At 31.3% G+C, this 129,782-nt stretch overlaps 6 protein-coding genes and 1 long non-coding RNA gene across 7 annotated transcripts; 1 reads left to right on the top strand and 6 right to left on the bottom strand.

The window, feature by feature from the left end:
* Nucleotides 1–19,749: 19,749 nt before the first annotated feature.
* Nucleotides 19,750–23,569, top strand: LOC132722243 (uncharacterized). The gene is made up of 4 exons (XM_060706700.1): nucleotides 19,750–19,884; nucleotides 21,359–21,496; nucleotides 22,168–22,265; nucleotides 22,937–23,569. Exons 1-4 carry the CDS (start codon nucleotides 19,812–19,814, stop codon nucleotides 23,009–23,011), a joined length of 384 nt encoding a protein of 127 aa, XP_060562683.1. The 5' UTR covers nucleotides 19,750–19,811; the 3' UTR covers nucleotides 23,012–23,569.
* A 9,396-nt stretch (nucleotides 23,570–32,965) lies between these two features.
* LOC132722242 (tyrosine-protein kinase SRK2-like) lies at nucleotides 32,966–50,455 on the bottom strand. The gene is made up of 12 exons (XM_060706699.1): nucleotides 50,393–50,455; nucleotides 47,912–47,974; nucleotides 42,464–42,526; nucleotides 42,062–42,176; nucleotides 41,633–41,737; nucleotides 38,241–38,332; nucleotides 37,780–37,938; nucleotides 37,164–37,301; nucleotides 36,465–36,715; nucleotides 35,964–36,117; nucleotides 34,063–34,197; nucleotides 32,966–33,494 (listed from the first exon to the last, which is right to left on the bottom strand). The coding sequence occupies exons 1-12, from the start codon at nucleotides 50,424–50,426 to the stop codon at nucleotides 33,190–33,192; spliced, it is 1,614 nt and encodes a 537-aa protein (XP_060562682.1). The 5' UTR covers nucleotides 50,427–50,455; the 3' UTR covers nucleotides 32,966–33,189.
* A 3,900-nt stretch (nucleotides 50,456–54,355) lies between these two features.
* On the bottom strand, nucleotides 54,356–71,704 carry LOC132722239 (variant-silencing SET domain-containing protein-like). The gene is made up of 17 exons (XM_060706695.1): nucleotides 71,671–71,704; nucleotides 70,008–70,130; nucleotides 69,470–69,595; nucleotides 68,683–68,805; nucleotides 67,724–67,846; nucleotides 66,944–67,066; nucleotides 66,455–66,577; nucleotides 65,929–66,051; nucleotides 63,481–63,603; nucleotides 62,828–62,944; nucleotides 62,540–62,662; nucleotides 61,728–61,844; nucleotides 58,742–58,807; nucleotides 57,875–57,940; nucleotides 56,118–56,183; nucleotides 55,043–55,108; nucleotides 54,356–54,426 (listed from the first exon to the last, which is right to left on the bottom strand). Exons 1-17 carry the CDS (start codon nucleotides 71,702–71,704, stop codon nucleotides 54,356–54,358), a joined length of 1,713 nt encoding a protein of 570 aa, XP_060562678.1.
* Nucleotides 71,705–78,384: 6,680 nt separating this feature from the next.
* LOC132722244 (uncharacterized) lies at nucleotides 78,385–79,541 on the bottom strand. Its single transcript, XR_009624592.1, has 3 exons — nucleotides 79,428–79,541; nucleotides 78,929–79,051; nucleotides 78,385–78,507 (listed from the first exon to the last, which is right to left on the bottom strand). It is a non-coding gene; the product is annotated as an uncharacterized LOC132722244 (long non-coding RNA).
* Nucleotides 79,542–116,426: 36,885 nt separating this feature from the next.
* LOC132722241 (uncharacterized) lies at nucleotides 116,427–119,113 on the bottom strand. The gene is made up of 4 exons (XM_060706697.1): nucleotides 118,986–119,113; nucleotides 118,485–118,637; nucleotides 118,142–118,239; nucleotides 116,427–117,014 (listed from the first exon to the last, which is right to left on the bottom strand). Exons 1-4 carry the CDS (start codon nucleotides 119,065–119,067, stop codon nucleotides 116,934–116,936), a joined length of 414 nt encoding a protein of 137 aa, XP_060562680.1. The 5' UTR covers nucleotides 119,068–119,113; the 3' UTR covers nucleotides 116,427–116,933.
* Nucleotides 119,114–123,098: 3,985 nt separating this feature from the next.
* On the bottom strand, nucleotides 123,099–125,212 carry LOC132722240 (carbohydrate sulfotransferase 8-like). The gene is made up of 2 exons (XM_060706696.1): nucleotides 125,046–125,212; nucleotides 123,099–124,224 (listed from the first exon to the last, which is right to left on the bottom strand). The coding sequence occupies exons 1-2, from the start codon at nucleotides 125,130–125,132 to the stop codon at nucleotides 123,163–123,165; spliced, it is 1,149 nt and encodes a 382-aa protein (XP_060562679.1). The 5' UTR covers nucleotides 125,133–125,212; the 3' UTR covers nucleotides 123,099–123,162.
* A 2,167-nt stretch (nucleotides 125,213–127,379) lies between these two features.
* On the bottom strand, nucleotides 127,380–129,482 carry LOC132722245 (uncharacterized; the record flags this gene model as incomplete). The annotated part of the gene is made up of 1 exon (XM_060706701.1): nucleotides 127,380–129,482. A coding segment is annotated over one exon (1,740 nt), but the record flags the coding sequence as incomplete, so codon positions are not given.
* Nucleotides 129,483–129,782: the final 300 nt, after the last annotated feature.

Raw genomic sequence — 129,782 nt, 5'->3', positions numbered from 1 at the left:
AGAAACAACCAAACTGGTCTTACATCTCTTCGTAGGGGGAAAAGATGTTCCATAAATAAATCCCCAAAACCTATTTGCCCCTTTTTATTTTTAAAATAATTTACCCAATAAATTAAATACTTTTTTCCAATGAAATGATTTTTTTCCCAACTTTTAGACCAAATTTGTTTTAAATTTTTTGCGTTAAACCAGTGACAAACTTTTGGGAAAAGAAAAAGTCCCTTTGGGTTTTCGGACTTTTTTAATTTTTAAGGGGGCAAAACGTATCACAAAAACTTTGAAATAAATTAACTGCCCTAAAAATGAAACAGTACTAGCTATTTGCCAGTGGTTAATTTGCATCAGTATCAATTTTTTCTTTTGGGTTTTCTAGAACATTTAAATTTTAAACCAACAATCTTGCCATAAACTGTTTGGGGTCTCCAAGCAGGGTTTAATCTTCATCGAAATTGCCTCCCTTTAGTTTAATAAATCAACGAATAATTTATCAAAAAAACATTTCATTTTGCCTAAACTTTTTACGAGCCGGGGCGAAGAGAAAAAAAACCCACCAAAAATTTTTAAAAATAAAAATTTATTACAGAAAAATTTTTAAAGAAAAAAAAACTTTAAAAATTTATTTTTACAAATACCTGGGGTCCAAAAAAAAATTTAAAATCCAAATGTCTATTGACCCCGGGAGTGTTTCCCTTTTTTGAACAGCAAGTTAAATCCAATTTAAATCCAAAACACTTTAAAAAAAAATTTCCCCACAGTAAAATGCAACAAAAATTATTTAATTATTATAAAACCCAAAGTCCAATAAATCTGGCACTAATAACTTAATATCCAATTGAAAAATAACCCCAAATGTTTGATATTTAAAAAGGAAAACTGATGACTTAAAAGGAAAGGGAAATAAAAATATCACCTACTATATACTAAGCTAAGAATCATTTTCCCCAAAATAAAACCCCCCCAAAATTAATTTTTTTCTACAGAAAATCATAATCTAGCCCCTTAACAATAAAAAAAATAATCGGGAAATTCTACAAAATAAATTTTGGGGCACGAAAATAATCTAAAATTTTTCTACAACATTTAAGAAACTCGTTTTTAAAATTTTTTTACACACATGTAGTTTGGTTTAAAAATAGAACAAAAAATTTTGGAAAATCCCAAACTTGTCAGAATAAATTTAATATCCCAGTAATATTTTTGGCAAATAACATTTCCCCTTTTTTAAAGAAAAAAAAAAAATTGAATGAAATGAATATTTCTTTTAAAATAAATTCAATTTTAATTTAAAAAAATTTTGGGAAAGAAATGTTAAACAATTTTTTAATAAAAACATTGATATTTTTAAATAAAAAATTTTAACAAAACAAAAAATTAAACAATCAGATGATTTTAGGGCTAAATGAAAAAAACTAAAAAATATCATTTTTAACACAAAGAAATGAAATCGGGGAAATAAAATTATTTTTCCCTTTAAGGGGTTTTTGGGTAACAACACCCTTTAAATTTTTGGGTTTTTACTTTTTAATGCAAAAAAGGGGGTGGGGTTTTGGTAAACCCCTAAAACAAAACGGGAAAATTTTAAAATTTAGATAAACTTCCCAAAATGCTGAATAGCAAATAAAAAGAAAAGGCACTCTTTTCAAAGGTAAAAATTTTTCTGATGTTCATTAAACTTTTCAAAAAGGTGACAAAAAAGAGGGGTCCCTTTTATTTTTTGCTTTTTTGGATTAATACACTCCCAGCCTATGTCACTACATCTACAGCAAAATTTTAAGATTTTTTTAAAATTTCGGGGTTCCAAGAAAACTGGTGAAACCTTTTTAAGTTGGTTTTTAAAAAACGGGGTCAAATGCTTTTGGGGCCCTTTCCAAAAAAATTTTTTCCCTTTTTTTAAAGGCAAATTTTGTCAAGGTTCTGCAAAAAAACCGAAAGTATTAAAAAATTTTACGAAAATCCCCCTGCCAAAAACAAGAAATCGAAATAAAATTTTACCCTTTTTACAATAGGCACAAATTAGAGTTTATTTTTAAAGGGGTTTAATTTTTCCCCGGGCCCCATACATGTCCTACAAATTTAAAATTCCCATGACAAAATTTCCCCTTTTTTTTGAAAAGGTTAACTTTTAAATTTTGGGCACCCACTAAGTGGGTCGAAAACCTTTTATTTTTTTGGAAGATTTTCCCTCCCATTCATCAAAAAGGGAAAATTTGCGTAAATAAAATGAGGTTCACCCCCGTGAAAGCCCAAAGTTTAAGCCTCCTGAAAAGTTGCGGGGTTAATTTTTTCATCCCAAAATGGCATGTTTTTATTTGAAAATAACCTTTCGGGGGGTTTAAAACCCCCTAAATTTTTCCTTTAGCTCTATAGTAAGGGGAAATTTCCCAAAATCCTTTTAGAAATCAAACTTTTGTTACAAAAAAAAACTTTTTTTTTCCCAATTTCCGCAATAATTTTATCAATTTTGGTAAAAAAAAGGAAAAAAAATTCAGTTTTTTTAAAAGGTTTCCAATTATTTTTTTAATTCTTTTTCAAAATAATTTTTACAAGTTCCGTTTTGATTTTTTGTAAAGGAAAAAACTTTTGGGAAGGGAGGATTTTAATGTTTTGCCCTTGGGTTTTTCAAAAAAGGGGTAAAATTATCCCAATTAATAATTATTTCTTGTTAAAGTAACTTTTTTTTTAAACGGGATTTGTTCTATTTTTTTGGGGTGTTGTTTTTTTGGGGGGTCATTTGTTTTCAAAAAATGACGTCATGATATATTTTTTTTCATTTTCCTTTGGGGGATATCCCAAAATTTAAGTTTTTCAATATTTATAAAAAAACCTTTTTAAGTAAAATTTTTTCTTTGGGAACCGGTTAAAGTAGAAAGGGTTTTTTCCCTTCAAAAAATTTTCAGAAAACCTTCAGAGCCCCTTTTCAAACTTTTTTGCAAACAGGTTTTCAGAACTTTTTTCCCAAAATTCCCCATTAAAAATTTAGGGATAAAACGAACTTTGGTTTTTTGTTAAAAAAACGGGGGGGGTTTTTCCCAACATAAAAAAAGGTTTTTTAAGTTGGGTTTGCAAAATTCCTCCTTTTTCAAAATTTATTCTTTAAAATATTTTATTGAAAAATTTTTTTTGGGGGTTTTTCCCCTTTCCCAAGGGGGAAAATTTAAATTAATTTTATTTTTAGTACTGACTTTTTTTCAATAGTTAATTTAAGGGAAACCAAAATATTGCCTATAAAAGTTTTTTAAAAAGGAAATTTTTGTAAAAGAGCGGGTACTTCAAAAATTAACCCAAAGGGGGTTGGTAAAAACTTTTTTCCCTTGAGCATTTTTTCACCAAAAACTTTGTTTTTTAATTTTAAAAAACTTTGTTTTTGATTTAAAATTTTAAAACCCAAGGGCAAACTCAATGCATTAGTAAAATTTTTTTTTTGAAAATTTTTAAATACTTTATTGAAGCAAATTTTAAAGGGATTTTCTTTTTCCAACGGGGTTTTTCCTTTAAGAATTTTTTTAAAGGGGCCCCTCGTACAGTGTACCAAATTTTACAAATTTTCCAAAAAGGGTCTAAACCAAAAAGAGTTTTCCCTGAACAGTTTAAAATTTTTAACACCCAAATAACAATATAAATGGAAAAAACTTCTTTTCCAAAAGTTTTTTCAGTGTAAAGAAAAAAACAAATTTTCATTTTTCCCCAGAGTCTAGGGGAAAACTTTCAAAAAGAAACCTTGATTTCGGGGTTGAAAAAAGCGAAGCCCCTAAAATTAGAAATTTCCTAACCTGCAAACCCCCGGAAAAATAAAAGCCCAAAAAATTTGCCCCCTTGGGTTCAAAATTTGGGTTTAACCTAAAAAAATGTAAAAAAATTAAAAAAGGGCCCTTGTTATGTTTTGGCTTTAATTTTTTAAAAAGGAATAGCTTCGGGGAAGGCGCGTACAACCCACACATAATTTAATAAGTACAAAAACCTGATTTATTTTTTGGGAAGGGGCCCCTTACACACCAAAAACCCAAAACTCCCATTTAACTTGGGGGAATACCCCGCAACCATTTTGCAAAATAAACGGGGCCTTTTAAGAGCAAAAGGGACAACCTCCTCCCAAAAATCTGGGGTTTTTACAAAAACCAGTGAAATTTGCTAAGTTATGAAATTCTCCCTGTTTTTAAAAAGGGTAAAAAATTTGGTCAAAAAAATATTTGCAAAAGGAAAATTTTTAGCAATTGAAAAAAAAAGTTTTTTTTGTCAAGGTTTGGGGAATTTCCCCCTTTTAAATTTCAGTGCCTCAAAATAAAAAGGGGTCCCCCTTATATTTCATAAAATAAAACCAACCATCCCAAAATTAAGCCCTTTGTGGGTAAAAGGAATTTTAATTAAGGGGTTGGACAAATTTTTTTAAAACCCCAAAGCCCCTATAAATTTTGACCTTGATCCAGTGCCCTCAAAAAAAAAGGGGGTAATCTACAAAATCGGGATCAAAAATCCATGCAAATATGAAAAAATTGGGGGTAAAAGGGGAATCTTAAGTTAATGGGTACAAATTTTTTTAAAAGAAAAAAGGTCCCAAATGACCTTAAACCCCTTTAAACCCAGTGCCCTTTCCAAAATAAAAAGGGGGTCACTACTAATCCATAAAAAAACACCCATGCCCAAAGGGAAACCCGGGGGTCAAAGGAACTAAATTTTTTTTGGGGCAGCCCCAAAATTTTTGGGAAGCAAATTTCCATTTTGGACCTTGCCCTTTTGACCGGGTGCCTAAAAAATCAATGGGGGTCCAATTTAAATCATGAAACCCCCACCCAAACATGAAGACTGGGGCCCAAAGGGGGTTTTTAAGTTATAGGGCGGCCCAATTTTTTTGAAGCAAAGGCCCCTTCCCCTAAACCCTTTGACCGGGTGCCCTCAAAGTAAATTGGGGGTCATCTACAATATGATCCCCCTAAAATGCCCAAATTAAGACTATGGGAAAAAAAGGGAAAATTTTAAAAGTTATTGGGCGGACCAAGCTTTTTAAGTAAGGGCCCCCTGTGCCCCAGGGGCCCTTTGACCGATCCCTAAAAATAAAAGGGGTAAAATCTAATAACAAAATTTAAATTTTCACGGGCAAATAGGGCCGGACTTTTAATTAAAAGGGGAATCTTACGTTTTTGGGGAAGGAAAGCAAATTTAATAAAGGGCCCCCCTGTCCCTTTTGCCCTTTTGCTTGAAAACCCCCAAAATAAAATGGGGGGGCCACCCCAAAACAAAAAAACAAAATTTCCATCCCAAAAATTTGAAACAAGGGGTCAAAAAAATTTTTTTAATTTAAATTGGGGGGACAAGTTTTTGAAGTCAACCCCCCCTGTGCCCCTTGGCCCTTTTAAAACCTGGTTTTTCAAAAATAGGGGCCTTTTACTAATCATACAAAACCCCCATGCCAAATAAAAATGGGTGGCAAAGGAATTTTAAATTTTATGGGGGGCAACCCTTTTTTTAAATCAAATGCCCCTGTGACTTAAACCTTTAAACCTAGGGGCCCAAAAATCAATGGGGGTCATCGCAAATATGATTTTAATCCATCCCCAAATATGAAGAAAAGGGTCAAAGGAATCTTAAGTTTTTGGGGCGGACAAAAAAAAAAACCGACGGAGGAAACGGACGGACAAGCTTTTCCCGAGTATACCCCTTACAATTTGGGTTGTGAGGGGGTATAAAAAATTTCTACAAAAATTGTTCTTTAAAATGGGGAAATTAGGCGAAATAAAAGTTTTTAGGTATTGTCTGGTTAGGTTTTTTTAAACCCAATTGACAAGTAAAAAGGGTTTTTCAGTCCTAGTTTTCATGTGTTTTAAGGCCACCCCAAAAAAAAATTTGAAAATTTTAATTTTAATTTTAAATTTTAACCCCAAAAATACCTCCCTGGGGGTTTTATAAAAGGGTTTTAATATTTCCGGGCGATATTTTTATGGCTCCCAATTTTGGGGGATTAAAAACCCCACCCCTTCAGCGGGACTCGGGGGGGCCCCCTTTTTTTTCCCCATTAAAACCCTTTCCCTTTTAAATAATAAAAAACCCAAGGACTTTTTAAAGCTTAAATTTTCACAAAGGGGCCTTTTGAAAAAAACTGAAATATAAAGGAAATCTTGTTGTTTGTTTTCCGGGATAACCCGGGGACCTTGAACCCGGTTAAATTGACCTTGATCTTTAGATTTTGGGGGGTTAAAAAATTTCCCAAGATTTTTAAAAAAAATTTTGGCCCCTGATTTTTTAAAAGGCAAAGTAGGAGTAAGAGAAAAATTTATTTCTTTTTTCCCAAAAAACTGCCCCAAATAAAGTATCAGTTTAAGCCCAATATCTGACCCAAAAAACTGCTTCTTAAAGGGCCCCTTCTTACCCCAAAAGTTTCGAGTAACTGCCCATGAAGGGAAAACGGGTTCAAAAATTTTCCTGCCCCCAAATAGGGTCGGGTTCTAAACTCCAAAAAGGGAGGTCAGTAAAAAGGGGATTTACCCCCAAACCTTATCTCCCCCAAATTTCTTTAAACCAAACAAAAAATAACATTTTAAAAAGGGAAAGAAAGGGATTTAAATCCCAAAAGCCACCGGCCCCCAGTTCCAAATCTGAGGAAAAAAATACAAAAGGGAAACTTTGGGGAAAACCCCCACATTTCTAAAAACCTAAAAGGAACAGATCCAAAAGAAAAAAAAAAAGGGGCAGGGGGTATTGCTAAAAAAAAAAGTTTGGGAAAAGTTTCCATGTGCCCTCTTTGTTTTTAAAAAGGAGTAGGTGGGAAAATTTTAATCACCGAAAATTGCCCAAGGGAAAACCTTCCGAAAGGAAAGGTTCATAATTTCCATAATAAAAATCGATTTGGGGGTTGAAATTACCAAAAAAATTTGGGCTTGGGTTTTAAAAACCCAAGCGGAACCTTGAAGACCTTAAAAGTGGAAAAGCCCTTTTTTGGGTTTGGCCTCTCCTTTTGCGGGTTGCCTTTTTTTAAGGAAAAGCAATCAGAAATAAGAATGCCCAGTTTTTTCCTTCAAAAATTTGCATTAGGACGAAAAAAAGGGACATGCCCTTTATTTTATAAAATAAATTTTGGTTTTTGGGAATTTTTTCTACTAAAACCAATTTACCAAACTAAATTTGGGGAATTTAAAATGTGGGGGGTTTTTTCCCTTTAAAATTAAAAAGGGAAAATTTTTTCTAGGTTAAAGAATAAATCAGTTAACGGGGCACTTCTTCTAAATTTCTTTTTTTTAAAACCTAAAAAAAAATTTAACATAAAGAGGATAAAAAACTTTTAAAAAATCTTAACCAACAAAAAAGTTTTGTTAAAGGCCCCCTTTTCCCTACTTTTTTAATTTTCTAAGATAGAACACCCAACCAATAAAATTTTGTTCTTTTTCTCTTGCAAATTCGACAGGGTTTTTTTCCCAAATTTTCCCTTTCTTAAATTTTCTGAATTTTTGCCGGTAACCCTCTGGTATTTAAAATTTCAAAACCTTTAGAAAAAATTTTATTTTATTTTAAATCAAAAATTGGGTTTTGGGTTTTAAAAAGAATTGGTTTTGTTTTCAAAAGTTTTAACCAAATTAAAGACTCGGGAAAAAGTAATGCCCCATGTTTTTTTGGCCTTTTTTAAATTTTACCCAACCCTTTTTCCAAAAAAAGAAAAAAACTTAAAAACTTTTTTTTTGGGAAAAAGGTGGAAAAGGCCAATTTTTTTAAAGGACATAAAATTTTTGAATTCATTTTTTTTTAAAAACATTGCCCCATCCCAATTTCAAAATTCTCTGTTTTTTTAACTGAAATTTCTCTCTTTTTCTTTTTTTTTCCTTATCGTTTTTTTCCCCTTTTTTTTTTGCAAACTCCCCTTTTTTCCCTTTTTTTTCCCCGAATCCCTTTTCCTTTTTAAAACCTCCCTTTTTCCTTTTTTTTTCAAACTTTTCTTTTTTTCCTCTTTTTTTTTTCCTAAGCTTTTTTCCTCTATTTTAAAATGAAAATTTTGAAGTTAAAACTCTTTTAAAAACCTTATTTAAAGAGGGTTTTCCCCAACAAAAAGGGAAGTCCCATCTTCCCCCAAAAAACTTTCTTAAATCAAAAAAATTTAATAAATCAGAAAATTTTTAAAATTTAAAATTTAACGCATAAAAAGTTTAAATTTCGAAAATTTTAATATTTTTTTGCAAATCGGTCAAATAAAGTTTTCTTACCCAAAAATCAAATACCCGGGGAAGGTTCAGCTAAAAAATTTTGCAAAATAAAAAAGACATCTGCTTGCTTCGGGTTTTTAAATTTAAAAGGGGGTGTGTTTAAAAATTTTTCAAAATTGAACCCCCACTTAATAGAACAATATGTTTTCCAACTCAGATGAGAAAAATAAGGCGATAAAAAAATGAAAAAAAAGGGGAAAAAATTTTCAAATTGTCAAAAGAAAAAATTAAAACCCCCGGACGAGCCCCAAATTTTTGTTACGAACCCGGGCCGTAACAAAGAGAAAACCCAGCAACCAAATTTTGGTTAAAAATAAAAAAATTTTTTAAACAAAAAATTTTTAAAAGAAAAAATAAATAAGCTTTTGTTTAAAAAAACCTTTGAATTTCCGAAAAAAAATGTAAATTCAAATGTAAAGCCCTTATCCGGGAAAATTGCCCCCTTTTTTTAAACACCCTTTTAAAACCCAAAGGTTAAAACCCAAGAACATTTTTAAAAAAAAATTCCCCACAATAAAACCCACAATCAAAATTTTAAAAATTTTATTATAAAAACCCCAAGCTCCAAAAATCTGGCACAAATTTAAACCCTTAAATTTTCCAAATTTAAAATAAAAACCCCAAATTTGAAATTATGACTTAAAAAAAAAACTAATGACTTAAAAGGTAAAGGTAATGAAAAATATCCCCTAATATATACAAAGCTAAGATCATTCCCGATCAATCTATTATGTTCTACAGTAATCATAATCTACCACCGACAACAATAAAGAATAATCTGGACACTTCTACATAATATAATGCACGCATCATTCTACAACACTTAAGAAACTCCTTGTTAAATCTTATTTACACACATGTAGTTTATGTTCTAAAAATAGAACAATAATAATATTGGAAATACCAACTTGTCAGAAATAAACTATATAAATGTAATATGTTGCATACATAACAATACACAGAACAGAAATGTCTTTATACCCAATGCCAAGGAGTCAACAATTATTGAAGTATGACCATATTTTACTAACATACTCAAATTTTCTATTTACACATTTTTATATTTCAGGACACTAGTAATATACTAGTAGACAGTTTCTGCATTTATGTTTAGGAATAAACAATGAATAGCACGATATAGATACAGCTTAAGTGAACGGATTATAATGAATGTATCAATGTAAAGCTAGCATGCATATCTAGGCGGTTACATTGATTTCCGCCTTATTGGAATATTGAACAAAATTTTGTTCTAGATGCATACATAATTGAACACGTTGTGTATCATGGGGTATTTTTCAATCCTTATGAGGTTTTTTTTAACGTATTTTGTAAAGTTCAAATTACATTGAAAGCCAGCTTTTGTTGATCTATTGAGGGAATTTCGGTACTTTATCTTATATAGTTTGAGGAATGTTAAGTAAGGAGGTTTGTTTATATACAAAAATTATGAAGTGGGAAAAGATGAAAGTTAAAAAGTCATGGATAAGCAGTATATATTTGCAAGAAAAAGCTCCAGTATATGGATCTATTGAAGTCATAAATAATGCTATCTTTTAATAATTGGTAAGAAATTTGTTTACGCAACAAATGCATACAAATCCCAACAATGCTGATACATTAGTACTGGCATTTCGTAACTACATCAAATGAATACAAATGTGTCCGACATCAAATCAACTCCTACTCCTCATTGAAACCTTTGTAGGCTCTTATTTTGCACTATATTCCTTCGATACTATACTATGTGCCTATTCACTTATCCTGTGCTGCTGGATATTGTTGCAGACTGTTTTGCTATTTTATCTCTAGCAATATCTTACTGGTAAACATATTACATCTTTTGCAATGATCTTAATTAGTCATACATGTAAATACACCGACGCATGACTTTCAATGTATGTAAAGGTTTTCAGGTTTCAATGAATGGTAGAGGCTAATACTCCCTTAAGTATTTTTTCAATAGAAGAGGTGTTTAATGGAATATTGACCGGCGAAATAATATACACGTAATGTTGTTTTAGGATATATGGTATCTTTGATCCAAAAATAAATAAGCTATTAACTTATTTTAACAGTTGGGTGAATATCAATGTAGGAACTTACGTTTATTTGATTGTGTTGGCGTGGCACAAACTGAAGAAGAAGGGTTTCTCATAGATGATTTATTGTTCTTGATCAAAGGGAATGTCAAAGAGGGATACGTGGCAAGTATAATTTATTTCTAACTGCGACAGAAAAATAGTCTATAATATAATTTCGTAATATCCAAATATCATTTCAGTCATATAATCACAAATGATGTGAAACTTCATTTACATGTACACATATAACTATACTGGGGTCCTACATATTTACCGGACAATCAGTTTACCGGACGAAATATATTCATGTCGAATAAGGCTTTATTTTTGTTCCAATTCAAGTCATCCGGTCTGAATTACACACACACACTTTCAATTTCAAAGTAAATAACAACAAGACCACTCTCATGTAAACATTGTTGATTCCGATTTTTATTTATTTACATGCCGTTTTGTTGACTATTTTACTTCATACCTGGGCATGCAAGTGAATTATGTGTTCTGCGTATGCCCGAATATTGCAGCCCTTAATGGGTTATTTTAGACAGGTTTCACTTATATATGTTCTCTGCATTATCTCAGCAGACAATCATAACATTATTAAATAATAAAAAGTATATCTAAATTCAATCCTGACAGTATTTCCTTGTAGTATTTTATAGGGAACTGCACAGTAAAACCACATTAGGAAACGGTCCACCCCCAATTGTTCAAATCAAGGGAGGAAACTCTACATGAAATTTAAATGAAATATATTGTCTGGTATTTCTGCCTTCATGATCACCAAAATGAAACTGTATGACAAAGAACAGAATTACAAATGAATATCAAAATTTTTGTTAACTGATTTATGATGAATCAATGCGATAATTGAGTTAATCATGTGAATTTTCATATCACCCTATATATAGGCATCTTCGTAACAAGCATGGCTTCCGTTAATGTTTTTAGTGACATCTTTGGTTTTTTCTATATCTTAACATTTGACATTCAACAGTCGTAGTTCCCTTGCTGATTATCTAATTCTTGCATATCAGACAGGATTATCTACCGTTTACACCGGTGCTAGAAAACTCTATCTTACACCCCCCATGTAAGACAAGTCGCGTGTTTTAAATGACGTCATTGACGCGAGCCTTTTATGAATGAATTGCGTTCTTATGATGACGTCACTTAACCGTTATGAATGAAATTGTCAGTTCATACGCTACTATAAGTAAAAAGTGCGTTATGAGAATATCCGTTTTTTTAATTTCTGCTTGAAAATAATTGATATGTTCTATGCAAGAAAAAGAATCAAACACCGGCTGCCGGTACAGACCGGAATATCTAGCTCTCGGGTGACTGTTTACAGCGGAAACTCGGCAGAGCCTCGTTACCGCCGTAAACAGTCACCCTCGAGCTAGATATTCCGGTCTGTACCGGCAGCCGGTGTAAGATTCTTATAATATTAATTTCAATTCACGACTTCAAGATATTATTATACACAATGTCCGGTAAATTGAGTTGTTTACGCGATTATTTTCTCCTATAATGCCCCACTTTGTAGACACATTTTTATGGAAAAAATGTAAAATTGTGTGCTTGATAAGGTAACGTTAACGTGTATTAAGAACCAAAAATCAATTGGGTTAAATTTCATTGCTTTTTATGGTTTAAAATAAAGTTATAGCAAACAACATCATATTTGTCCCGTAATATGAAGGATCCCAGTATATTAAAAAATGAGTATAATTTATAAATGCTCAATGTTGGAGTTCTATTAAAATGTACTGATTTTAATAAATACAATTTTGTGCCCGTATATTAATTGAAATATGTTCAACTATTTCCCTTATTCACTGCTTTTCTGGTCGCTAATAAACAGATACAATTCGAAGCTTTATATAGTTTTAAATCAAATTGTGTTCAATTACTATAACAAAGACACAGTTATTAATCTAATAAAATTATTTTAATCACTTAAATATTCCTTCATTTTATTTGATAGTCTTCATTTCAATTTCCATTGATGAATTGCCTAAAATTAATTAATTCAACTTTTTTTTAATTTACAGTTTGATCCAGTCAAGTCAATAAAACAAAACGCAGAGGAAGGCAAACGCTTTTTTAAAGACGAGCCGGGTTTGAATGATCAGATGCATTGCGTTATTTTTATTGTTGATTCAACATCAATCAATTCAACTATTTCAGACGAATTGGTAGAAAAAATTGATAACCTGCAAGTCAAACTTTGTGAACAGCGTAAGATTTCCTTTTACAATAACGATATCTTTTTTCATAAATATTGCATATGTTACAGTTTGTTATTACAATAGTTGTAATCACTATTTGGTAAACGTATACGTTTTCATTGATGTTAATCATTACAAATTCGAAACAGTTATGTTTTTATTAAGATACTTACTCTTAATTTCAATACAGTTGACCTATTTCTACAGTTACAATTAATCAAGAAAGGCTAAGTAATGATAAACCTCAATATGATTTCGTGCATTCACTCTTACCGTTTCATGGCATACAAAAATTTAAAAAACACATAACAAAAACTTAATTAAACTTTAATAGTCTTTGACTGTGAAAAGTGTACAATTCACCTGTCTAGGTTAGACCTGAAGTATTAAAATCAATGGAAAAAAAACAACTTAAGAACCCGCACGATGAAAGAACTTGTTCATATTAACATTTAAAAGTATTTTTCTTTCTAGCAATTATGCATTACCATTACATTTTATCTGAAACAGAATTGGTTTAAGGGAGACAACTCCTAAGCATACTAGAAAGAGTGTTTACTTACTCACTACTACAGGTACTTGAGGTAGACTGTCTTCGGTGTTCTATATGGGCAATATGCTATGATAAGACTGTAGTATATAGCACATATAGAGCATTGGAGATAGTTTCTTTCAAGTACCTGTGCTCACTACAATTAAAATTGCTTTATTATAATTAGCTGCAGTTTTGTCTGTGAACTTGTTATACATTTAGTATTGAATATATACACTAAATATGTGAATTATGTACAATCAAAATAATATAAAATACAAAACACGGTAGTTAGGTTTGGCTAGAAAACTAATTTTTTAGAAATTTTTGAAACAACAACTATGCTGCTGATATAAAAATAATAATACTTGATTAAAAAGAAAATATTGTCTTTTAAGCCTGCATTAATTGTGAAGATCAGGCGCGATGTTTTTTAAGCATGATATCTTTCTGATATATTGTTTAAGTACATAATTGTCAAAAACAGTACATTCGATATCAATAAAGTACAAAGTAGTAGACTACATAGGCCCGGGAATGATAGAACTTTATATGCCGCTGTATATACTTTTTAGAGAGTATCAGAACGTACTTTTCTAGTATCGGATTAATGAGACAAAATCTAGGTCTCCCAGTGTTCATTCGTTTACGGACAGATAGACGGACAGTTTATTTGTTTAATAAATAGTATGACTTATATGTTGTTTAGATATTCCCAGGATCTTGATTTTGACAAAGGTTGACAAACTATGTGGTGAAGTAGCTTACGACATAAAGAATATGTTTTGGAGCAAAACAGTTCGACAAACCGTGAAAAAAGCATCTGAGCTCTTTGGGATCGAAGAGGCATCCATTCATCCAATCAAAAACTATGTGGATGACTTTGACATACTAAATGAGATGAATATCCCGCTCTTGATTGCCCTGAGGCAGGCAAAAAACTATGCAGAAGATAGAATTGAATATGTCCTTCAGCACATGGATGGACAATGAGAATATTTCATGAAATATTTACATAAATTGCTAAAAAGTTACACATTGGTATTGTAATATGGTGTGGTTTTTTTTATTTATTTTTAGCATATTAGTTTACAAACTTTTGTAGATTGTGATATAAATGTTCTTGACAAATAGTTATTACTATAAGTACATGCGATAACACATCATTCTGTTAATCAAAGAGAGTATGAATGGTAACGATCAAGTCTGTATTATATTTTTTCATTATATTTTCGAATAGTTATTGACTATACTTACAAATGAATGTGATAAATATTTTTATCTTACATCATCGAAACATATATATCAATCAGTGTAAATCAATTGAATGAGAGTGCTTTTTATAGTAAATTGCACAAACGCGGACACGCTAACAAAGAATAAAGTTTTTTTTTCAGAAAGGATTGAATTAAGCATGTTTTCAAAGTTTAGAGTATGTTTCTGTCTTAAGTTCCATGATATTTTGTTCGAGTCTACAATGCTACATGCTCAATATGCAAAAGATAAAAGGACTTGGTATTGACGTTGTTCATAAAAACTTAAATTTGTTTTTCTTTGTAAGATTGACAGTTTCTCATTGTTTACTTATATCTACATGTAATTATGTATTTAGCTAGTCATTGGCTTAAGAAATATTTTAAAGTCCAATTACTTAAGCGAAATGTCAACATCAATTTTTGTAAACGTATTCAAGAATAGGTAACATTTTAATGAAACTATTAATCCGAAATACATCCCAGACGTGCCATTGATTCGTAAATAATAATGAGTACAGTTCTCACCATTGTTAACTAAACACAACAAGATTGTACTTTCGGAATAATGTAGAGTTTCCAGGGAGCTCAATAAACAAACACACAAACGCAGAGATGTAATACCGTCAAAAAGCATTACATACTTGATATAAATTTATTCTGTTAAATTAATTCAGCGCTTATATTTTGACAATTGTTAACTTCTGTAAGTTAGTATCGCAGTCGATCTTAAGATGTGACTAACATAGCCTGATAAATATGCGTCTCCTCTTTACTTTTATTCCGTTAAAAACTGACTTATGAACGCACCATGCATTACAGATAAACAGGCTGCTTGCAACACGTAAACAGCCAGTCTTTTAAATTCCATTAATAATTCTAATCAACTTTTTGTTTTAAGTAGTTTTAAGGCAAAAATCAGGCATTGAAAATGGTATGTACAGTATGTTTCATTTTAGGGCTGAATTGTTTCATAAGTAGAAGCTCATCGTGTACACTTCTAATTTACGAAGAGCTAATACGTCACCAATGATAAATTTGGCAGTCAAATCAATATTTTACTTACAAAGAACTACTAACATTCTCTCATATTCAGAAAATAATAGTCAAACAGAATGTTTCCGTGTCGCAGTATAAGAAAATAAAACGTTAATGAAACCTTTCAGTTTCAAGTTTTAAATATGCATGTTAATAGTTTGAATAAAATGAATTATGCATTGAACTCTTAATAAGTGAAATGTTTGGGATCCGACATGCCATTCTTCATCAACTCAAAAACAATGCTTATGATCATAACATGCTTCCCGAGATGAAAACTCTGTTTTTGATAACCCTTCTACAAGAAGATAAAATGAGATAATGTTATAAGTGTGTATGTTATCACTGTTTTAATTTGTTCTGTTTTCTGGTGTGTTGCGTTTTACTCTTTACTGATATATACTTTCTATTCATTGCTCTTAGATATATGTCATCTTTGTGATAATCTGTGATTAACAATAACTTTGAGCGAAAGTGGACCAATATTTATCATTGTGTAATATATAATTCGTTGACGGTTCTTACTTGTTTTTAAATAACATTGTATCCCATTTATAATACTACATATTATCAGTTCTTTTAATGCTTCACACTATTTTTTATTTTAATCATGTTCTGGTTTTCTGACTGAATAAAGCTGCATTACAGTAGTCAAAGCTAGGTTATGTTCTTGTTTATAACGACCTTATTGGTTGTTCATGACACTTATGCTGCTTAACTAATAAACACGCGAGTATTCAATCTCACCCGGAGTTCTTTTATATAAATCATGGTCTTTCTAAAAAATATACAGAGTAACCGGACTCGTCATTTTACACATAGAAAACAAAATGTCCTTTGTGCAGGGTACGTGAGCGTGTGCCTGTGTGCGTGTGTGTTTGTGCGTGCGTGTATGTGTGCGTGCGTGCGTGCGTGTGCTACGTTCCGATCTGTACTTGTATCAGGTAATATGCCCTAGTTGTGTTAAAACATGTGTTTCTTTTTCAAAATGGATATTTTAAGACTCTTAAAACCAGTAAGAAATGATTTACATGAGTCAAGAGCCATCATAACTAAGTAGTCAAGGTTGCTTGTCTGTCCTTTGGCGTTGGGCAGCTAATTCTTCTTTATTTTTATTTTTTCTTTGCAGTTCAGGAAGCTATCCAACTCGGTTTGACCTTGATCATTTTCATGTTTAAATATTAAATTCCGCTTAAGATTTCAAAATTTGGGGGAGATATTAAAAACTAGCACTTGTTTCCAATGTCTATTAACAGTATTAACAGGTTCAATCAAACTTAGCCTGCAGTATTTTTAAGATTCTTCAATATGTCAATGTTGCCTATTACACACACGCAACAAAAATGATCCAGCAGTAAAACAATTAAGATAAAAGCTTTCTTGGTAACTATTCTTTTGTCTTTGTCTTGTTATATAATATACAAGAATTAATCGAAATAAAGTAAACAAAATAACAGTAAACTCAGGAATATAAATCTGTATTCTTGGTAAAATGTAGAGCAATGGGTAAAAATTTAAGCATGGTTTATCGATAAAGAAACTGACCGAAAATCGGTTAATATTAACAATCATTTAAGCTAAAACGAAATGCTATTCCACCCTTATATAGTTCGTTGTTAGCCCCAAATCCATGCATTGTCATTTAATGAAGTTTTGTTGCCGTTTGTCCACGGGTTTCAATATAAAAAATATCAAGAAAAGAAATGGCTGAAAATAGGCTCAAACACAATCAAACAATAATGACCCGTAAAAATATAAAACATACACACAACCTCTTGTTCGGTAAGTTCTTTGGAAATCACCAAAGGTCAAATGCATACAGTCGTCCATATATGAATATTAGATCCGTTATAAAGCATTAGATTTTAATGAAATAGAAGGATTATAAGCAAGGGAGTTGTGAAAATTTATATTTGTACCAGTAATTTTGGAAACTAATGTCTTCAATGTTTAACCATCATCAGTGTATGAGACGGTTACTTCATATACTTCATAAAAATTGAATAATACCAGATTTCATACAGACAAATACAGGTAAAAAACAGGTTTTGCTGATGACGCATGCAGCTGCGAAATAGAGAGGAGAGGGGTAGTTTCCCATTCAGAAAGTGGGTACGGGCACCTCCCTCTAAATCAATGAACACTGATTGTGCAAAAGGAGCATTTTTGATATATTCTGGCACACAAAATATTTCTTATAACTTGCAGAAAATGTAATCCATTTAACCAAAAAATGATTATCAGAGCAGGCATTATCCATACACCTCTAATTGTTTCCATTTCAGTTTTATCAATATGGTCCCCTGTGTAATGCGAGATATTAAAATACGAAATATTATAAATATAGAACTGTTGTATGTCTGTTTATTCATTAAATCTTGAAATGCAAAAGTAAAAATTTATTTTTTTATCTATAGTAAGTTTTATGAAGCACACTATTGAATTTGGTGTATTTCAATTAAATGTAGGGCCTGTGTTTATACATGTAGAAACCGAGCTATATATTTCACGTTGTTTTTAGCCTTTTGCTGAAACCTTGAAGCATTTTTCAATCATACTTTTAACAGCTCCCTGGCACTTAAAAGTTTTATGAAGAAAAGTGGTCAGCGTCATCATTGAGTAAACGTGAAATACATGTAGTAAAAAATGATCGATTTATTGTAAAAATTGACTACATGTATTTGCTCTCTGGCTTAAGTTTGTCAATAATTTCCGTTTAGAAATGTTCTGTCATAGCAGCAACAATCAGGGCGGATGATATTTTGCAATGTTATTTTTTTATTTTGATCATTTCTTTGAACGTAATATATTTGGTGTACTTTATTTTGCAAAGAAAATAATCATTGTAAATGTTGCCCTAAATAGAGATGATAAGCTTGTACGGATAACGATTGACTGAGTCAAACAACTAAGAGAATATTTCGAGGTTGTCTCAAAATATTAATTAATTGATTGATTAATTAATTAATTAATTAAACAGTTAGTCCTATAACATTCTTAAAACAGGTTAGATTAGTACACATCGCCTGACGATTATTAATTACTCGCCATATGATGTAATATTAGAAATTATTTTTGCTAAAGTTCATTAGGACGTTTTCGGAAGTTTTCATATAGACATATAGGCAAAATTAAACCTGTTCAATAGAATTATTTTAAACTTGGCATGTTGTTAGAATACTATAACAAAAACATTCTAAGCGAAACAAAAATTGGGGTCACCGTTCTCGTTATTGAGTCATCTTCCCCTGAATCAGAATTTTCTACTTATTTGAGGTCATTTAAAGGGCAGATAACTTAGACATGCGTAAACGAATTCTTGTTTTTACTTCTGGATAATGTTTTTCTTTTTATTGTTGAGTACAATACATAATTACATGCAATTCCTTATATCGTTTCTGTTATTTTTAACTTTATAAAAATAGGCCAATTTTTAAGAAAAAATGCACACGTGTAGAAAAGTAGTGGGGAAAAAACTATCCACTCAAAATTGTTCTTGCAATTTTGCCTATTGACTGAGACGAATATAAGCTTCAAAAAATTAAAAGAAAAAAAATTCGCTTCATTGTAAATTATCTGCCCTTGAATTTAACGAAAACGCCCACTTCAATGGGCAGATAACTCGAAAATGAGTACGGTGATCCCAAATTTTTTTCCGCTTAAAATGTTTCTATTATCTAAATATCATATTCTTATAACTTGCCAAGTTAAAAGAAATTCTATTGAACAGTTTTAATTTTGCCTATGTGTCTATATGAAACCTCCGGAAACGTCTTTTATTTACTTTCTTTCCCATGTAAACAAGCCTGATTTAAATGGACAGAATACGCAAGTGTTGTTTTCCTATTAAAACTTGTAAATTTCCAGAAGAAAGAAAAGCTATTTTATCCTTGTGAAGCGCCGTCTAAATCTGCATTTTACACATAATGTTTCATCAATATCTTTGTCAGATATTACTTTCTATCGACTGCCAAACGACGGCAACTGGGGTAAATTAGTCGTCATATAGTAAAATACATTTATTACTGATATATCTTCCTTTTTATAAAGAATTTCAAAAAAAAACTTTAATTTTGTTGTAATGATTTCTTTCAGTATCAAATTGACAAGGAACTCTTAAATATCCGTTGAACAATTGAAATATAAATTCGCTCATTCGTGCATTTTCAAATGAGGCTAAAGATGAAAAAACATTGACGTATTTATTTATATCGATAGTTTAACTTTTTTTACAAAAAATAAATACAGCAATATCAAAACCATTTGAATACCTTCATTTACGTTTTACAACAGAACAAAACGTCCTGATATTGATTTATTACATTAATATAAAAGCCCATTATCAAAAAGTAAACACTTTTTGCCCATTGAGATGAAGAAGTAAAATTTAAACGAAGCGTATCAGTTTGTGACTTAAATGCGTGCCAAACATAGTCTGAATAATGAAACTGTAATTCGTATTTTTTAAGCTGTTTAATTAATCAAATATGAGTAAAAAAGAGTGTGTTACTTTAAAGTGTATTGTTCTTGGAATTTTAAAGTTTATTTGCCTTTACAAAGGTGAGTAAGAAAACTTTTTTTAAGTGATATTGTTAATATTTAAATGCTAAGCAAAAGTCGATATTTACTGCTTCTTAAAGACAAATTTATAGATAAATCCTGTCAAAAACGCGAAGGTCGAATTTTTCGAACATCATATAGGCGCTTAATAATTTACCATAAAAGTTACCTAGTTGTCTTTTAACAGACTGAAAAACAGCAGATCAATAAGAACTTCAGCTGTCGGTTTAAAAAAACTATTTAATTCATAATATTAAAGACAAAGAGTATCTTCATTTGTTAATGTGTCGTCAAATGTGAATTGTAAATCTCAAGTCTATATTATAATAATCTTACATGAGCTAGATATTCCTGTATGTAAACAACAGTCGGTGTTTGATCCATTTTCTTGCATTTAACAAATAAATGATATTAAGAAAGGAAATCACGTAACTAATATTTTGATTTAGCATTTGTATTCATAGTAAGATATAACTTTACAACTTCATTCATAACGGCAAATTGACGCCTTGCTGAGAACGCAATTTATTCATAAAAGGCGCTTGGTGGGAATGACGTCATTTAAAACACACGAGTTGTCTTACATGGGGAATGTTAGTAAGGTTTTTCTAGCACTTATGTTAACAGTAGATAATCCTCTCTGATATGCAAGAAATAAATATGATCTATGCGAAACGAAATCTGCACGAAAGATTTTCAATATAAACAAAAATATTAAAAAAAACAATTCCATGTAGAAAAATAAACAGTTAAGCAAGTGTCATTCATAAAGGACAGAAACAGTGTATTATTATTAATTCATTCATACATGTAGATATACTTTCATTAATTATCACTAATTTTGAAAATATATTTACACATATAGAGGCGTTTAGACGTAGGAAATAAGAAGGTATTATATAGTTTACTTAAACCGTATGTCTTTGTTTAGTTTGGTTTGTATTCAAAGTCAAACTGAATGGAATGTCTATTTATTACAAGTATCACAAACTACCACAAAAGAAAGTGGATAACGGAATGTCAACACGAGATTGGCCTGTCCTATCCTTAGGAGAGAAACGGGAATAAGGATTTCTACACCGTTTAGGAATCCCGGCGGTAAATTATTTTATAATTTACTTACCCGAACATATAGGATAACATAAGAAACTGTCCTTTAATGCATAATCATCTGCGGATATTTCAAAGTTCAAAAGGTCATGTTAAAAAGTTGAATTCCGCTTAAGTGGTGCTTGGGGGGGGGGGGCGTGGACGGCAGTTTACACTTAACAGTACCACCCATGGACAGGCGCAATCAAACAAAGCCTTCAACATTGTCAGTTTTGCCGTTTTTGACTTTCTTTATGAATTCCTATTTTGTCTATTTGATTTATTTGTTATCTAAAGATGTTGTCGTGAAAAAGGAGCGGAATTTACAGATAAATCTATTTGATAATTTTGAAAATTTGATCATTTGATAATAATTATTTTTCAGGTCTACATTTGTCAAAAGGACATTTAGCTTTTAAAGGGATAAGCTTTGTCGTAGAAATCATAAGTTTGTGTTTTCTGCCTGGATATAACAGAAGCAAAGAAATAAACGACACTGCAGGATTAAATGCATTTTACAGCTGTAAGAATACACCTGTTTCCTTTATATAAAGTTTATAAGAGTATATAATAAATAAAATACATAAAGATAATTGAATAAGTAAGGGAAATAAAATAAGAGAAATAAGAATATTAGTGTTCAACATCATTTGTCGACCAATGAAATCTCTCCAATTTTCAAACAAATGCCCTTAATCGTAGACAGGCACTTTTTGTCACTTATTTATCAAGACGAACACTTAGTTGTGAAGAGTTTTGAACGTTTGAACGGTGCGCATACGAAATCAGAAGGTAGTAGCCCTTCCTTATTAGGACGACCGGACATTGGAAAGATTCGGAACTCAAACAGTTACCGCTTTTTATGAAGGGATACTGTAGTTCATAATTAGATGAAGAAGATATAGACTTACCCAAAGATCTGGTCATTTTTAACACAAATATACGAAATTACAAATAGATGAATATTTGTCAATCGATGCACATGGGTACACTAAGTAAATTATTTTTATTTAGTGAACATTTCAACAATTACGAACCTAGGTCTCTGTCTGTTGGTCGCTTCCATTAGGGCCTTTAATCGTTTAAATTTCACTCGATAAACACTCGCATATGAATAATGTTTATTAATAATTAAAATACGCAAATTGAAACTCTTAATTATATGTCAGTTTTAATGCTCAACTTATATTTCAGTTGTTTTTAACGCTATAGCAACTGCAAATTCGCACTACAATGATTTGAAAGACATTAAGGATATGTGTTCCATCTGCTTTGTGGTAGAAGCTGTCTTGGTACGTTTTTTTTTCTTCCTGTTCGCATGTTTGCAGATTTATGATACAATTATGATATGATTTAATACATTTGACATGAAATCATATGATGATCATATGATATAATGATTTACAAATGATATGATACATTTATGATGATATGATACATTTATACCCTCTTTTTATGATGTCACTTTTTCAACCATCTAGCACTGGGAAACGTGAAGCGCGCTGTCCTCGGATATGTCTTGCTTTTTATCTTGTTGGTGGAACTATAAGCATAGCATGTCATTAATAATAAAATAATTAACTTTCATATTAAAACCTTGTTCGTACAAACTTGTTAAAATAATCAAAGTAAATGAGAGGCAGAACATCCAGTATTGTACAAAATAAATTGAGCCTTGTCATGACAAAACCAACATAATGGGTTTGCGACCAGCATGGATCCAGACCAGCCTGCGCATTCGCGCAGTCTGATCAGGATCCATGCTGTTCGCTATCGGTTTCTATACTGGTTATAGAGTTTGTAAGCGAACAGCATGGGTCCTGACCAGACTGCGCGGATGCACAGGCTGGTCTGGATCCATGCTGGTCGCAAACCCATTATGTTGGTTTTGTCGTGACACGGCTCAATTATTATTTAAATTGAAACTGTAAAAGATTTTGTAGATAAATATGTACCATTACAGATCTTCATGATGTTTTGCTGCTGCTCCGAAGAAGAAGAAAGACACAAATCAACCGCATTAAAAGAAACGGCATGAACTAATCGTGACAACCGAATTAAAGGCCCATTATGCATCAGAATTGTTGTCAATTTTATTTCTCAAAAACATTTTTAGTTTTGATATCTTGTTACATCTTTTAAAACAGAAAAACTGGTTTGAATAATATGTATTAACATTTTTGCCACTTTTTTCTGTTGGTAATTGGTATAATTATAGCAAAAAAGTATTTTGTATGGAAGTAAAACTACTACTTTGTTTACATTTTGCTACCTTTGCGACACAACACGGCATTCTTCAGTTGAAACAACTAAATATATTATAAAAGCATGATTAAATAAATGAAATTTCCAAAGAATTATAAATATAGATTTCTGAGGCATAAAGTGCCTTTAAATTGCTGTTTGGCATTTATTTACTGCCTTTCTTTTTTTACCTTCTCTTTTTGAAATTAAGATTAATATGCTTAATTGTCTAATACAATATGAAAGACTTATATTAAATTCTAGCATATATTTTTTAATAACTTGTATTCAATAAGGCTACAAATCACTTGCAAATATGAGAAACCAACCAGACCAGACTTACTAAATGAAAAAAACAAAAACAATTTAATGCTTTGCCGAATGTGAAAGCTAGTTGATTATAAAGTGTATAGAAACATAGAATGTGAAAATGTTTATTGCAATTTCTCTAATGTATATAAAGGGTGAAGAACTGTAGCTGTAGTTTTGTGGTGTTGTTGTTGTTGTTGATGATGATGATGTTGTATTTGTTGTTAATGTTGTTGTTGTTTTTAATTATTATTAGTAGGACCCCGTTCGAATCCACAGTCTCTGAACAAGACACCTTAACAAGTGTCCTTCATTTATGTGCACTAAGACACATTTATGTCAACAACAATAATAAAAAACACATCAACAGATGCAAAACTGTCACAGACATTAAATCTATTTTCGTTTGCTAAAATGAAAAATGCAAACCTCTCAGCAAATATTAAGTTTTACTTATGACAAAAAAAGAAAAACAGTTTAATCATACTAAGCTCAAGTTATTAAATACATACATGATAAACAATCTGATACAGTACAACGCGGCAAATACAATTCGCTATTCATTTTATTATCTGTTCCATCAATATTGACAAGTAGAGGTGTCGATAATTCTTATATAAAAGCATACTAGGTTTCGCCTTAATCTTTATCAACCTTAACAATTACACCTTTTTTATCGCTCCAGCGAAATAGAGTAGTAATTGAGTGTTGCTTTCGTGTGTGTATAGACCCTGGTTCAATTCCTGGAAATGGCACTTTTTCTTTTCTTATATGTTTTTCTTTTTTTCTACGAACTGGATTTTAGTTCCTCGTGAATTTATTTCACAAAATACTATTTGAGAACATCTAGCATTACACACATTCGCCTTTAACAGGTTAAGTTATAGGCAACACAGTCGTGATTAGAGTGATAAATGAGGAATGGAAGAAATTTAAATATATAAATATACAAATGAGCCGAAATTGTTAAAAAATATAGCAAATTTAAATCATATTAAATTGACAGTACTACATGTATTCAATTTGTTAAATCACTGTGAAATTCAAATGAGCCGCGTCACGACAAAACAAACATAGTGCGTTTGCGACCAGCATGAATCCAGACCAGTCTGCGCATCCGTGCAGTCTGATCAGGATCCATGCTGTTCGCTATTAGTTTCTCTACTTGTTATAGGGTTTGTAAGCGAACAGTATGGATCCTGATCAGACTGCGCGGATGCGCAGGCTGGTCTGGATTCATGCTGGTCGCAAACCCATTATGTTGGGTTTGTCGTGACGCGGCTCAAATACAATCAGTTTTTCTAAACCGTTTAAAGTGTAAAAAAATATATAATGACAGATTTTAAAAAGAAAAATATTAAACATGTTTTTATGACTGTAAAACAATTGAGACACTGACAAAATATTGCACAGTTGCGGATTTAAACTCGAAAAAAACTATTTTCTAACCTAAATTCTTCATAATCCCGAACATTCTAACCACTACGGCCACTTTTATTCCTCTATACTGCCAATTAAATGCAAAATTGTAATAACTGAATAACTTGCACGACCCATTATATCAAAAAGGTAACGATCGATTATGTAAACGTTATCGTGCTCGAAGTTGTAACATCTATCAATTGATTGAGAGAATAGGTAAAAATATTGGACTGTCAATATCAACGCTTTGTAAACAATGGTACTGCATAGCTAGGTCAGATAAAATGCTTTATTGCAAGAAAAGCGTGCGTAACTGTAATAACATTCGCACTTTGAGAATAGCATTAATAATTAAAAGCAGAAATGGTATATGAACTTTCAAACGTTTTATATGTATTCATTTTTATAAAGTGATGTGTAAATTTAAATTGTAAATTTTTCGACTTTAATAGAAACTGACTTGTTTTTGATTTCATATAATAACTCATGAAAAAATCATTCGTAAAAATTGTGGATTTTACTACAGCAACGACAATTTGCATGCAGTTAAGGTACATCAAACTTGTGAATTTGCTACTCCTCAACATTACATGGCAGTTGCTGAATTAAAAAATAGAAGAATAGTTTTTATAAAAAAAAGTTAATAGTTTAAATAAATATATAGGGATATATATCACCATTAGAGTGACTTATTGATTCCAAAATCAAAATATGACAGTGTTCGCACAATTTTTCGAAAACAGAAAAATTACCCACATACTGCTATTCAAAATTCTGTTTAAAGCCTATGAATTAAATTAAACATTTTCATAAACATTTAGTCATATATCAATCGCAGTGCACCGAGTTATAAAGTTTTGTTTAAATAACCTCCTTTTACGTATTTAGAACTTTTCACGTGCTCGGCATACATTTTGCCCGTCATTTTATTTCAAATCCTTCTGTCCTTTACGTCGGTTTTTTCCTCAAAGGATATCATGTTTATGCTTCGCTTTAGTGAAATAAATTAAAACGATTCATCATTTTCCCATGAACAAAAATATTAAGGAACAGACCCTTAAATAATTGAATTTTCCAATTCGATTGCTTTATACCCGACATAAGTAATATCTTCCCTTGTATTTTATTTACATTTTGTCGGCTTTCTGTTACCGCATTAAGGAAGGAAGTAAAAATATTAACACTGAAAGTGACCTCACCTGAAAGATCGGGCAATTTTTGCGTATCTTAATGAAATTACATTTTTTTTATCATTTATTTTTCGTCTTGTTAGAAAAATTATATATAAGCGACATATTTTTAAATACACGTAAATTTCATGGAAATATGAAACAATTCGCGTGAGTTCTTTTTATTTTGTAACAATTTTGGCGGATGGTACATTGTATAGTTACCCGACTGTCGTAAAGGTGATAATTTAATTTTAATTGTTTAGAAGGGTTTTCACCAAGTAAACTAACATGGTGGAAAGATTTAAGAAACGCCTGGGAAAAAATTTTCTTTTAAATGATTTTAACTTATTCCCGGGAAGACCAGATGTTAAGTTTATATAATTTATACACTTGGTATTCTGTTCAAGTATTTTAACAAATAAAACAAACCGGACCCCGGCCATTTTCATGACCATACCATTTTAAAAAAAATAATTTAACTTTAGTTTTAATCTCATCAAAAGTAACAAAAACAAGGGTTTCGCACATGGCTGTAAAAACGATTTTATTAATTTTCTATTTTATTTCTTTGAAAATATTTATTAAACTTTATGATTATCATATAGCTTTGAAGGGTAAGTTAGCCTGACCTTTATATTGGTATTTAGAAAATTTTCTCAAACTCATGGAAGCGGAAATGACATGAATGGAAAGATGAAATTATGCAAGTAACCGTAGGTGTTATGAGTGTGCCTCAAAAAAATTAATGAAATTTAATGTGGATATATTATTCATGGAATTTTTAATTGTTGTGTATTGTATTTTAATTTGGGGAAAATATACCCTATTTTGAATTTTATAATTTTTGAAATGAAGTTGTTATAATTAATTTTGTTCAGGTTTTTTCATGTGGTCTGTAAAAACGTTGAAAAAATTTGAAAAATGTGTTGCAAGTACATCAATCCTTTCCCTATCATTGATGGGTTTATAAATTTATATTATTGCCTTTATACACTATAAGAAACTTGTAAAGTTCTCATTTAACTTTTTGTTTACTATTTTAAAACATAAATTTTGCATAAAATCCAAAAATTTGGAGCCAAATTTAACTTGCAACTTAATTTTAAGTTTAAAAATTGCCAAAAAATTTTTAATATTTATTTCAGATTTTAGATTTGCCTTAAGATGGATTTGGCAAGGTTATTTTAATATATTTTATTACAACATTTGTGCAGATTCAACACGTTTTTAAGAAAATAAAAATTTAAACTTGGAGGAGAAATCAACCACCAGTGGGACAGAAATAGAACAGGGGTCTCTGAATTTTTGGTTACCAAAGGTGTTTTTTCCTGTTTTTTGGAAAAGACGGAAATCCTGAGCAGTATTATGAGGTGCTAATAGAAGGCGAAGACGCGTCATAATGAAGTAGATTTTTTTTAATCAAAGCTTAATGAAGGGGCACCTTAAACTTTTCATAGAATTGTAATGGTAATTTATTTCTCTTTCAATTTAAATATTATACCATGTAGTATGTTTTTATGTATTTAAAAAATTGTTATTTAAAAAATATTTAAATAACATTAGCATAATTCTTTTAAATATTAAATATCATATTAAAAAACCAGTTTGATGTAATTAATACTATTTAATTAAAATTTACAGTTTCCTGAATTTATGCTTTTTATGTTTAATTAATTTTGCAAGAAGGCCTGTTTCAATTCATTTTTAATGAATTATTACTAGAAGGAATATTATCCCTGCTTTATTTTATGGATTAAATTCGATAAATTTTTTATCTGTAAGCATGTCCATAATAAGTGAACATACTTAACCTTGCAGTACTTTTGTGTACATGCTATGTAAAACATTGGACTTAAGATAAGCTGTGTTTTCCTGGCCTTATTGGAATATAAATTTTCACCTGATAAATAATTCTTTCAAGGTAATGGAGAAATTCAGTGTCATTAAAATAGATGTTATTTTAAAAAAGTTTTCCAAAATTCATGCATATCACATATTTATCATTGGAAGGAACTTTATTTTACATACAAGTTACATGTGTGCAAACCCTGATTAGGTAGGTTTTGTTTTTATTTTAATTTTCTTTTTAGGCAATTGTAACAGCGCGTTTTTTTAGGTAAAGATTAAATGCCTCAACAAGTTTCTTTTCAAATGTTAACATCAGAATACTTCAGTTGAAAGTTTAAATTTTTGAAACCCTGGAAAAGTTTTCAACAAAAAAATTATGGCTGACATTTGATCACCTTCATGTAAGTTCCTACTTTTTTATTGTGTCGCCCCTTTGAAAAAGCGATATTAGGGGGACTTTTGTCGGCGGCGGGTTGTCGGGTCGTTGTCCGTTGTTCGGTGTCGGGTCCCCCTTAACCTTGTCCGGAACATAAGTCAGGGTTATTATAAGTGGGATTGAACTTTTAAAGGGTATTGCCATGCTTCTTACCAATGACCTGAATTGCAGTGCCAAGAAATCGGTTACTCTGTACTTTTTATTTTTTGAGTTATTGCCCTTTAATAATTTTCATACTTTATATTTGTCCGGGCCATTTCTCCTAAAGTATTAAAGCTATTGCCATGAAACTTCATAGGATGATAGATCTCATTAAGAAAAAGTGCAGTGCACAAGAACTGGAAACTCTTCATTTAATTTATTGTTTGAGTTATTGCCCTTGCTAATTTTCATACTTTATTTTTGTCAAGGCCATTTCTCCTTAAGTATAAAAGCTATTGACTTGAACCTTCATAGGATGATAGATTCATTAAGAAGAAGTAACAGTGCATAATAACTGGTACTCTGCATTTCTTAGTTTTTAGTTATTTGCCCTTTGTTAATTTTTATATTTATTTTTTTGTCCAGGCATTTTTCATAAATTATAAAGTTTAGACTTGAAACTTAAATAGGATGATAGATCTGGATTTCTTATTTTTTTATTTATTGCCCTTTGTTGATTTTCAAATTTCATGTTTGTCCTGGCCATTTTTACTAAACTATATTGTTCACAAGGCGACACATCCAACTAGCGGAGTTCTAGTTGTTTTAAACAACGCATATCATTGGATTCTTTACTCAATTTAAACGCCCGTTTGAAAAACGGGACGCATTATGGGAACGCCAATTTTGTCCGGAAGATATCTCCTATACGAAGTGAAAAGGGTTTTTAATGGTCTCTCAATAGAAAGGCTTTAGCGCAGCAGGTGTCAAGTGCCGTGTGGCAGCCGTAAAAAGTTGCCCCGTACTTCACTTCAGTGGTTGTTATTTTTATGGTCCTTCAGGATCATTGATGCCAACACTATAAAGTGTTGAGAATTGAAGTACCGCTCAAAGCCGGTGCTTAGGGGGCGTGAGTGATGTTGCACTTATTCATTATCACTCATGGCTACAGACTCAATCAAAACCCCCCGTCTGCAATTCTTTCTGTTATTTTGTTTGTGATTAATGCTTCCGAGGGATCACTTTGTTTCCAGAATTTAGCACTATAAAGCGGTTGGTCGCTCATATTAAAAAAGGTCAAAGAAAAACATCAAATGAAAAAATGCTTGTCCAGGGCAAAAATTTCTACATTGCCGATAAAAACTTGATTATTCATTGTTCAACAAATTGTTGAGCGGGATGTCGCATGGAAATTCAGCACCCGCGACCAAAGGTCAAGGTCAAACATAAACTTCAACGTTTTGAAAGAAAAACCAATATGAAGATTTGTTAAAAAAAAAAAAAAAAAAACATTAAGTTATCATTTATTGGTGGATTACAAATAAATTGATCATGGTTATGCCATATGTAAATTCTGTAGGGTCAATTATATGCAACGTCAAAGTTACCCTTAAGATGATTATTATGTTTGGAGTTTTTGTCCTAGGAGTATATCTCCAATATGCGTCGAAGATTTTGTAATACTTTATAGAATTGTGTATTCAAAATAGAAGATGTGTTGCTCTTTTTACACATGATCAAAGGTCTCTAGGTCAAAGGGACAAGGTCACACTTGAAATTAATTGAAGAAAAAACTGTCTAGAGCCAAACCCTTAATTCTAGGGGAATGTGCCTTATTAAATTTGCAAACTGTTTACAAATGTTAAGGCGGGAGTGTTGCGTACAAGCAATGTCCTTGTGACCAAGTGTCAAGGTCACAACATTGAGGTCAAAATTTCCAGTGGTCAGTTGAATTTATCTAGTAACCTCTTCATCGAAACGAAATTTAAGGATTCCATACCGCAATGTTGAAATGAATAATATCAGTTATGGCCCATTTTAGTAATCTTATAGAAAGTCGGTATGATTCTTGGACATTTAATTTTAAAAAACTGATCGTGCAAATCATGCGAGCTATGCTCTGATACCTAGGTTTGTGAGTTGATAAGTAAAAATATAACCCCGAGGAAAATAGTTTTACCCGAGCCGTTAGCTTTGATGATTGGAAACTATTTCCCTACCTTTTTTATTTGATTTTGTCCAACCTCCCTAAATTATAAACTGATCCAATACTTATGCCAGTCTTTGGGAAATCTTTTAAACCCTATTCTAAAATTTAAAGTTTTTGGGTGGCTTATAATAAATATGGTGTGGGTTTTGAGATCCCAAAAAAAATGATAAGTGGCTTTTTCTTTAGCATCGAATTTTTATTTATTTAACCTTCCCCTGATTTTTAAACCCTTGTACATTGTAATAAGAATACCCTTTCTATACCTCTCTTGGAGCATCTTTAATTTGTACTTCATTCTTTTAACTCTCAACCCCATTTATAGATATATTTTCATATCCGTAAGAAGATGATTCTTCTTTAAATGTGGATTAAGTTTTACTTTAATTTAGAGTTTTATAGTCTTATTGTGCTAACAGCTCGATATTCCTGGCTTTTTTGCCAAATTCAAATGCGACCCAACGAAGATATGTTTGCGATTCGCACGATATTTTTTATTCACATAGACGGACAAGCTGTATGTTCCTCTGATAATTCGGGCGATGTATTAAGTTTCCATAATACTGTAAATAACAAACTATACTGTCCTGTTTTGATCAATAAAATGAATTCGATTTTCATACTTTTTAAAAAATTTTTTTATTGGAAACCAATAAAGCAATGCTCAGTTTGGGTTTTAGTATGTAAAGGACAGTCTTTGATGACAAAATCGGCCGTTTTAATTATTTAGATTATTCTGCTGAGGTTAATGGAATACTTTATTACGAAAAAATGCTCATAAGTAAAAACTATTACTTTTTTTTCGAGAAAAACCCTTAATCTTTGCGCAAAAATGTTTGTAATTGCTATAAACGTCCACACTCTTATCATTGAATGTCAGTGAATTGATTAATTTTCATACAGTAGTTGATGATAAGCAGACATGAACAAAAATAAAGTAAGTTAATACGGCAGTGGTCTTGTAAGACACGTAGACTAGTGAATACAAATAAAGATGTAAAATTTGATCAAAATAAATGGTTGTGCTTGATAATTTTAAGAATTACAATAAGATATATATATTGTTTACTCTGTTTTTGGATGAAAGTTCGAACAAAACATTTCGAAAAAAAAAAATTATTATTTCTTTTTATTACCGAGGGAAGTCAATTACATGATACTTGGCAATGCACAATTAATATCTGTAATATTGTTAAAAGTATATGTCTGAGAAAATCATTCTCCTGCTAGGGAGATCTCTGAAACAATTCCATCGATTGCAATGTAAGTACACTTTCTGGGCAAAATATACAAAATAAGGTTTTTGTCGTGTTTTAAACATCAAATATGTCAACATGACCCGTTTTGTAAACCAATTAGTTGAGGAAATATGATATATGCATATAAGAATTACAAGCACTTCTTGTTGGTTCTTGTTTTCTTATTTTACATTTCATATATTTTGTATATCACTAAAATTGTCATGCACATGTATTGTTTTGAAACTGGCAAGTCACAAAAAACAGGTCTCCAATCATTTTTAAATAAATGCAAGCAATCTCTAAATATACTCAATTACAACAAAAAATGATAATTAATGTATTTAGCTATGTACATATATGTCAATGTACCCTGTGGCTTGCAAATATTGATCCCAGGTCATTTTTAAATTTTTTTAGAGGCGACAAGTTTCGGGATTTAAATTTCATACAAATTTGATTTTAAAAATTTATAAAAAAATTTAAAATATTTGAAACTTGAAACCCCCGGGGGAGGTAAATTTTTGACCCCCAAGGGGGATGATTAAAAATTTTTAAATTTTTAAAAGTTCGTTTAAAACTCTAGTAGCTTTTTGTTTCAATTGTCATTAGACTAAAGGGAGTTTTCCCAAGTAATTATCTTGACAGTTCTTTGGATTTAAAAAAAATTAAGGAAATTTAAAAATTTAAAAATTTGTTATCCCCTCTAAATTTTCTATTGTTTTAGTCCCAAAAAAATGAACATTTGTCAGAAAAAGTTTTTGATTTTTTTTTAGCATAGCTTGAAAATTGGGGTTTTCTGGGGCATTTTCCAATTCACAATACCCTGGGGAAATTAGGCAAAACATTTGTTTAGAAATTCTCGTCACGTTTCAGATGGATAACTAGAGTCAAACTAGGTCACATCGCAAAAATGGAAAAAAACGTGTTAATACTCCTAAAAGGCTACTGTTTTTGATTCAAATACCCTAGTAATTGGGGTTTGGAAAAGTTGTTTTGATTATTTAACAAACATAAGTGTGATTTTGATAACACAGCCTGGCATGCATTTTATTTAACAGCAGTCAAAGTCTGACAACCTAAAGCCTTTGACAAAATTTCACCATGAATATTGATTTCCTCCAGTTGTGAAGACCAAAATTAAAAGAAAAACAAAAACCTCGCCCTAGAAGATTTTCGTTTAAGAAGTGGGGGGTTAAAGCGAAAATTTAAGCAATAAATCATTTAAATTTCAGGGTTAGGGTGTTTGCATGAAACATTCAAGGAATTATAAAAGTTTGTATTGTCAGCTCACATAAATCGATACCATGATTTTTGCGTATTAACATTACGGTTGAATGTTTTTGATTCAGAAATGATTTCTGCTTATACGAGTAAAGCTGGTTAAAATGAAAGAAATTGTGTATATGTCTGTCTGTTTTACATGCACACGCATTTCTTTTTAGTATTTTTCTCCGTTGTGGTCTTTTTGTTTGTTCCGCCTTTGGCTTTTGTTTCTGTTTTAGAATGCTTATCTTTTACAGGATGCTGTTTTGTATCTGGACTAGCATTATTGTGAAGTAAAATAATAATTCTAAAAAATGTGGGTCTTTTTGTGGGAATTTTGTCCCAGCAAAACAACATGATGTCATATAATTCTCGTGGACAAAGAATAGGTCCATCATCTGGCATTTTCATCCTATACCCTTCTTGAACTTTATTCACTGTTTCTTGATTGTTCATTCCTGAAAAAGTAAAACCGCATACCTGTGTCAAAAAGAAATTATATCAAATCATAACATATACTTTACCCGGATAATGCTAAAAACAAGGCTTTACTATTATACCTTTTTGGCGATTTTCATAATCTAGTACTCTGAGGTTTAAAGAAAACATTGCTTATCCTGTCGAATTGTTTCAGCAAATATATTTTAGACAAATGACTTAAGTTGCAACGTGATCTTAACAGCAAAGTTTGGACTGATAAGCCAGACTACCAGGGAGTGAAGTCATGATGTTAAGTTTTCTTTTTCTCAACACAAAAAAATATGTTGCAATATTTACTAAGTTTATTCTTAAAGCAAATTCAATTTAAGCCATAAATCAACAAAACAAAGCAAAAAACGGACTAGTCAAGAGAGGGAAACAATACATATCATTATCTCTTGAAGTAATACTGACTGTAGCTTCTTGCATATACCCCTGTCCTTAATAAACATCTTGGAACAATTTAAATTTTCTTTAAAATACCTTTATTTGTTTCCTTTTCAATTATGCTTAAAAATATCGACTTATGAAAAAAAAATTGCAAACCTAGATAAGGTATACTTCCAAAAGTAATCATCTCATAAAGTAACACACCAAAGGCCCACACATCTGAATGAATTGTGAATTTATCTTCATTAAACACTTCCGGTGCAGTCCACTTAATTGCAATCTTGTCCATGGCTGTAATATACGATACAATTAATGTTATAAAGAATAGATATTACAAATTTGCTTCTTTAAAAAGAAACGTGCGAAAAGTCTTTTTGCAGCTGGAAGATTTTTCAATTCGATAATATTTGGAGATATTTGTGCATAAAAGGCACAATGAATTATTATAAATTACAATTATTTAACAACATAGTATAAATTATATACATGTATATTGAATAAAGTATCATAATGAAAGTTTGTTTTACATTTTGATTTTTTAAATGTTTTGAACGATAATATTCCGACGCATCATATTACTGAACATTTCACTGTTAAATGTAAAGAAATAGATTTTTTAATTAAAGGGTTTCATCATTAACCTTTTACTATAAAGTTGTTTCAAAGGTTTACCACCACATCTTTAAAGCATTAAAATTTTGATTAAGCTCATTTATCCAAATGTTTTCGTTATACAAATGTATTAAAAATTGATCCTTGTTGTTGAGAAGTTACAGTACTTTGAAATCAGTTTTGATGGAGAAAACAACCCAAAAAGTTATTTTATAGCAGTTTGACCTTTCAGCAGGAGGTTTCTCAATGAAAACAGTTATTTTCCATAATATGCTCATACAGAAAAGTAAAATTTCAAAAATAATATAATGCCAAAAAAACAACAATTATTAACCTGAACCATGTGTAAGGACACGTGTTAACATGAAAAGAAATAGATTTTTGGTAATTCCAAGGGTTTTCATCATTTTTGGTTAACCTTTTACCTCATATCAACGTTTTTTCACGGCTTTTCACCCCCACCCCCACCCCATCTGTTCAGGCATTAAATATTGTGTTATGCTCTATTTAGGCCCCAAACACTGTTTTTCGTATAGAAATTGTGTTAAAAATTGATCACTTTTTCGGCACCGTCCCCTATCAAAAGATACATCAAGGAGGTGCTAGACGCGGATGTGAAACAGGGCAGTAGCCCGCTTTGTCGCCAAGACAATTTTGGTCTTTTCTGCGGCTAATAATGACCTCAGACGATCTTAAGGTAATGTGTCAGCCTTTTACTCTATCTTCAATCTATTGATAAGTTGCAGTACTTTGAAATCAGTTTTGATGGGAAAACACAACGCAAAATAGTGATTTTTGGCAACCTTCAGTCGTCCATCCATTGGTATGGAAACAGGAAATTTAAAATTGAGCATGCTGTTACAAAAACTATGGATCAGTCAACATTTGTGCCGAGTTTGATCAGTATTGAAACATTTTTATAGTTACTTAGCGGTTTGAACTTATAACAGGTGGCTTTTCAATGAAAAAGGCCCTTTTTCACAATATGCTCATGCAGTACTCGTAAAAGGTTTAGTCCCCGTTTTGAATAAAAAAATGTATATATCATTTGATTGGAATAAACAGTATATACAGCTGCATACCTCAAACCCAAAATTGTTCAAGAAAATCTAACTTGTGAAAAATGTGTGCCATTTGCGCCAAAACATCTCCGTTGCGTAATTTAGTCATACCGGTTCAAAAGTTCAAGGAGCAGCACAATTTGGGTACACAGTTCATTTGGTCCTTTAATAGTGCATGGTGATAAATATTGTAGCTATAATGTTCACTGTTATTATTTTTCGGAACATGAAATAGTAAAACGCTATTCAAAAAACAATAATCGATTTATACAGATTTAAAACGGACTGAAACATTGCTCGCTGTGTTAAGTAACGTAAATTATATTTTCCGATTTTTACTTTGATCACCGTCTGACCTTACAAAAATGAAAATATTTAACATACGGTCTAGTGAAACATAACCATCATTCTGAACCCTTTTTGCCATTTCAAGTCCGGCAATTTTGAGTTGATTTCCATGCCCGACAAGTATTTTTTCTGTCCTAAGATCTCTATGGACAATTTGTTCTTTGCACAGATAATCCATACCTTTTGCAATCTAGGGAAATAAAAAGAAAATTATATTCCAAAAAGCGTTTTATTTGTAAATATAAATAAATAATTAAAAGTAACATTGAGGTAAATGCTAAAGACAATGCTGACACATAAATTGCACATGTTTGCTGAACCATCTAGGTTATTTGTATTCTGAGATTATTTCATTTCTATTGTTTGAGCAATTGTGGTAAATTGCTTTAAGCTTTTTATTAGGTAACTTCATTATAATTATTAATATGTTAAATTAAATACAATAATTACTAATATTATGACGATGGTCATAACAATTAACAAGTTTAATAACAATAATGAGAGATTTTCATATGTAAACAATACACGTTGATCTACCTGAATTGCCATATCGAGAAGTTGATCATGTGTTATGGTCTTTCCCATATCTTGTCTGAGATAACTATGGAGAGTACCTATTGTTATCATGTCAAAAACCATCAGGAACGGTTTCTCTTTTGTGAACACGGCCAGTAGATTTATAATATTATGGTGTTTCAATCGCTTCAATATATCTATCTCTGTTAAGAAGTTTTCATTCTCCAACTGGCTGTATTCTTTTATTGTAACATCTCGGTTTTTCCATTCACCTGAGAATAAAATGTTGTGTAATATTACCAGTTATTATGAATAAGATTAAGTCTCGTATTATTTTGTAGTGTCCGAGGTAGGAGACAGATTGTCATGTAAAACGTCTTAATAATTATATTATTTCTGTCTATGAATTTATTTGATGTACTTGTACTACTATAGCAAATATCTTTTACTTTGTACTAACAAGGCAAATATTTTTAAGGTATGTTTCCTTGCATTTATTGCAAACTGAATTTTGACATAACTTACAATAATTTATTACACAAGCGGAAACGTAAAAAATAAGAATGTGAATGTATCTGTTGTAATTTCAAGAAAGGACAAATTCTGTGTAAACATTTAAGCAACTATTAAAATTATAACATGGATGGGAAGAAGCATAATGAAACCATTAAAGTTTCAGATATATAAATATATATTTAAGGAAAGCTCTCAGAAACGTACCCGTGCTAATGCCTGGACACACAATTTGGCGGACTGTCACCAATTTGTTTGGCGATTCTAGATCTCTGAAAGGCACGTCAGGAATTGTTTTTGGAACCTGTTTCCCTAGTCTGCAACATAAACCATTATTCGAATGATCTGAAATAAGATTGCTAATTTTAATTTTCATGTCTATAAGGAGTAAATATTTTGTACTACATGCAAACTTTATAAGAAATACGTTATGGGTGATATTTTTAAGTCCATAATTATAAAGCATAATTATTTTCGCTGTAATGGTAAAAAGATTGACAAATATTAAATTAAACGTTATGGTCTTCGTGCAAGGTTTAATCCTGTATAATTAGACTTAAGTAAGATTTAACTTGAACAATACATTCTGCTTATCACCACGTCAAAAAGTTTTATCGAAACATTACTACTACAAAATCAACAAAATCTTAAAATGGATTGATGGAAGGCATTTGCCTCTTCTAACGAACATAAGTGTACGCGTAAAAATCAAAACGATTATTCATTTATATAATATCCACATCTTGACCAAATATATATAAGACGTATATTTACACCATATGATCGCCATTATTTAAAGTAACGACAAAGGCAAAGACCTTACTTTGACAGAATTTAATCAAATCAGTCATATCAGCAAACAGGCGATTTTTTGAAAGACGAAATTTCCCGTCGTTTGTACATTTAATTTTGTAATGCCGGGTTTTAACTGTATTTGCTCCCATCTCTGCTTTTCTAACGGATAAAACCAGTGACATGTTTTCTAAAATAAAATAAATATATCGAAATAAACTTGTGTTTTTGTAAAACTAAGGCCTGGAATGTCCATTACTAACTCACAAAACAATATTTTTTAATTAACTTATTTCTTGCTCAGGCTTAGAATCGTACATTTTCATCATGTCAATTTAATAAAAAAAATCATTTAGTAAATGATGAATAGGAATGCGACAGTTGTGCCTTTCTATGTCACTATTGCTCCCTTCCATAGAAATAAAAAGCTTTAAAGAATAATTTATATAACAACCTGAGCGTAATGTTATTATTCTTTAAATATCCATTTACCGGGTGCGGATCTTATGATAAACGCTCCTGGTCCGAAATGAGGTGCCGACAGCTGCTTTTTTGTATCTCTTCTGTTGAATTTATGCCACCATCTAGTAAATTAAAAAAAAATTATGTGTTTTATTCTTTAATTCAATGTCCGGCAGTTTATATTTAACTGTGGTGTTTTAGTTAGAGTGCACCAATAAAAGTCGTTGTAACTATCGCTTTTATTATGATTTTGCTGCTTATTCACGATTTCTTCTTGAAAATTAAACACAATCTATTTGATATTGAGTCTTTACTGGTTGTTATTTATATTTTTATAATAATTTGTTCGTGTGATCTTAAGGATTTATATTGGTTCTACGACGTTACGTCGTGTTTGCATAATTTTGACCCAAACAAAATTAAGGTTGATATCTCGAGACGCATTTTTTAAGCTTATCATTGAATAATAAAATTTAGGTTTTGAAAGGTTTGCGACCACGTTGTTATATGGATAGAAATTGTGCACCACCGATAGCAGGTTTTAATGGTACTGCTCTGAACTTAGATGTTAAATTTCCTTTTAATCAAATAGTTCCTACTATGTCTCTATAAAAATCAGTTAACAAATAGTCGGCTTGTATTCTAATTCCACAGTATTAACCAAAATCGTATGGTAGACATATTCCGGGGTTTTAGTACCAATTAATAAAGATATAGTTTTTGCAAGATTTAATGTAGTAGATAATCCTAAATTTACAAAAAGGATTTACTCGCATCTTTTGTCCTGTGGATAATTTGCAATGTGAACAATATGTCATTCCTGTAAAAACTCTTCAAAAGGATGACCGTTATCACAAATACAGTAAAATTCATAATGACGTTGTGAATCAGATTGGTTATTATAACCATTCGAAAATATACTACTCAAAATTTGCTAGGGATCACTTTTTCCACAGTGCGATACTTTTGTGTATTTGTAATAAATGTGCAAATCGATTAATAGGAATTAAATATAATTAGTTAGGAATTGATTTTTATGATAATTATGACAAAGGAAGTGATATTTGATGTGTGTCTGTTGCGGAAAGGGTGTGCTGGACGAAATCAACATTTGGAGATCATATAGTGGAATAAAAAATCTTACAAATAAGTAAATGGTTGGCTTAGGGTGTTTAATACCAAGTATGGTGTCCGCGGGTATTAATTTCGGTCTGACATCTTCGCCACATGCTGCTGACGAACCTGTAGACCTTGTGATGAGGAATCCAATACCTCTATGAATGCATGTCTTGGCTCCTGAACTGTTGTTGGTTCGACGTGGCGTGAAGAAATTGCTTTCTGTAGCATATCACAAGCATGCTCAATTGGATTTAAATCCGTGGACCTCGCTGGCCAATATATGAAAACTATAGTTGCCTTCTCAAGATATCTGTTTGTGATGTTGGCTCTGTGTGCAAGGGCGTTGTCATCCCTTAGAATGAAATCAGGACCGACTGCTCCAGCGTACGTTGGTACATGGACGCCTAAGATTTCTTTGACGTACCTACCTGCCCTCAGTATACCGTTTTCAATGATGTGTAAGTTCGTTTTCCTCTGAGCTCTATTCAGCCCACACCATTACTAAGCCCCCGCCAAAACGGTCGTGTTCTGCAACGCATACTGGAGCTAAGCGTTCATTTTGAATTCTCCAAGCCCGTCTGTCCGTGAAGTCCACATAAAACCTTGACTCATCAGTGAAGAGGACCGGGGTCCAATTATTAACTGTCCATGTGACATGAGTCTGCGCCCATTGAAAACGCTCTTGAATATGGCGTTGTGTCCAAAAAATGATAATTGCTGGCCTCCGTGACCTCAACCGAGCCTCATGTAACATGTTTCTAACAGTTTTTGTGCTAACACGCACACCAGTTTCATTCTAGAAGTCGTTACGTAAGGTCGTAGCGTTCGAGAACCGTTGGGGCCTGGCCTGAAGGACAATATTTCGGTCCTTGGCTTGAGTCGTTGAATGTTCCCGACCTCCAGCGTGGCCCTGCAAGACATTTCAAGTCATTTGGAATCGGTTCCACATCCTGGAGACAACGCTCTGGGATACCCCAAGGACAGGGGCAACGTGCGTTTGAGAACGGCCAGCCTCCAACATTCTAATACTCCTGTTTATCTCATCTTCACTAAGACGACGTCTAAACCTGTCGATTTGCCATAGTTTGTTAATTTCGAACACAGTTTAACAATAAAACGAGAGAAGTTTTGCTGCTTGTACACGATTAAGTTAAAGCACATAACCATAAAACATCAAATTTCTATGGGTATGCTTTTCCACGTGCTTATTGTGCAAGGCGTACATGACAAATCGATAACTTAAGTACACGATTATGAGATCCCCGTACAGGTGTATCGTTAGAGGAATTATGATTTTAAAATGATGATAATAGGACTGAAATTTGCCATGAGATTTCGGTGATCCCTAGCAAATTTGGTGTTGCATGTTTTATGATAAGGTTAAAAAAGGAGAGCACGATTTTGAGGCGTAGTTATTTTTCTACTATCTACCTCTTAACCTTTTACCCCATGAGCATATTGCGAAAAATGGCCGTTTTCATTGAAAAGCCTCCTGTAACAAGTTCAAACTGCTATGAAACTATGAAAATTGCTTCAATACTAATGAAACTTGGCACAAATGTTGACTACACCATAGCCTATGTAACAGCATGCTCAATGGTAAATTTCCTGTTACCATGACAACGGGGGACGTCTCAAAATTGCCAAAAATCACTATTCTATTTTCCATTGTTTTTTCCATCAAAACTGATTTTAAAGTGCTGCAACTTCTCAATGAATTGAGAAAAAGTAAAAGGCTTTTCAGCGTCGGTTACTAGTTACCCTAAGATCGACCTGAGGCCAATTTTAGCCTTTCACATGTCCAAAATGTTTTTGGTGATGAGGGGAACGCCGTCCCCTTTTAAACCCCCCAAAGGGCAACCCCTGATGTAATATTTGGATGGGGGACGGCGCCAAAAAAGTGGTCACTTTTTAAACAACATTTCTCAAACGAAAAACAGTGCTTTGGGCCTAAATAGGGCATTTTTTCACTGTTTGAGGCCTCAAAAAAGGGGGGGGGCGAAAAGCTGTCGAAACACGCTTATATAAGGGAAAAGGTTAAGGAAAACAAAAAGATTATACGAATAACTGAATTCAGATCATTTAAACACAGATTTGATTTCTCAACTTTTTTTCAAATGTTTTTAAGATCTTGCAAAGTTTAATAATTTTTTTGATGTTTGATCGCGAATACATTACCAAGTTAAAAAGGTCAGTTTAAGTCAATGTTACCCGATGTAAGGGACCTGATTGTATTTACAGTCGAAGAAGTCTGTAGTAATATTTATTAATGATTCCTATGTTTCAAATTCAATGTCACTTACTCTTTTAAGTAATATTTTTTGAAATCGGTAACAACATAATTTCTCGGTATGAACCCCATCTCTCCTGATCCCTGGTGTGTTGCTTTAATCCATATATTGTTGTCACTAAAATGAGAACAAGATAAGCAGATTAATATGGAACACGGTACGTATAAATGAGTAACATCTCTTGATATAATGTATTAATTACTTAGCTTTAATTAGTTTAAATTCATCTTTTATGTTTTATGATATATGCTACGCTCCCTTTGCACAAAATTAATTAGTTTAACATTCGACCGATGCACAGTACAGTAGATATATGAATGTTAAGAGAAAACTTTTGTTTGAAAAATATATTAAACGAGCACAAAATTGAATTATCAATAAAAATGAATGACAGTATATATATATATTTCTTTCAGTTTATAAAATTAAAAATACAAATACTTAAGATTCCGCCTAAAAGTAATGAAAACGTCTCCGGCTCTGAAAGATATTTCATCATCTAATATTGCATGAAAGTCATACAAGGTTGTCACAAGAATAGTCATGTTCATATCAGCTGAAATGATTAATATACAGTTCTGGTCAGACTTATAGTTTTTTAATCGGATCGAAGAGATATGAATAGATGATAATCGATATTGTCAACAATTAACGTCATTTTGTCAACAGAATGTGTTAGAAAGTAAGAATGTTTTATCGTTACCTTAAATGTCAAGTTTTTTATCAAGATACAGTTTTAGTAAATAATGTAGCAGAGGCAATTATTTAACTATGAAATAATTATCAATATTAAAAAAAAACTGTTACAGATAGAAGCATTCAATTTTTGCAACAGGAACTTACTTTCTCCTTCAGTAACAAACTCTTCGGAACCCATTTCAAGCTGTTTCTCAGTCCAAAATTCGTCTTGAATATAGGAACAAAGAAAAGCAAATGTTTTATCTTTTAAATATAGGGGTACATTATCAAAGGGACACATAGTAAAATAATGTTTACTTCTTATTTAAATACAGGAAGAAAAACTTAAGCAAGACCTTGATTTATTCTAGTATTATTGCATCACAAAAAGGGAAAAAAGAATCCATAAAGCACGTCTAAAACAACAAAAATTGAAAATTTTGCATGCGAAGTAACCTTTCTTAATAAAGGTATCGATTTCGTCGGTTTACCAAGTGTTTTTGGCGATAAACGTGTCATTGATTCAGTTCCTTTATACTTCAAAAACTCCGAGATACCAATTATTGGCTGTAAATATAAGAAACCAGTTAGAAATACCATATTTGATTACAACATCGTGGTCTCTGACTTAGATATTCAGTTTAATACTTTAACAACTTGAGACTGCAATACTTCTTAATTCTGTAACTCAGATGTTGGCCATATAATCACAGGTAATTTTGATATAATTGCAGACAAAAGAATTCGTAACTTATTCTTGAAAAGACCTAAATACAGAATTCCTTCTGAGATTGATTTTAATGCTTGTCGTAGTCAGATTGCTGAACCTATAGAGGATTTTTCGGTCACATGGTGTCGCCGTTAAAATACGGATAGTAATGCTCTAGTCACATGGAAACGTAGCATCTTTAAAATTATTGATTCACGTAATATTTTAATCGTGGAAATGAACATCTTCTGCCACCTAAACCAAGACTTACTGTAAGACATCTGAAAAAGGATATCCTAGCTTTTCCTTCAAAATTTGTTTTGGTGCCAGCAGACAAGGTGATTAATAATATTATAATTGTATGAAGAATCCATTACATTAACGTTTTGCATAAGGAACTAAATTTTACTAAGGCGTATTCTAAAACCCCTGCCTCCTAAAAACACTGTAAACAATCATATCACTAATATTTCCAATTTTAAAGTCCAAATTAATAAAAAAGAACACAAACTTCCTATTTTGTATTGGATTCCTAAATTACATAAAAAAACTTACAAAGCCAGATTCATTGCTAACTCTACATCTTGCACTACAAGTAAACTGTCTATTTTATTGACGTTTTGTTTGACTGTCATTAAAATAAATGTAATTAGATATTGTGACAAAGTCTATGAAAACACAGGCAAACATCTCTTTAAGTCTATTAAAAATTCTGGTGAAATCTTTGATAAAATCACAATTAAGAACTATCAAGCTTCAACTGTCAGTACATACAATTTTTTCTACTTTTTATACAACTTTGCCACATAAATTAATTAATGATAAACTGATTTCCCTACTTCAGAAAATGTTTGCAGGGAAAAAGGTTACCTTTCTACCATGTAATTGTAACAAAGCTTTTTTTTCACTTAAGTTATTGTTAAATATTATACTATGTGGACGAAGTTTGTAGAGCACTCTCTTTTCTTTTATACAACATTTATGTCAGGTTTGGTAATACCCTATTTAATCAGATCATAGGAATTTCTATGGGTGCTAATTGTGCACCCCTGGTCGCCGATTTGTTTTTGTACTGCTATGAAAGAGACTTTATGTGGAGTCTATCTGAAGATAAACACTAAGATGTTATAGTCGCAGTTAATAATATTTCCAGATATCTTGATGATATTTTTAATTTAGACAATCCTTATTTTGATCAAATGATGCCTGACATTTATCCCCATGAACTACAACTTTATAAAACGAACTCTTGAAATCTTAGTACATCTTTTTTGGATCTTCATATTACTATCAACAATAATTCTATTCACACGAAAATCTAAGATAAACAAGATGACTTTGACTTTTGTTTACTTAATTATCCACATTTAGATGTAGACGTACCCCATGCAACATCTTACGGGGTATATGTTTCTCAGTTAGATTCGATAGAGCTTGTAGTAATGTAAAGGATTTCAACGAGCGGAATATTTTCATAACCAGCAAGCTTCTAAAACAGGGCTACAGCTATCATAAAAACGGAAGTATTTTACAAAATTTTACAATCGTAATTTTGATTAATTTCAAAATTCAATAGTGATTTAAAAACTCTTCTGCGACAAGGGATTAGCCAGCCTGGTTTTTATGGCGATGTGATTTTCAAACTTCGTAAGATTTTGGGTCATGGTAATTTGTCTGTTTTTACTAAAATCATTAAACGTTTTGCTAAAATTGGTTAATGCCTTACTATTTTAAGACATACTGCATGTTAAGTGTTCAACCCTTTTACAGTTAGACACTACGCTTTCCTCTTTTGATTACATCTGACGGACAAGTGGGAAACTCTATGATGGACAGTTCATAAAGCCCTTTGGGACTGAATTGTCTTAATATTCGTCTTCTTTCTTGCTTCGTCGGGCCCTTGAAAGTGATTTTCTTGTTGCTCTGTCTTCCTTTAGGACATTTAGTACTTTTTATGTTTATTGGGTTTACTTTTATATGTTTCTACATGATCATTTTGATGTTTTACTTATTTAACCTCTTGTAACCATAACAGCTGTTTAAATTGCATTTGCGAGGATTCATTTCATTTACACTGTCTCGTTTAAAGGAACATGGTGGGGCCAAGAGTGAGATTTTGTGCACTATTAACCGGTTTTACCGCCCCAGCAGTACTTGTGCTGCTGACTGTTTAAAGGCGGCGCCCCTCTGCGTTCTTCAGATGTAATGTCTATATTGTTTCATACTGCTTTGGCGACACTTTTGCTTTTGTCCCTTGTTGTTTTCTCGTCTACGGTAAGTATCTTCCCCTTTGCCCCTAGTCTTATTTCTTAAATTTACCACCCCGTCTCTCTCGTCTCCGGGTCTACTGTCCCCTTCCCCTGTGCACTTTGTCTTTGTGGGCTTATTATTCAATCATTTGTTTTCTTTGAATTTTTATCAGTAACAAATTATTTTCTATTATTCAATCTTCAATTTTATTTCTTTGAATTCCTAATCGGTTGCAGGTTGTTTATCGTTTTGGTGATTGGCCTGTTCGTGCTCAGCCTTGTGCCCTGTCCTGATGTTGTTTGGGTCCGCCTGGGCTCCTTGTCGCTGGTTCTTGTTCCTGGGTTGTATTGGGATTGCGTTCATTGAACGCCGCCTTTCCTTGTTGATCTTGTTTATCATATTTTATTGGTTTTATTTAGCCTGTTCAAGTCCTTAGAAATTGGCTCTTAATACAACTTTTAAACGACGTTTATTTGTGACATAAAGGCATGTTTAAAGTTTTTTGTTGTCTGCTTCAAAAATTTGAATGTCCTTGTTACAAATCGACAAATCCTTCTTTGAAGACAAACCTTCTATCAGACATAAATTTACTATGAATAGTGAAAGGTGCTTTTCTGTCAAAAAGCACGATTTTGGAAAAAATAAATAGTATGCAGCAAATCTCTTTGTCTTCTCCGGTCCTAGATCAGAAATATAAAACATTTGTTTTAGAATTTTCCTTAAACAATACCGACATTCCTCACTTTTATAATCCCATTAATATTATTGTTATCTAATGACACAACAATACTGATTGTTGTTGTTACTGCTACTGCTGCTGCTGCTGCTGCTGCTGCTTTAATAGTCCCTTGTGGTAACAGAATTGCAACCGCATTTTATCCCTTCATGACAGGCGACTAAATAAGTTCGAAACTGGAGTCTTCGCATCTCTTAGCTTCGGTATGGGACTGCAATGTCGCTCAAATATATTTAACGAAAGTTAAAAATGTCTTGTGATAACGATTTCCAGTTTCATATAGACGCTCATATAGTATTAGGAGAACTCAATTCTAATGTTTTTCCGTATGGTAAGTTAACAGCTGATAATATGATCATAATGCCTAATAAATCCATAATTTTAATTCTTTTGAAATGTCAAATATAACCCTCCTAATGGATTTAGAGCATGTTACCCGTTAGAAAACTGAAGAAAGTAGAATTGAATGTACTGTAATGTGTCATGAAGGTAGATAAATTTATCCAAAGTAGTATTTTGATCGCCATACAAACACTTATTCACTATAGATAGACTGAATGGCAACATGGCCGAAAAGCAAAAGATAGTTCCTCTCTGTGACAAATTATTATTTTTCTTGAATAATGTAACAATTACAAGAATTAAATATAATTTAAGAAATAAAGAAAGTATCGTAGCCACATTATTTTAGAACATACCATTGTCATTTTTAACTGTTATGTTAATGTTATGTTTATAATTACCATGTTAAATAAACTATTCACTGGCTTAATTAAGTATAATTATATATGACATGATATCACAAAAGAGCCTTTCAAGCCGTTGAAAATATAAGTTTACTCCCTAACAATATCCAATTAACAAATATTCAATCTAATATTGTTAAAGGGTATAATGCATACATGTGGATAAACAACGATCAAAACAACCGAGAACAAGCGAGAATTATGCAATTAATGACATAAAGAGATTATCCCGTAAGGGCCCGATCAAGTTACAACATTTGGTTTACACTATATCAAAACTTAAAAGAAATTGATTAAATCAGATAAAAATGATTGAATCTAAAAGTGAATCGAGTAACGAATGGAGGACAAAAGATTGATTCTGGACAAATTATACAAATAAGCACAGTCATACAGAGCGGCTGCTTGTGTAAGTCTATGCTGCTTAAAAACCGGAGAAGTAGATATTTCAATGATTTGCAAATCATACATCCGGTACAAGAATTACACATTGTTCTTTATCTTTATCGTTTTCTCATGTTCTGTTTGGTATATTACATTCCCATGTGTAAGTGTAATGATTTCGATTGAAAATCTAAATGATTAAACTTGTGAAGTGACAGTCTGCCCTTTTGGGTTTCTTTCTTTGTTAATAAACTTTTAAGTATAAAAAGACCTGAAAATAATTCCTTTATATAAACTGCTGTTTCCCATCTAAATACTCTACTCGTGTTGTAGAGTTCCTAGGCCTAGGGGTTCTTAAGTTATTGATCGAAAACAGTTTTTACCTAAAAGGTCAATTTGATCTTGACCTTTGTCCTCTTGACCCTAAAATCAATATTGGTCATCTGCTGGTCATAAACAATCATCATACCAAGTTTGAAGTTCCTAAGCCTATGCTTTTAGTTATCACTCGGAAACAGTTTTTACCTCCAATGTCAATGTGACCTTGACCTTTGACCCCTTGACCGAAAATCAATTGGGGTCATCTACTGGTCATGAACAGTCATCATACCAAGTTTGAAGTTCCTAGGAAGTTATCACTCGGAAACCATTTGTTCTACGGACCGACGGACAAACAGACAGACAAATGCAAAGCAATATACCCCCACTTCCTTGAAGGAGGCATAATTATCAACAAAAAAAATAACTGTTACAGATAGTAGCATTTAATTTTTGCGACAGGAACTTACTTTCTCTTTCACTATCTACCTCTTCGGAACCATTTTCAAGCTGTTGTTCTGTGCCGGATGCGTCTTTAATATAGAAACAAAGAAATTGAAACATTTTAGGCTTTTAAATACCGTTGTACATTATAAAAGGGACACATAGTAAAATAATGTGTACTTCTAAGTAAAAGACAGAAAGAAATACTTAAGCAAAGTCTGGTTTATTCTAGTATTATTGCATCACAATAAGGGAAAAAAGAGTCCTAAAAACGTCCAAAACAAAAACAAAAATGAAAATTTTGCAGGATCGGTTTGATTGAGCCTGTTCAAGTCCTTTGAAAATGGCTCTTAATACAACGACGATTATTTGTAACAATTTTGGCATGCTTTAAGTTTTTCGTTGTCTGCTTCAAAATTTGAATGTTCTTGTTACTAATCGACAAAGCCTTCTTTGTAGACAAACCTTCTAATAGACATAAATTTACTATGAATAGTGAAAGGTGCTACTCTGTCATATAGCACGAGTTTGGACAAAATAAATAGTATGCAGCAAATCTCTTTGTCTTCTCCGGTCCTAGATCAGAAATATAAAACATTTGTTATAGAATTTTCCTTAAACAATACCGACATTCCTCACTTTTATAATCCCATAATATTATTGTTATCTAATGACACAACAATACTGATTGTTGTTGTTACTGCTGCTGCTGCTTTAACAGACCCTTGTGGTAACAGAATTGCAACCGCATTGTATCCCTTCATGACAGGCGACTAAATAAGTTCGAAAACTGGAGTCTTCGCATCTCTTAATTTCGATATTGGACTGCAATGGAGCTCAAATATATTTAACGAAAGTTAAAAATGTCTTGTGATAACGATTTCCAGTTTCATATAGACGCTCATATAGTATTAGGAGAGCTCAATTCTAATGTTTTTCCGTATGGTAAGTTAACAGCTGATAATATGATCATAATGCCTCATAAATCCATAATTTTAATTCTTTTGAAATGTCAAATATAACCTTTCTAATGGATATAGAGCATGTTACCCGTTTGACAACTGAAGAATGTAGAATTGAATGTACTGTAATGTGTCATGAAGGTAAAATAATTTATCCAAAGTAGTATTTTGACCGCCATACAAACACTTATTTACTATAGATAGACTAAATGCCAACATGGCAGAAAAGCAAAAGATAGTTCCTCTCTGTGACAAATTATTATTTTTCTTGAATAATGTAACAATTACAAGAATTAAATATAATTTAAGAAATAAAAGAAGTATCGTAGCCACATTATTTTAGAACATACCATTTTCATTTTTATCTATTATGTTAATGTTATGTTAATAATTACCATGTTAAATAAACTATTCACTAGCTTAATTAAGTATAATTATGTATGACATGATATCACTAAAGAGCCTTTCAAACCATTGAAAATATAAGTTTACTCCCTAACAATATCCAGTTAACAAATATTCAATCTAATATTGTTAAAGGGTATAATGCATACATGTGAATAAACAACGATCAGAACAAGCGAGAACAAGCGAGAATTATGCAATTAATGACATATAGAGATTATCCTGTAAGGGCCCAAGCAAGTTACAACATTTGGTTTACACTATATCAAAATTTAAAAGAAATTGATTAAATCAGATAAAAATGATTGAATCTAAAAGTGAATCGAGTAACGAATGGAGGACAAAAGATTGATTCTGGACAAATTATACAAATAAGCACAGTCATACAGAGCGGCTGCTTGTGTAAGTCTATGCTGCTTAAAAACCGGAGAAGTAGATATTTCAATGATTTGCAAATCATACATCCGTTACAAGAGATACACATCGTTCTTTATCTTTATCGTTTTCTCATGTTCTGTTTTGTGTATTACATTTCCATGTGTAAGTGTAATGATTCGATTAAAAATCTAAATGATTAAACTTGTGAAGTGACAGTCTGCCCTTTTGGGTTTCTTTCTTTGTTAATAAACTTTTAAGTATAAAAAGACCTGAAAATAATTCCTTTATTTAAACTGCTGTTCCCCATCTAAATACTCTACATGTGTTTAGAGTTCCTAGGCATAGGGGTTCTTAAGTTATTGATCGGAAACAGTTTTTACCTACAAGGTCAATTTGATCTTGACCTTTGTCCTCTTGACCCCAAAATCAATATTGGTCATCTGCTGGTCATGAACAATCATCATACCAAGTTTGAAGTTCCTAAGCCTATGCTTTTTAGTTATCACTCGGAAATAATTTTACCTCCAATGTCAATGTGACCTTGACCTTTGACCCCTTGACCGAAAATCAATTGGGGTCATCTACTGGTCATGAACAGTCATCATACCAAGTTTGAAGTTCCTAGGAAGTTATCACTCGGAAACAATTTGTTCTACGGACCGACGGACAAACAGACAGACAAATGCAAAGCAATATACCCCCACTTCCTTGAAGGAGGCATAATTATCAACAAAGAAATAACTGTTACAGATAGTAACTTACTTTCTCTTTCAATATCTACCTCTTCGGAACCCATTTCAAGCTGTTGTTCTGTGCCGGATGCGTCTTTAACATAGAAACAAAGAAATTGAAACATTTTAGGCTTTTAAATACCGGTGTACATTATAAAAGGGACACATAGTAAAAAAAGTGTACTTCTAAGTTAAAGACAGAAGGAAATACTTAAGCAAAGTTTGATTTATTCTAGTATTATTGCATCACAATAAGGGAAAAAAGAGTCCAAAAAACGTCCAAAACAAAAAAAATGAAAATTTTGTAGGCTCGGTTTGATTAAGCCTGTTCAAGTCCTTTGAAAATGGCTCTTAATACATCTTATTAACGACGTTCATTTGTAACAATTTTGGCATGCTTTGAGTTTTTCGTTGTCTGCTTCAAAAATTGTTACTAATCGACAAAGCCTTCTTTGTAGACAAACCTTCTAACAGACATAAATTTACTATGAATAGTGAAAGGTGCTACTCTGTCAGATAGCACGAGTTTGGACAAAATAAATAGTATGCAGCAAATCTCTTTGTCTTCTCAGGTCCTAGATCAGAAATATAAAACATTTGTTTCAGAATTTTCCTAAAACAATACTGACATTCCTCATTTTTATTATCCAATGAAAATTATTATTATCTAAGGACACAACAATACTGATTGTTCTTGCTGTGCTGCTTTAACAGCCCCTTGTGGTAAAAGAATCGCAACCCCATTTTATTTCTTAGTGGGATGCCACTAAATAAGTTCGAATAAGTGGATTCTTTTCATCTCTTTGCTTCGACAGGGACTTCAATGTCGCCTCAATATATTTAACTGAAGTCAAAAATAGAAAGCAAAATATAACCAAAATAGAATTTTGACCGCCATACTAAACAATTATTCACTTTAAAAAGGCAAAATGCCAACATGCCAGAAAAGCCAAAAAGAGTTCTTCTATGTGACAAATGAATATTTTTCTGGAATTATGTAACATTTACAAGAATTGAACATCTTTTGAGAAATAACAAGAAGTATCTTATTAAACATGATATTCGTACAAAGTAAAACTGCTTTTATTTGAACAGATTAGTTCGGAGTTTTTTATCATAGAATTTCGTACCACTGCAAGGTGAATTTGTGGGCAAGAAACAGTCTTGTTCTGTAAATGTACATTTTCACTTACGTGTTCATGTACACATTATTATATACTTTATGAATATGCAAAGAAATAAATGGAAATTTTGAACTTTATATGAATTGAACATATCAATAACCATATTAATACTAAAGAGCTTGAAAACTAAACATAATCTACTGCTGATAGTACGAGTAAAGTTCGGGTTTATTCTATTTGCATATGAGTTGATAAACGTTATTGGTAGCCTTATTATTTATGACACTATCTTTGTCATTTATAACTCTTTTGTTAATGTTATGTTAATACTTCTTAATGTTAAATAAACTATTCACTAAAACATTAATGACATTTTAAAAGCAGTATACAGCTATTTCGTGTGTGTTTGCTGCCTGACATATTGAAAATAATTCCTTTATATAAACTGCTGTTTCCAATCTAAATACTCTACACGTTGTGTTGTTTACATATGATAAAGCTACAGTGTTAATAGATATGTGTATTATTTATCAGACAGGAAATGTGCATTAAAGTCATACAAGACTGTCACAAGTTCATAACAGCTGGAATTATTTATATAAAGTTCTAGTCAGACCTTTTCAATCAGATCGAATAAATATGCATAGATGATAATTGATATCGTTAACAATTAATGTCATTGTGTCAGAAAGTAAATATGTTGTATGATATCACTAAAGTGTCAGTTTTGTGAATGCCAAGATTTTTATATAGATACAGTTTTTGTAAATGATGTAGCAAAGCGATTATACCTATTAAATAACAAGATATGTTTGTAAAACATGTATGCCCCCATTTAGTCATGTGATCAGGTTATTATGACTGACTTTTGACCTTAAATGATCAAAAAATCAATAAGGGTTAATTACTGGTCATGACTAGTCACTAGTTAATTGTGAGCACAAATGTTGTGTGCAGAATTTTTTTGACAAAGTTACTACAAATCTTACCAAATAATATATGCATTAATGTTATGAATCATGTAGGCCTCATTAATGTCATCCAAGTTGTTATATTGCATAAGACCTTGAAATGTATGTGTGTACCTAAAGGATTTTTAGTTTATTAAAAATATCAACCAAGGCAACTTGAGTTGTTGAGTTATTGGTCAGAAACAGTCTTTACATACAAGGTCAATATGCACCTGTAAAAGTGAAAGTAAAGGACCAATGAATTTGGATGTTGATCAGAAAGGGTTTTTACCTATTACGTCAATGTGATCTTGACCTCTGACCCCTTAACGCAAAAAAATCAATTGAGGTCATCTGACCAAGAGCAATGCATCTGTAAAGATTGAAGGTCAAGAATCCACTGGTTATCAAGTTATTGATAGGAAAGCATTTTATAATACACGGTCAATGCAACCTTTGACCCTCCCTGACCCCAAAATCAATAGGGGTCCTCTACTGGCCAAGACCAATGCACCTACAAAATAGGAGGGCCGACAGCACATAGCTTGTCAATTATTGATTGGAAACCGTTTTTATCTACAAGGTCAATGTGTCCTTGACCTTTGCCCATTGACCCCAAAATCAATAGGGGTCATTTGCTGGTCATGTACAATCATCATACAAAGTTTGAATTTTCTAAGCCTAAGTGTTTTTTTAGTTTTTGATTGGAAACAGTTTTTACCTATAAGGTCAATGTGACCTTGACCTTGGATCTCTTGACACCAAAATCAATATTGGTCATCTGCTGGTCATTAACAATCATCGTACCAAGTTTGAAGTTCCTAGGCCTAAGCGTTCTTTAGTTATTGATCGGAACCGTTTTTATCTACAAGGTCTTTGTGACCTTGACCTTTGACCCTATGGCCCAAAAATCAAAAGGGGTCATCTGCTGGTCATGAACAATCATCATACCAAGTTTGAAGTTCTTAGGCCTAAGCATTCTTTAATTATTGATCGGAAACCATTTTTACCTGCAAGGTCAGTGCGATCTTGACCTGTGACCCCTTTACCAAAAAATCAATAGGAGTCATCTGCCTGTCATGAGCAATCGTCAAACCAAGTTTGAAGTTTCTAGGCCTAGGGGTTCCTAAAATATTGATCGGAAACAGTTTTTACCTTCAAGGTCAATTTTATCTTGACCTGTGACCTCTTGACCCCAAGATCAATATTGGTCATCTGCTGATCATGAACAATCATCATACCAAGTTTGAAGTTCCTAAGCCTATGCTTTAGTTATCACTCGGAAACAGTTTTTACCTCCAATGTCAATGTGACCTTGACCTTTGACCCCTTGACCGAAAATCAATCGGGGTCATCTACTGGTCATGAACAATCATCATACCAAGTTTGAAGTTCCTAGGAAGTTATTACTCGGAAACAATTGTTCTACGGACCGACGGACAAACAGACAGACAAATGCAAAGCAATATACCCCCAATACCTTGAAGGGGGCATACTTATCAACAAAAAATAACTTTTACAGATAGTAGCATTTAATTTTTGCGACAGGAACTTACTTTCTCTTTCAATATCTACCTCTTCGGAACCCATTTCAAGCTGTTGTTCAGTGCCGGATGCGTCTTTAATATAGAAACAAAGAAATTAAAACATTTTAGGCTTTTAAATATCGTTGTACATTATAAAAGGGACACATAGTAAAATAATGTTTACTTCTAAGTTAAAGACAGAAAGAAATACTTCAAGTCCTTTGAAAACGGCTCCTAATACAACTTATAAACGACGTTCATTTGTGACAATTTTAGCATGCTTTGAGTTTCGTTGTCTGCCTCAAAATTTGAATGTTCTTGTTTCTTATCGACAAAGCCTTCTTCTAGACAAAACTTCTAACACACATAAATTTACTATGAATAGTGAAAGGTGCTACTCTGTCAGATAGCACGAGTTTGGACAAAATAAATAGTATGCAGCAAATCTCTTTGTCTTTTCCGGTCCTAGATCAGAAATATAAAACATTTGTTATAGAATTGTCCTAAAACAATACTGACATTCCTTTTTTTATTATCCCATGAATATTATTATTATCAAAGGACACAACAAAACTGATTGTTCTTGCTGTGCTGCTTTAACAGCCCACCTTATGGTAAAAGAATCGCAACCCCATTTTATTTCTAAGTGGGATGCCACTAAATAAATTCGAATAAATGGATTATTTTCATCTCTTTGCTTCGACAGGGGACTGCAATGTCGCCTCAATATATTTAACTGAAGTAAAAAATAGAAGATAGCAAACTATAACCAAAATAGTTTTTTGACCGCCGGGTTTCTTTCTTTATTAATGAGTTCTTAAGTATAATAAGACCCGAAAATTATCCCTTTATGTATAATGCTGTTTCCCATCACAATACTCTACACGTGGTAGTTTTTATATATAATATAGTTACAGAATTACCAGATATGTGTATTGTTTTTTCAGACAGGAAGTTTCACTGCTTTACAACATATCTGAAATTTTATATCTCAAATAAAATACTACTGTGAAGATTACCGAGATGAATATTGATTTAATATCCATTCACGTTTATCTTAACCCTTATGTCTCATTCTTACCTTCTTCATCAGATACATTCTTCTCCTGGCCCATTTCGAGTAAAAATTTAGAAAAATCAGACTGGTCTGTAATTTAAAGTAAATGTCATTTTTAAATATATTTCTACAATGTACTATTTTCTCAGATAAACGTTAAGATATACAAGAGCAAACAACTGACAATTGTAACACAGCCTTGTTAAATATCATAATAAATGAAATGATATCACTAAAGATCCTTTCAAACAATTGAAAATATAAGTAAATTCCTTAATAATATCCTATAAACAAATACTCAATCAAATATTGTTTCATGATATATTCGTAATTCATAGATGTGAATAAGTGAATAAAATAACGACTTGCACAAGCGAGAAGTATGCAATAAATGCCATATGCAGATTATCTTGTAGGGGCCCGAGCAAGTTTCAACGTTTGGTTTACATTATATCAAAACTTAAAATTGATTATGTCAGTTAAAAATGATTGAACCAAAAAGTGAATCGACTAATGGATACAAAAAGTTATATTCTGATCCAAATATATAAATTTACACAGTCATGGAAAGTGGGTGCTTGTTTTTGTTTATGCTGCTTAAAAACTAGAGAAGTAAAGTTTTCAATAATTTGAAAATTAGTCAATTGTCACTACAGATACACATCGTTCTTTATCGTTTTCTCGTGTTACGTTTGATGTGTAACTTTACACGTCTAAGTGTGATGATTTCGTTTCAAAAGTTAAGATATTTTTTCAATTGCAAATCTAGATGATTGCACCTATGACATGAAAGCCTGCACTTTCGGGTTTCTTTCTTTGTTAATGGGCTTTTAAGTATAATTAAACCCGAAAATATATCCTTTGCATAAACTGCTGCTTCCCATCAATAACTCTACAATTGGTATTGTTAATATATGATAAAGCTACAGTTTTAATAGATACATTTGTATGTGTATTGCTTTTCAGGCAGGAAGTTTTACCGCTTTACAAGATATCTGAAATTTTATGTCTCAAATAAACACTACTGTGAAGTTTTTCGGGATAGTTATTAATTTCATATCCATTCGGGTTTATTCTTACCCTTTTGTCTCATTCTTACCTTCTTCATCAGAAATATTCTCCTCCTGGCCCCTTTTAAGTATATATTTTAAAAAATCAGATGAGTCTGTAATTTAAAGTAAATATTATTTTCAATATATTGATACAATGTACTATTTTCTCAGATAAACGTTAAGATAAACATGAGCAAACATCAAACAGTTGTAACACAACTTACTCAAATATAATGATAAATGACATGATATCACATTAAAGAGCCTTTCAAACAATTAAAATATAAGTAAATTTCTTAATAATATCAAATTAACAAATATACAATCAAATATTGTTTCAAGATATAATTCATACATGTGAATAAAGTATAGACCGGAACAAGCGGGAATAATTCAATAAATGACATAATTATACAGATTACCTTGTAGGGGCCGATCAAGTTACTAAATTTGGTTTACACTTTATCAAAACCTTAAAGTCAGAATGAATGAATCAGATAAAATTGATTTAATCAATAAATGAATGCATGGTGCTTTGATTCTGAATAAGAGAAAATAAGAATCCCTAAACAAAGCCCAACACTACAAAATTGAAAATGTTGCAGACTTGGCTTGATTAAGCCTTTTCAAGAATGGTACTTTCAAGTGCAAACGACCGTACACGCCCTCTAGCACTGGCTTAAGTTGTATTCAACATTTAAAATGGATTTGTAAGATTTGGAATTTAGAAACATCCGCAGATGTGTACCTATGGCAGTTATTATGTTACCTTCAATGTGACACGTAAGACCCATTCCATGAAAAGCTGCATATGGTCCCCAAGTTAATAAATGCGTTTGCCATAAACGTGAAACAATGGGAGGAACTATATAAAATTTAGAATTTTAAAAGGGGATCAGAGGTAAAAAAAATCCTGCATATCACAGAATACGCCAAAAGACACATTTAAAAAGCACGCAACATATCCTAAGGATGAATCAACAGTTTTCAATTGAGGAAAACTTGAACCACCTGGCAAGAAAAAAAACAAATGGAATAAACTAAAATACCAATAGCACAACAAAAATGACGTGCTGAACTATAGATAAGGATCGGAAATAACATCCCTGATTGAATGTACGAGGCGACTTTTTACAGCCTCAACACGCAATAACAACGCTGATGATGCGATCAAATAGAGAAAATAAGAACTATAAGTACGCTCAACTAATTCAATCAAAAGGTTAATGTATGATGTTGTAACGAATGGATCGAAAACGATTGACTGAACCCAGTATACAAATAGCCACGATCATGGAGAGTGAAGGATTGTGAAAATTTATGCTGCTGAAAAACTAAAGAAGATCTTTCAATAACCTTATAATCAACCATTCGTCACAGTACATACACACTTTTCTTTATCGTTTTCTCATGTTCTGTTTGGTGTGTCAATTTCCCGCGTCTATGTGTAATGATTTCGTATAAAAAGTTATGATATTTACTCAATTTCAAATCTAGATTATTGCACTTGTGAAGTGATAGTCTGCGCTTTCGGCTTTATTTCTTGGTAAAAGAGGACCCGAAATAATTCCTTTATATAGACTGCTGTTCTTCATCAAAATACTCTACACGTGGTATTATTTACATATCATATCTTTACAATGTTACCAGATATGTGTATTGTTTTTCAGGCAGGAAGTTTCACTGCTTTACAAATTATCTGAAATTTTATGTGTCAAATAAATTACTACTGTGAAGTTAATCGAGATTAATATTGATTTCATATTCATTCGCGTTCGTTCTAACACTTTTGTCTCATTCTTACCTTCTTCTTCAGATACATTCTCTTTCTGGATCATTTTAAGAAAATATTTAGAATAACCATATGCATCTGTAATGTAAAATAAAAATTATTTTGCAATATATTGCTATAATGTAATATTTTCTCAGGAAAACGTAAAGATAAGCATGAGCAATCATCTAACAATAGTAACACAGCTTAATCAAATATAATGATAATGACATGATATCACTAAAGAGCCTTTCAAACATTTAAAAATAATTCTTAACACTATATCAAAACTTAAAAGAAATTGATTAAATCAGATAAAAATAATTGAATCAAAAAGTGAATCGAGTAATGAATGGATGAAAACAAAATAATTCTGAACCCAATATATAAATTACCACAGTCATTTAGAACGGGTGCTTAAAAATTGGAGAAGTAGATATTTCAATAATTTGAAAATCAACCATTCGTCACAAGAGATACACATTGTTCTTTGTCGTTTTTGTGTTCTATTTGATGTGCAACTATCCCACGTCTCAGTGTAATTATTTCGTATCAAAAAAGTCAGATATGCTTTCAGTTGTAAATCTAGATGATTGCACTTGTGAAGTGAAGTCTGCCCTTTCGGATTAATGACCATTTAAGTATAATTAGACCCGAAAATAATTTCTTTATGTAAAATGCTGTTTCCCATCAAAATACTCAACACATTGTTTTGTTTATAAATGATATAGTTACAGTGTTACCAGATATGTGTATTGTTTTTCAGGCAGGAAATTTACCTGCTTTACAAGATATCTAAAATTTTATATCTCAAATAAAATACTACTGTGGAGTTTACCGAGATGAATATTGATTTCATATCCATTTGCGCTTGTTCTAACCATTTTGTATCATTCTTACCTTCTTCACCAGATATATTCTCCTCCTGGTCCATTTTGAAAAATGTTTCAGAACAATCAGACGCTTCTGTAATTTAAAGTAAATACAATTTTTCAATTTATTGCTACAATGTTATATTTTCTCAGATAAACGCAAAGATAAACATGAGCAAACATCTAACATTTGTAACATAATTTGATTTATTTAAATGATGAATGACATCCTATCACTTAAGAGCCTTTCAATCAATTGAAAATATAAGTAACTTTCTTAATAATATCCAATTAACAAATTCTCAATAAAATATTTTTCAAGCTATAATTCATAATTGTGAATACAGTATAGACCGGAACAAGCGGGAATTATTCAAAAATGACATAATTATACAAATTATCTTGTAGGGGGTGATCAAGTTTCAACATTTAAATACACTTGATCAAAACCTTAAAGTCAGAATGAATGAATCAGATAGAATTGATTGAATCAATAAGTGAATGCATGATGCTTTGATTCTGAAATAGAGAAAATAAGAAATCTAAACAAAGCCCAACATGACTGAATTGAAAATTTTGCAGGCTCGGTTTGATTACGCCTGTTTAATAATGGTACTGTCAAGTGCAAACGACCGTCCACGTCCTCTAGCACCGGCTAAAGTTGCATTCATCATTCAAAATTTAGAATTTAGAAACATCCACAAATGTGTTCAAATGGCGGTTATTATGGAACCTTAAATAAGACACGTTTGAACCTTTCCATTAAAAGCGGCATATAGTACCCGAGTAAATAAATGCATTTCCCCCAAACGGGAAAACAATGGGGTAAATAAAAATAAAATAGTATTCTAAAAGGAAATCAGAGGTTAAAAATCCTGCTTATCACAGATAATACGTCAAAAGACACATTTAAAAAGCGGGCAACATATCCTAAGGGTGATTAAACAGTTTTCTAGTGAGAAATGCTGGACCCACCGAACAAGAAAATAGCCGAATGGAATGAACTAAAATACCAAAAGCACAACAATAATGTCGTGTTGAACGACCTACTAGAATCGAAAATATAACATCCCTGATTGAATGTACGGGGCGACTTTTTACAAAATTCGCACTGCAAAAACAACGATGATGAGGCGATAAAATAGAGAAAATAAGAATCGTTAAAGTAAGCTCAACACGATTCAATCAAAAGGTGAATGCATGATGCCCCGAAAATAACTCCTTTATGAAAACTTCTGATTCCCATCAAAACACTCTACACGTGGCATTGTTTACGTATGATATAGTTACAGTGTTACCAGATATGTGTATTGTTTTTTCAGGCAGGAAGTTTCACTGCTTTACAACATGTCTGAAATTTTATGTCTCAAATAAAATACTTCTGTGAAGCTTATCAAGATGAATATTGATTTCCCAATATATAAATTAACACAGTCATTTAGAACGGGTGATTTTGTAAAATTATGCTGCTTAAAAACTGGCGAAGTGGATATTTCAATAATTTGAAAATCAACCATTCGTCATCGTTTTTTTTTTTTTTTTCGTTTTCTCATTTTCTGTTTGTTGTGTAACTTTCCAACATGTAAGTGTAATTATTTCGTATCAAAAATGTAAGGTATGTTTTGAATTGCAAATTTAGGTAGTTGCACTTGTAAAGTGAAGTCTGCCCTTCGGGTTTCTTTCTTTATTAATGGGCTTTTAGTGTAATAAGACCCAAAAATCATCACATTATGTATAATACTGTTTCCCATCAAAAAACTCTACAATACTCTACACGTGGTATTGTTTATATATAATATAGTAGTTACTAAATTCCTTGATAATATCCTATTAACAACTATTCAATCAAATATTGTTTCAAGATATACTCGTAATTAAAATAACGACCGGAACAAGCGAGTAGAATGCAATAAATGCCGAATACAGATTATCTTGTTGGGGCCGAGCAAGTTACAACATTTGGTTTAAATTATATAAAAACTTGAAGGAAATTGATTTAATCAGTGCAAAATGACTAATTCGAAAAGTGAATCGACTAACGAATGGATAAAAAAGATTCTGAACCAAACATATAATTAAACACAGTCATTTAGAGTGGGTGCTTGTGTAACTTTATGCTGCTTAAAAACTGGGGAAGTAAATATTTCAATAATTTAAGAATCAGTCAATTGTCACAAGAGATACACATCGTTTATCGTTTGCTCGTGTTCTGATTGGTGTGTAACTATCCCACGTCTAAGTGTGATGATTTCGTTTCAAAAGTAACGATATTTTTTTCAATTGCAAATCTAAATGATTGCGCCTGTGAAATGAAAGCCTACACTTTTGGGTTTCTTTTTTTTTTTTTTTGTTAATGGGTTTTTAAGTATAATAAGTCCCGAAAATAATTCGTTTATGTAAACTGCTGTTTCCCATCAATAACTCTACACGTGGTTTTGTTTACATATGATAAAGCTACAGTGTTACTAGATATGTATTTTGTTTTTCAGGCAGGATGTTTCACTGCTTTACAACATATCTGAAATTTTATGTCTCAAATAAAAGTTCACAACGTAAAAATGAACAAATGGCAATAACTCCACAATTAGGCAAGGCAGAGTTTAGATTATTTAGTACTGCACTTTTATTTAATAAGATCTATCTTCATACAAAGTTTCATGTTGATATCTCTTATAGTTTTAGAGTTATGTCTCAGACAAAGTTCAAAGTGTAAAAATGAAGAAAATGCAATAACTCCAAAATATGGAAAGACAGAGTTATAGTTTTCTAGCATTTTCTAGCATTGCACTTTGACATAATGAGATCATTCTACCTACAAGGTTTCATGTTGGTATCTCTTATAGTTTTAGAGTTATGTCTCAGAAAAAGTTCAAAGTGTAAAAATGAACAAAAGGCAAAAATTCAAAAACTAGACCAGTCAAAGTTACGGTTATTGTTTTTGTTTTATTTTCTTTCATGAAATAAAGAATTGTGTTACGTTTAAATATAACGTTTTAATAAATATCGATACTTACTATCGAGGACTAATTCCTTTGTATTTGCAGAACTTAAGCAATGCGAAGTGCCAAGGTCAGAAGATTGTAGGCAATCTTTTTCATCAGTCGCATTTTCATCTCCGTGTAACTTTTCATCTATAAATATAACAAATGATGTTCTAGTCATATGATTCCTTAAAAACAGTCGTGGATGACATAATGAATTAACAAAATATAATACCTTTACATTGTTTCTTCGTTTGTGACGTGAAATATAAGATTAATGTCAACTTGAGTGAGGTAAAAATGGCATAATGCTACTACAAAATTTTAATATGAACCGACAAATATTTTTTCAGAAATCACTTTTAAACTTCAAATGAAATATATATTGTAAATAAATATTAACCTTGGCGGAAAATTAAGGAATCGGATAGATTTAGGCAATAAACATTCAATTAATAATGTATTTCCCAATCAAGAATTTCCAGACCAAAAAATCGTTGTTTTTTTGTTACTGGCAATTGTAAATGACATAATGAGTTAAGGCATTTTAAAATAACATTTTTGTCTTCATTTTGTATCGTGACTTATACTTGCAAACGTTCGAGAGTAGGCAAAAATGGTATGATGCAACGATGGAAAATTATATGAACCGAAAGAAGATTTGTTTTGTTCAAACAATAATTACCAGGCCAAAAGGTCGTGTTGGTTTTCTTTTTTTGCAATATTTGATGAACGTAATTTAAATAATACGTTTCTGACCACAAGAAACTGATTTAAACAAACAATATTGAAATATCTTATGTTCATTTTGATATCTTTATCTCTTAATAAATAATAAAAGCTACCATCGGGGTCTGGTTCCGTTGTCTTTTTAGAACTTGGCAAATCCGATATGCCAACGTTAGAGGATTGTACGCTTTCTCTTTCTGAAGTCATATTGAGATTTTCTTCTTCGTGTTGGTTATCATCTGTCAAAATTATCAGAGATGTTATAGTCATATTATGATTCCTTACTTGTAATTGGAAATAAATTAACGAAGATGAAAATGTATAAGTTGTTTTTATTTTCTATCATGAAATAAAAATAGTGTGTTATGTTTAAATATATTTTTCTAATTAATAATGATACTTACTATCGGGGACTTGTTCCTTTGTATTTTTCGAACTTGACCAGTCCGAAGTGCCATGGTTAGAAGAGTGTAAGCAATCCTTTTCATCAGCCGCATTTTCATCTCCGTGTAACTTTTCATCTGTGAATATAACAAAAATTGTTCTAGTCATATGATTTCTTACAAGCAGTTGTTGATGATTTAATGAATTAAAAACATTCAAGTAACAGTTTTCCTTCATTTTGTGAATAAAAGATTAATGTAAACTTTTGGGAGGTAAAAATGGCATAATGCTACATGAAACGAAAATAAAAACAGTTTACTTTTCAGATATCACTTTGAACGTCAAATGAAAGATATATTGTAAATAAATATTAACCTAGGCGGCAACTTGAGAAATCAGAAAGAAATTAGACACTTTACATTTGTTAAATATAGCATTGGTAAAACAAGAATTTCAAGACAAAACATGATTGAGTTTTTCGTACTTTTTGTAATAAAGTGCTCTTTAATATCTTAATATACATAATTTAAATGATCACATTCTTACCACTAGAGACTGATTCACACACTTAATCACACAAATATTATCTTGTGTTATTTTACGTTCATTTTTATGATATATAATTCTTTAATTAAAAAAACGAATACATCTTTTAATAAATAATAACACTTACTATTGGGGACAGGTTCTTTTGTATTTTTAGGACTTGACGAGGATAACTTTACATTTTGTGAAGATTGTAAGTGATTTTCCTCAGAAATCTTATTCAGTTTTTCCTCTCCGTATATGTTTTCATCTTAAAATAATATATATGATATATTACGATATAACCTTCAAACATCATGTGAAAAATAGTCTGAAAATGAATATTAACCTTGGCAACTAACCCTAACCCTAACCCTAGAAATCAGAAAAAATAAGACAGTTAACATTCGTATAATATTGTATAGCCAAATCAGAATGTTCAGACAAAAAATTGTGTTTTTTGTTCTTTTAGTAATATATATATATCTTTAATAAACACAAGAAACGCCGCAATATGACGAAATTCAGACGACCAAGTTTTGATGTTACAACAATCAAAAGATCAAAGTGCACTGAGATAATTGAGTAAAAGCTTAAAATTCTATTGAAAGCAAATGCCCTTAACCTTGCTCCAAGATATCTAAGTGGCAATCCAAAGCTACCACAAAATTAGTTTGGTGTCAAATGGTCAGAGCGCTCGCAAAGTATTATGTGAAAACTGATTAAATTAACTTTGACCAATGACACCTAGGAAGCAATCCAAAGCTACCTCTTGATATAAGCTACCCATACATCAAGTTTGGTGTCAATAGGCCAAAGGAAACTCAAGTTATTGAACGGAAACTGAATTTCTATTTTTAGTAACAATGACCTTGACCTTGACCACTGAAACTAGGATAACAATCCCAAGCTGCCTTTCATACATAAGTTTGGTGTCAATAGGCCAAAGCAAACTCAAGTTATTGAGCAGAAACTGAATTTCTTTTTTAGGAACAGTGACATTGATCTTGATCAGAGACAAAGGGGTAGCAATATTAAGCTGCCTCTTGATATAAGCTACGTACACAATAAATTTGGTGTCAATAGGCAAAAGCAAACTCAAGTTATTGAGCGGAAACATAATTTCTATTTGTAGAAACTGTGACCTTAACTTTAATCTCAGATACCTGGATAGAGATCTCAAGCTGCCTCCTGATATAAGCTACCAATATAGCAATTTTGGTGTCAATAGGCCCAAGCAAACTGCAGTTTTAGAGCGGAAACTGAATTTTAATTTTTAGTCACAGCGACATTGACCTTGATTACAGACACATGGGTAGATTATATCGAGAGGCAGCTTGATATAAGTAACGTACACAATAAGTTTGGTGTCAATAGGCCAAAGCAAACTCAAGATATTGAGCGAAAACATAATTTCTATTTTTAGTAAAAGTGACCTTGATCACAGACAAATGGGTAGTGATCCAAATCTGCCTTTCGATATAAGCTACCCATACACCAAATTGTTTGTCCATAGGCTAAAGACATCTCAAGTTATTGAGTGGAAACATAATTTCTATTTTTAGTAACAGTGACCTTAACCTTCATCACAGATACCTGGGTAGAGATCCCAATCTCCATCCCAACATAAAAAGTTTGGTGTCAATAGGTCAAAGCAAACTCAAATCATTGAGCGGAAATTGAAAATTTATTTTAAGTAAAAGTGACCTTGACCTTGCTCACAGCCTCCTGGATAGCAACCTAAGCTGCTCTTGATATATGCTATCCATACAACAAATTTGGTGTCAAAAGGCTAAAGCAAGCTCAAGTTATTGAGCGGAAAATGAATTTCTACTTTTAGAAACACTGGCCTTGATCACAGAAACCTGGGGAGCAATCCCAAGCTGTCTCTTGAATCAAGCTATCTATACACCAAGTTTGGTCTCAAAAGGCCAAAGCAAACACAGGTTTTTGTGCGGAACCAAAACGTTGACGGACGCCCGCCCGCCCAACAGCCCGCCTTTTACCCCCTCCCCCATTTTTGTTGTCTCAAATGGTGCAAAATGCATTTTTTAGGCCCCAAACACTTGTTTTTGTTTATAGAAATGTTGTTTAAAAAGTGACCGTTTTTCGGCGCCGCGACCTATCAAAAAGATACATCAGGGGGTTGCCAGAAGGGGGATGAACCCCTTATGTTTTGGGGTCTTCAAAGGGGCGGCAGAGTCTCTGATCGCCAAGAAAATTTTTGACTTGTGAGAGGCTAAAAATGAGCCCAGGTCGATCAAAAGGTAGCTAGCAACCAACGCTGAAAAGCCTTTGACTTTATCTCAATCTATTTAGAAGTTGCAGCACTTTGAAATCAATTTTAGTGGAAAAAAAAACAACTCAAAATAATTAGTGATGTCCCCTCGTTGCCATGGTAACAGGACATTTAAGACTGAGCATGTTGTTACAACAGCAATGGTCCAGTCATTTTTTGTGCTAAGATTGATAGTACTGAAGAAGTTTTTATAGTTTAATATCATTTTGAGCTTATAACGGGAGACTTTGCAATGAAAACAGTCATTTTTCTACAAAATGATTATGCAGTAATAGGAAAATATAAAATGATACTTACCATCGGGGTCTGGTGCCTTTGTACCTTTAGAAATTTGCAGGTCCGAAATGCCAACGTTGGAAGATTGTAAGCGTTCTTTTTCTGAAGTCGCATTTATATTTTCTTCTCCGTGTTGGTTTTCATCTGTCAAAAGTATCAATGATATTGAATTACATTGAATTGGAACATAATGACATAATGAAGTAGAGAATGTTAAAGTAACAGTTATTTATTCATTTTTATCGTGAAATGAAAATACAAAACATATGAAATGCAAAAGTGGCATGATTCAACACTTCCAACTCATTATTAACAAAAAATATATACATTGATATACTTATAATACCTTGAAAATAAAGCAAAACGGACAGAAAAAAGGAAATGAATAGTATTATTGTGGCCAACTTGAGAAATTAAAAAAATATAAGACAGTTCACATTCGTAGGATGTTTTGTTGCCCAAGCCTGAATTATCAGGCAATGAATTTTGTGTTACTTTTCATTCATTCTGCAAAAAAATAACTTTTGAAATAAATAATGATACTTACTATCAGGGACTAGTTCCTTTGTATTTTCTAAACTTGACAGTTCCGAGGTGTCAGGGTTAGAATATAGTGAGCGTTCCTTTTCAGAAGTCGCATTTAGATTTTTGTCTCCGTGTAAGTTTTCATCTGCAAACATAATAAATGAGATTCTAGCCATATGATGATTTTTACAAGCAATTCTAATTGGCAAATTATATTCAAAAACATTAAAGTAACATTCTTTCTTGATTTTGTGACGTGAAACATAAGATTGATGTAAACGCTTGAGAGGTAAAAATAGCATGATGCAAGTAAACACGTTTCATATGAAACAAAAAAAATACATAATTCATTTTTCAGATATCACTTCAGTCAAATGTAAAAAATAAAATGATAAAATGAATATTAATCTTGTCGGCAACATTAGAAATCAGAAATATATTTTGTGTTTTTAGTACTATTTTGCAATAAATTACTCTTAAATGAACATATCTTAAATGATCAGTAACTTACCAACAGAGACCGATTCATTAGTATTCTTAGAACTTGACAAGTCCAAAGTGCCAATGTTGGATAATTGTAAGCGTGCTCTTTCAGAAGTCTCATTTAGACTTTTTTTTCCGTTTATGTTTTCATCTGTAAAAGGTATCAATGATATTCTAAACATATGATAAATCTTTGACAGCAATAAGAGATGACATATCAAATTGGATTTAACTCAATACAGGACTGGAGCAGTACCTTTTTTACGCGATTATTACAATTTTTCACTTTACTATCATACATGAATCGGTGTGAAAAGATGAATTTAACCGTTTAAAGTTCATTCCGTAGGTGAAAAGGCGAAATTTAAGCATTTAGACATTCAAACGTCGTGTCCGGTATGTACCGGAATACGGTATTAAGTGTGGTGCTCCAATCCTTTTTTTAAGTCTCACTCTATTAGATGTAACAAAATGTGAAAGTAACATTTTGTTCTTTATTTTGTATAGTAAAATATAAATGCAAATTATTGAAATGCAAAATTGGAATGATGATAACATAAATGTTATGTACAGACAAAAGAAATATTAATTAATTTCATTTATTACATTTAAATACAAAACAAAAGAACGAAAAAAGTAAGGAAAAGAAAAGTAATATTAGGACCAACCTGAGAAAGTATTTAACTTTAAGACAGTTCACATTCGTATGATATTTCTTTACCAGAACAAGAAATTCAAGAAAAAATATCGTGAGTAATCTTTCGTTTATTTTGCAAAGTATAGCTCTAATATAAATAACGATACTTACCATCGGGGACAGATTTGTTTGTATTTTTAGAACCTGACGAGTCTGAGGTTCTTAAATTGGAAGCTTGTAAGCGTTCTTTTTCGGAAGTCTCGTTTAGATTTCCCTCTCCTTCTAAATTTTTATCTGTAAGCAAAAAATATGATTTTCAACCAGTAATTGTAAATGGCATAATGTATTAACAGAATGTTTATTAAAAAGAGACACATTTGCTTCACTTTGTTTCGTGAAATATAAATGCAAACTTTAAATTTGCATGATGCAAAGATTAATGTTTTATATGAACATAAAAAGCATATATTAATGTCCATATATAACTTTTGCATGTCAAGTGAATAATTATCTACAAAGAACATTAACCTTTGCGGCAACAAAAGAAATAAAAAACGATATGAGACAGTCAACATACGTATATTATCACAGACCCGGGCCGATTTTGCGACTCCGTAAAAATGGTATTGCACGGCCGTGCATATATTTTGACGTGACGTCAATAGCGTTATACAAACATAGTGCAAAGACGCGCTAAATATAAGCGTTATACTAAAGAAGCCAAAGAAATTTGACTCTTTATTCACTTTAAACAGTCTTTATTTTGGGTTTGTGATAAATAGAATTAAAATTCGTGTAAGTGCATTACTGAATTTATTGAACTCGTTGAATAAAATAATATTATGCTCGCCAGAGGCTCGCATAATATAATTTTATTCAACTCGTACAATAAATTCAGTATTGAACTTAAACTCAGTCAATATCCTCTATATATTTTTCTACCCAAACTAGAATTTCATTACAGAAAAGAGCGTGTGTTTGTTCTCTTTTGCAAGATATGACTGTTAATAAACAGAACTAAAATGTTCAGTTCATCTTTCTAACAACCAAATACTGATTCACACAAATTATCTCGTTTTCCTTTCCGTTCATTTTGCAATTTATAACTCTTTATAAGTAATTATACTTACCATTAGTGACTGGTTCTTTTGTAATTTTAGAACTTGGCAAGTCTGAATTGCCCAAGTTGGAAGATTGTAAGCGTTCTTTTTCAGCAGTCGCATTTATATTTTCCACTCCGTGTAGGTTTTCATCTGTAAGATGCATTAATGATATTTAGGTCATATAATTATATCTTATTTGCAATTGGAAATGACATAATATATACAAAGAATGTTTAAGAAGCATCTATTTTTTATTTTGTATCGTGGTATATCAATGCAATTTGTTTTTGTATGCAAATGTGGCATGATGCAACTATAAAAGTTTTATGTAAACCAAAGGAATATACATTGATTGTCTAACATTACTTTTAAATATTAAGCAAAAGAAGTAAAAAAATTAGAATTAGAAATAGAAATAAGAAATAGTAATATTTTGGCCAACATAAAAACTGATTAGATAGATAAAAGGCAATTCACATTCGTATGATATTTCTTCGCCAAAACCAGACGAAATATCGTGTGTAATCTTTCGTTCATTTGCAATGCGAGGGGTGTTCAAATATTAATGCAACTGAGCAAATATCTCGCGTTTAACCATGCTTTGCACGCACTATGTACATAGATGGTTGTGAAATCTCTTAATTAATAAAATACATGTGTAAGTTAGTTAAATGTAGCTTTGACAATAGCTCAATTAATGCTATCTACTCGTGTACACTAAATCAAAAATTGCTGGAAAAAGGTCTCCTTTCATTGACCAAATACGGTCCCATACCAAGCAATGTATTGCTCTTAAATGAATAATTGTGTTTACCATCAGTGACTGGTTCTTTTGTTATATTAGAACTTGTCATGTCCGAAATGCCAAAGTTAGAAGGATATAACCGTTCTTTTTTGGAAGTCGCAATCATTATATTTTCATCTTCGTGTAGGTTTTCATCTGTAAAAGTATTAATGATATTCAATTCATATGATTTTATCTTGCTTGCAATTGGCAATAACATAATGAATGAAGATAACGTTACAGTAGCTTTGATTCTTCATTTTGTATCGTGAAATATAAATGCATATTAAGTGCAACTAAATGTAAAAGTGGCATGATGCAACGAAAACAGTTTTCTGTGAAGCAAAGAAATATACCTTGATTGTCTTATATTACTTTTTAATGTGAAGAAAAACAAGAAATACATAGTTATTAAAAGGAATAGAAGTGATTGGACCAACCTAAAAAATAAAAAGACATAGAAAGTTCAAATTCGTATGATATTTCTTCGCCAAAACCAGACAAAATATAGTGAGTTGTCCTTCGTAAATTTTCAATATATATCTCTTGAATACATAATGATATTTACCATCGCGGACTGGTAGCTTTGTATTCTTAAAACTTGACAAGTCCGAAGTGCCAAGGTTGGAAGATTGTAAGTGATCTTTTGCAGATGTCGCATTTAGATTTTCCTGTCCGCGTATATTTTCATCTGTAAAAAGATATGATATTTTAGTCATTAGATAATTTCTTACTTACAATTGTAAATGAAATGAAAAAGAGAAAAACATATATAAAAGCAACTTTGTTTGTTCATTTTGCGACTTGAAATAAAAATGCAAGCTTTGGTGAGGCAAAAATGACATGATGCAACAATAAAAGTTTTACATGAACCGAATAAAATGATACTTTACTTTTCAGATATAACTTTTAAACGTCAAATGGTATAAATATCTGAAAATGAATACTAACGAGAGAATAATGGAAAAGTCTGCTGCTCAACAACAACAAAAGATAGGGAATAAAAAGAAATACTATCAATGTAATTAAGTGCACAAAGGAGGGGAAATAATGAAAATAGCTTTACCTGACATATATAGTTGCATTCACTTCTCTTTAAGTAAAAAAGAGTAATGAAATATAAACTCTTCCCTAAGTCATTTAAACGCATTTTATTATGTATTTTAATATATAAATGTCTTCAAATTAGAGGGAAATGGTGGTCTACGCCTACTATATCGTGGACCTGGACCTGGGGGACAGAAGCTCCAATAAGGTCTTCCTGCGATGACACGCACTGTAGGCCATGCCAGGTGCACTCAAGACCCTGGAATTCCCGGTTGCGGTCAGGAGTCAGGAGTACCCCCCGATATCACGATGAGTCCTATGTAAATATGAATTGATTTCATATTTTATTTTGAAATATCAATCTTAAAAGGGAAATACTAAGAAACAGAAAAGGTGTATTTAGACCAACTTGAGACATTATAAAAAAAGACAGTTCACATTTGTATGATGTTTCTTTGCCAAAACCTGAACTTCCAAATTGTAAATGATATAATGAATTAAAAGAACTTTAAAATAACATTTTTTGTTAATCTTGTATCGTGAAATATAAATGCAAACGTTTAAAAAGCAAACCTGGCATGCTGCAACAATAACAAGAACCGAATGAACCGGGTGATGCTCCCCGAGCAGGTTTTGTACACAGAAAAGTATAAGAAATATTAACAAAGGACAATAACTCCAAAATTAGGCAAGGCAGAGTTATGGTACTTTGCACTGCACTTTCTATTCAATGAGATCTATCTAACTATACAATTTCATGTTGATATCTCTTATAGTTTTAGAGTTATGTCCCGGGTACCCTGATTGAATGTACGGAGCGACTTTTTACAAAATTCGCACGGCACAAACAACGCTGATTATGCGATAAAATAGAGAAAATAAGAAGCATTAAAGTAAGCTCAACACGACTCAATCAAAAGGTGAATGCATGATGCCCCGAAAATAATTCCTTCATGAAAACTTCTGATTCCCATCGAAACACTCTACACGTGGCATTATTTCTGTATGATATAGTTACAGTTTTACCAGATATGTGTATTGTTTTTTCAGACAGGAAGTTTCACTGCTTAACAACATATCTAAAATTTTATGTCTCAAATAAAATACTTCTGTGAAGTTTATCGAGATGAAAATTGATTTCATATATGTTCACGTTTATTTTAACCCTTTTGTCTCATTCTTACCTTCTTCATCACAAACATTCTCCAATTGGCCCATTTTAAGACAATATTTAGAATAATCAGATGCGTCTGTAATTTAAAGTAAATATTATTCTTCAATATATTGCTTCAATGTACTATTTTCTCAGATAAACGTTAAGATAAACATGAACAAACATCTAACAATTGTAACACAGCTTAATAAAATATAATGAAAAATGAGATGGTATCACTAAAGAGCCTCTCAAACAATTGAAAATATAAGTAAATTCCTTAATAATATCCAATTAACAATTCTTTTATAAAATAATGTTTCAAGATATAATGCAAAAATGTGAATAAAATAACGACCAGAACAACGAGAATTATGCAATAAATGCCATATTCAGATTATCTTGTAGGGGCCCGAGCAAGTTACAACATTTGGTTTACACTATATCAAAACTTAAAGGAAATTGATTAAATCAGATAAAAATGATTGAATCAAAAAGTGAATCGAGTAATTAATGATGACTCAAAAAAGTTAAATTATGAACCCAATATATAATTTAACACAGTCATTTAAAACGGGTGCTTGTGTAAAATTATGCTGCTTAAAAACTGGAGAAGTGGATATTTTAATAATTTGAAAATCAACCATTCGTCACAAGAGATACACATCGTCTTTTTTTCGTTTTCTCATTTTCTGTTTGGTGTGTAACTTTCCATTATGTAAGTGTAATTATTTCGTATCAAAAATGTAAGATATGTTTTGAATTGCAAATTTAGATGATTGCAATTGTAAAGTGAAGTCTGCCCATCGGGTTTCTTTCTTTATTAATGGGCTAATAGTGTAATAAGACCAAAAAATCATCACATTATGTATAATACTGTTTCCCATCAAAAAAACTCTACAATACTCTACACGTGGTATTGTTTAAACATATAATATAGTTACAGTGTTACCAGATATGTGTATTGTTTTTTCAGGCAGGAAGTTTCACTGCTTTACAAGGTATCTGAAATTTTATGTCTCAAATAAAATACTTCTGTGAATTTGTTCGGGATACTTATGCATTTTATATCCATTCACGTTTATTTTAACCCTATTGTCTCATTCTTAAATTCTTCATCAGATACATTCTCCTCCTGGCCCATTTTGAGAAAATATTTAGAATATGCAGATGCGTCTGTAATTTGAAGTAAATATTTTACTTAAATATATTGCTACAATATACTATTTACTCAGATAAACGTTAAGATAAACGTGAGCAAAAAACTGACAATTGTAACACAGCTTAATCAAATATTATAGTAAACGACATGATATGAATAAATAGCCTTTCAAACAATTGAAAATATCATTAAATTCCTTGATAATATCCGATTAACAAATATTCAATCAAATATTGTTTCAAGATATACTCATAATTAAAATAACTACCGGAACAAGCAGGTAATATGCAATAAATGCTATATACATATTATCTTGTAGGGGCCGAGCAAATTACAACATTTGGTTTAAATCATATTAAAACTTAAAGGAAATTGATTAAATCAGTTAAAAATGACTGAATCGAAAAGTGAATCGAGTAACTAATGGAAATAAAAAAAAGAACCAAATATATAAATATAACAGTCATTTAGAGTGGGTGCTTGTGTAAGTTTATGCTGCTTAAAAACTGGAGAAGTAAATAAATATTTCAATAATTTAAAAATCAGTAAATTATCACAAGAGATACACGTCGTTTTTATCGCTTGCTCGTGTTCTGTTTGTTGTGTAACTATCCCACGTCTAAATGTGATGATTTCGTTTCAAAAATTACGATATTTTTTCAATTGCAAACCTATGAAATGAAAGCCTACATTTTCGGGTTTCTTTTTTTGGTTAATGGGCTTTAAGTATAATAAGTCCTGAAAATAATTCGTTTATGTAACTGCTGTTTCCCATAAATAACTCTACACGTTGTGTTGTTTACATATGATAAAGCTACAGTGTTACTAGATTTGTGTATTGTTTTTCAGGTAGGAAGTTTTACTGTTTTACAAGAAATCTGAAATCTTATGTCTCAAATAAAAGTTCACAATGTAAAAATGAGTAAATGACAATAACTCCACAATTAGGCAAGGCAGAATTTAGATTTTTTAGTACTGCACTTCTATTTAATAAGATATATCTTCATACAAAGTTCCATTATACTCTTAAAGTTATATTCTCAACATGTTCAAGTGTAAATGAGAAATGCAATATCAATAGAAAACAGATATGTTTTCTACATGCATTACAATGAGATCTATCTACTAAAAAATTTCATGTTTATTCTTAAAGTATGTCTCAAAAAAATCAAGGTAAAATGAAAAAGGCAATAATTCAAAAACTAGACCAGGCAAAGTTACAGTTCTTGTGCACTGCATACCTTCTCAATGAGATATAACTACCTACAAAGTTTCATGTTGATACCTCTATTTTTCCAAGGTATGTCCCGGGTAAGAGTATCGGACGGACAGTCGGACGGACTGACGGACGGACAAATCGGTGCCTTTATGCTGACCCTTCCTGCTTCGTGTTGGTTTTCATCTGTCAAAGGTATCAAAGATGTTATACCCATATGATGATTCTGTACTTGTAATTTGAAGTAACTTAATGATGAATAGAATGTTAAAGTTTTTGTTTTATTTTTCTTTCATGAAATAAAAATTTTGTGTTACGTTTAGATATAACTTTTTAATAAATATCGATACTTACTATCGAAGACTAGTTCTTTTGTATTTTGTGGACTTGAGCAATGCGAAGTGCCAAGGTCAGAAGATTGTAGGCAATCTTTTTCATCATTCGCATTTTCATCTCCGTGTAACTTTTCATCTGTAAATATATAGCAAATGATGTTCTAGTCATATGATTCTTTACAAACAGTCGTGGATGATATAATGAATTAACAAAATATATTATCGTAACATTGTTTCTTCATTTTGTAACGTGAAATATAAGATTAAAGTTAACTTGAGTGAGGTAAAAATGGCATAATGCTACTATAAAATTTTAATATGAACCGACAAAAAAGAGAGTTTAATTTTCAGATATCACTTTTAAACTTCAAATGAAATATCTATTGTAAATAAATATTTACCTTGGCGGCAAATTAAGGAATCAGATAGATTTTAGGCAATTAATATTCAATTAATATTGTATTTCCCAATCAGAATTTCCAGACCAAAAAAAATAGTTGTGTTTTTTTGTTACTGGCAATTGTAAATGACATAATGTGTTAAGGCATTTTAAAATAACATTTTTGTCTTCATTTTATATCGTGACATATATTTGCAAACGTTCGAGAGGAGGCAAATTGGTATGATGAAGCGATGAAAAAATTATATGAACCGAAAGAAGACATCCTTTTTTTCAGGTATGACTTTAAAACGTCAAGTTGGTTGCAACTTGAGAAAAGATAGAAACATATTAGACAGTTAACATTCGTTTATTTAGATTGTTTTGTTCAAACAAGAATTACCAGGCCAAAAGGTCGTGTTAGTTTTCTTTTTTTGCAATATATAACTATTTGATGATCATAATTTAAATGATAAGTTTCTGACCACCAGAAACTGATTTAAACAAACAATATGGCAATATCTTATGTTCATTCTTATATCTATATCTCTTAATAAATAATGAAAGTTACCATCGGGGTCTGGTTCCGTTGTCTTTTCAGAACTTGGCAAGTCCGATATGCCAACGTAAGAGGATTGTACGCTCTCTCTTTCTGAAGTCATATTGTGAGTTCCTTCTTCGTGTTGGTTATCATCTGTCAAAAGTATCAGATAATGTTATAGTCATATTATGATTCCTTACATGCAATTGGAAATAAATTAACGAAGATGAAAATGTTAAAGTTGTTTTTATTTTCAATCATGAAATAAAATAGTGTGTTACGTTTAAATATTCTTTTCTTATTAATAATGATACTTACTATCGGGGACTTGTTCCTTTGTATTTTTCGAACTTGGCCAGTCTGAAGAGCCATGGTTATAAGAGTGTATGCAATCGTTTTCATCAGTCGCATTTTCATCTCCGTGTAACTTTTCATCTGTGAATATAACAAATAATTTTCTTGTAATATGATTTCTTACAAGCAGTTGTTGATGATTTAATGCATTAAAACATTCAAGTAACATTTTTCCTTCATTTTGTGAATAAAAGAGTAATGTAAACTTTTGGGAGGTAAAAATGGTCTAATGCTATATGAAACGAAAATAAAAACAGATTACTTTTCGGATATCACATTGAACGTCAATTGAAAGATATATTGTTAATAAATATTAACATAGGCGGTTATGGTGGCATATTTCTGCTACCAGATAACCATATAACTTACTAGTTAATTAACTAGTTAGGTATCAGGTTAACTAGTTACGTTACTAGTTAACCTCTTAATTAACTATTTAGGTATCAGGTTATCTTGTGGCAGAAATATGCCACCATAGGCGGCAACTTGAGAAATCTGAAAGAAATTAGACACTTTACATTTGTTCAATATTGCATTGGTAGAACAAGAATTTCAAGACAAAAAGATTGAGTTTTTCGTTCTTTTTGTAATAAAGTGCTCTTTAATATCTTAATATACATAATTTAAATGATCATTCTTACCACAAGAGACTGATTCACACGCTAAATCAATTGTAATTGACATAATGAATAAATGCATTTTTGTCTTCATTTTGTATCGTGACATATACTTGCAAACGTTCGATAGGTAAAAGTGGCAAAAGTGGCGTGATGCAACGATAAAAAAAATATATGAACCGAAAGAAGACATACGTTTATTTTCAGGTATGACTTTAAAACGTCAAGTTGGTAGCAACTTGAGAAAAGAGAGAAACATATTAGACAGTTAACATTCGTTTATTTACATTTTTTTTCAAACAAAAATCACCAGACAAAAAAGATCGTGTTAGTTTTCTTTTCTTGCAGATATCACTTTGAACATCAAATGAAAGATATATTATAAATAACTATTAACCTAGGCGGCAACTTCAGAAATATGAAAGAAATTAGACATTTTATATTTGTTCAATATTGCATTGGTCGAACAAGAATTTAAGACAAAAAAGATTGAGTTTTTCGTTCTTTTTGTAATAAAGTGCTCTTTAATATCTTAATATACATAATTTAAATGATCACATTCTTACCACTAGAGACTGATTCACACACTTAATCACACAAATATTATCTTGTGTTATCTTACGTTCATTTTTATAATATATAATTCTTTAATTAAAAAAAACTAAATACATCTTTTAATAAATAATTACACTTACTATTGGGGACAGGTTCTTTTGTATTTTTAGAACTTGATGAGGATGACTTTACATTTTTTGAAGATTGTAAGCGATTTTTCTCAGACAACTCATTCAGTTTTTCCTCTCCGTATATGTTTTCATCTGAAAATAATATATATGATATGTTACGATATAACCTTCAAACATCATGTGAAAAAAAGTCTGAAAATGAATATTAACCTGGGCAACTAACCCTAACCCTAACCCTAGAAATCAGAAAAATTAAGACAGTTAACATTCGTATAAATAAATATAGTATTGCCAAAACCAGAATGTTCAGGAAAAAATCGCGGTTTTTGTTTTTTTTTGTACTTCAGAATCGAAATAGAAATATCGAGATAAACAAATATTTCAAATATAAATAAGGAAGGAAGAAAATCGGGACTTTCAAACTTTCATCGAGATAACGAAATTTCGAGGAAAACGATGTCGAAATAACGATAGTTGACTGTATATATTTCTTTAACCCATTACTTCATATACACGCCTTTTAACGCCTTTTTCACCCCCCCCCTTTTTTTCGTTGTCTCAAATGATGAAAAATGCCTTATTTAAGCCCAAACACTTGTTTTTGTTTGAGAAATGTTGTTTAAAAACGTGACCTCTTTTTCAACGCGGCCCCCCAACAAAAAGATACATCAGGGGGTTGCCAGAAGGGTTAGGGATGTGCCCCCTTCTGTTTGGGGGGTTTTGAAGGGGGGCGGAGTCCCCCTCTTCTCCAAGAAAATTTTGGACTTGTGAGAGGCTGTAAATGACCCCAGATTGATCATAAGGTAACATGTAACCAACGTTGAAAAGCATTTGACTCTATCTCAATCTATTGAGAAGTTGCAGCACTTTGAAATCAATTTTGATGGAAAAAAATAGTGATTTTTTGGCAATTTTGAGATGTCCCCTCGTTGCCATGGTAACAGAAAATTTAAGCCTGATCATGTTGTTGCAAGGGCAATGGTCAAGTCAACATTTGTGCCAAGTTTGATTAGTGTTGAAGCAGTTTTTATAGTATTATATCAATTTGAACTTGTAAGGGGAGACTTTTCAATGAAAACAGCCATTTTTCACAAAATGCTCATGAAGTAATGGGCTAATAAACACAAGAAACGCCGAAATATGATGAAAACCAGATGACCAAGTTTTGCTGTTAAAGTAATCAACAGATCAATGTGCACTGAAAAAAGTGGAAAAAACAACTCAAAATAATAAGTGATGTCCCCTCGTTTCCACGGTAACAGGACATTTAAGACTGAGCATGTTGTTACAACAGCAATTGTCCAGTCAATTTTTTGTGCTAAGATTGATAGGACTGAAGAAGTTTTTATAGTTTGATATCAATTTGAGCTTGTGACGGGAGACTTTTCAATGAAAACAGTCATTTTGCTACAAAATGATAATGCAGTAATGGGAAAATATAAAAATGATACATACCATGGGGGACTGGTGCCTTTGTACCTTTAGAAATGTGCAGGTCCGAAATGCCAACGTTGGAAGATTGTAAGCGTTCTTTTTCTGAAGTCGCATTTATATTTTCTTCTCTGTGTTGGTTTTCATCTGTCAAAAGTATCAATGACATATTAGTCATGTGGTTATTACTTATATTGAATTGAAAATGACATAATAAAATAGAGAATGTTAAAGTAACAGTTATTTATTCATTTTTTATCGTGAAATGAAAATACAAAATATTTGAAATGCAAAAGTGGCATTATCCAACACTTCCAACTCATTATTCACAAAAATATATATACATTGATATAATTATAATACCTTGAAAATAAAGCAAAACGGACAACAAAAAGAAAACGAATAGTATTATTGGGGCCAGCTTGATAAATTTAAAAAATAATAAGACAGTTCACATTCGTAGGATAGTTTGTTGCCCAAACCTGAATTATCAGGCAATGTATCTTGTGTTACGTTACTTTTCATTCATTTTGCAATAAATAACTTTGAAATAAATAATGATACTTACTATCAGGGACTAGTTCCTTTGTATTTTCTAAACATGACAATTCCGAAGTGTCAGGGTTAGAATATTGTAAGCGTTCTTTTTCAGAAGTCGCATTTAGATTTTTGTCTCCGTGTAAGTTTTCATCTGTAAACATAATAAATGAGATTCTAGCTATATTATGATTTCTTACAAGCAATTCTAATTGGCATAATATATTCAAAAACATTAAAGTAATATTCTTTCTTTATTTTGTGACGTGAAATATAAGATTGATGTAAACGCTTGAGAGGTAAAAATAGCATGATGCAACTATACACGTTTTATATGAACCGGAAAAAAAAAACGTAATTCATTTTTCAGATATCACTTAAGTCAAATGAGAAAATAAAATGATAAAATGAATATTAATCTTGTGGCAACACTTTAGAAATCAGAAATATATTTTGTGTTTGTTCGTACTATTTTGCAATAAATTACTCTTACATGTAAATGAACATATTTTAAATGATCAGTAACTTACCAACAGAGACCGATTCATTGGTATTCTTAGAACTTGACAAGTCCAACGTTCCAATGTTGTATAATTGTAAGCGTGCTCTTTCAGAAGTCTCATTTAGACTTTCTTTTCCGTTTATGTTTTCATCTGTAAAAGGTATCAATGATATTCTAAACGTATGATAATTCCTTGACAGCAATTAGAGATGACATATTAGATTGGATTTAACTCAATATAGGATTGGAGCAGTACCTTTTTTCGCCGATTACTACAATTTTTCGCTTTACTATCATACATGAATCGGTGTGGAAAGATGAATTAAACCGTTAAAAGTTCATTCCGTATGTGAAAAGGCGAGATTTAAGCATTTGGACATTCAAACGTCGTGTCCGGTATGTACCGGAATACGGTATTAAGAGTGGTGCTCCAATCCTTTTTTTAATTCTCACTCTATTAGATGTAACAAAATGTGAAAGTAGCATTTTGTTCTTTATTTTGTATAGTAAAGTATAAATGCAAATTATTGAAATGCAAAATTGGAATGATGATAACATAAATGCTATGTATAGACAAAAGAAATATGAATTAATTTCATATATTACATTTAAATACAAAACAAAAGAACGAAAAAAGTAAGAAAAAGAAAAGTAATACAAGGAACAACTAGAGAAAGTATTAAACTTTAAGACAGTTCACATTCGTATGATATTTCTTTACCAGAACAAGAAATTCAAGAAAATATATCGTGAGTAATCTTTCGTTCATTTTGAAAAGTATAGCTTTAATATAAAAAAACGATACTTACCATCGGGGACGGATTTGTTTGCATTTTTAGAACTTGACGAGTCTGACGTTCCTAAATTGGAAGCTTGTAAGCGTTCTTTTTCGGAAGTCTCGTTTAGATTTCCCTCTCCTTCTAAGTTTTTATCTGTAAGCAAAATATATGATTTTCTAATCATAAGATGATTTCTTACTAGTAATTGTAAATGACAAAATGAATTAACAGAATGTTTATTAAAAGTGACCCCTTTTCTTCACTTTGTATCGTGAAATATAAATGCAAACTTTAAATTGGCATAATGCAACGATTAAAGTTTTATAGGAACATTAAAAGCATATATTAATGTCCAGATATAACTTTTGCATGTCAAGTGAATAATGATCTACAAAGAACATTAACCTTTGCGTCAACAGAAGAAATAAAAAATGATATGAGACAGTCAACATCCGTATATTATCACAGACCCGGGCCGATTGCGACTCAGTAAAAATAGTATTGCACGGTCGTGCATATATTTTGCCGTGACGTCATTAGCGTTATACAAACATAGTGCAAAGACGCACTAAATATTAGCGTTATACTAAAGACGCATAAATGAAATTTGACTTTTTTTCTCTTAAAACAGTCTTTATTTAGGGTTTGTGATAAATAGAATATGAATTTTGTGTAAGTGCATTAATGAATTCATTGAACTCGTTGAATTAAAAAATATTATGCTCGCCAGAGGCTCGCATAATATAATGTTATTCAACTCGTACAATAAATTCAGTATTGAACTTAAACTATTTCATTATCCTCTATATATTTTCTACCCAAACGAGAATTTCATTACAGAAACGAGCGTGTGTTTGTTCTCTTTTGCAATATATAACTGTTAATAAACAGAACTAAAATGTACAGTTCATCTTTCAGTTTCTAACAACCAAATACTGATTCACAAATTATCTCGTGTTCCTTTCCGTTCATTTTGCAATTTATATCTCTTTATAAATAATGATACGTACCAGTAGTGACTGATTCTTTTGTAAGTTTAGAACTTGGCAAGTCTGAATTGCTCAAGGTTGAAGATTGTAAGCGTTCTTTTTTAACAGTCGCATTTATATTTTCCACTCCGTGTATATTTTCATCTGTAAGAAGCATTAATGATATTGAGGTCATTTAATTATTCTTCATTTTGTATCGTGGTATATCAATTCAATTTGTTTTTGAATGCAAATGTGGCATGATGCAACAATAAAAGTTTTATGTGAACCAAAGGAATATACATTGATTGTCTAAAATTACTTTTAAATATTAAGCAAAAGAAGTAAAAAAATAAGAAAAGAAATAGTATTATTTTGGCCGACATGAAAACTGATTAGATAGATAAAAGGCAATTCACATTCGTATGATATTTCTTCACCAAAACCAGACGAAATATCGTGCGTTATCTTTCGTTCATTTGCAATGCGAGGGGTGTTCAAATATTAATGCAACTGAGCAAATATCTCGCGTTTAACCATGCTTTGCACGCACTATGTACATAGATGGTTGTGAAATCTCTTAATTAATAAAATACATGTGTAAGTTAGTTAAATGTAGCTTTGACGATAGCTCAATAAATGCTATCATCTCGTGTACACTAAATCAAAAATTGTTGGAAAAAGGTCTCCTTTCACTGACCAAATACGGTCCCATATCAAGCAATTTATTGCTCTTAAATATATAATTATGTTTACCATCAGTGACTGGTTCATTTGTTATATTAGAACTTGTCATGTCCGAAATGCCAAAGTAAGAAGGATATAACCGTTCTTTTTTGGAAGTCGCAATCATTATATTTTCATCTCCGTGTAGGTTTTCATCTGTAAAAGTATTAATGATATTCAATTCATATGATTATATCTTGCTTGCAATTGGCAATAACATAATGAATGAAGATAACGTTACAGTAGCTTTTATTCTTCATTTTGTATCGTGAAATATAAATGCATATTAAGTGCAAATAAATGCAAAAGTGGCATGATGCAACGATAAAAGTTTTCTGTGAACCAAAGAAATATACCTTGATTGTCTTATATTACTTTTTAATGTGAAGAAAAACAAGAAATACATAGTTATGAAAAGGAATAGAAGTGATTGGACCAACCTAAAAAAAGGAACATAAGAAAGTTCAAATTCGTACGATATTTTTTCGCCCAAACCAGACAAAATATAGTGAGTTGTCCTTCGTAAATTTGCAATATATATCTCTTGAATAGATAATGATATTTTACCATCGCGGACTGGTAGCTTTGTATTCTTAGAACTTGACAAGTCCGAAGTGCAAAGATTGGAAGATTGTAAGTGATCTTTTGCAGAAGTTGCATTTAGATTTTCCTGTCCGCATATATTTTCATCTGTAAAAAGATATGATATTTTAGTCATAAGATAATTTCTTACTAACAATTGTAAATGAAATAAAAAAGAGAAAAACATATATAAAACAACTTTGTTTCTTCATTTTGCGACTTGAAATAAAAATGCAAGCTTTGGTGAGGCAAAGATGACATGATGCAACAATAAAAGTTTTACATGAACCGCATAAAATGATACTTTACTTTTAAGATATAACTTTTAAACGGCAAATGAAAAAATATCTGAAAATGAATACTAACGAGAGTATAATGGAAAAGTCTGCTGCTCAACAACAACAAAAGATAGGGAATAAAAAGAAATACTGTCAATGTAATAAAGTGCACAACGGAGGGGAGATAATGAAAATAGCTTTACCTGACATATATAGTTGCATTCACTTCTCTTTAAGAAGAAAAGAGTAATGAAATATAAACTCTTTACAGCGTTTTATTATGTTAGTCAATTAAACACATTTTATAATGTATTTTAATATATAAATGTCTTTAAATTAGAGGGAAATGGTGGTCTACGCCTACTATATCGTGGACCTGGACCTGGGAAACAGAAGCTCCAATAAGGTCTTCTTGCGATGACACGCACTGTAGGCCATGCCAGGTGCACTCAAGACCTTCAACTTTCAGTTGCGGTCAGGAGTACCCCCCGATATCACGATGAGTCCTATGTCAATATGAATTTCATATTCTATTTTCAAATATCAATCAAAAAAGGGAAATACTCAGAAATAGAAAAGGTGTATTGAGGCTGACTTGAGACATTATAAAAAAAAGACAGTTCACATTCGTATGATGTTTCTTTGCCAAAACCTGAACTTCCAAATTGTAAATGATATAATGAATTAAAAGAACTCTAAAATAACATTTTTTGTTAATCTTGTATCGTGAAATATAAATGCAAACGTTTAAAAAGCAAACCTGGCATGCTGCAACAATAACAAGAACCGAATGAACCGGGTGATGCTCCCCGAGCAGGTTTTGTACACAGAAAAGTATAAGAAATATTAACAAAGAACAATAACTCCAAAATAAGGCAAGGCAGAGTTATGGTACTTTGCACTGCACTTTATATTTAATGAGATCTATCTTACTGTACAAGTTCATGTTGATACCTCTTATAGTTTTAGAGATATGTCCCGGGTACCCTGATTGAATGTACGGGCCACTTTTTACAACTTTCGCACGGCACAAACAACGCTGATGATGCGATAAAATAGAGAAAATAAGAAGCGATAAAGTAAGCTCAACACGATTCAATCAAAAGGTGAATGCATGATGCCCCGAAAATAATTCCTTCATGAAAACTTCTGATTCCCATCAAAACACTCTACACGTGGCATTGTTTACGTATGATATAGTTACAGTGTTACCAGATATGTGTATTGTTTTTTCAGGCAGGAAGTTTCACTGCTTTACAACATGTCTGAAATTTTATGTCTCAAATAAAATACTTCTGTGAAGTTTAACGAGATGAATATTGATTTCATATCCGTTCACGTTTATTTTAACCCTTTTGTCTCATTCTTACCTTCTTCATCACAAACATTCTCCAATTGGCCCATTTTAAGACAATATTTAGAATAATCAGATGCGTCTGTAATTTAAAGTGAATATTCTTCAACATATTGCTTCAATGTACTATTTTCTCAGATAAACGTTAAGATAAACTTGAACAAACATCTTACAATTGTAACACAGCTTTGTAAGAGCACATTTGTCTCGAAGCACATTTGTCTCACGTAAGACCAATGCGGTCGCATTTGTCCCACGTGAGACAAATGGGACCTCAAATGTCTACCCTAAAAAACTTATTTGTGTGACAAATGTGCTCCGATCAAAGTTTTCAAGGGACAAAAAAGCACATTTGTCTCATGATTTTTAAGGGGCAAGAACGCACATTTGTCTCATGCAGGTTTTTTTTTTCGAGGTTCACCGTTTTACCTTATGTCAAATGTTATCAACAATAGGCTTGCAAATGTTTTTTAATGAAATCTTAAACCTCAAACCTACAGAAACTATTAATTATAATATCTCTAGTTCAAGAAATTGATTGGCTTAACCTGATGGCAAACACTGAAACATACGGTATCCCGTTCACGATGGTACGATGGTAAAAACGGGATGACACAATGGTATGTTGATGAAAACGCGATGGTCCGATGGTGAAAACACGATGATACAGACTTGAAACAACGATTGTACGATGGTGAAACAGCGATGGCACGACGATAAAAACGTAATAGTACGATGGTGAAAATGCAATGGTACGATAATAAAACTGCAATGGTATTATGTTGAAAAAGCGACATTTTTTTCAACATCTTGTAATCGCATCATTGTGATTTCACCATCGTGCTATAGTTGTTTCATCATCATTCCTTCGTATTTTCATCATTGTACCCTCGCGCTTGAAATCACCATCGTGCATATCTGTTTCAGGAAGACAAAAATCTTACGGATCACCGTAATCGGGCGATATTGGAACGATACAATAGCGTGACTCGTTTCGCATCTCGCCGGAGTCTTGCGTCTCGCATCGCATATCGTACGCCGAAGCGAAAGAGGCAATATACCACTTAATAGTATTCCCTTTATATTCTATATAAAACAATTCCTTATCTCATTTTATGTGTAATGATTAAACTGATATAAAATGATAAAAGAAAAATTTCTAGCGTCATATTTGTTACTGTAAAATCACTTAAGAATAACACTGCTGTGACATGAAAGAAGAATAACCATTACTAAATTTGAAATTCACTTAATCAAATACAACCTTTGCTCGCATTTATTCAACCGAAATGTCAAAAACCTTTCTATGATGAAATTTAAACAGAAAATAGTTTAACGTCTATTGCCATGCAGTGTGAAAAAAGCGCCAATAACCTGTCCGTCATCAGGCGACAAGCTCAGATGGCTCCCGCGCTGGTTCTTTTGTCATAGTCAGGCATTTGAGAAGCACATGCACGAAGTGATGTGCGAGAGACAAGAAAAGCGACATTCTGGCAAAACATGAAGCGAGCCGTGTAATTTCGTCATACGGGATACTTCGACATTGCGAGATCTCTTATTTCAGTATCGTGCCTCGCTTCTGGTCTCGTCGGAATGACGCGTCTCGCCGGATTCTGCGAGGTCCGATATTCCATAGTAATGGCATTAATCGGATTTTTTTATATAATTATGGCATTAACCGGATTCTTTTAGGAACTCATGCACGTTGTAAGTGCTTTTCAATGGCGGATCTGAAAGCGTCACTTCTCTGAAAATGGCGATATTTTTATATGTTTCTGATGAAAACAAAATACGTGTGGGATGGTCATCTCATTTTCTTCCTTAGATCATTTAGGGGTCTCCGTGGCCGGGCAATTTCAAAAAACTACTTGCCCCTAACCACTGTAGATTTGACACTCACTCGTAGCGTCGAACTATTCATGCGAAGAAGCCCGTCCAGGTTCCAAATGCAGAATCCGCGTGTTCACGTAATAGTTATCGCGTGCGCACACAATAATTATTCCTTTCGAACGTAAAAGATATCGCGTTCGCTCGTAAAAAGTATCGAGTGGCCACGTAAAAGCTTCCGCGTGCGCACATGATAAATAAGAAAATCCTAAGTCGTAGATACTACCTTATTGTTGCTTAGAATAATTCCTTTATCATTTATAAGACTTTGAGCATCGGAAAGAAACGTGTCACAATTGATAACGATAAAAATCTCGCTGCATACGTGTTTGGGTTCTGGATACAGCACTGGTAGAAATTTATATTCTTTAAGTTAATATGGGACTCCTATGCAGAGGTAGGTAGTTTTTTATTGCATGGAAGTGACCTAAAAACGGTGTTATAAATACAGACAACACAGAACAATGACTGGTTGCCAGGAGACGAACGGGCATAATTATTACCTTTTTAGAATTTTATGGAAGAATGTGAGACAATTGTGCTCCGATTGTCCTTTCTAATGTGTGACGAACACATCTGTCTTATTTCCCATTTTTCGAAAATATGAATGATTACGAGCACATCGGTCACATCTCGTGAGACAAATGTGCTCCGAGACAGCTTAATAAGATATAATGAAAAATGAGATGGTATCACTAAAGAGCCTCTCAAATAATTGAAAATATAAGTAAATTCCTTAATAATATCCAATTCACAATTATTTTATAAAAAATGTTTCAAGATATAATGCAAACATGTGAATAAAATAACGACCAGAACAACGAGAATTATGCAATAAATGCCATATTCAGATTATCTTGTAGGGGCCCGAGCAAGTTACAACATTTGGTTTACACTATATCAAAACTTAAAAGAAATTGATTAAATCAGATAAAAATGATTGAAGCAAAAAGTGAATCGAGTAATTAATGATGACTCAAAAAAGATAAATTATGAACCCAATATATAAATTAACACAGTCATTTAGAACGGGTGCTTGTGTAAAATTATGCTGCTTAAAAACTGGAGAAGTGGATATTTTAATAATTTGAAAATCAACCATTCGTCACAAAAGATACACATCGTCTTTTTTACGTTTTCTCATTGTCTGTTTGGTGTGTAACTTTCCAATATGTTAGTGTTATTATTTCGTATCAAAAATGTAAGATATGTTTTGAATTGCAAATTTAGTTGATTGCACTTGTAAAATGAAGTCTGCCCTTTGGGTTTCTTTCTTTATTAATGGGCTAATAGTGTAATAAGACCCAAGAATCATCACATTATGTATAATACTGTTTCCTATAAAAAAAACTCTACAACACGTGGCATTGTTTATATATAATATAGTTACAGTGTTACCAGATATGTGTATTGTTTTTTCAGGCAGAAAGTTTCACTGCTTTACAACATATCTGAAATTTTATGTCTCAAATAAAATAATTCTGAGTCAATATTTAAAATTTGCAGATGCGTCTGTAATTTGAAGTAAATATATTTCTTAAATATATTGCTACAATATACTATTTTCTCAGATAAACATTAAGATAAACATGAGCAAAAAACTGACAATTGTAACACAGCTTAATCAAATATTATAGTAAACGACATGATATGACTAAATAGCCTTTCAAACAATTGGAAATATAAGTAAATTTCTTGATAATATCCTATTAACAAATATTCAATCAAATATTGTTTCAAGATATACTCGTAATTAAAATAACTACTGGAACAAGCGAGTAATATGCAATAAATGCTATAAACAGATTATCTTGTAGGGGCCGAGCAAATTACAACATTTGGTTTAAATCATATTAAAACTTAAAGGAAATTGATTAAATCATTTTAAGATGACTGAACCGAAAAGTGAATCGAGTAACTAATGGAAATAAAAAAATGAACCAAATATATAAATATAACAGTCATTTAGAGTGGGTGCTTGTGTAAGTTTATGCTGCTTAAAAACTGGAGAAGTAAATAAATATTTCAATAATTTAAAAATCAGTCAATTGTCACAAGAGATACACATCGTTTTTATCGCTTGCTCGTGTTCTGTTTGGTGTGTAAATATCCAACGTCTAAATGTGATGATTTCGTTTCAAAAGTTACGATATTTTTTCAATTGCAAACCTATGAAATTTTCGGGTTTCTTTTTTTTTTTGGTAAATGGGCTTTAAGTATAATAAGTCCCGAAAATAATTCCTTTATGTAAACTGCTGTTTCCCATCAATAACTCTACACGTGGTGTTGTTTAAATAAACAACTCACTAGTTTAATTAAATATAATTATGACATAATATCACTAAAGAGCCTTTCAAACAATTGAAAATATAAGTTTACTCCCTAATAATATCCATAATCTAATTAACAAATCTTCAATCACATATTGTTAAATGGTATAATACGAGGGGTGTCCCAGAATTACGTGGACTTTTGCTATTACTTTTTTATTTTTAATGCAGTTTTTAGCAAATTTGTGCACAATTCATTTAACATATCCTTAATGAATATGTCCATTATTTTTAAATTTCTAACATTGCTTCCCTATATTTTACGTCGCTATAGTAACGCAGTATGCGCAGGGCGGGGCAGTCCAATATTTTGTATTAATAAGTTGTCTTTACTTTCGTATATCTTGCGTTTTTATACGTAAAAAGTGGTGCGACGTCGTAAGCATATGCAGTGACGTCATATGAACGTTCGTTTGAAATTTTGAGGTCATAGCTGTTTCCGTTATTGTTTACCAGCGGACAACTGACAACTGTTGCTCTTGTATATTTAACAAAAAATGACGTCCACGGATTACGCGGAACATCGGACTATCATCAAGTTTTGTGTTTATCTTTGGAAGACGCCAACACAGACACAGGAAATGTTGGAGACTGCAAAGTGAGACCTCCTGTTTGTCGATCACTCGTTTTCAAGTGGCATAAGCATTTTCGAGACGGCCGAGAGGACATTGAAGACGACAAGGGTCGTGGGAGAAAGAAAGTCAACGTTGACTGCGGCGTCAATTAAGGAAGTCAAGGACGACATAGATCGGGACAGGCGTTACACCAAGGTCAATGCTGCGTACTATTCAAGGGGAAGCAATAATTTTGTGTTAAAAAATGATTTTTCAAAATTAAGCTAATCACAATTTAATGTTTTAAACGCAATTTATCCGCTTCAGCTTTTAAGAAAGTGAACTCAAACTGCTATAGTAAGCAGTGCGCATGATAGGTTATTTCCTTTGTTAACGCACATTGCCTTTGCGTACAAAATAAACTCCACAACAACAATAATAATAATAATAAATAAAATAATAATAATAATTTAAATAATACTGTAATGATAAATAATAATAATAATGTAATGATAAATAATAATAATAATAATAATAATAATAATAATAATGATAATACGGCGTCAGCATTATCACCGTCGTCTTTAACACTATTATCGTAACAAAAGTTAATAGTATGCTTTATTATTATTATACATGGCGGTGTACGACCAGTGGATAAATCGACACCATAGGTGTATTGAGTTAGGCGGCGACTATGTTGAAAAAAACTGAAAAAACTACCACGCATTTATTAACAACTAGCGACGCCACCGGAATGACGTCGTAACGTCGGAATGGACTGCCCTGCACCCGCTACCCCTTGACTAATTGCCCTGTTCACAGACACTGATCCATTTGCCGGACAACTTTGAAATTTTTTGTACTAATACAATAAAGTTGCATTTTGTTCATGTTAATTTTGTTTGTTTTTATTTTCAGTGGTTTTTGAGTTACAGCAAAAGTACACGTAATTCGGGGACACCCCTCGTACATACATGTGAATGAAATAACGACCAGACCAAGAGAGAATTATGCAAAAAATGACATAGAGATTATCTTGTACGGGCCCGAGCAAATTACAGCATTTTGTTTTCACCATATTCAAATTTAAAAGAAATTGATTAAATCCGATAAAAATGTTTGAATCAAAAGGGAATCGAGAAACGAATGGAGGACAAAAATTGATTTATTCTGGACACAATATACAAATTAGTACAATCATACAGAGCGTTTGCTTTTGTAAGTCTATCTGCTTAAAAACCGGAGAAGTAGATATTTCAATTATTTGAAAATCAACCATTCGTCACAAGAGATACACATCGTTCCTTATCGTTTTCTCATGTTCTGTTTGGTGTGTAACTTTTCAATGTGTATTTAAATACTCTACACGTTGTGTTGTTTACATATGATAAAGTTACAGTGTAACCAGAATTGTGTATTGTTTTTCAGACAGGAAGTGTCCATTATAATCATACAAGACTTCACAAAAATAGTCATGTTCATAAGAGCTGGAATGATTTATATACAGTTCTGGGCAGACTTTCACAATCAGATCGAATAAATATGCATAGATGATAATTGATATCGTTAACAATTAACGTCATTGTGTCAGAAAGTATATATGTTTTATCGTATTATCAATAAAGTGTCAATTTTGTGAATGCCAAGATTTTTATATAGATAGTTTTTGTAAATGATATTGCAAAGCGATTTTTACCACTAAATAATTAAATGATTTTCAAGAAAAAAACAACGTTACAAATAGTAGCATTTAATTATTGCGATAGGAACTTACTTTGTCTTTCAATATCTACCTCTTCGGAACCCATTTCAAGCTTTTGTTCAGTTCCGGAAGCGTCTTTAATATAGAAACAAAGACATTCAAACATTATAGGCTTTTAAATATCGGAGTAAATTATCAAAGGGACACATAGTAAAATAGTGTTTATTTCTGAGTTAAAAGTAGAAGAAAAACTTAAGGAAACTTTTGATTGATTCTAGTATTATTGCATCACAATTTATTTGATTTGTTCGGATGGAGTTTATACATAGAATTTCGTACCACTGCAAGATCTGTTTAAAAAAAAAACGGTCGTGTTTTGTAAATGTACAATTTACATACGTATTCATGTGCACATTATTATATACTTTATGAATATGCAAAAGAAATAAATTTAGATTTTGAAATTTAGTTAAATTGAACATTAATAACCATATAATACTAGAGAGTATGAAAACTAAACATAATCTACTACCGATAGTACCAGTAAAGTTTGGGATTATTTTATTTGCATATGAGTTTCCAGGCTGATGATCGATAGCCTCATCATTTTGGACAATACCATTGTCATTTTTAACTCTTATGTTAATGTAATGTTAATAATTCTTATGTTAAATAAACTATTCACTTGCTTTATTAAATATAATTATTTATGGCTTGCTATCACTAAAGAGCCTTTCAGCAATTGAAAATATAAAATTACTCCCTAATAATATCCAATTAACAAATATTCAATCAAATATTATTAAAGGGTATAATGCATAAATGTCAATACAATGCGAGAATTATGCAATAAATGCTATATTATACAGATTATCTTGAAGAAATTCGAGCAGGTTACAACATTTGGTTTACATTATATCAAAAGTTTAAAGAAATTGTTTAAATCAGATAATAAATCATTAAAACATAAAGGAAATCGAGAAACGAATGGAGGACAAAAGATTGATTGGTCCTGGACATAATTAATACAAATTAGCAGAGTCATAATGAGCTGCTGCTTATGTTTGTCTATGCTGCTTAAAAACCAGATAAGTAGATATTTCAAAGATTTATAAATCAACTACTTGTCACAAGAGATACACATCGTTCTTTAATGTTTTCTAATGTTCTGTTTGGTGTTTAACTTTCCCATTCGTATGTGTCATGATTTCGATCGAAAAACTAGATGATTGCACTTGTGAAGTGACAGTCTGCCTTTTCGGGTTTCTTTCTTTGTTAACGGGCTTTTAAGTATGAAAAGACCAAACAATAATTCCTTTATGTAACTGCTGTTTCCAATCAAAATACCCTTCACGTGGTGTTGTTTACATATGATAAAGTAACAGTATTATCAGATATGTGTATTGCTTTTTAAGGCAGGAAGTGTGCATTAAAGTCACACTAGGTTGTCGCAAGAATAGTCATGTTTATAGCAGCTGGAATGATTTATATACAGTTCTGATCAGACTTGTAATTGGTCAATCAGATCGAATAAATATGCATAGATGATAATCGATATTGTTAGCAATAAACATCACTGTACCAGAAAGTAAATATGTTCTATCGTATCATTAAAGTGTCAATTTTGTGTATGCAAAATGTAACCAAAGTAGTATTTTGACCGCCATACAAAACACTTATTCACTATAGATAGACAAAACACCATCATGGCAGAAAAGCAAAAGAGAGTTTTTCTATGTGACAAATAATTATTTTTCTTGAAGTATGTAACAGTTTAAAGAATTATTTTTTTTTGTAAAAAAGAGGTATCTGTAACACAAAGTAAAACTGCTTTTATTTGCATAGGTTCTTTTAGAGTTTATAATATATAGAATTTCGTACCACTGCAAGATTTGTTTCTAAAAAACGGTCGTGTTTTGTTAAATGTATAATTTACATACGTATTCATGTGCACATTATTATATACTTTATGAATATGTAAAAGAAATAAATTTAGATTTTGAAATTTAGTTAAATTGAACATTTATAACCATATAATACTAGAGAGTATGAAAACTAAACATAATCTACTACCGATAGTACCAGTAAAGTTTGGGATTATTTTATTTGCATATGAGTTTCCAGGCTGATGATCGATAGCCTCATCATTTTGGACAATACCATTGTCATTTCAACTCTTATGTTAATGTAATGTTAATAATTGTTATGTTAAATAAACTATTCATTAGCTTTATTAAATATAATTATTTATGGCATGCTTTCACTAAAGGGCCTTTCAGCAATTATCCAATTAACAAATATTCAATCAAATATTGTTAAAGGGTATAATGCATACATGTGAATACAATAACGACCAAAATAAGCGAGAATTAATAAATAACATATTATACAGATTATCTTGTAGAGGCTCGAGCAGGTTACAACATTTGGTTTACATTATATCAAAACTTAAAATAAATTGTTTAAATGAGATAAAAATCATTAAAACATAAAGTGAATCGAGAAACGAATGGATGACAAAAGATTGATTGATTCTGGACATAATTATTACAAATTAGCACAGTCATAATGAGCGGTAGATTGTGTTAGTCTATGCTGGTTAAAAACCAATAAAGTAGATAGTTCAATAATTGAAAATCAACTATTCGTCACAAGAGAAACACATCGTTCTTTATCGTTTGATGATCGTTTTTTGGTAGCCTCTTCACTTTGTAAATGACGTTGCAAAGCGATTTTAACCACTAAATAAGTAAATAATTTTCAACAAAAACAACTGTTACAAATAGTAGCATTTATTATTGCGATAGGAACTTACTTTCTCTTTCAAAATCTACCTCTTTGGAACCCATTTCAAGCTTCCGTTCAGTGCTGGATACGTCTTTAATATAGAAACAAAGACATTCAAATATTTTAAGCTTTCAAATACCGGAGTACATTATAAAAGGGACACATAGTAAAATAATGTTTACTTCTAAGTTAAAAGCAAAAAGAAAAATTTAAGCAAACTTTTGATTGATTCTAGTATTATTGCATCACAATAATGGAAAAAGGAATCCCTAAAAAACGTTCAAAACAACCAAATTGAATAGTTTGCAGGATCGATTGAGCGTGTTCAAGTCCTTAGAAATGTGCTCTTTAGTTTCCCCTTAACTGGTGTATAATATGATCATAGTGCCTCAAAGAGCCATATTTTAAATTCTTTTGAAATGTCAAATAATACTTTCTTTATTGATAAAGAGCATGTTAGCTGTTTGACAACTGAAGAAAGTAGCATTGAATGTGCAGAAATGCGTCATGGAGGCAGCAAAAGTTTGTATTTTGGCCGCCATACAAAACACTTATTCACTATAGATAGACAAAACACCAACATGGCAGAAAAGCCAAAAGAGAGTTTTTCTATGTGACAAATAATTATTTTTCTTGAAGTATGTAACAGTTTAAGAATTAAATATTTTTGTAAGAAAAGAGGTATCTGTAAAACAAAGTAAAACTGCTTTTATTTGCATAGGTTCGTTTGGAGTTTATATATAGAATTTCGTACCACTGCAAGATCTGTTTCTAAAAAACAGTCGTGTTTTGTAAATGTACAATTTACATACGTATTCATGTACACTTTTATATACTTTATGAATATGCAAAAGAAATAAATGGAAATTTGTAATTTAGTTAAGTTGAACATTTATAACCATATAATACTAGAGAGTATGAAAACTAAACATAATCTACTACCGATAGTACCAGTTAAGTTTGGGATAATTTTATTTGCATATGAGTTTCCAGGCTGATGATCGATAGCCTCATCATTTTGGACAATACCATTGTCATTTTTAACTCTTATGTTAATGTAATGTTTATAATTCTTATGTTAAATAAACTATTCACTTGCTTTATTAAATATAATTATTTATGGCATGCTATCACTAAAGAGCCTTTCAGCAATTGAAAGTATAAAATTACTCCCTAATAATATCCAATTAACAAATATTCAATCAAATATTATTAAAGGGTATAATGCATACATGTGAATACAATAACGACCAAAACAAGCGAGAATTATGCAATAAATAACATATTATACAGATTATCTTGTAGAGGCTCGAGCAGGTTACAACATTTGATTTACATTATATCAAAACTTTAAAGAAATTGATAAAATCAGATAAAAATCATTAAAACATAAAGTGAATCGAGAAACAAATGGAGGACAAAAGGTTGATTGATTCTGGACATAATTAAATCAAATTAGCACAGCCATAATGAGCGGGAGATCGTGTTAGTCTATGCTGGTTAAAAACCAGTAAAGTAGATATTTCAATGATTTGAAAATCAACCATTCGCCACAAGACATACACATCTTTCTTTATCGTTTGATGATCGTTTTTGGTAGCCTCATCATTTTGTAAATGATGTTGCAAAGCGATTTTAACTATTAAATAAGTAAATAATTTTCAACAAAAACAACTGTTACAAATAGTAGCATTTATTATTGCGATAGGAACTTACTTTCTCTTTCAAAATCTACCTCTTTGGAACCCATTTCAAGCTTTTGTTCAGTGCCAGATACGTCTTTAATTTAGAAACAAAGACATTCAAATATTTTAGGCTTTCAAATACCGGAGTACATTATAAAAGGGACACATATTGTAAAATAATGTTTACTTCTTAGTTAAAAGCAAGAAGAAGAATTTAAACAAACTTTTGATTGAATCTAGGATTATTGCATCACAATAGGGGAGAAAGGAATCCCTAAAAAGCGTTCAAAACAACCAAATTGAATAGTTTGCAGGATCGATTGAGCATGTTCAAGTCCTTAGAAATTTGCTCTTTAGTTTCCCCTTAACTGGTGTATAATATGATCATAGTGCCTCAAAGAGCCATATTTTAAATCCTTTTGAAATGTCAAATAATACTTTCTTTATTGATAAAGAGCATGTTAGCTGTTTGACAACTGAAGAAAGTAGCATTGAATGTGCAGAAATGCGTCATGGAGGCAGCAAAGTTTGTATTTTGGCCGCCATACAAAACACTTATTCACTATAGATAGACAAAACACCAACATGGCAGAAAAGCCAAAAGAGAGTTTTTCTATGTGACAAATAATTATTTTTCTTGAAGTATGTAACAGTTTAAAGAATTAAATATTTTTGTAAAAAAGAGGTATCTGTAAAAGAAAGTAAAACTGCTTTTATTTGCATAGGTTCGTTTGGAGTTTATACATAGAATTTCGTACCACTGCAAGATCTGTTTCTAAAAAAACGGTCGTGTTTTGTAAATGTACAATTTTCTTACGTATTCATGTACACTTTTATATACTTTATGAATATGCAAAAGAAATAAATTGGAACCCATTTCAAACTTTTGTTCAGTGCCGGATGCGTCTTTAATATAGAAACAAAGACATTCAAACATTTTAGGCTGTTAAATACCGGAGTACATTATAAAAGGGACACATAGTAAAGTAATGTTTACTTCTAAGTTAAAGGCAAGGAGAAAAACTTAAGCAAATCTTGAATGATTATAGTATCATTGCATTATTACAATAGGGGAAAAAGAATCCCTTAAGAACATTCAAAACAACAAAATTGAAAATTTTGCAGGCTCGATTGAGCGTGTTCATGTCCTTAACTGTTTCCTCTTAAGTTTCCTCATATCAATAATTCAATTTATAAACGACGTTTATTTGTGAAATAAAAAACATATCTTTAAGTTTGTTATGTTATGTGCTTCAAAAAATGAATGTCCCTGTTACTTATCGACACAGTCTTCTTTATATACAAACATTCTGACAGACATAAACTTAAGTTACTATGAGTATAAAGCTGTTTCATGGATGTTTGTTGAACAGTCAAAACTGTTGCTCCAAGGTATCAGGGATGACATATTTAACTGTTGCCAGAGACCGAAGGCCGAGGGAAACGGTTCCAAATTTCAGCATTAATACCGAGGGATAACAGATTACGGTTCAACAAACATTCATGGAGTAACAATTTTGCTACTTTATACTTTGACATTAACTATAACTATAATATATATATATAGAAAAAAATATATAATTATTACAAGTGAATCCTACAGACCTTTGATTTTCTAACAATCACTACCGAACACTGGTTTGAACGACATTCAAGAACCGAATAAACGACTATGAAATTTATCGGGAAAAATACTGATTTCTCCACTTTTTAAATATCATTTCAATTTAATGATGACGCGTTTGTTCATTTTTACCTTTTTCAGGTACAAAGTCCTCCTGGCCTATTTCAAGAATATCTTCAGAATAACCAGATGCGTCTGTAATTTAAGGTTAAATATAATTTTGTTAAATTGCTACAATGTACTATTTTCTCTCAATATCTTTAAGATAATAAATGAGGTTTTAAGTATAAGACCGAAAATAATTCCTTTATTTAGAATGTTGTTTCCCATCAAAATACTTTACACGTTGTATTGTTTATATATGATATAGTTACATTGTTACCAGATATGTGTATTGTTTTTCAGGCAGGAAATTTACCTGCTTTACAAGATATCTAAAATTTTATATCTCAAATAAAATACTACTGTGAAGATTATCAAGATGAATATTGACTCCATATCCATTTGCGTTTGTTCTAACTCTTTTGTCTCTTTCTTACCTTTTTCATCAGATACATTTTCCTCCTGGCCCATTTCAGGACGATATTTTAAATAATCAGATGCGTCTGTAATTTAAAGTAAATATAATTGTAATATATATTGGTACAATGTAATATTTTCTCTGATAAATGTTACGATAAACATGAGCAAACATCTGAAAATTGTAACTTAGCAAAATAAAAACTCATGATACCACTGAGGAGCCTTTCATACAATAAGTATACTGAATTCCTAAGAAATATCCAATAAACAAATATTCAATCAAATATTGTTTCAAGATATACTTGTAATTCATAGATGAGAATAAAATATCGACCGGAGCAAGCAAGAGGTATGCAATAAATGCCATATACTGATTATCTTGTAGGGGCCCGAGCAAGTTACTTTCTTAATAATATCCAATTAACAAATATTCAATCAAATATTGTTCCAACATTTGAATAAAATAACGACCGGAACAAGCGAACAGAGCGGGTACTTGTGTAAGTTTATGCTATTTAAAAACCGGAGAAGTAGATTTTGAAAATTAACCATTTGTCATCAATTATGTTACTATGACAAGGAGGACCAAAATATACTCAAAATCAGTTATACCGTCATCAATACAGCTTTGGAATGAATTATCAATAAATATTAGAGAATCTGACTCGTTAGCAAACTTTAAAAGAAAACTGAAAGAAATTAATAAACCTCCCATTGTTCCGTCTTATTTAATAAACGGTGAGCGCTCACCAACAGTATACCATACACGTCTTAGGAATAACTGCAGTGATTTAAACTCGGACTTGTATAACAATCATATAACACAAAACCCAGCTTGTGAATGCGGTGCTTCAATAGAGGTCGCTGAACATTTTTTATTTCAATGCAAAAAATTTAATCATCAGAGGATAGAACTTTTTAGAAATACAAGAGAATTTCATCCTCTCAGTACGCAAAAGTTACTTTTCAGTATAAATACTTTAACTAATTCTCAAAACATGCTTTTATTTCATCATGTTCATCGGTTTATTAAATAAACGAAAAGGTTTATATAGTTTAACAACATTTGATTTTCTTTTATACTTTGTTTGTATGGTTCTAAACAAATTGTTAGACTATTGTCAACTGTCAAAATTCATAATAAAACTGTTGTAGGGGGGAAGCGACGTGTTTTTTTTTTCATATATTAGAAAATATTTTCATTTACAATTTCTTTTTTTTCTGATTATTTTTTCTAAGATTTCATACTTTACAAATGTCTTTTTCACATCTTTTTTTAAATAACATTGCAGTCAGTATTTCAGGGGAGGGCCCCCAATAATGTTGTTATAACTCTTGGCCCAACCCTTTTGTATATTTACATTAATGTATTTATGGGTAATTGTGAACATTTATGTTTGTATGTATATATATACAATAAAATATGTTTAAACTAATTAAACCATTTGTCGCAAGAGATACATATCATTCTTTATCGTTTTTCTTATGTTTTGTTTGGTATGTAACTGTCCAACGACTAAGTGTAATGATTTCGTATAAAAAGTTAAGATATTTCTCCAATTTTTATCTAGATAAATGCACTTATGATGTGACAGTCTGCCCTTTCGGTTTATTCGGAAAACAAGAGAATTGTTTTTAATATGACATGAACAATTTTGTGCATATAACGTCATGAACTTTGATATGTACATCAACCGGTCAATGTTTATGAAGTTTTTTCTTACTTTAGGTAGTATACCCCTAATGCCTCACCTCCGCTTTCAAGAATAATCAAAGAGTCTAGAATTACTGCATTGAAACTGAGAGGCGTTAACGGGCAACTTCTATTTTATTGTTTTTTCTTTTAACATTATTAATTTATCTCTCAGATCCCTTATGAAAGGAAAAAAGTGTTTGAATTTGATCATATATTTATTGTAGGTATTTATTGCCTAAAGTATGCCACATTTAATAGCAAATATGATACCTGATATAAGGAAACTTTAGGTAAAATTTGAAAAAAGCCCCGCTTTGTATTAAAGTAAATGGATACCTTGAATAAGGCCTAGGGAAAAAGGGAATAGGGAAATGGTCAAAATAGTGTTTAAAGTGGGTGGGGTATGGCAACATTTTTATACATATGAACACCATATTGTGTAGAAACAATCATTTTACATTTTGCTCGTATAATTTGTTACCTGAATGCTCGCTTTCTGTTCTTTCTTTATAATGATGAAAAGGAAAACTTTTCTCATAATGTCGATATTATAAATTATTCAGAGTTTCCTAAATTCTCTTCTTCTAGCAAAGTTTTATGTCTCAGAGAAATGTCCATAACTCATAAAATACAGTAAATTGGGTCTAAATTTAAATCTATATATTTACCATACAGGTGTCGTTTAGGCCATATATCTGTCCTGTTTTGCCGATTTTACAGTTCCTTATAGTGCTTATTAGGGGTACCTTACGTCAATTGAGATAGTAAATACTATGCAATATATTGTTAATGACCATTGAAGTTGACACATTATTTCTCAGTCAAGTCTTTTCCTAGACGTTTATGTACAATATAAAAACAAAAGGTAACGTACTTAACGTACCTTTGTTTTCCTTCACGACACCTTCACTATTACAGTCGGAATCATCCTCAAGGTGTTGTTCCTTATCCGGTTGTACTTTTTCTACACCAATACTCTTGCATATATCTTCAATTTTGTCAATTTTTAATTCACCGTTGTCTTTCACAGTCACTTGGTACATGGAATCGTCCGCAAATAATACATTTCTTTCCATATGAACACTGTCAACATTATTCAAAATACCCAAATGGTGCAACTTTCCGCCAGCTTCTATACACCAATGGTTCTGTATCTTTTTCAAGTTGAATTTTTCGATTGATTTCTTTGCACATTGTTCATCCATCACGTATGCTTATGCAAATGTAAGGTATCCAAGACTGTAAAATCCAAAGGCCTGATACTAGTAAATAAAATCAGAAGAGATACATGTACTTATTCTTGAATTTTTATCCTATAATTTGTTTATTATGTAAACAGCTTCTAGAAATACAATTTCGATAGTTGCAGCATTGACTGAAGAATATTTTATATAAAAAAGTAATATTTAAAGTACGTGTGTGTATGTGCCAAAATAAGTGTTCATGTATACATCCTAGTTAAAGTAGTTATTTTCAGTAAAGTGTCAAATGAATAAAACATTTAAAATAAACGATCGTCAAACATTGTACACAGAAAATAGAAATGACGTTTGCAAACCTTAAACATGCATATTATCCATCTCATACATAACATACACGGAAATAGATAACTGTTGTTTTTATCAAGTCTTTATGAATTGTGACATTAGTCTCATCTAACCAATGTAAACCAGCTCTACAGTAATATTTTTTTTATTTATTATTAATCTGGAAAGATTTTTGATTTATTGACATATATCAAAAACATTTAACCCATATGAAAATAAAACTTTGTTTTGTTGAGTTGTTAGTCAAACACACAATGCTTTTGCCAAATGGCGATTTTTATCTTTACTGTTGAAGTGACATATGAAGAAAGACTGGAGGGTTTATTAAGAGATTTATGTAAGGAAGTTTGTTTAGTAAAATATATTTCTTAACATAGATAAATGATAATGTAAAATATACAGTTATTGTATGATGATCTGAGATGTGAGGCTATGGAAATGTCTTAATGTCAGCTAGGCTGACACAGTAACTCTTATGACAAAAACCGTCATATAAATCAGATAAAAGTCACATTTTCCTTATCTTTGCCGAAACCTTCATGCAGAGTCACACTATAAAAATATATTAGCACAATAAAAAAATTTATTTGTATTTTTCGGGTTGTCTTATGATCATGTTTTCTCAAAATAACACTCACGCAGACGTTTAATTATTTTATGTGTGTTTAAGCATGTTTGTCTCTTTGTGAAGCATCCGAGTATATAAAATGTTGTTATTTTTGTATATTTTCAGTTGAAAGTTGTCCTTACGAAGTTTATTACCTCACCTGGACACAAAGTGCTCAAGGTTGAGCTATTGTAATCACTCTGCATCCGTCATACGTCCTTCAAAAAAGGCGTCAAACACTTAAAACAACATTTCTTTCTATACCAGCGGCAAATATTATCAAAACAAAGTAGGAATTTTCCTTGCATTAATAAATATTTAGTAAAAATTAAAAAACAAATTCCTGTGAAAATCCAAAAGCGCTATAGCTTAGATATTTAACATAAAACTTCTTCTAGTGAATGTCTACGAAGTTTGTTCATATAAAAGCCCAAGGCTAACATTTGGCCCCGCCCAAGGGTGTCATTGATTAATCTTATATGTATATAGTAAAATCTATAAAATCTTCTTGCTAAAATCCAAAAGCGCTAGAGCTTAGATATTTGACATGAAACTTCTTCTAGTGGATGCCTACCAACGTTTTTTTCATTCAAAAGCTCTAAGGTAAAACTTGACCGCGCCCAGGGTCATTGATTTGCATTATATGCCTATTGTAAAAACTATAAAAAGATCTTCTTGTATAAATCCAACAGTGCTAGAGCGCAGATATTTGGCATGAAATATCCTCTAAAAGATGTCTACCAAGTTTATTCATTACAAAAAAACACTGGGGTCACTAATTTTTCTTATATGTATATTGCAAAATGCAACAAAATAATAAAATAAAATAAAAAAACAACTGGAAGCACTAACGATTAGTTGTTAAGCATGACATATTTTCAACTGGCTGTCTAACAAGTATGTTCAAATTAAATCCCTTTGGTCACAATTGTCCCAGCCCTAGGGATCATTGATTTTCCTTGTGTAAAAAAAGTTGTAAAAAAGAAAGAAAAACTTTTTTAAAAAAGATACGAAAATGGCTTGAGTTTAGGTATTTGGAATGTAACATGTTTTACTGTGTGTGTTTACGAAGTTTGTTCAAATAAAAGCCCTGGGATAAAAATCTGCTAAATGATCACTCGTTTAACGTTGTCTACATACATATATTGGCATTACGGTGCATTCTATTATGGTTTAATTATCTCCCTTTGATCAGATAAAGTATAAAGTATAAAGTTTTGTATTCATACCATGAAAATTAATAAGATTTATTTTTTTTTGTTATTATTTTATCTGCTTTTGTTGATAGTTTACATTATCTTTTGTTCCATGTCAATGGGAGTATTAATATTCAGCTGAACGATATTTAGGCCCTCATGGCCCTCTTGTTTTGTGTAGCTTTCTTCAAGACTAAAGTCCCGAATGCCCTAAACGATTGGTTTCTAATTAAAGAAGGTTAAATGTATCTATGTCGCATTGCACGGTTTAAAGGAAAGAGTGTTAAATCAGTATCACACAGAATCGAGGAAAATGTCTTTTAATAAACCTAAAGAGTCACATAATTATAAAGAATTAAATTATAAAAGGAAACTATACAAATTATATGGTGAAATGTTAATAACTTTGAGAAAATTATCAACACATGCAAATATGAGGACTTACTCTTCATATTTAAAGCCTGTAAACTATTATATTGTGCACACAAAAAATGCATCAGGTTATAAAGAAATTTAACGTATTATATAATATTTTGGTTTGGAGTGATATATGTTTATTTATTATATACTTATACGGTGTGTATGAAATATTGAGAAATATTGATGCAATGAAATGCGTATTTTCATTTTCCATGTTTTCAATCTAAAAACTTATTTTTTACTGCAGTGAAAAAATATTTTCCGTACTTTAACTGATATCTTGCCGGACTATTTTTTTCTAAATTCACTCAATATAGAAAAGCGAAGTGAAAATCTTTCAAATTGTCATGTCAAAAAAGAACATTCATTTTTTCCATAAATACAGGATTTATATTCATCTTGTGGTGTGAAATTTATCATATTTCACTCGTGGTAATCGCCATTCATGAACTATTTATTTTCATACCTTTCGATGAAAATTAAATCTGTGTTTATAGAAATAAACTTAAATATCCTCTATGTTGACGTGGATGATATTTTATCTTGGCGGGTAATAAATCCACATATATCACTCCAGAACCAAAATGATTATTTTATTACCCTTCCCCTGTCGAAAAATCTGGAATAATAATTATAATTTATATATAACCAGTTCATACACATCGAAAGAGGAAAGTGACTACTGTAAAATCTTTATTATTCGTGGGGCACGAATTTTCGTGTTTTTCGTGGGAAGGTCAATCCACAAATATAAGATCCGACGAAATTTTATCCCAACAAATACTTCTCACCCTGTCTCTGTTCTATATATTACAAACATGAATCGGCTCTTTTTTCGGCCGATTTTCGTGAAATGGGTGTATATACATACAGTACAGATAATCAGATAAGTGACAGATTAAATCAGTTTGCAATATTTAAGAAACTTGAAAGAAAACTCGATTATATGTCACCAATGTCAGTCGCATTTACACACTTGATTGTTGTTAGAATACTTGACATAATCGAGGCAATCAAATAATTAGCTCTTATCAAAAATATCAGTTTGCTCCTATTAATTAAAAGAAAATCTTTGATATCAATGTCGTATGTAGGCTACACAAAACTAAAAATATACAATCGCTAAAACAGATGAATTGTACATTCTTTTGTCGTTTTTAAATGATCCAGTGTAAATGAATTTAAATCTGTATTTGTGTGAATGCAATTACGTAAACATCAAAGCCGCCACCGACTTTTTTTAAGATCCACACAATCTCGTATTATTTAACTCAGATAAACGTATAATTATGCATGTAAATTTGCACAGTCGCTGTGACGTTGCGTGTAGTTACTGACCAATTCAGGGTGTAATCTTTTTAAACTTGCTGGTTAAAACGTGTCAGGTGTTTACATTGGCGAATTGCAGGGGCAGTATGTCTAAATAAATGGAGGTGCATATCATGTTACATAAATGTGTTTATTGCAGCCAGTATTCGGGAGTATCTGTGCTAAATTAGAGTTATGTCCAGAGGCAATGACAAGCGCTGTGTGACACGTAAAGATATGTTCATGCTGTAAGTAATAATTTTCGGCGATTAAGTTAAAGATTACTTTGCATTAAGTTACCAATTATTTTTACAAGAAAATGAAAATCCACGAATTTAAGAACCCACGAAAATGTGCGTTTTGATAAAACCACGAAATTTCATGCCTACGAATATATGCTATATAACTTACTTCGAGAAGTGAGAAAATCTGAGCGCTGAGCGCGAGTTAAAATGTACTTGATATATAGCAAATTCACAAAAAAATATAATAAAAGCAATTGTTGACTGTTTTAAAAAAAGATGACTTCAGCAGACATTTTACTCTCATCATTCTTATGTTCTATCTTAAGTTTTTGACTGACGATAATCGTAAGTCAAATTTTTTAAAGTTATTTTTTCAAGCCATTCATAAGTTTAAATCTTGTCTTTAGTTAAATAATTCACTTAAGATAAATCTTACGATAAGACACGTTCGTAGCAACCTTCATTTGATATTAACGCGCATGCATTATATCTGTTTTCGGGTTTGAAGAGCTTCATATATGAATTTAACACAATCATCTTATCCTTAACAATTTAGAAATTCCAATACGCCCATTTACAGTCTATATGTGAACTACGTAAATAACCGGAAAAATACGAGTTGTTTCCCTTATTTGTGTAAAATCGATATCTCTTATGCTAAAACAATGCAAATATAGTTTTTAAGCGTTTAAAATAACAAGTGCGGGGTGATTTAATGTTCGATTTTAACACACCAATGAAAAGCTTCGTCTCAGTATTTTTTCAACTAAAGGTATTTAAATTTACGGTTAATCCTGCATCAAGTCAAACTATATTACATACGTTCTATACAGTGTGATAAACAATTCGCAATTGTAATGATAAGAATAGCCTTTAGCCTGCTACTTCGGAAACTGTCAATCGGTGTATTAGAATAAAAACAAATATCTGAAACTGTTAGATTTTTTATCTTGAAACGTTTCCATATATCAATCCTTCCTTATTTTTGTTCTGTTTAGATCAAAGATACGTGATTTTTAGCATTATTGTGCTCCTGTCCATATAGATATTTCATGAACATGAAGGGCTCGATACTTGGAGTAGGTCTCATTTGGAAGCTTAATAAAAAACGTGAAATAGTGGTTGTCTGGACAATTGTTTTTACGGCCTGGGAAATGAACTCCTTGCTCGTAGGCTCGAATGTGGCCTTCTTTTAACTAATAGCATATTTGCTTTTGTATGGTTTGTGACACACTAAAGATGAACACACGGTTTTTTTATAAATCTGTCGATTTTTTTTTCTCAAGTCTCATTCTCCAAAGAATCAAAACTTGAGAAAGTAGCCACACTTCCATTACATACTCATGTTATGAATGTGCACAAAAGTACCCACAATTATGTTTGCAGGAATAAATTTAAAAAGAGATTATATAATACACTGGGGGACATTTTACATGGATTGTAAGTGCCGTTTGCAATGTATAAATTGCTTCCTTTGTTCATTTCAAAATATTTTACTTACTGTTATGAAAATAAACATGGATCTTGAGGCCCACTGCTTTAACGATATCATAATATTATGCTTAATGATGAAATTTAAAAGAAATGATGGCATTATATTCATTTTTTTTTCTCTCAATATTATATTTAAAGGGGGTCATCCAACACGTAGCTGGAATTTTACATTTACTGAAATTAGCCGATTTAGTCAGAATCACTTATTTTTTTATTCAGTTATACCTCACTATCATCCATTTCTCGCTTTTTTCAAAAACTAAAGATGTCATACACTCAGAGCTACCTGTATTTTCAATAAACGAGTTTATTATATGATCTAAAAATAGCTGAAATCTCATTTGTCCAAACTGTAGTCAACATAACGTTTTATAAAATTATATTCACTGGGTGTAGTATCATATAAACTTGCTTAATTGGATTTTCCAAGTCTAAAAATAGATTGAGACTCATATTCAATGACCATACACCGTAGACTGTTATTTATGTGTGTTAATTAAAAAATAATTGTTATGTTTTGTTCTTTATGGCATATTTTTCGATTGAAATATCATTACATTTACTATTATACTTAAAGACAAAACCGCATCGATGAGTATAAACTTGAATTACTTTTGTATGCGTAGCGTTCGTGTCGTCGTTGACTAACACGTGCGTCCTTTTCTCGGGCAAAATTTGTACATGTATATAAGGTTGTACTTTTTCGTGATTTTTTGTTTCAAATTCTTAGCCTATTTATATAATAAAACAATTATTGACTAGTGAGCCATTGAATATCGCCTCAGTCAATATGTCATCTGCCGGTGAATATCACATCATATTCAATGGCTTACTAGTCAATAATTGTATAGTAACTGATATAATTATTATAAAACAATACAAACTGATTTCAGTTTAATTCTTCCCTTTAATTTTATATATTATTAAACCAGGACGTTCTTTCAATATCTTTAAGTTTCTTACAAACATCCACTTAACAGAACAATTGCCTCTTAATTAAATACTATTATCATTAAGTTCCTGTTAAATAAATCAATGATACCCACTTGATGTAATATCTTCCTTATTCTATTTGCATTAAAGTGTTTATTCTGATTAATATTATGTACATCAGCCCCTACAAGTTACTATATATATGGATAAAGAGAAATTCTTGGAAACATCTTGACACTGGAAATAAAATAACAGTCGGAAGAATAAATGAGATAATTGTTTAATTTCTTGTATCATAGTTTGGAGACCTTACTGTTGAAAATGTGTCAGAGTTAAATAGATGTGCAACGATACGTTCCGATGCATCGAAAACCGGTTTATTCGATTAATATTTCCAGACAGTCGTTATAATCGTGTTTGAAATGTAGTTGAAGCGGCGTTTTCCAGTTAGCGAATGTAGCATTGAAATTGACCGTTTTGATCTGATTTTAGTTTAATTTGATTTTCTAAACCTTATATGTACTTGTATACGAATTTGTGTTCCATCTGAATCGCTGGTTGTTAGATGAAAAATGCAGGGAAAATAATTTGCTTCATGATGAAACGGTCCATTTCAACGCTACTTTCAAATATAAGATTTTTAATTATCATTCATGAGTTTATGGTTAATTAAGATATAAAAACATTATTTATCTAATAACAATAACTGTATTTATCTTCCTTATCACAAGAATCTTTACGAAAACTGCAGTTAGTATATTAAGAAATCTCAATGTAAGTAATGTTGCACTTTAACTACATAGGATATTACACACTGTATAAACAACCACATGACTGCTGTTGTAAATACTTCAATTTGTTATGGTGAATATAGGAATAGACATCTGATCAACACATTAATTGCTGAAAAGCCAACACAATCTAAAAGTTGTAATTATCCTTTTTTTATTTTATGCTTTTCAGTGGATTACTGATTTATCTGTGAAAATTATATTTGATAATTTCACAATAAAAATTATCAAAATATAATTTTACACTTGTCAAAGATGAGACTACTTTTTTAAGATTTTCCCCATGCGGTACCTCAATTTTATTACTACTAGAATTGTTTGTTTTTTTATTAAAACAAGCGATCTTTCATATTATTTTAATATAATGACTGATATCATCACCATTTAACGTTAAATGTCGAACTGATTTTTTAGCCCAAGACATCTTGTAATTTTTCAGAAATTCGACTTATAAGAGGGGCTACCAATAGGGAAAACAGATTTTAATATAATAGTTAATATCAAGGAAATTTCGTTTTAACTTGTTTTTAAGCATAAATTAAAAAGAAAATTTGTTTGTTTGTTATGTAAGACGAAAAACAAATATCCTCTATATAATTTACATTGTGTTACTTCTGTAAATGCAACTGAAAGATCATGTAACACAATTTCTTATGGTTTTAAATCATAAATATGATGCTCAAATTAAGATTTATCAATATTGTAGGTTCTATAAAGATATTACCGAATTTCACATTTCATGTAAATAAAGGGAGGTAATTACAAATTTACTTCATATTTGATCTAAATGACACACCCCTCTACTGATCAAAGTGTTTTTATGTAAAATAATTTGTGTAAAACAGGTGTAATTCGGTCCGTAATCTTCTATAGATGTATAGTGTGTAACTAGAAGTATATCGGTCCGAGACCTTTTTTATCATACCTCGTAAACTTATATATGAAATATTGAGAAATATTGATGGAATTAAATTCGTATTTTCATTTTTCGTATTTTCAATGTTAAAAATTATTTTTCACTGCATTGAAACATATTTTCCGTATTTTAACTGATATCTTGCCTGACTACTTTCTTCTAAATTCAGCAAATATACAAAAATGTTGTGAAAATCTGTCAAATTGTAATGTCAAAAAAGAAATAAATGAATATGATAAATAGGAAATACAAGTTTCTTCCATAAATACAGGAATAAATGAATATAATAAATAGGAAATTTAAGTTTCTTCCATAAATACCGCAACTCATGAAATATTTATTTTCATACCATTCGATAAAAAATAAATCCTGCATTTATAAAAAAAAACCCTTAAATATCATCTACACATTACCTGCTAAGTTGGCGAGGGTAATAATTTATCTTAGCAGGTAACATATCCACAACAAAAATAATAATTTTATTACCCTTCCCCTGCCGAAAAAGCTGGAATAAAAATAATATTTATATCTAACCAGTTCATACAAATCAATAGAGAATATTTATTTGTTTTAAGTGACTATGCTATAAAATTATATAACTTTCGCCGAGAAGTTAGAAAATTACAATACTTCAAGAGCTTAGCGTGAGTTCAAATGGTTTTGATAAAAAGCAAATTCACACAAAAAAAATAATATAGTAAGAGCAATTTTCGACTGTTTTTATTTTTAGTGAAAATAACTTATGTTTAGAAGATGACGTCAGCAGATATTTTCACTCTAATCATTCTTTTGATCTGTCTTCAGTTTTTGACTTACGATCATCGTAAGTCAAATCTTAAGTCAGTCCAGGGTCTTTAAATTCTTTTGAAAGACCCTGGTCAGTCATAATTGAAATTTTATCATTAGATAAATAATTCACTTTAGATAAATCTTACGACAAGAAACGTCCATAGCAACGTTTATTTGATATTGATGAGCATACACGATATTTGTTTCGGGTTTTGAATAGCTTGATATCTGAATTTAACACAATCATCTTAATCCTTAACAATTTAGAATTACAATACCCCCATTGACAGTCTCTATATGAATAACGTAAATAACCGAGGTATATCGAGGGAAAAAATACGGGTTGTTTCTCTTATTTTCGAGAAAAATCGATATCTCTTATGCAAAAACATGCAAATTTAGCCGTTTTTAAAACTACTAGTGTGGGGCTATTTGATGTCCATCGTGTATATCCAGTAACCTCGGAATGTAAAAATAACGCACGATTCGTGCAATAAGTAAAGCAGACTTGTGCAGTGAATGGCGGATACCTGACAGGATTTCCAACGCGGTAAGTAAAGTGCCAATATATTCTTTATCTAACCGAACTGAAAAAAGGAATAGCAGCATACGGCTGAGAAGATATAACTCTTTGTACCTCATCAATATTATTTCCACGAAATTGCTTAATGGTTCAGGTCATACGTGAAAATGATGACTTGACCACCATTTTGAGCGAGATTTTGGCTTTTTGTCTACTCGTATAAATACAACAATGCATATTATACCGTATAATTTCGTTTTTCGGTAGGCAACTGACATTTACTGAACTTCTTGTGATAAACAAAATTAATAATATGCTGATGAATTGTGATTCAAGTTGTTTTTATGAGGAAACGCCGATGTACATGAAATATGCTTCGCCGTAACGCCAGAAAATGTGATTTTTTTTCATATACGGTACTATATCATTACACAGGTTTAACACATTTTATCGGCGAAAATAATCAAGTTATTTGCAACTTAATCAATGTATTTTCTTCATTACTTATTAAGAAATATATGATGATTAGATGTTGACAAACTTTCAACATTTTGATTGCATATTGTAATACAATACAATTTGATATTTTGTTTTCTAAAATAATTTATGATTTACAAACATGTTGCCCACGTGTGATCTTGTTAGAAGATAAGAACACTAAACTTCCTTTGCAAATTAATTATATATAAAAATAAAAGAAAACATTCAAGAGAAATATTGTCTGTATATTAATTGCCTGAAATAATGCACCAGTAAAGCTTGAAAGTTTCCATATATCCTTATTGTGTTGGCGTGATGTGAAACCCAGCCAAAACAATTATTTGTCTGTAGCAATTTGCCTAGTGAACTTCTGTTAAAATAGATTAAAGAGCCTGTAAAACAATTTTTTCATGATTTTATTTCATAAATATGATGCTCAAATCAAGATTGTTTAATATTGTAAGTTCCGAAAAGCATTATTCATAAAGATATTACCCAATTTAACATTTCATATACATAAAGGGAGGTAATTACACTAATATTTAGTCAAATTTTCCAATAAGACATGAATGCATGTAATTTATTGATTAAATAATAAAAAAAAATATTTGTTATCTGTTAACATGTATGGGAAAAACATATGAATCTAAGAGTTTATGCTAGGCATTACTATAGACGTTTACAAAACAAACAGGACTAATGACCCTAAAAGCGGCCACCAGTACAGAGCCAGGTCACAACCATACGAGTGACCATTTGCTCACTCAGGTAGCTCATGTGTACAAATACATTAAATATCTAATAGCAATCTATCAGACTTTTAATTAACTGTTCCAAGTTTACGGCTGAGCAAAATCTTTTCCATAAATTTAGCAGGTAATGGGTGAAATAGACTACAGATAGGGTGAATACATTTTGGTTTCTTACACAATTTACATGTATATGGAAAATTACTAGAATATTTTACTTATCCATGCCATGAAAGTCTAAAAGTGGACATCTTTGTGTTTACTAGTAGAATGTTAAATATTTAATAAAGAGAAACATCGCCCAATTTCATAACTTCAATCTAAATAGGTATTGAGAAATTGCCATTCCCGTTGCTACATTGTACCCCGTTGTTGCCGTGAGTAAGAAATTTTTCACGCATTACTTCGTACTCACTTCAACAAAGACTTATATTACAAGCTAAAAGCTATGTGGTACAGGGACGGGTTTTATACTGTGTCTTTATTTTCTACGCAATCAAACTAAATAAATTCTGTATAAATGAATAAAAGTTTCTCCACAATAATATAGACTTAACAAAAGTTCTAACCGATCACTTTTTAAATTTTGATTATTTTATAACGGGTCAATAGATCCTTATAAAATTTTGCAGAGGTAATTTTTGTGTCATTTTCTACTGATTTGTGGAAAGAAAAATAATTAAATACGGTTCCATGCACTCACGCGGGAGACAGGGCGCGGTTTACACATTTTGGCACGAAATGTTCGTGCAGAGCGTGGTGAGTATTAAATTTTACATTGCATAAATCCTTGTTAACTTTATAAGTGAAAAAAAATAAAACATGGCACGAATGTCGATGCAGGATCTTGCCGTAGCAGTTGGAATGTTGAATGCTGTAGCCTCTATCAGATAGGTGAGTGGGTGTTCATAAAAATATTTCTTTAAAAATATCGATAAAGTATTATCTAAATAGAAAATGTTATAATTTTATTATTCTCAATATGTTCATTCTTTTCGAAATAAAATAAAAGTCGGATCTATTGGTATTATTCTTTTTCATATATAAGCGAAAACTCAGGGTGATCGGTTAGAACTTTTGTTCAGTGTACATGTATTTGAAAAGTGCTTTTACTCGCCGATTTATGGCGTTTAACCTGTGTACATGTAATAATTCAGTACTATGTATGAAAAAAATCACATTTTTCCGCCGATCACTATTTGCGTACATCGGCGTTACCTCATAAAACCGAATTGAATCACTTTTCATCAGATTATTTTCAATTTTCTTTATCACCAGAAATTTAATGAATGTCACTTGCCTACCAAAAAGCGAAATTATACGGTATAATATGCATTGTTGTACGTATAAAAGTTGACAAAATGAAAAATTATCGCTCAAAGCAGTGGTCAAGCCATCATTTGCACGAATAATCTTGAAAAGTAAGCAATTTCGTAATAATTATCTTGATAAGGGATAAAGAGTAATTTCTTCGCAGCCATATGCAGCTATTTCTTTTTTAAATTTGGTTAAATAAAAAAAATTATTGTCCAGTTTACTTACCGCGTTGGTTATCCTGTCAGGTATCCTCCATTTATTGCACAATTCTACGTTACTTATTGCACGAATCGTGCGTTATTTTCATATTCCGGCGTTACTGGATATACACGGTGATGTCTGATTTTTTTAATTAATTACACTAATGAAAAGCTTGTGTTCTAAGCTTCGTCTCAGTATATATATCAACAAATTGTTGTTTGATACTAAAGGTATTTAAATTAACGGTTAAACCTTTCGCAAGTCAGGCCATTTTACATACCTTTTATACAGTGATATAAGCTACTCGCAATTCTACTGATAAAAATAGTTTTTTGTCTGCTAGTTCGGAAACTGTCAGACGATGTATTAGAAGAAACAAATGATTGCAATTGTTAGATTTTCTATCGAATAAAATAAAACATTATAGGATATAAGTGATTCAGTAACAAAGATAAATAAATTTTGTACAGAATGAACATACTGGCAGTGAAATCGAACACATGGCATGGTACAAAACTATAGATTTATAAAATTCTAGGACAGAGTTAACAGTATAATACTCTCTATCATAACTTCATCACATCATGTCGTCACAATATTTATGTAAAAAAAAATCAAATAAAATTTGTGTTTTTTCAACATAACGTTTCCATATATCTATTCTTCCATATTTGTGTTCTGTTTATATAAAAGAAACTTGACTTTAGCATGAATGCCATCATGTCCAAATAAAAATATTTCATGAACAGGAAGGCTGGAAACTTAGGGTCGATCTCATTTGAAAGCTTATTACAAAACGTGAATCAATGTTTTTTAATTGTCTAGACAATTGTTTTTACAGCCAGGGAAATGAACCCCTTGCTTGTAGGCTCGAATCTGGACTTTCCTGCATTCTCTTTACTTATAGTATATATTTTTTATGTTCTGATGTTTGACACATTGAACACAGGGTTTTTCATCTATCTGGTCATATTTTTCCTACTCATATCCAATACTCGTGCCTGTGTCAGAAATGATACCGCTCCAAAAGAATCAAAATTTGGGAAAGTAGCCTGGCTTTGATTACATACTCAGATAATGAACGTCAACAAAATACCGACAATTATGTTAACAGAAATAAATAAAAAAAAGAAAAATCATTTTCTGTACACATTCAAGAGTCATCTTATTTCTAAGACATATATAAACATACCTAATATTTAAAGTTATTATGACATCGTTTCCTTACACCAGCGCACAGGGCGTTTGCTTATTTCATGAACAATTTGAAAGAATATAAAAAGTAAAATATTGTGAAATTTACATAGAAAATATTTTACACATTGTAAAAGGCACTAACAACCAATGTAAATGTACATAGACATCATTAATTTTATCTCAAATCATTTTACTTTTCTTAAAATCTCCGTACAATTTTTTCAAGTTTGATTTTCCTGAAATATTTTGGATCATCTGGAGGCATGCAGCATTAATCCACGAGTCTCGATTCACGAAATAATATTTTCAGAAATAATTATTGTACGATATTACTGCGAAATGTGCAAATTACTTCCTTTGTTCACTTCACAAAAATTTACTTAAATACTCGTATATGTTCCGAATCATTATAAAAGTATAAACATCGGTCTTGAAGTATACTACTTTAACAATATCATTATTTTAAATGATGTTATATGAAGATAATTATGAAATTATGTCTTATGATTTCTTTCTCTCAATATTCTATTTCTGGTGGTCATTCAACACGTATAAACATGTAGCTTCAATTTTACTTTTTACTGAAATTAGCCCATTTAGAATCGCTCAATTTTCATTTGGTATTTACCTGATTTAAATCCGTTTCCCACTTCTTCCGACCACTTTAAGATCCCATATACTCAGAGTCACCATGTGACCTTAACTGGCATTTTCAATAAGCGACTCTTACAGCAATTATGAAACAAGAAAAAATATTTCGGATTTTTTGTTTTTTCTTAACTTTATATAAAGCAGGACGATATTCCAACAACTTAAAGCCTCTTACTCACACACCCATTAATCAGATCAATTGCTTCTTGATAATATCCTCTTATTTTGAGTGTCCGTTATGTTAAACAATGATATTCACGTGATGTGATATCTTCCCTATTCTTTTATATGAAAGTGTTTATTCTGATTGATATATATATATATATATCAGTCACGACATGTTACTGAAGAAAAAGAGAAATACTTGGAAAATATCTTGACACTGAAAATAAGATAACAATCAAAACAATAAATGTAATTATTGTTTAATTGTTTTAAGTAAGTAAGCCACAAAAGTGTTTCCTGTTTCAAGAACAATAAATCAAGTGTTTGTCCGAAATGAATCAGGATATAAATGCATACGCAATAAAAAGAAAAGAGTGCTAAATGAAAATTATTCTTTTGTAATTTCTTCCCGGAATAAGATTAATATGATATATTGTACCGGTTGCCTCGTGTTAGATCCTTACAATCAAAGATAACAACGCCAAATATTGCCAAAATAAAATATACACTTCAAATCTTAACATTACGCAAAAGTAATGTTGGAAACAGTAGCTAAGTGGGCGTTGGATTAGGGTTACAAGTTCGATTCTAAAGTTTTTTAACATCTGTTTTTGTAATTTCTCTCTTTTTGGTTATCATTTTAAAATATCATAATGATAAAGATAAAAACAACATTAAATATATATATTAGGATTAACATTAAAAGTTTTAATCAAATCGTCCATCGCAATAGTATATAAATCGTTGTATAGCCAAATTTATGGTACAAGTTAATTTGAACAGTAAAATTCAAACTTTGTTTACTTCAGACATGAACTTTGATGAAATGGTTTTAATGTGTCTGTCTGAGGGTGTTATCAAAGTAGAACGAATAGTCAAAAACGAAAGGGCCAAAAAAAAACAAAAACGAACCAATCCTACATGACCATGTTGCATAACATATATCTTTATAGAAAAAAAGAGATATTGCAATGTATTATGTTCTTTGATTATACAATAAACGCCGATGTTTTAATATGGTCTGACCATATTATCAGTATGCAATTGACATGTCTATAATAACAGGTAATAGTGGCGGCGTGACCAAGTGGTTAACGCGTCGGACTAGGAATTTAAGGATTGCTGACCGCGTTTGTTCAAACCCTGTCAGGGGCAAGTCGTTATTTCCTTGAGCAAGAAACTTTACATTTATCGCTTAGTACTGGTTGGTTCCAGGAACGAATTCAAAAGTGTTTCAATAAGCTTATAGCTTTCAACACTATCGAAGTAAAATAAATTTGTATAAACTAAAATCAGATTTTACGTCGATTAAAAGCTTAATGGCTTACGTCAAAAAAATCATAGATCAAAAAAATTATTTCCTGAAAGAAATGCACATTGCTGATTAAGAAACACGCGCCATATCTGACATTAAGAAATACTGGCGTTAAAACTGACGTAACGTTTCTAAAATTACGTCATTTAACCACGATGTTTGAAATGTCATGTCATAGTTCATTTTACATTGTTTCAGTAGAAAATGAAATATTAGTTTAATTATTTTACTGGGAAATGATCATAATTTAATTGACCTTTGAGGAATTGAAGACGATATGAAAAAATGTGAATAATTTGGGGCACTGGGTGCTGTTTCGAAACACGCTTAGCTAAGTGGGATTTTAACTTTTATTCTTTACTTAAATTTTGTGATAATGTATGTATACTTCCATTTCTGTTACATTTTATTAACTGTTTTTAAAACTGAAGAAGTTAAGCTCACCCAGTTTAGCTTAGTAAGTAAAGTTCAACCATAAACGTGTTCTTTAGCTTGACCCTTGGACAAGATATAAGTTCCTCATTTTACTCTTATATGAAAACATTTTGCATGTAATTTTATGCACTTCACATTGATTTAAATGGAGAAGGTAGCAGTTAATGCTCGACGCTATATAACTAAAATGAAAGGCGTTGTTAAACCGATGACAAGAAATAAAAGAAACTAAAACACAAATAACATATTTCAGTCAAAGTATTGTTCTTTATGTGCTGCAAAACAAAATAAAGTAATAAAAAAGGAGTACCAACAACTGTTTCTTCTTCTACATCACAAGGCGATCTGAATTAAATAATGCAAGGTCTAATAAGGAAATATGCGGAAAATCTTCACAGAGATGTAAACGTGTGTTCAATGGAAAGTATAACCGGTCATGTGTACACCAACTATATAAACAATCAATTTTAAATTTATTTTAAGACCTCAACAAAAGATGAAGTAAACATAAAACAAAATAATGAATATTTATAACAATTATTGTAGTATTCCTAAATTGTGTATCGAACTACTTTTTACAATATAAATGTTCAAAGTCACTTTGAGCCATAATTTCTTATATGAAATTGTTACGAAGATAAAAAAGATATGGACATAGAAAAATAACACAAATATCCTAAAACATTAGAAAACATGAGCATTTTAAATGTTCAAACTATGCAATATAACACATGTATATGTTTTCAAATATTGAGATGTTCCAGGGTCTATTCGTTGTTCATGCAGTCTGCTTCAATTTTGATCGCGTTTGTATTGCTTCGTCTAAGTTACAAAGGCAACAGCAGGTCAAAAGGGCAACCTTGAAACATGTAAATAATTTTTTGTCATTGCAATGTCACAAACACATCCTATATCAAATATTTGTTTTTATTGTTGTTGGTTTTTTAAGCTGATTATTTCGAAAACAAACTGGTTATTATTTAAAAAAAAAATTCATAACGCCTTTGAATATTACGATGTTTTTGCAGTACGTCACAACTAAAACTGTCACTAAGGTCATACTATCATCATCCACCTAACTTTTCTGAATAGAACGGAGTCTGAAGTAAAATTTTAACTTAACCTTTATTTTATGATGTTTCATCTGTGAACAAATAACTTAAGCAATATATTGCCTATCTTTAAGAAACCATTTGTCATTTTTTAGTGACAGCGACCTTGATCTTGAGCCTATGTTGTCTAACAACAATACTCAGCTAAGTCTCTTCATAAACTTGCTAAAGATTTATAACAATATCTCATTGCTTACTCTGTTTATCGTCAGCATATAATTTGTCTAATTCCAACAGTAGTACTGACATAGACCTTGACATTGGAGGGCAAAAAGCAATCCCAAGCTATGTCTCCACACAAGCTTGTTATATAAAAAGTTTAATTGCAATATGTCATTATTAACTCTATAATTCGGATACCTGTTTTATGTTTTGAAACAGAGACCTTGACCTTGACACCATGGGGTCCAAAACAAATCCCAAGTGGGGTCTTCCTTTAACCTTGCTATATACCAAGTTTCATTACAATATCTCATTCCTAAATATTGTAATTATGCGGAGTTATATTTTTTCCTATTTTAGTTACAGTGACCTTGACCTGGACCCCAGAGGTTCTAAGGCATTCCCAACTAAGGTTTCCACATAAGGTTGCTATTTACAAAGTTTGATTTTAAACTCATTTCTAACTCTTGTTACCAACCTACCGACATGTCTCCCATATACCCTCTTAAATTTGTTTGTGAGGGTGTAATGAAATGCTTTATCTTTCTTCAGGTTTAAAAAGGAAAATGTTAAGGATAAAGATTAACTCGGAAACCATTTCAGAAATACATACTAAAATGCACTGAAACATAAACATCCCTAAATGATGTACACATCCTCTTAAATGAGTACAAAATGTGCAGAAAGCAAAAAAATATTAACTTGAACATACCAAGAAAACTTCTATCACTAAACAAAGGGAGCACATCATTTTGATTTCTTCTATCCTTTTGTAATATGTAGTAAATGTTGCTATAGCCTTCGTCACAACTGTAAAAGAAGAAACGGTTTTAATGTCAGTAAAACATTTCTTCTTTTCGGCTTTTTGCTTAGAAATAATAGAAACAGTCACTTACTATAGTAAAAATGATTTTGACTTATGTGTCAAATCATTAAACCAACGTAGATTTTTAAAGATGTTAGCGTTATAGTATCCTACACACCATAAGAAAATTAAAAAAAATATTCAAGGGTGTTATTAATCAAAGAGGGGACAAAAACACATGAGATCTTACCTCCAGGCAAACTTAAAGAAACTGGTATTATTCCTTTCTGTGGCGGTGTCATTTCTCTCTCTATACATTTATTGCATGAAAGCACGATAGACAATATGTCAAATAGAAAACTGTAGAACGTTAACCCAGAATGAAGGTCTGAATGATTATACCCTGAAAATGTATACAACGTTATATTATAGCCATTAATATTAAATATGTTATACAATTAATGTTTACGGTACAACCTACAGTAAATCACTTAATTGTCAGCATTTGATTTATTAATATGTTCTCACTTCAATGAGATTACAGTACTTAACAAGCATTAATTTTATGTATTAATTAAATACTTTAAAGTCACAGACAAACACTCTACCTATTGAGCTAACGGTTTATCTTTTGCTTATATGTATTATAGGATTTCTTTGTTTTAAAATCATTTAAAAGTTCTTAACATTGTACTTAAATAGTACACAAATAATACGTATGAGAGTCAATATAGGTCAAATACCACCGCACCTTTATACAAACAAACACTTTTAAGTATCCCAACAATAATACACTTGATTATCACGCATTTTTTAATTTCCTTAGTTTCCATTATTTTAGTACAATTTAGAATATTAGAATATAAATAACAGTTTGGTTTCAAATATCTGGTATAGAGTGTTATCAGTTAATCTTGAAGTATTTATGCCAAAAGTTCAAAACCTTTAAAACAGAATCAATGCATGTTATCAGATGTCTCTAAACCGGTATTGAAATTATTATCAACTTAATTAGTAAATTAGGACTGATTGATTTCAAGTGTTAAATAGCTGTAATGCGTGAATGCATGAATGCACAATATATTTTAACGCAGCTTGCTTTGAGGTGTATAAAGGTGAAGCACAAGGCGTTATCAAACTGCCGTATATATATATATATATATATATATATATATATATATATATATATATATATATATATATATATATATATATATATATATATATATATATATATATATATATAATATATATATGTGTGTGTGTGTGTGTGTGTGTGAAAACATTGAAATAGAGAAAAATAGGAATCCTAAAACAAAGTCTAAAACGGCTGAAGACTCAGTTTGATTGCGCTTTTCGTGAAAGGTACTGTCAAGTGCAAACTGCCGTCCACGCCCTCTATCTCCAGTTTTAACTCTTAAGATTTAAACGTTTTCTGTAGACATTTTCACCGAATAAAAGTCGCGATCGTAAGACAAAACTTACAATAAATCTCCTATTCACAAAATATATGAAACACGAAAGTGCAAACTATGTCTTAATTTTACATTCAAAAGTGTAATATTTTTTCTCCTAAGATTGAAATATCACACGCACAATATCTATTCAAACAGTATGTTATAGATTAAGCGAATTAAATTAGATTATTTTCCAACTGAGGATTGTGACCTTAAGATATAATGACGATATAATGATGGCGCTTTTAATGAACTCTGTCCGTGGCAGCCTAAAATGTTTGCAGTACTGTGTTGTGGGTTCCATTTTTCTGCCACCATGTACTTTCGACAACCTTTATATTTATTAATACCTTAGCAAAAACGTAGAAGACTTGGTTTTTGAATCACTTAGAACCATACAGATCTAATAGTTTTCAATCACGATAGAACATAGAATTTAGATCTAGAATTTATCAGTGTGATTTTTTTTTCTTCTAGATCTTATAGTAATTTTGAATTGTTACGGATAACATGAATTGTGTTCAATACATATTTCAAGCTCTTAATTACTTGATTTTAGATCCGGAAACAAATATAGTGTGTGCGCATCAATATCAAATAAACGATGCTAGGGGTGTTTTTATCGTTTTAGATATTTTGTTAGTGAATTTTTTTGTGAAAATGCATTAATATTTCATTCACGATTATCATAAGTCAAGTCAAAAATGTACGACAAAAGCATGAGGTGAATTGGTAATGTCGACTCCGATTTCTCAACTTGCGAGTTCCAACCTCACTGACTGATTCTTTTTCATTTGTTTTTAAGATCTTTTATTATGAGTTTCGGGTTTCTTTATTTCTCTTGATCCATATATAACAACAGTGATGCACTGCATAACGGCGTTGCAAAAAATATAAACAAAAAACTTTCTTTTAAAAAGATACAAGGTCGAAATAAAACTTGTTAACCCTTTCCCCCATGAGCATATTGTGAAAAATGGCCGTTTTCACTGAAAAGCCTCCTGTTACAAGTTCAAACTGCTATGAAACTATGAAAAATGCTTCAATACTAATCAAACTTGGCACAAATGTTGACTGGACCATTGCCTTTGTAACGACATGCTCAGTATTAAATTTCCTGTTACCATGGCAACGAGGGGTCATCTCAAAATTGCCAAAAATCACTATTTTGCCACGATTTTTTCCATCAAAATTTATTTCAAAGTGCTGCAACTTCTCAGGGGATTGAGATAGAGTCAAAGGCTTTTCAGCGTTGGTTACACGTTACATTATGACCAACCTGGGGTCATTTTTAGCCTCTCACAAGTCCAAAATTTTCTTGGCGATGAGGGGGACTCTGCCCCCCTTCATCCCCCTTCTGGCAACCCCCTGATGTATCTTTTTTATGGGGAGCGGCGCCGAAAAAAGGGCTCATTTTTTAAGCAACATTTCTCAAACGAAAAAATGTGTTTGGGGCCCAAATAGGACATTTTTTCACTATTTGAGGCCTAAAAAAGGGGGGGTCGAAAGGGCGTTGTTTAGCGTATATATGAGGTAAAGGGTTAACTTGCATAAGATAGCTCTTCATTTTTCATGCAAAGCCATATAGAAATGTTAGCTTGAATAAATATGACATAGTAATTTCTTGTAGGGTTATGAATCTTGAAAATTAGAACACTGTAAGATGTACGTGTCTCTAAACAAAGTCGTGTTACGGTACGTGAACTCAATTTCTATCACTTACTTAGGCAAAATATAAATACTTGACTAATAGGCAACAATATAAGGAAGTTATTAAAATCATATCAATTGAACACATTAATAATATATTAGGCACTTATTGAACATTAAAAACTTAGGGTACCTGTTACGTTTTGATATTTTTCTCGTTATTTTTTTTAAAGTTAAACTCAAATCGTGTGTAAAATAAACCTAGTACGTGTTTACGTATACTAATGTTTCACTGAAAAAATGTCATCAGATCGGATTGCAATGTTAAATGTTTTGTATCTAAGCAATTTAACTAAAAAGTTAAAGAACTATCCTGTACATATTATATTAGAACAATCCTTTACATTTTATTTTAATGGCAAGAACTACCCTTCGCATTTCAGTTAAGGACATTCTTACAATGATAAAACTATCGTCACACTTTGTTCTATGATGACCAATAATATTCCCAGATTTCATTTTTTTCATTTCAAAATGACCAATGAAAACTCTTGTTACATTCAGTTCTTCCTTGTCAATTTTACAAGTTTTATTAAGCACTTAAATATTTATGCTTTTAGATCGAATAATCGAATTGAAAAGAAATAAAGTACATATAAAAGCTGGGTAACTGGCAAAAAAAACTTGCGCTGCTATGTCAGAAGGCAAACTGAAATTGGATGATATTAAACTTCTCAAAAAGGCAACATTGCAGACTAATGTTTATTAGTGACTCTAGTTTAAAATAATGAAGCATTTTTTATTACTAAGAAATCACCCTACGTTTCAATTTTACTGCCTTTTCATGAGTTAGAAAATTATCTTTTTGTTCACTGCTCTATCAGTAGACTTATTGTTTACTAAATTATTTTGAGAAGTTTCAGATACGATTTTCCTTCTTTGTCTTTAATAATTTTGGTCGTTTCTGATGCTAATCGAGGTGGCGTTTTCAAATATGAGTAATTGTTGTATGTTGTTTTGGAACGTTTTATTATATGATGACGTTTGTGTTATTTTGTTGAATAAAGAACCAAGTCAAGTATCATCTTTCCTTCGCAAATTATTGAAAATAAATGGAAATAAACAATGATTGCATTTGGTTTACGATGACTTCTATATGTATTTTGATCAAGAAGATAATGTCATCGTAATTACCTGAACGGTATCATCAGTTTTTTTAAGAATAATTTGTGTTAGGACATGCTTATGTAATCTTTCTGCAATGACAAAATTTCACAAAACAAAATAAAAAAAAACACTTAAATAAGAATTAAAATGAAATATAAATATATAAGTTCCACGTTAGCTAAAATCTTAATAATTTCAATAATTTTTCATTCGTTCTTCCTTTTTCTTTTTTTCACGGCTATTCTTTTCAAACAGAAAGGTTGGATTTTTTGGGATAAAGAGCCGTATGAAAAAGAACGTTTATCAACGCTCCAATACAAACAAGTACAGTAAAAGGAAATTAATGGAGGAAATTGTTATTAGGTGAACTATCTGACTTATGTTTTCTTATAAATTAGATTGGTCAAAATTAATATGCTGAATTAGTTTCAAAAAAAGAAAGGTAACCATTTTGTTTGGTATAATTCTGGTGAATCAGGACTACGTGTAGCAGTCATTCATAATTATCATAAAAATATGTAGAAAAGAATGAGCCATTCAAAATACATATCAAGTAGATCTTTGTTTTGCTTGTATCACTAATATTATAAAATTACTCTTTTGGAGCTTTATCATATTTTAGTGAAGTGTCATGTCTTATCAGCTAATATAACCTTAAGAGTAAGTTCTGTTGAAAATAGATTCTGGCATAACATCATAACCAAATAATTCACAATCAATCTTTAGAACATTTCTCAAGCTAAGTAAAAGATCCATAGGAACAGTTCTATACGCTTTCATCAAAGCGTCTTTTCGTTGCTGTTGCAGAACATTAAACTCGTGTGCACTTTGCTCAATTGCATCTTTTATTGCAAGTTCATACATAAGCATGTCTATATCATCAACAAGATCCTGCCGAAAAGGCATGATTTGATTGTTTAGAATCAACCCCCTCATTTGATAACTTGACCATAGTCGTTGATAAAGCAAATGTCTTGGTAAGTCAGGGAATCTAGATAGCATTGTAAACATATGCATAATCGCACCAAAATCACGCTTACTCTTTAACTCGAGTTCTTTAACATCGACACTGCTTTCAAAATCAACATTTATACCTCGCTTTTTCCATAGACTTACTAGTTTTATCAAATCACTTGTCATGGATTCTTGTTTTCCAATGAAGTCAAATCTTGTATTACAAGGATTACATCTCTTGTGAATTGGTACCAGATGGATATTCAATGGAATTTTCTTTTCATATAGAGTGACTAGATATCTAACAAGTTCAACAAATGTTACGTCATACCCGTACTGCTTGCAAAGTTTTGTTGCATTTTCACGAACTACTTTGATCACATCGACCCCAAGTTTCCCCCACTGTTCATTTGGCCGATAAAGTTTGTTTTCAAAGATTGAAAATAAACGACTATACGGCTCTCTTACAAACATAAAAGAGTAAGTGGAGTTTTCTATTTTGTGTTTAACATACTTGTACTGTTTACGTTTATGTGGTAAGTTTACTTTCTTATAGTAACAATCTCTACACGAAAATGCTTCAGCAAAGAAGTTTTTCATAAAAGCTGATCCACATTTTGGTACGTCACAGTAATATATCAGGTTGTTCTCACGTCGCTGTATGAAGCCAGTTAAAGTTGTCGAGGAAGGCGGGTGGTACTTTCGGCAAACGCTTTCGGGCAATTTCGTATTTTTATAATCGGATTTATTAGGATAGTTGTGCTGAAAAATAATAAAGAAGATATGAAATAAGAACAAAAAGAGGTTGATAGTTTTTGTACCATGAGACAAAACTATTTACTTTTAATTTTTGTTTTCATTTGGAACAAATTATCATTAAATTGTGACCACACAATCAAACAACTTTTAAAACTTCATAAAAACTGACAGTATCCCGTAACAGATAAACCGTGAAAACATTTTAATATAATATTGCTCTAAACAGCAAATAATATTAAGTCAATTGCATCGTCTCAGAAATATTTTTTTTTTAGAACTGAATTTACACAATAATGAAAATTGTTATATTAATCACATGTGAAACAGTTATGTAAATACAGAAACAATCACTGTTTTCTAAGACTATTTTTCAACAAGTATTTTAGTTAAGTCGTATAATCAAACGCTAGAAAACATTATCATCCGTTACAATCAACACTTTATTAATCTGAAATTGGATTTTAATTCAAACCACCAAAGTATTGATTATATACGGGCATACCATCTTATACGTTAATTACGATCTCAATACCCCACTTGTATGCTATTAAAGACCCTATTGGCATTTGGGTAGAATAACTCACAGCCCTTTTGGCTAGATAAAAATTAACGTAACCAACACTGAACCACTCAGGCACATATTTCTACCATATTCAATAGACTTGCCTTAATTTAAAATAGACATTAAATTACCGAAGATAAAACAGATATTCATTATCACACATATCAAAGCATTTTGACATATTTGTAATTACAATTAAAGCGCCGAAAGCTTAAATCATCTTGTCGCAAAAAAATTACAAAAGTGAAATAAAAGATACTACCATATGAAATGATGTCAGCAGCAAAAGCACTCCGATACAGGCACATGCTCCTTTTGTATGAAATCGTCTCAATTTTCTTATAATCATAATGTTAAACTCCTACATTGCACAAACGTTAAACACGTCATCGTAAACATTATGTCTCTATTTCTGTCAATAACTCAACTATTGAATAAAATTGCTGTTAAAAGAAACAACTGAAATACAAAAGACCGGCTGTTGTTTTATTCTAATTGATTTACGGTAGACTTCAGCTTTATTTCTCTCTATTTTACATCATAGCTTTGAATTTTTTTAGATAACATCTGAATATTGGCATCTACTTTAGTTTAGTTTCTTGTCTGAAAACGGGTTCCTAATAGGTTCGTGATAAAGCAATGTTGTTTTCATAAATAATTTTGTAACTCCAAATTTGACGATTTGCCCTTTAATTCGCTTTGTGGCTTTAACTTACTCTCTTTGTCTAGGAGCCGATTACAAATAGTTATAAGGAGGATGGTCGTTATTCGTGATCGTGACGATGCTTTTCCGATTTCAGACACAATCTTTCAAAGTGGAATGGTCTATAGTACACATTCTGTCCGTAAGTATTCCACTGATAAAATCAATAGAAATGTATCTTTTTATAAAATTTATTGTATTTCTTAAACACATATGTTTATCGAGTTCTATGTGATTTTGTTTGAACATTTATATAATGAATTATAATATCGTTGTTCTAGAACAAATTTAATCGGTATTAAATAAATGTGTGATATCAAATCGTATATCTCATACTAACCAGCTACATCCAGCTACATCCATATTATACTGTTTCCTCGTTTGTTGTCATGTATGAAATTAAATACTATCTATATTTTGAATTGTTGTTTTGAATAGCTTCCTTTATGCACCAATTCTCTTTACGTGTGCGAGAATTTATGCGTGTACAAACTCAATCAAACCGATTCTGCAATTTTAACGTTATTTTGTTGTGGTTAATGCTTCAGAAGGATCATACTTTCTCCAGATTTTTGAATAAAAAAACAAAAGTATTGAAACTACATTTGTTTAATGTCATTCACACCCAAATACTATGAAATTTGTTTTAAAACATATGCATCGACCATATGCATATGCTTTATTGATTATGCAAGAATGACTTGGCGTAAAACTTGTGAAATAGCTACGTCAAACTGATTACAAATAACGTTTAATTATATATGTAAATATATAACCTTTCAATTACATTAGGAAACTATCATTTAAATAATAGATCGTGCTTGTGTTTGTTCAATAGATGAACAAATATGATAGGATTTATTAATGGTCGCACTTTATCATCTACAAATTCCCTTGCTAATAATATGATATTCCCTTAAATCGTAGTCCTATTATTTGAATAATATTTGATCTTTTCGATAGATATAATTCTGGACGCTATCAAATCAGACAAATATTGAATATTAAACAATATTCAATGATTGTTATGATAGATTTAAAGAACGTTATTTATAAGATTTGTACAGCGCCCGCCTTTACGGGCGGAAATATTCGGTTCCAGATAAAAAAAAATAAGGTTGTTATCAGACTTTGTCAGATGATTCAAAAACTCTACCCGAGAGTCGAAAAATACCAAATATCTATATAAGGAACCATTGTTTGAAATAACTTACTAAGAAGAAATATGTACATGATATTTAATTCATACAGTGATGGAATGACTGCACTCAAATCTTATGATTGGTCGCTGTAAATTTTGACGCACCCGGTCTATTACGATATAAACGTCAATATTCCATGCATTGCCTTCTGTTGATGAAAAAGCGGATGTTTTCAAAACATATAGTTGAACGAAGGCTCTCTTTTAATTTTCTTGTCCTTGGGGCACATTGATTTCAACTCAGAAAGTGTTAAAAGTTGACTACCGCTCCAGCCGGTGCTGGGGGCGTGAGGGATGTTGCATGTTTTCATGATTCCTTATTTATAAACTCAATATACCGAATTCTGTTATTTTCATGTATTTTGGTTGTGCTTAAAGTTTCAGAGGGATATTTTTTCAAAATTGTCATGAAATATGATTTGATAACTTTCTTCGTTGAGGTCATAATTAATTTTAAATGATAACATACCGTATTATGTGCGTCTGAATCGAAAGTTGTTGCCTGCTTTTATAACACAAATGTTATCAATGAGACGTTTATATTTATTTCTTTAACTTTGTTTTATTTATTTTACTTATGTAACAATACAGGAAATAGTTCTTATTCTAACATATATACATACATTTAAATTTAGACTATCAAAAGAAAACAATCTGCAAAATGTCAAAAAAACAACCACGCTTTAGTTTTATATATACATTGTGATGAAAATTCATAAAAAAACAAGTTTAAAAACTAATGTTCAAATCCCAATGTCAAAAAATGGAAAATGTAATAGCCTTTTGTGAGAATTTAATTAATGAAACAAACTGCAATAAAAGAAAGAAGACAAAAAGAAGCAATCATTAACATGAAGACACATTTTAATAAAAGTATTCTACTGATACTTTGCTAGTTGCTTGAGATAGTTCCATATTCGTACAGCAATTAGTTCCATTAGTTATTAGTTGAATAAAAGTCAACATAGTAAACAGATTATATTGCCATAAATCGTTTAAATAATTGTCCAAGATAAACATTTTTCGTAGGATCTAACAACATTTTTGACGTTTTACTATTTTATATTTAAGGCATCCTTATGTTTGATTTCTATGTCTGTTTTTAGTGTTTTGCTTATAGGACCGCTTAAACTATTACTTATATTCCCACTTTTTCTTCGCTTTCTTGATTTTTCCAAAATAGATAAAAGCAGTGCGGTCACACCTTGTCTATTTAAAACGAATGCGACAAATATAAAAACGCCTTGTAACGAATTTATTCCGGCAACAATAAAAGAAAACCAAGTTATCCCAAACACGTTGTCAATGATAAGTAATGGCCATGCAATCCCGACAACAGTAAACAATTTTAGACAAATAAAAAAGTTATTACGCTCTCTGGTGCCATGCGCTTTAGGTGTACATCGTATTTTATGAAATGCAAGTGAGAAAAATACAATATTTGAAAGGAATATAAAGCAGGCTGGTGAAATGAATGTTAATAAGAAGAAAGTGAAATCTGAAATAAAACAATAAAATTCACCATACCCTATGTCGGATGCATCAGATCTTACTAAATTTATCGAAATTGTTGTAATCGTCAAGATTCCTGGCAAACATAGCATGTAGATTAGGTATTTTATGAATAATTGACTTTCGTGATTTCTATTGTTTCGATATGTTGTGCTTGCGCTGTTGTTATAAAAAACCTTGAACGTATGAAAAGAGCTGACATTCATTGCAAAAAATGAAACAAGCCATGAGAAATGGACTAATATTCCTATAGCAGCACATATCGTACGACTTCCTTTAGTATTGATACCGAATTGTAGCAAAGCCTGTGCAAAGAAAAGAGAGACACTTAAAGCCATAATGTTCTTCCCTGCTACAGTACGAAGGGATGGAATGAAACAATACGTGGTAAAGGTGAGAAATAAACACACAAGAGAAACTAGGGTGCAAACGATAGAAAACACAATAAAAATAGACTTAATAACTTCAATTCGGGTAACAAGAATCCCTTTTGGTTCAATAAATGTCCTTTGACTGTACAAATATCCACATATAATAACGTTGCCATCAATGACTTTATATTCACCCTCCGAAAAGGTAGCATTTATATTTATCAGCTTTCCATTTTGTGTTCCCGTTTCAAAACATATCTCGTTTAAACTTAATTTTACATGGCCGCATTTAAGGAATTCATCCACAATGAAGTTGGTATATTGCAAATCATCATATCGGTGGTCAACGAAAACATTTTTATGTTTACATCCTCTCATGTCTGATGACTCTATTTTACTTTTTAAGTTTGTCTTCGATGAAAAGAGTTGAAATGTTTGTGGCACTCCGTGAATATCTAATATGTCTATTATATCAAAGTTTCTTTCTAAAGCATGTAGTAGAACTTCCTGTACCATTCCTATGCTTTCAGTCTTTATTATCCGTACATTGAACTGTATATTTAACATGTCCATTTCAACGATATCAACATAATTTACATGCCTAAATTCGTTATCTACCTCAAATCGTACACATGGTGATACGTAATATTGACTTTCTTTTATCATATATTTGGTTGCTTTGTCGAACACATGCAGAATATCATTGACAATAGAATTAGAAACAGTTTCAACATTCACAATTATGTTCCTGTTCGTTTGATTACTGCTACTTATATTACATTTGTCAGTTGGTTGAACTTGTAGATACAGTGATATCTCATATTCATGCCGAACTATCGATTCTAACAGTGGTCGACACGAAGAGTTGATTAGTTGAAATCCAGTTAAACAATTCAATTCTCGACATTGTTTCTGGAAAGAAAGAACATTATAACATTTTAATTTGACACCTGCTTTGATTGTTTTTACGGTTAATTATTGTATACCAACAAAATATATATAATCAGATAAATGATCCCTATCAAATATTGAGTAGGTTTTATTAAGATTAATAAGAAACCCACATGAAAAGCATTTCATTTTATCTTGTAATTTAAAGTTGATATTTAATTAATTCTGTAAAAAAGTAATATAATTCGTTAACATTATAATAACATAATAATTTTATGACATTGTTATGTTTTAATGGTCCGAAATAGACAAATTATTATT

Source organism: Ruditapes philippinarum, unplaced genomic scaffold (genome assembly GCF_026571515.1).
Source record: "Ruditapes philippinarum isolate M1 unplaced genomic scaffold, ASM2657151v2 ctg1399_1_1_1_1, whole genome shotgun sequence".
NCBI lineage: Eukaryota > Metazoa > Mollusca > Bivalvia > Venerida > Veneridae > Ruditapes > Ruditapes philippinarum.
This window is presented reverse-complemented; position numbering and strand designations above follow the sequence as displayed.

Bases quoted from the DNA above. Each gene is read 5' to 3' on its own strand.
- LOC132722243 (XM_060706700.1), top strand. From the start codon at position 19,812: ATGAGTAAAAAAGAGTGTGTTACTTTAAAGTGTATTGTTCTTGGAATT. The intron at 21,497-22,167 runs GTAAGAATACAC...CTTATATTTCAG, and splicing joins ATTAAATGCATTTTACAGCT to TTGTTTTTAACGCTATAGCA. The intron at 22,266-22,936 runs GTACGTTTTTTT...GTACCATTACAG, and splicing joins TTGTGGTAGAAGCTGTCTTG to ATCTTCATGATGTTTTGCTG.
- LOC132722242 (XM_060706699.1), bottom strand. From the start codon at position 50,426: ATGGGTTCCGAAGAGGTAGATATTGAAAGAGAAA. The intron at 41,738-42,061 runs GTATTTGTATTT...TTCTCATTTTAG, and splicing joins ACTTTTAGGCGGAATCTTAA to TGACAACAATATATGGATTA. The intron at 36,118-36,464 runs GTAGATCAACGT...TTATTTCCCTAG, and splicing joins TTCTCGATATGGCAATTCAG to ATTGCAAAAGGTATGGATTA.
- LOC132722239 (XM_060706695.1), bottom strand. From the start codon at position 71,704: ATGGGCCAATTGGAGAATGTTTGTGATGAAGAAG. The intron at 66,052-66,454 runs GTAAGTATCATT...TACTTTTGACAG, and splicing joins AAAGGAACTAGTCCCTGATA to ATGAAAACCAACACGGAGAA. The intron at 61,845-62,539 runs GTAGCTTTTATT...TTATATTTATAG, and splicing joins AACGGAACCAGACCCCGATG to ATGAAAAGTTACACGGAGAT.
- LOC132722241 (XM_060706697.1), bottom strand. From the start codon at position 119,067: ATGGAAACTAAGGAAATTAAAAAATGCGTGATAATCAAGTGTATTATT. The intron at 118,240-118,484 runs GTAAGATCTCAT...CTTCTTTTACAG, and splicing joins TTCTTTAAGTTTGCCTGGAG to TTGTGACGAAGGCTATAGCA. The intron at 117,015-118,141 runs GTATGTTCAAGT...ACATGTTTCAAG, and splicing joins TAGTGATAGAAGTTTTCTTG to GTTGCCCTTTTGACCTGCTG.
- LOC132722240 (XM_060706696.1), bottom strand. From the start codon at position 125,132: ATGATTATAAGAAAATTGAGACGATTTCATACAAAAGGAGCATGTGCC. The intron at 124,225-125,045 runs GTAGTATCTTTT...ATTATTTTTCAG, and splicing joins TGCTGACATCATTTCATATG to CACAACTATCCTAATAAATC.